Here is a 144179-nt window from a genome sequence, read left to right on the forward strand (position 1 = left end):
GGATTTTCCGCGATTATTTCTGATCCGATTTTCGTTTTAGTATAACTTTTCGCTCGTTTATCGGAATCAGGCGATTCAAGCGCCTGGAGTTTTGTCTCGAAACCCTCTTTCCGTTTAACCAACTTAAACAAGTTTTTGCTTCTCTAATAAAATTGCCTTAGATCCAGAATAGTAAACGAAGCCTGTTTCTTTTGCCGTTTGTCTTCCGTTGCTTCGTTCGATTTGATTCTTTTTGCCAACCGGAGTTCTTAAGTTGAACTTTCTGGTTAGATCTCTTATTTGAGTTTTACCTGTGCATCAGTTGAGTACTTATTGTGTGCTTGTTGTTTGCGATAGAGTACCCGGAGTGCGCCGCTTGTTACTTCGAATCGCTAGGTTTCCCGGATCATCAGCAAGGCAAGTAACACTTTGATCATACCTCCTACTACCCTGTTTTATTGCATTAGATCAATCCTTACACATTGCATGATTAGGATCTAACTTAATTGTGGGTTTGGGAAGTAGTTGAGGTAGTACCTATTACCTGTTTATTATCAAACCTTTGGGAGTTACTTCTATGTTGCTTATTACGCTATGCTATGCTAGTAGACATGGATTGGGTGAGTGTATCCATGATAGATGTGAGTTTGTTAATTAATGGTTTATTTAAGGTGGCAACTTAAACACACCTCTGGGTGGATTGAGGTACATGGGTATTCCAGGATTGCCTGTTTTCTTTTGGACCGCCACACGGGTTCAAAGGGATCATGAAATTATTCATGCTAGAAACTTCCATGTGCAGCCACAAGCTATTATGGGCTCTAGCATAGTTGACTAAGTCATGTCAACTCTTACAGTGGTAGACTAGCAGATGTAGGGGGTGTAGGTGGTACGGTCTACCCATCGTAAGGTGCTAGCGCTTCTAAAACACTATGTCTCGGTCATCCGTTTCTCAAACACCATGTAGTGCGAGAAATCCAATGGAGGAGATCGAGTCTTGTGGGGAAAAGTGCGCAAACCTCTGCAGAGTGTATAAACTAATCATGGTTAGCCGTGTCCCCGGTTATGGACATTTTGAGTATCTAGTACCTGGATTATCATGTGAATCTCAACATGTTACTATAAAATTTAATTTTTGATGGGTTTGTTTAATGATGATGCTTAATTGGGATTGAGAATGCTGTCAACCATTCTCAATGTTTAACAACCACCATGATAGTTAAATAAATTTATTCCTTTGCAGTAGGGAAAAATTAGCTTTTCGCAAAACTGTAACCATAGAGCTTTCCACCAGCCAAATATGCATGTAGAATAGCTGTTTCTTTTCATTACTCTCTATGTGTTACATTGCCAGCATATTCCATGTGCTGACCCGTTTTGGGCTGCAACGTTAATGTTGCAGACTTTTCAGACGACGATTAAGGAGTTTTAGGTCGTGGTTCTATACTCAGTGATGCCGTTGGAGTTGATGGACTCACTTATCTTCCAAGCCTTCTGCTGTTATTGTTATTAGATGGCCTCAAGCCATATTTATTGTAATAAGTTCTCTATTGAGACACTCGATGTAATAAGTGTGTGATTGCTACTCTGTCATAAATCCTTCAGGTACTGTGTGGTGTCAGCATTACTGATCCAGGGATGACACCGGAGCATAGAGATTGGACCATTTGAGGTCTGGTCGCTACAAGATGGTATGAGAGCACACGCTGACTGTAGGACACGACCACTAAGCTAAAGACCTAGATCACTACTCACTCTCTTCTCTTTCTGACTCCTCATCTTTTCTACTCTTTTAGGATGGCGGATGCAAGGAACAAGTTCACGCAACCGAATGAAGATACACCCTTTGGACGTCACTTGAAGGAAGTCACTAGATATTTTAACATAGGAGTACCAAGCTTCACCGGAACCTACAACGCCACTTTACCTGAAGAAGAGCGCTGGATGATTCAAGTTCAAGTTCCAGGAAGGACGTTCATGCCAGTCACTGAGCCCATAGAGTTTTCTTTTGATGCACCAACTTGGAATCTAGGAAAGAGCATGGCAGCTCACATTGCCATGGGACGCATTGGAGAAGTCTACCGAAATGATCTCAAGGATACTATCTATCAGATTTGTGGGTGCCGAGATGAGCACTGGGAGATGATCAGTACCAGAAAGGATAGATCAATTGCAGCTTTTATCCAGGAGTTAAACCAGCACATTCGACGTCAGGAGAACCAGATGTGCACCGACATGATAGACCTGAAGAAGGCAAAGACAAGAATCAAGGAACTGGAGGAAGAACTCAAGGCTACACGTGAAGATTATGAAGAAGAAATTGAAGTATTAGTGGATAAGAATGCCGACCTAACAATGAAGATTGGAATATTTATGGGAGGCCCTACACCAGTAGAAGAAGACGAAGAACCCATGGAGATTCACTCGGAAGACTACATAATCATCGACAACACCGACTCGGATCCCGACGATAGCGATGATGACTATGTTGATGAAGCTGGAGCAGATATCATAGAGTCTGCAACTGAGGAATATTTCTAGTAGACCACCTCATCAGTAGTAGTAGTCCACCATGTAAATATTATAGTCCGAGCACTTTCATGATAGTTAGATCGATTGTATGCCCTTGTTTGATTGAATGAATGAAGTGAATTGTTTGCTTTTGCCTCATGTGCATATGGGTAGTGTTTTCTCTTTAGACCCCCTCTATTCTTAAATCTCATCTTTTCTAAACCCTCAGATGCCTCACGTGACCCCGGATTTACCTTTCCACCGGAGCTCACCCAGTTGATCCAGCAGTAGAACACATTGATGCAGTTGCTAGTCCAGAATCAGAATCAAGGGAACAACAACAACAACAACCCACCACCACCACCTGTTGATCACTTAGCCCGTTTTCTTAGGCTGAATCCGCCGGTGTTTTCCAGTAGCACCGAGCCGATAGTAGCAGATGATTGGCTCCACAAGACAGCTAGGAGTTGACCACAGCAAGATGCACAGATGCGGAGAAGGTGAAGTCTGCCACACATCATCTTGAAGGACCCGCATCATCATGGTGGGAGAACTTCACAGCCACTTTCCCTGTCGATACTATCACATGGGACCAGTTTCAGCAGGCTTTTTGAACTGCCCATGTTTCAGCAGGAGCTATGGCCATGAAGAAGCGAGAGTTTCGCAACTTGCACCAAGAAGGACGGACAGTTGGCCAGTATGTGGAGGACTTTAGTGAGCTAGCACGTTATGCCCCAGATGATGTTGCTACGGACGCAGCTAAGCAGGAGAAATTTCTGGAAGGACTGAATGATGAGTTGAGCATGCAGTTGATGGTAGCAACCTTCAACAACTACCGGGAGTTGGTAGATCGTGCTCTCATGATTCAAGGGAAGCAGCAGCAAATTGAGAATTGCAAGAGGATGTATGCACAAGGAAAGTACAATTAAGGAGCTCAGCAGAAGCCACGATTTACCCCTAGGCCGGGAGGACATTTTCAGCATACCCATGGAGGAGGAAGCTCACACAATCACAATGGCCCCAAGAATGGTAATGGGAATGGAGGAAGCAGCAGCCAGAACCGCACCAACCCATCAACCCCAGCCAAGAAAGACCTGAGCCAAGTCACTTGTTTTAAGTGCTAGAAGACCGGACATTATGCCAACGAATGTCCTGAATCACAGAATGGAAATGGCAATGGAAGCTTTGGGAAGAAGCCGAACCCTTTCAACAGGGGACAGGTGAACCACGTTAACGTGGAGGAGGTTGAAGAGCAGCTGGATGCAGTAATCGGTAAGTTTTTGGTTAAGTCATTTACTGCACTCGTTCTTTTCGATACTGGTGCATCGCATTCATACATATCAAGGGGATTTGTGGATAAGTATAAACTGCCAACCCAAGCCCTTAGGTCACCCATGTTAGTAACCTCGCGTGGAGCAGAATATATGGCTAGTCTATGGTGTGATCGGTTACCACTAAGAATTGGTAATTATGTTTTTCCCTCGGACCTAATAGTATTGGAATCCCAAGGATTGGATGTGATATTAGGCATGGATTGGTTGCAAAGTATGAAGGGAATATTGAATGTGCCAGTAAGTCAATTTTTCTTACCAACCCAGAAGGGAGAAGGATCAAGTATGTATCCCGACATGTGCCAAAGAGGACTCAAATAAGTTGTTTAATCGGAGTTGTGCAGGAGGAAGTACCAGTAGTGAAGGATTTCCCCGAAGTATTTCAAGAAGAGTTGCCAGGCATGCCACCGGATAGAGATATTGAGTTTCTGATTGAGCTTTTGCCAGGCATAGGGCCAATATCAAAGAGACCATATAGGATGCCTGCAAAGAATTTGGTGGAAATTAAGAAGCAAATTAAGGAGTTACTGGATAAAGGATATATTCGCCCAAGTTCTTCACCTTGGGGATCGCCGGTACTTCTAGTAGAAAAGAAGAATGGATCGTTAAGGATGGTTGTCGATTATCGAGGATTGAATGAAGTAACCATCAAGAACAAGTACCCACTACCGATGATCAATGATCTGTTTGATCGATTGCAAGGAGCTAAGGTATTTTCCAAGATCGATCTGTGATCAGGATACCACCAGTTGAAGATTCGGGAACAGGATATACCCAAGACGGCTTTTACCATCAGGTATGGGCTGTACGAGTATACCGTTATGTCATTTGGTCTAACTAACGCACCTGCATATTTTATGAACATGATGAACAAAGTGTTTATGGAGTTCTTGGATAAGTTCGTCATAGTGTTCATTGATGATATCCTGGTTTACTCAAGGAATGAAGAGGATCATAAGGAACATTTGCGTTTGGTTCTTGGAAAGCTCAGAGAACATCAATTATATGCCAAGTTTAGCAAACGTGAGTTTTGGTTGAAGGAAGTTGGATTTCTCGGACACGTTATATCCGGAGAAGGTATAGCAGTAGATCCCACTAAAGTTGATACCGTGACCAAGTGGGAAGCACCAACCACCGTGGGAGAGATCCGGAGTTTTCTTGGACTCGTAGGATACTACCGGAGGTTTATTGAGAATTTCTCAAAGATTGCGAAGCCTATGACGGAGTTGTTGAAGAAGGATACCAAGTTCATATGGACGAAGGAATGTGAGGCTAGTTTTCAGGAGTTGAAGAAACGTTTGGTTACCTCACCAGTGTTGATTTTGCCAGACCAGACCAAGGATTATGAGGTGTATTGCGACGCTTCACGTCGAGGACTTGGAGCAGTACTTATGCAGGAAGGGAGAGTTGTTTCATATGCCTCACGACAGCTTAAGCCTCATGAGTTGAATTATGCTACGCATGATTTGGAGTTAGAAGCCGTAGTGCATGCACTGAAGACTTGGAGACATTTTCTGATTGGAAACCATTGCGAAGTGTATACGGATCATAAGAGTCTGAAGTATATTTTCACATAGAAGGAGTTGAATCTCAGACAAAGGAGATGGTTGGAGCTCATCAAGGATTATGATATGAGATTGCAATATCACCCTGGAAAGGCTAACGTAGTAGCTGACGCGTTGAGCCGTAAGAGCCATGTCAACACCTTAATGGCCGGAGATTTACCAAGGGAGTTAGCCAAAAATGTTCAAGAGCTATGTTTGGGAATAGTCCCGAGAGGCTATGTAGCAGCATTGGAGATTCAGTCTACATTGATGGATAAAATTAGAGAAGCCCAAAGGACTGACAAGGAGATTGCTTCTATTAAGGAGAAAATTAGCAAAGGAAAAGCTAAGGGATTTCACGAGGATGAGCACGATACCATATGCTTTGAAGACCGTGTTTATGTGCCAGATGATTCGGAGATTAGGAAGTTAATTTTACAAGAGGCCCATGATTCACCATATTTGATTCACCCAGGAAATACCAAGATGTATTTGGATTTGAAGGATATTTTCTGGTGGACCGGAATGAAGAAGGATATTGTGGAGTACATAGCAGTTTGTGATGTATGTCAGAGAGTGAAGGAAGAGCATCAGAAGCCAGCAGGATTGCTACAACCATTGCCGATACCCGAATGGAAGTGGGATAAGCTAGGCATGGATTTTATTACAGGATTGCCCAGAACACGTTCAGGCTATGACTCGATATGGGTTGTAGTCGATCGTTTGACAAAGGTAGCTCATTTCATTCCAGTGAAGACTACCTATACCAGTGCAAAGTTGGCAAAGATATACATGACCAGGATCGTATGTCTGCATGGAGTTCCAAGGAACATTGTATCGGATAGAGGAACCCAGTTTACTTCAAAGTTCTGGAATCAGTTGCATGAGACTTTGGGAACCAGACTAGAGTTTAGCACAACTTTCCACCCGCAGACAGATGGACAGACTGAGAGAGTCAACCAGATCTTGGAGGATATGCTAAGAGCTTGTGCGCTAGATTACGGATCTAGTTGGGCAGAGAATTTGCCGTATGCAGAATTCTCTTACAACAACAGCTATCAATCCAGTTTGAAGATGGCCCCTTTCGAAGCCTTGTACGAAAGAAGGTGCAGGACCCCACTGTCCTGGGATGAAGTTGGAGATCGCCAGTTGTTTGGACCGGATTTGATAAAGGAACCTGAACATAAAGTGAAATTAATTCGTGACAGGCTAAAGGTAGCTCAATCCAGGCAGAAGAGTTATTCCGATTCTAAACGCAAGGAGACAGTTTATGAAGTTGGAGACCGAGTTTATCTTCGAGTATCACCACTTCGAGGAGTTAAGTGCTTTGGAGTTAAGGGAAAACTAGCGCCATGTTTTGTAGGCCCATACAAAGTTTTGGAACGTATGGGAGAAGTAGCCTACAAGTTGGAATTACCCGAAGGACTGTCAGGAGTTCATGACGTGTTTCATGTATCCCAGTTGAAGAAGTGCCACGCAGAGATGGCTGACATACTGCTGAGAGATACAGTACCACTAGAAGCAATTCAGTTGGACAGTTATTTGACCTATGAGGAGAAACCAGTTAAGATTCTAGAGTATGCCAGTCGAGTCACCCACAGCAAGGTTATCAAGTTTTGCAAGGTTCAGTGGAGCCACCACACGGAGGATGAAGCCACCTGGGAACGAGAGGAAGAATTGCTGAAAGACAACCCTCACCTATTTTCTAGCCAACCCGAATCTCGAGGGCGAGATTCATCTTACGGGGGGTAGGTTTGTAACATCCCAAATTTTCAATTTGGAATGTTATACACTAGATCATCATTGCATATCATATTTATTGCATTTTGGCTGATCCTAGAAATTTTTTGCAACTCAAGGACCCTTGGAGAGAGTTGGGGATTTCGTTATTTTCATATTTGAGTTGTCTCAAATTTTGAAAATAGGATCTTTTGATTTTATTTATTTTATCTTCAATTATTTCTATTACAACAAAATATGAGAGAGGGAATAAAATGACTTTCCCAAAATAAAGAAATATTGAGGATTTAATAAAAAATCAAATAAGATTTTATTTGCTATTTATTTGAATTTAGGAAAAATGTGCATTTTTCAAAATTGCATTTAGGTGCCAAATAAATGTTCACTTCGTCTGACTTGATTTTAGAAGTCGGGGAAAATTTATTTTGGGATTTTTGGAGTCCGTTTAGTATTTCTTTCGTTAGTTTTTCTGCACGGAATTAATCTAAAAAAAATCCGAACCGACTCCGGGCCGTACCCGAGCGGGACGGGCCTTTATAAGCCGCCCGCCCGAGCCGCCGAAGCCCACCAGCGCCTCAGCCCCGCAGCCCGCCCGCGTGCCCCAAACCCTAGCGCCGTCGCCGCCTCACCGCTGCTGCCGCGCCGCCTCGCCGCCGACCCCGCCGCCCCGTCACGCCGCTTCGCCGCCGACCCCGCCGTCCCGCCGCCCGAGGTAGCCGCCGTCGCCGGCGGTTTTCCCCAGAAAACCGCCCGGTTTTTTTTTAAATGCGGTTTTTTTAGATCCGTTTTTTATTAGAACTTTTTTTACAGTTTAGTTATTTAGCGAGCGTTCTCTCATTCGTTCGTTTTAACGAACGTGTTCGTCGTTTAGATCCAGATAACGAATGTTCGTTCCTTAATCTGTTCGTCATTTTTCTTTTTCTCGGATTTTCCGCGATTATTTCTGATCGTGATTTCAGATCCGATTTTTGTTTTAGTATAACTTTTCGCTCGTTTATCGGAATCAGGCGATTCAAGCGCCTGGAGTTTCGTCTCGAAACCCTCTTTTCGTTTAACCAACTTAAACAAGTTTTTGCTTCTGTAAAAAAAATTTGCCTTAGATCCAGAATAGTAAATGAAGCATGTTTCTTTTGCCATTTGTCTTTCGTTGCTTCGTTCGATTTGATTCTTTTTGCCAACCGGAGTTCTTAAGTTGAACTTTCTGGTTAGATCTCTTATTTGAGTTTTACCTGTGCATCAGTTGAGTACTTATTGTGTGCTTGTTGTTTGCGATAGCGTACCCGGAGTGCGCCGCTTGTTACTTCGAATCGCTAGGTTTCCCGGATCATCAGCAAGGCAAGTAACACTTTGATCATACCTCCTACTACCCTGTTTTATTGCATTAGATCAATCCTTACACATTGCATGATTAGGATCTAACTTAATTATGGGTTTGGGAAGTAGTTGAGGTAGTACCTATTACCTGTTTATTATCAAACCTTTGGGAGTTACTTCTATGTTGCTTATTACGCTATGCTATGCTAGTAGACGTGGATTGGGTGACTGTATCCATGACAGATGTGAGTTTGTTAATTAATGGTTTATTTAAGGTGGCAACTTAAACACACATCTGGGTGGATTGAGGTACATGGGTATTCCAGGATTGCATGTTTTCTTTTGGACCGCCACACAGGTTTAAAGGGATCATGAAATTATTCATGCTAGAAACTTCCATGTGCAGCCACAAGCTATTATGGGCTCTAGCATAGTTGACTAAGTCATGTCAACTCTTACAGTGGTAGACTAGCAGATGTAGGGGATGTAGGTGGTATGGTCTACCCATCGTAAGGTGCTAGCGCTTCTGAAACACTATGTCTCGGTCATATGTTTCTCAAACACCATGTAGTGCGAGAAATCCAATGGAGGAGATCGAGTCTTGTGGGGAAAAGTGCGCAAACCTCTGCAGAGTGTATAAACTAATCATGGTTAGCCGTGTCCCCGGTTATGGACATGTTGAGTATCTAGTACCTGGATTATCATGTGAATCTCAACATGTTACTATAAAATTTAATTTTGATGGGTTTGTTTAATGATGATGCTTAATTGGGATTGAGAATGCTGTCAACCATTCTCAATGTTTAACAACCACCATGATAGTTAAATAAATTTATTCCTTTGAAGTAGGGAAAATTTAGCTTTTCGAAAAACTGTAACCATAGAGCTTTCCACCAGCAAAATATGCATGTAGAATAGCTGTTTGTCAGGACCCCGATTCCAAGCCACATCGATCTAGCCGGTAACACCTCATATCACTTTGCGGCCTCACGCACGGTATCCCACGGGTGTCGCCTTACCGTGGCCCGGGACCGTTTGCGCCTTTTGGCTCACATATATGATAGTGTCGCTAGCATCCATATGATAGAGAACCCGGGCCGACATGGCTAGTCGTGAACCCAAAGCGGCACAGACCTATGGAGACAGGCATACATGAATCACATCGATCATGTCGGTCATCAGCGAGTGATTTCGGGCTGTAGCACTGGGCTAATAGGACTCCGGGGAACCCGAGCTGTAGCAGGCTAGGAAGGACTCCGGATGTCACCGCGTGACATTTCCCTGAAGGGACAGACATAGGAACGACGTGAAACACATGCCGGCCAGTCAAGTGTCCTGAGAAGTAGTGTTGGGCTAGCAGGACTCCGATGAACCGGGCTGTAGCGGACTACTATGGCTCGAGGAACACTAGACTACATTTCCCCATAAGAAAGGTTGCCAAGGATAAACAACTAGATTGTCGGATCCCACTCATACCAAGCATTTCAATCATACACACAATATGCCTGATATGAGTACATACAACATGGCATCACAACAAAACTCTACAACTCAAGTACTTTATTTAAAGGCTCCAGAGAACCATACATAACAAGTTCATACAGATAGGGGTCACAAGACCCGACACTCAAGTCATACAATCATACAAGCACATGCGGAAGCAACTAGTCTGAGTACAGACACTAGAAAGAAAGAAGGCTTCTCGAAGCCTGTCTATCTACATAGGGCCCTCCATGGCCAGGATCACCACCTGGGTGGCTAGTCACTCGTCGACGTCAAGGTCTACGTAGAACCCATCGGAGGGGGCGGTGTTGTCGTCTTAAAACAGTAATTAAGCAAACATGAGTACAAAGGTACTCAGCAAGTCTTACATCAGAACCTAATATACATGCTCATTCTCAAGAAGGTGGTGGGGTTATTGCAACAAGCCAGCTTTGACTCTTGGCTAAGCTATCCTACGGTACTCCACTAGTAAAATAGTTTTCGCACACGAGTCCACTACTCACCAACACAATACTCCACTGGGGATCCTCTCTCGTCATCCTACGAGAGGGCCATCCTCGGTACTCACACTTATCTTGAGTCTTTTAGTAGTATCCATTAACTTGTCTATGAACTGTATAGGCAACCAAGTAGTCCTTTACCACGGATGCGGCTATTCGAATAGATGATGTTAACCCTACAGGGGTATACTTCTTCATACACGCTTTCACCACTTACCGCCGTTTACACGACATGTACTCGGCAACCTTCAAGCGGAAGCCCAGCGAGGGTGTCGGCCACGGCCTACCTAAACACTTAAGTCTCTGTTCCAGGTGTATCGCCTATCCAAGTTCCATCCGCAGGGAGTCCGGCCGAGGTTTCCACATACGGCCCCGAACGATGTGAACAGGGTTCCCGAGACACCAAACGGGTGACTCAGTACACCGTGCCATAGTGTATCTACCGCAACATAGCCCACCCCTAGGGTCAACGCTACGCACGGCCGCCAACACATAACCTACAAACACCAGAAACTATTTGCAACTCCTGGACAGAGTACTAAGGTATTTAAGAAGCCGAGAGGGTCCATTGGTTTCGGGCCCAATGTACGGTAGTAACTGCATCTTAAATCACACATACAGATCTCAGTTCTTATGGACGGTCTCAATGAAACAACCCACCATGTAGTCCTACATGGCCTCTCATCGATACCTTTACCAAAACATGTTCAACACATCCCTCATATTACCGACATAATCATATCACTCTAGCCCATCACCCAGATGAACCAGACCTGACACAACTCTAAGCATAGCAGGCATAGCAAGGTAGGAATCACATACATGGCTCAATCAACTCCTACACATGCTAGTGGGTTTCATCTAGTTACTGTGGCAATGACAGGTCATGCAGAGGATAAGGGTTCAACTACCGTAGCACACAGCTGCTTGAATCGCGTTGTCTTAATGCAGTAAACAAGAGCAGAAGCGGGAACATGGGTTTGTATCGGAATGATCAATGGGTTGCTTGCCTGTTGTAGTGGTAGTAGGGTACTGCCCTTCAGACGGATACTCGGGGTTATCCTCGGAGGCAGAACCTACCATGAAAGACACACCGAAGCATAATCAACACATGGCAATATGCAACAATAAGATGCATGCTATGACATGGCAAGATGAAAGTGTCTTGGCCTAATGCAAGCTAAAACAGAAGGGGATGAACTCATTTGAATCAAAGATTCAAATATTAGCTCATTAAACATGGCCTTATTAGAGCATCACCTTATTCTGCTTAAACAGCAAAGTTAACTTGTTTTGTCATGCATGAAACCATTACAGATGGATAGATTAAATTTTTCTGATCATTTTTCATATATAAATCTTTGCATTTGGAGCTATGGTGGATTTTCTATGATTTTTAGAAGTTTTGACTATTTTCTGGAATTTCCTATTAAAGAATAAATCCAGTAATTGAATTAATGCGTCAGCATGACATAGATGTGATGTCAGCGGGTCAACTGGGTCAGCTAGGTCAAACCTGACTGGTGGGCCCTCTTTGTTAGTGTCACAACTAGTTAACAGAATTAGATTAACACTAATTAGCTGTCAGTGGGGCCTGGGCCCACATGTCAGTGACTGAACTAATTAAACTTAGTTAAAACTAATCCTAGACTAATTAGCAGACCGGCCCCACCTGTCATAGACTCAGGGGGGTCTACCTGGGCCCACACAGGGGACAAACTGAGTCAAACTCGCCGGCGTTTAGTCGCCGGCGAGGCCAGACGCGGTGGAGGGTTGCGGGTTTCGTGCTCTGGCAACCAAAACGATGGCGGAGAGCATCTACGCATAGCTGGGAGCAAACCGCATTGAGTGGTGGCAGTGGGTGGAGCTAGGGTGGCTGGAAACATCGCCGGCGATGACCTTGGCGGCCGCCGGAGTTCGAGCGAGGCCGAAACCGAGGCTGCGGGGCACGGCGAGGCACGTGGAATGGTGCTACGGGCTCCTGGGAGTGCGTGGAAGATGAAGGCGTGCTCGGATTCGAGCTTACGCGCATGTGGCCATGGTGGCGACATGGCCGGCGGAGCCGAGCTCTCGGCCTCGATGGCAGAGGGGGTTGGAGGACGCGGACGAGCGCGGGGAGAGGGGTGGAAGAAAGATGGGCTCACAGCGGTTGCAGAATGCATCTCAGCGGGCTCGGGGGAGGTCGGACGTCGTCGGGGCGTTGCCGGCGATCTCGGCGGACCGAGGAAGAAGAAGTCGTCGGGGAGGTTCTTGGAGGCGTCCGGCGTCGCGTGAGTCGACGAGGAGGTCGAGGACGGCAGCGGGGAGCTAATGGGCTTGTCGGAGAGGCGAGGGGGTGGCTCAGGTGACGACTACACGAACGGCGGCGAGGATCGCGCTCGGCCATCGCGGGAGAGGGTGAGGGAGACGAGGGGGAGAGTGAGGAAGGGAGAAAGGGGGACGTGAGGGTCGGTGTGGCACCCCTAGACGCCTCTAGGGCGTCGGCAGAAGCAGGAGGTGGCCAGCGTGTGGCCGCGGGCGCCGGCCACGCGCTCCTCGTCCTCCTGGCGGGAGGAGGAGGACGACTGGCAAAGCCAGTCGGCTGGGCCGAGCCAGGTGGGCTGGGCCAGCACAGGTGAGGCCCAGGTGGGTTTCCCTCTCTCTTTTTCTTATTTGTTTCTGTTTTCTATTTTTTCTGCAACTGTTGGGCTTTATTAAAAATACTAAAATGTTTCCAAAAATCCTGAAAATAATTGTGGGCTCTGTTTAGAATATTTCCAACAGCAAACATTTATTTCCAGAATTATTTGAGCATTTAAATTATTTTATAGCATTTAAATGCCCAAAATCAAATACTTATGATTTAATTCAATGACCTTCTGTTGACCTAGAAAATTATGCACCAATTTTGCTAGAGGTTCCAACCCAAGACAAAGAGAGTGAACTTTTTAGAAGGGCATTTCAGGTTCATTGAAAATAATTTTAGTAAACCCTAGTTGTTTCCAGGGGGTGTTGGGGGTTCTGTCATGCCCATTTCAAACTTAAAAGGAAATTAAACATGATGCACACTCTAATGCTTGAACTAGCTAGGGTGTGACACTGTTTCTTTCCATTACTCTCTATGTGTTACATTGCCAGCATATTCCATGTGCTGACCCGTTTCGGGCTGCAACGTTAATGTTGTAGACTTTTCAGACGACGATTAAGGAGTTTTAGGTCGTGGTTCTATACTCAGTGATGCCGTTGGAGTTGATGGACTCACTTATCTTCCAAGCCTTCCGCTGTTATCATTATTAGATGGCCTTAAGCCATATTTATTGTAATAAGTTCTCTATTGAGACACTCGATGTAATAAGTGTGTGATTGCTACTCTGTTATAAATCCTTCAAGTATTGTGTGGTGTCAGCATTACTGATCCAGGGATGACACTGGAGCACAGAGATTGGACCGTTTGAGGTCTAGTCGCTACAGGTAGGTGCTCTGACTGTGCTAATCCGGGCTAAAGCCTGGATACCAGATCTTGACTCGGCTAACATAGGACGCGGCTATCCGAGCATAAAGGAAGACGGGTCAGAGTTTGATAATGATGATCTTCGAGCTTTGACAAAGGAAATGCACCCATTACCGAGCAAATTGGTCGAAGAAACAGATCTTTCTCACTATCAGCCGGTTTATGATGCTGACAACAAACGACTTCTTGCGACAACTCATGATGTGGAGAATCTTATCCCACCAACTCGTAAGCATACCTACGCTCCTGATGTTGACCCCTCCACCCTTATAAGCGATGAAGTTGTATTCAAGGCCCTAACTGGAATTGACTGGACCACCATTGATTTCCAGCCGCTGGGTAGAGAGGAGGAGGGTGAACCGGTGCAGGATGATCCACAACCGTCAAGCCAGCCTGGCAAAGAGTCATGATCCGGAGGCCGGTTTAATCTTCTGCATACTGCAATACTTACTAAAAACAATGATCCTTTTGGGCATCAAAACGCCTTGTAATAGGCTAGTTTAAACACTTGGTCTACTATGCCATCGTGCATATTCACTTTACATGATATTGTTAATCAGCCGTGATTTACGTTATGTCTGCTTATGATCCTTAGCAGCTTTATTTGACATGTCTCTGCATATAACAAGTTGAAAAGTGTCTTGGCGGTTTATCGCTGGACGGGTCATAATGCCCCACATATAATCCGGGTTTATAACCAGGCTGTATTTAATGACAATCAAATATGAAATATATCATACCTCTGACATTGAATCACATCGTTGGCTAACCAATTTTCTGTAGTAAGGGTGATAACCCAAATCTTGAGTACTGATAACTCCTCCCTGTTTTGCCGGTTTATAATAAAGTCATACCGGGTTGTAATAAACACCGGATTATTCGTATATCAGACTAGCGACTTGTAGTCGAAGCCAGACCGGGTCAATCAACACCGGATTATAGTTGAATGTATACTGACGACTTTATAATCGACAGCAAAGACGGGTCAATAAATGCCGGATTAGTATAAAACGCCTCAAAAGAAACATCAGAAAGACTTCAGAAGAAAATATGCAAAAAACTTTGAGGCTTTTCATGGGCTGCCAGGCCATTGAGTTAAACCATTTTACAAAGCCTTTATAAGATGGACCTCACATCAACCAATCGTCATTTTAACTATGACAAGTTCAGGGTCTTTATAAGATTGACTTGTCAAACGTTTGACGGGTCTACCAGGATTACCTGGACGGAGTGGCTTACTTAAAAAGGCAGGATAACCCGGGGTTTTAGGTGAATACACCTAGCTTCCAAGCCTGGCTTTTATAGCCTATTACAAGGTTATAGACTCTTGGTTCTTGTAGAAGCAAAGAGCCCCCTGGTAATATTTTGAGTTGTGCTCAATGGGTGCCTATGTTTGAGTTGTGCTTTGCAACAGACTCTCTTTGGCTCCTTTTGACCTTGGGTGGCAAGCCCCCAAGTGTTTTTTATGTGTGGCTTATGAGCCGGATCAATGGGTAATTAGAACTCTGCTTTATAAACAGAAGCCCCCATGTAACCAAAAACCTTTCAAGGAATAACCGCAGAGGCCCAGCTTTAGCAGGGATGCCGGTTTATTATATTGATCATCATAATATATACATTGTCAATAATATGTACATAAGAGGAGCCTATGGCTCAGGTGTAGTAAGACCAAAGATGAGCTATATTCCACGGCCGATGGGTCTCCTCCTCCGATTTACATGAGTCTTTGTGCTCTCGAACATCAATAAGGTAGTATGACCCGTTGTGCAGATTCTTGCTGACCACGAAGGGTCCTTCCCAAGGCGGGGATAACTTGTGCATATCAGTCTGATCCTGGATGAGCCAGCGCACCAAATCCCCTTCTTGAAACATTCTGGTTTTAACCTGACGACTATGATAACGACGCAGATCTTGCTGGTAAATCGCCGAACGCGCCGCTGCAATATCATGCTCCTCATCTAACAGGTCAAGTGCTTCTTGACGTGCCTTCTCATTGTCAGCTTCAACATAAGCCGCCACACGGGGTGAGTCATGATGGATGTCACTAGGGAGGACCACCTCTACTCTGTAAACCATGAAGAAAGGTGTATAACCCGTAGATCTATTGGGTGTGGTATTGATGATCCATAACACAGAAGGTAACTCCTCCACCCAACAACCCGGCGTCCGCTTTAAAGGAACCATAAGCCGGGGCTTGATGCCTCTAAGGACATCTTGATTGGCTCTCTCCGCCTGACCATTAGATTGGGGGTGAGCCACTGATGACACGTCAAGCCGAATGTGCTCACCTTGAAAAAATTCTTTCATGGCACCCTTGGACAGATTAGTGCCATTATCAGTTATATGTTGTGTGGAAAACCAAACCGGAAAATCACCTTTTTGATGAACTGAACCGCCGTGGCTACATCACACTTACTAAATGGCTCTGCCTCCACCCACTTAGTGAAGTTATCAACCACCACCAAAAGGTGGGTCTTCTTATCCTTGGACCTCTTAAAGGGCCCAACCATATCCAGACCCCAAGTTGCAAACGTCCAAGTGATTGGAATCATCCTCAATTCCTGAGCCGGAACATGAGCGCAGCGTGAAAACTTCTGACAACCATCACACCTCTTTACCAAGTCCTCAGCATCATCATGAGCCGTCAACCAATAGAAACTGTGACGAAAAGCCTTAGCTACCAAGGATTTTGAACCGCGCGTGGTGACCACAATCTCCTTCGTGGATCTCACGCAAAATCTCACAACCTTCTTTAGGAGACACACAATGCTGAAATGCCCCTGTTACACTGCAATGATGCAATTCCCTATTGATAATGGTCATTGACTTGGATCACCGGATTATCTTCCTGGCCAAAGTTTCATCCTCCGGTAACTCACCCCAGTTCATATACGCCAAATACGGGACCGTCCAATCTGATATAACATGAAGAGCTGCCACTAACTGAGCCTCCGGGTCAGGAACAACCAAATCCTCCTATGTTGGTAGCTTGACCGACGGGTTATGCAAAACATCCAGAAAAACATTGGGTGGAACTGATATACGTTGGGAACCCAAACGGCTTAAAGCGTCCGCCACTTCATTCTTTCGCCGGTCCACATGGTCAACCTGATAACCCTTGAAGTGACCTGCAACAATATCTACTTCTCGATGATACGCTACCATGAGTGGGTCCTTGGAATCCCAAGTACCAGATACTTGCTGAGCCGCCAGATCTGAGTCACCAAAGCACTTAACCCGGCTTAGATTCATCTCCTTAGCCATTCGAAGACCATGGATTAAAGCCTCATATTCAGTTGCATTGTTAGTGCAAGGGAACATTAAACGGAGAACATAACAAAACTTATCACCTCGCGGGGAAGTAATCACGACTCCAGCCCCCGAGCCCTCCAATTGCCTGGACCCATCAAAATGAATAGTCCAATAAGTATGATCCGACTTTTCTTTCGGTGCCTGTAACTCTGTCTAGTCATTGATAAAATCCACTAGCGCTTGGGACTTGATTGCCGTACGAGGCACATATTTTAACCCGTGAGGTCCAAGCTCAATAGCCCACTTGGCAACTCGGCCAGTTCCCTCACTGTTCTGGATTAAATCTCCCAAAGGGGCAGAAACTGACCACCGTGATGGGATGACCTTGAAAATACTGCTTGAGCTTCCGGCTTTCCATAAAAACTCCATACACCAGCTTCTGCCAATGTAGGTACCTCTGCTTAGACTCAATAAGTACCTCACTGATATAAATACACCGGTCGTTGAACCGGATACTCCTTCCCAGCTTCCTTGCGCTCCACCACAATGCCCACACTAACAGCCCGGGCATTAGCAGCCACATATAACAACAGCGGCTCTTTATCGACCGAAGCAACAAGGATAGGTGGCTCAGCTAACTGCTTTTTCAAGTCCTCAAACGCCGCATTAGCAGCATCACTCGAGACAAAATTATCTATCTTTTTCATCATCTGATATAGAGGGATAGCCTTCTCTCCTAATTGGCCGATAAACCGGCTCAATGCTGCAATACGACCCGCCAGACGTTGAACATCGTTAATGCATGCCGGTTTAGCCAGAGACGTAATAGCCTTGATCTTTTCCGGATTAGCTTCAATGCCCCTGTTAGACACTAGAAAACCCAAGAGCTTGCCCATTGGAACACCAAAAACACAGTTGGCCGAATTAAGCATCATCTTATAGACCCTGAGATTATCAAAAGTTTCCTTCAAGTCAGCTATCAACGTCTGCTCCTTTCTAGACTTCACCACAATATCATCCACATAAGCATGAACATTGCGCACAATCTGATTATGCAGACAATTCTGCACGCAGCGCTGGTAAGTCGCCTAGGCGCTCTTGAGCCCAAAAGGCATAGATACATAGTAGAAGGCTCCAAAGGGAGATATAAAAGTTGTCTTCTCCTGGGCCTTAATTGCCATTTTGATCTGATGATAACCATAATAAGCATCCGGAAAGCTCAAACGCTCACAACCCGCCGTAGCATCAATGATTTGATCGATACGAGGGAGAGCAAAAGGATCAGCTGGGCAAGCCTTGTTCAAATTTGTGTAGTCTACACACATCCGCCAAGTGCCGTTTTTCTTAAGCACTAGCATCGGGTTAGCTAACCACTCAGGGTGAAAAAACTCCACAATAAACCCTGCTGCCAAGAGCCGGGCTACCTGATACGTCTCCGTCATATCTATAATTTTTGATTGTTCCATGCCAATATTCTACAACTTCCATATACTTTTTGGCAACTTTTTATACTATTTTTGGGACTAACATATTGATCCGGTGTCCAGTGCCAGTTCCTGTTTGTTGCATGTTTTTGGTTTCGCAGAATATCCATATCAAACGGAATCCAAGAGGGATAAAAACGAACGAAGAATTATTTTGGAATATTTGTGATTTTTGGGAAGAAAATCAACGCGAGAGGGTGCCCGAGGTGGCCACGAGGGTGGGGCCCACGGCCACTACAGGTAGGCGTGCCCCCCACCCTCGTGGGCCCTCGTAAGGCGGTTGATGCTCTACTTTGGCCACAAGAAAGCTAAGTTTTAGAAAAAGATCTGGGCGAAGGTTTCAACCCAATCGGAGTTATGAATCTCCAGATATAAAAGAAATGGTGAAAGGGCAGCAGAACAGAACACAGAAACAGAGAGACAAATCCAATCTCGGATGGGCTCTCGCCCCTCCCACGCCATGGAGGCCATGGACCAGAGGGGAAACCCTTCTCCCATCTAGGGAGGAGGTCAAGGAAGAAGAAGATGAAGGTGCCCCCTCTCCCCTTCTCTTCCGGTGGCGCCGGAACGCTGCCGTGGCCATCATCATCACCGCAATCTTCACCAACAACTTCACCACCATCATCACCAACTCTTCCCCCCTCTATGCAGCGGTGTAACCTCTCTCTTACCTGCTGTAAGATCTTCATAAACATGGTGCTCAACGCTATATATTATTTCCCAATGATGTATGGCTATCCTATGATGTTTGAGTAGATCCGTTTTGTCCTATGGGCTATTTGATGATCGTGATTGGTTTGAGTTGCATGTTTTATTATTGATACTGTCCTATGGTGCTCTCCGTGTCACGCAAGCGTGAGGGATCCCCACTGTAGGGTGTTACAATATGTTCATGATTCGCTTATAGTGGGTTGCGTGAGTGACTGAAACACAAACCCGAGTAAGGGGGTTGTTGCGTATGGGATAAAGAGGACTTGATGCTTTAATGCTATGGTTGGGTTTTACCTTAATGATATTTAGTAGTTGCGGATGCTTGCTAGAGTTCCAATCATAAGTGCATATGATCCAAGTAGAGGAAGTATGTTAGCTTATGCCTCTCCCTCAAATAAAATTGCAATAATGATTACCGGTCTAGTTATCATTTGCCGAGGGACAAATAACTTTCTCGTAACAACAAGCTCTTTACTAAACCTAACTTAGTTGTGTCTTTATCTAAACATCCCCTACTTTTTATTTACGTAATCTTTATTATCTTGCAAACATATCCAACAACACCTACAAAGTACTTCTAGTTTCATACTTGTTCTAGGTAAAGGGAACATCAAGCGTGCATAGAGTTGTATTGGTGGTCGATAGAACTTGAGGGAATATTTGTTCTGCCTTTAGCTCCTCACTGGGTTCGACACTCTTACTTATCAAAAACTGTTGCGAACCCCTATACTTGTGGGTTATCAAGACCTTTTTCTGGCGCCGTTGCCGGGGAGCAATAGCGTGGGGTGAATATTCTCGTGTGTGCTTGTTTGTTTTATCACTAAGTAATTTTTATTTGCTGTTCTTAGTTGTTCTTTATCTTTAGTTATGGATATGGAACACGAAATACCAAAAAAATTAGGTGTACTTTCTGCTCATGGAGATGGGGAACCTCCTAAAACCCTCGATGTTGGTTATGTGAAACATATTACGTACTACTTTAATAATCCTGAGAAAACCTCATTCAATTATGTAATGGGAGTAACGTTGGATCAACGTGAATACTTTAGGGATTACCGCTTGACACAAAAAGGGAAACTATTATGGGATCAAATTCATATATTGAATTGGTATGCTAGGCAACTATGCTTGAGATATGATTATACTTGTTGCTCTAGGATGAAGGCTCCACACCTTCCCTTTTCATGCAAATTTAATGATAATAAGACCTTAGCTTCTTATGCTAATGGTATATATGATTACTATGATGTGGAACAAATAGAAGAATTTGTTGCTTTTATGGGTGCTTATGAAATTGAATCTTTGTTTAAAGAGTTTGAAGATTTTGATGATGCTGTTTATAGACCTAAAAATTTAGCTATCCTGAAATATTGTTATGTGAATTATGAATACAATTATGAAATTAATGCGCTTATTGAGAAAGTCTCCGCTGTCCAAGAAGAGACTAATATTTTGCAGGAATCTATGGAAGAAGAAGTTGATGAAACTGTGAGCTCATTGGATGAAAAAGATGAGGAAAAGAGCGAAGAACAAAAGGAGGAAGAGCGGATTAGCTACCCGTGCCCACCTTCTAGTGAGAGTAACTCTTCAACTCATACATTGTTTAATTCCCCTTCGTGCTTACCGAAGGATGATTGCTATGATGATTGTTATGATCCCGTTGATTCTCTTGAAATATCCCTTTTTGATGATGCTTTCTATGCTTGTGGCCAAGATGCAAATATGAATTATGCTTATGGAGATGAACTTGCTATAGTTACTTATGTTAAACATGAAATTGTTGCTATTGCACCCACGCATGATAGTCCTATTATCTTTTTGAATTCTCCCGACTACACTATATCGGAGAAGTTTGCCCTTATTAAGGATTACATTGATGGGTTGCATTTTACTACTACACATGATGATTTTGATAGATATAATATGCATGTGCTTGCTGCTCCTGCTTGCAATTATTATGAGATAGGAACTATATCTCCACCTCTCTATGTTTCCAATACAACAAAATTGCAAGAAACTGTTTATGCTATGCATTGGCCTTTACTATGTGTGCGTGAATTGTTCTTTTATGACATGCCGATGCATAGGAAGAGAGTTAGACTTCGTCATTGCTTGATATATGTTGCTTTGTGCTCACTACTAAATGCTAAATCATTGCTAATTAAAATCGGCTTTGATATACCTTGGGATCCGGGTGGATCCATTATTTGAGCACTATATGCCTAGCTTAATGGCTTTAAAGAAAGTGCTGCCAGGGAGACAACCCGGAAGTTTTAGAGAGTCATTTATTTCTGTTGAGTGCTTTTATGTAGTTTAAAAATAACAAAAATAAAGAGGGGAACCCAAAACTTTTTCAAAAAGGAAAGTGAAAGTGAGAGAGACAAGCATTGTTGAAGTGGGAGAGCTCCTTGAACTTTGTTCATGCTCACAGCAACTTTGTGAATCTTGATTACAGAAACTTTTCAACAAAAATAATTATCCCCTTGTACAATTCCATTGTATTATAAAAATAATGTGCCAAAGTTTTCCTTTAGGATGTTTACTTGGCTTGTTGGTTTGTACGGTGCAGGACAGAAACTTTGGCTGTAGTGCGTGATTTTACATTTTTAGCTGGAACGTCAAATGATTATGATTCTTTCTGCACTATCTTCCTATGCAAATTTTTTATTTTTCCTAATTTTTGCAGAATTGTTCAAGTATCACAAGTATGGTGAATGTTCATATTATTACAGACTGTTCTGTTTTAGACAGATTCTGTTTTTGATGCATAGTTTGCTTGTTTTGATGAAACTATCAATTTATATCAGTGGATTAAGCCATGGAAAAGTTATATTACAGTAGACACAATGCAAAAACAAAATATGAATTGGTTTGCAACAGTACTTAGAGTAGTGATTTGCTTTATTATACTAACGGATCTTACCGAGTTTTCTGTTGAAGTTTTGTGTGGATGAAGTGTTCGATGATCGAGAAGGTCTCGATATGAGAAGAAGGAAGAGAGGCAAGAGCTTAAGCTTGGGGATGACCGAGGCACCCAGAGTAAATATTCAAGGATACTCAAGCGTCTAAGCTTGGGGATGCCCCGGAAGGCATCCCCTCTTTCTTCAACAAGTATCCGTATGTTTTCGGATTCGTTTCGTTCATGCAATATGTGAAATCTTGGAGCGTCTTTCGCATTTAGTTTTCATTTTTCTTTTATGCACCATGATGGTATGAGATAGTCCTTGGTTGATTTATAGAATGCTCTTTGCACTTCACTTATATCTTTTGAGTATGGCTTTATAGAATGCTTCATGTGCTTCACTTATATCATTTGAAGTTTGGATTGCCTGTTTCTCTTTACATAGACAACCGCCATTTGTAGAATGCTCTTTTGCTTCACTTATATTTGTTAGAGCACGGGCATATCTTTTGTAGAAAGAATTAAACTCTCTTGCTTCACTTATATCTATTGGGAGAGATCACAGGCATTGGTCATCCACATGGTTAATCATAAAATCCTACATAAAACTTGTAGATCACTGAATATGATATGTTTGATTCCTTGCAATAGTTTTGCGATATAAAGATGGTGATATTAGAGTCATGCTAGTGGGTAGTTGTGGATTAGTAGAAATACTTGTGTTGAGGTTTGTGATTCCCGTAGCATGCACGTATGGTGAACCATTATGTAACGAAGTCGGAGCATGAGGTATTTATTGATTGTCTTCCTTATGAGTGGCAGTCGGGGACGAGCGATGGTCTTTTCCTACCAATCTATCCCCCTAGGAGCATGCGCGTAGTACTTTGTTTTGATAGCTAATAGACTTTTGCAATAAGTATGTGAGTTCTTTATGACTAACGTTGAGTCCATGGATTATCACTCTCACCCTTCCACCATTGCTAGCCTCTCTAGTATCGCACAACTTTCGCCGGTACCTTAAACCCACCATATACCTTCCTCAAGACAGCCACCATACCTACCTATCATGGCATCTCCATAGCCATTCCGAGATATATTGCCATGCAACTTCCATTATCATCATATACATGACTTGAGCATTCATTGTCATATTGCTTTACATGATCATAAGATAGCTAGCATGATGTTTTCATGGCTTCTCCGTTTTTTTATGTCATTGCTACGCTAGATCATTGCACATCCCGGTACACCGCCGGAGGCATTCATATAGAGTCATATCTTTGTTCTAGTATCAAGTTGTAATATTGAGTTGTAAGTAAATAAAAGTGTGATGATCATCATTATTAGAGCATTGCCCTAGTGAGGAAAGGATGATGGAGACTATGATTCCCCCACAAATCGGGATGAGACTCCGGACGAAAAAAATAAAAAAAGGGGAAAAAGAGAAAGGCCAAAAAAGAGAAGGCCCAAAAAATATAAAAAAAATAAAAAATATGAGAGAAAAAGAGAGAAGGGGCAATGTTACTATCCTTTTACCACACTTGCGCTTCAAAGTAGGACCATGTTCTTCATATAGAGAGTCTCTTGAGTTATCACTTTCATATACTAGTGGGAATTTTCATTATAGAACTTGTCTTGTATATTCCGATGATGGGCTTCCTCAAACGCCCGAGGTCTTCATGAGCAAGCAAGTTGGATGCACACCCACTTAGTTTCAGTTTGAGCTTTCATACACTTATAGCTCCAGTGCATCCGTTGCATGGCAATCCCTACTCACTCACATTGATATCTATTGATGGACATCTCCATAGCCCGTTGATACGCCTAGTTGATGTGAGACTATCTTCTCCTTTTGTCTCCTCCACAACCACCATTCTATTCCACCTATAGTGCTATGTCCATGGCTCACGCTCATGTATTGCGTGAAAGTTGAAAAGGTTTGAGAACGTCAAAAGTATGAAACAATTGCTTGGCTTGTCATTGGGGTTGTGCATGATGTGAATATTTTGTGTGGTGAAGATGGAGCATAGCCAGACTATATGATTTTGTAGGGATAACTTTCTTTGGCCATGTTATTTTGAAAAGACATGATTGCTTTATTAGTAGGCTTGAAGTATTATTGTTTTTATGTCAAAGGATAGACTATTGCTTTGAATCACTCGTGTCTTAATATTCATGCCATGATTATACATATGATCAAGATTATGCTAGGTAGCATTCCACATCAAAAATTATCTTTTTTATCATTTACCTACTCGAGGACAAGCGGGCATTAAGCTTGGGGATGTTAATACATCTTCGTCGTATCTATAATTTTTGATTGTTCCATGCCAATATTCTACAACTTCCATATATTTTTTGGCAACTTTTTATACTATTTTTGGGACTAACACATTGATTCAGTGTCTAGTGCCAGTTCCTGTCTGTTGCATGTTTTTGGTTTCGCAGAATATCCATATCAAATGGAATCCAAACGGGATAAAAACGGACGTAGAATTATTTTGGAATATTTGTGATTTTTGGGAAGAAAATCAACGCGAGACGGTGCCCGAGGTGGCAACGAGGGTGGGGCCCATGGCCACTACAGGCAGGCGTGCCCCCCACCCTCGTGGGCCCCTCGTAAGGTGGTTGATGCTCTACTTTGGCCACAAGAAAGCTAATTTTTGGAAAAAGATCTGGGCGAAGGTTTCAACCCAATCAGAGTTACGGATCTCCAGATATAAAAGAAACGGTGAAAGGGCAACAGAACAGAACGCAGAAACAGAGAGAGACAGAGAGACAAATCCAATCTCAGAGGGGCTCTTGCCCCTCCTATGCCATGGAGGCCATGGACCAGAGGGGAAACCCTTCTCCCATCTAGGGAGGAGGTCAAGGAAGAAGAAGACGAAGGGGCCCCCTCTCCCCTTCTCTTCCGTGGTGCCGGAACGCTGCCGTGGCCATCATCATCACCACAATCTTCACCAACAACTTCACCACCATCATCACCAACTCTTCCCCCCTCTATGCAGCGGTGTAACCTCTCTCTTACCCGCTGTAATCTCTACTTAAACATGGTGCTCAATGCTATATATTATTTTCCAATGATGTATGGCTATCCTATGATGTTTGAGTAGATCCGTTTTGTCCTATGGGCTATTTGATGATCGTGATTGGTTTGAGTTGCATGTTTTATTATTGATGCTGTCCTATGGTGCTCTTCGTGTCGCGCAAGCGTGAGGGGTCCCTGCTGTAGGGTGTTGCAATACGTTCATGATTCTCTTATAGTGGGTTGCGTGAGTGACTGAAACACAAACCTGAGTAAGGATGTTGTTGCGTATGGGATAAAGAGGACTTGATGCTTTAATGCTATGGTTGGGTTTTACCTTAATGATCTTTAGTAGTTGCGGATGCTTGCTAAAGTTCCAATCATAAGTGCATATGATCCAAGTAGAGAAAGTATGTTAGCTTATGCCTCTCCCTCAAATAAAATTGCAATAATGATTACAGGTCTAGTTATCGTTTGCCTAGGGACAAATAACTTTCTCGTAACAACAAGCTCTTTACTAAACCTAACTTAGTTGTGTCTTTGTCTAAACAGCCCCTACTTTTTATTTACGTAATCTTTATTATCTTGCAAACATATCCAACAACACCTACAAAGTACTTCTAGTTTTATACTTGTTCTAGGTAAAGCGAACATCAAGCGTGCGTAGAGTTGTATCGGTGGTCGATAGAACTTGAGGGAATATTTGTTCTGCCTTTAGCTCCTCGTTGGGTTCGACACTCTTAATTATCGAAAACTGTTGTGATCCCCTGTACTTGTGGGTTATCACTACCTCCTCACCAATAGCCTTGCGCCTTTCTTCATTGAAGCGGTGGAGAAACTGCCTGACCGGTTTAAACTTAGGATCAATATTAAAAGTGTGCTCAGCGAGTTCCCTCAGTACACCTGGCATGTTAGAAGGTTTCCATCCAAAGATGTCTCAGTTCTCACAGATGAACTCTATGAGCGTGCTTTCCTATTTCGGATACAGGTTAGAGCTGATGCTAAACTGCTTGGATGAATCGCCAAGAACAAAGTCAACCAGCTTTGTCTCATCAGACGATTTAAACTTCAAGGCCGGATCATGCTCCGTAGTTGGTTTTTTCAAAGAAGTCATATCTGACGGATCAACATTGTCCTTGTAGAACTTCAAATCCTCTGTTGCACAAACCGACTCAGCATAATCCACATCACCTTCTTCACATTCCAAAGCAATCTTACGACTCCCATGTACCGTAATGGTCCCCTTATGACACGGCATCTTGAGCTGAAGATAAACATAACAGGGCCTTGCCATGAACTTAGCATAAGCCAGCCATCCAAACAGGGCATGATATGGGCTCTTGATTTTCACCACTTCAAAAGTCAATGTCTGTGATCTTGAATCATGATCATCTCCAAAAGCAACCTCCAGAGCTATCTTACCAACTGGATACGCCGATTTACCATGTACCACACCATGGAAAACAGTGTTCAACAGTTTAAGATTTTTATCTGTCAACCCCATGCGACGGAAGGTTTCATAATAAAGGATATTGATACTGCTCCCTCCATCCATGAGCACCTTGGTGAACTTGTACCCCCCAACCTGAGGTGCCACCACTAATGCCAGATGATCCGGGTTATCAACCCGGGGTGGATGATCCTCTCGACTCCACAAAATGGGTTGTTCAGACCAACGCAGATAACAGGGCACTGCCGGTTCAACAGAGTTTACTGCCCTTTTATGAAGCTTCTGATCGCGCCTGCATAAGCTAGTGGTGAAGACATGATACTTCCCACTATTCAACTGCTTCGGATTGCTCTGGTAACCCAATTGCTGCTGCTGCTGACTCCCCTAATGATTATAACCACTCTGGTTTCCCTGACTGCCTTGATTGCCATGTCCGCTTTGGTTGCCTTGAAATCCCGAACCAGAACTGCCTCCACCATAACCCGGCCCATGAGAACCGCCGCCTGAACCACTGGGTGGCCCATGATCGTATTGGAAAAGATCCGAGTTTTTGAACTCTCGCATAATAAAGCAATCCTTCCAAAGATGCATGGCTGGTCTCTCTCGCGTCCTGTGCCTTGGACAAGGCTGGTTTAACAGGCACTCAATATTGACACTTGATCCTCCACTCCGCGAGGCGGTTTACCCTTACGACAATGATTATTATTCTGCGTGTTGGTGTTAGCCACAAAATCCAAACTATTATTTGATTTGCGTTTACCATTGTTTCCATGACCCGCCGGGTTATGTTGCTGCCCCTTGTTACTGCCACTCTTCTTTCCCTTCCCCGACTTTTCATCATCAGACTCGGGGTCCTTGGTACTATCAGAGTCGGCATACTTAACCAGAGCTGCCATAAGCGTTCCCATGTCATTGCAGTGACACTTAAGTCATCCCAATTTCAGCTTCAAAGGCATGAACCAGCAATTGGCCTCCATTGTTAAAACGGTTGTATCGGCATTGATGCGGTCCGATGAATGCAAGATTTCCGAAACCCAGCGCACCCAATTGGTTGTCGATTCACCTTCTTCTTGGACACAGGAGGCTAAGTCTACAATTGACATGGGCTGCTTGCACGTGTTCTTGAAATTCTGGATAAACCGGGCCTTTAACGCAGCCCATGACCCGATGGAGTTAGCTGGCAAACTTTTCAGCCAAGTGCGAGCTGTTCCTTCCAACATCATGGTGAAGTATTTAGCACAGGTCGCATCATCCACATCCAGCATCTCCATTGCCATCTCATAGCTCTCGATCCATGATCGGGGGTAAATCGGCAGTATAATTGGGCACTTTGCGGGGTCCTTTGAAATCCTTGGGCAGCCGTACATTACGTAGAGCCGGGATGAGACACGACACCCCCAAAGAGCTGGAGGTAAATCCTGGCTCTACCGAAGTTGTCGGACGAACCGGAGTAAGCTGACGGGCCGCGTACTGCGCCGCTAACTTGGCTTCTCGATGTGCTCTGCCCTGATCCACCAAATCCTAAGCATTAGTACCATCACCTGCCGTATTATGCCCTTGAGGAGGGTTACGGTCCCATGCACTGCTTGACACGGCCGGTTCATCATAGTGCATGTTGTAACTCCGGCTTGGGCGGGGGGTGGAATGAATCCTCTCGCGGCTGTATGAATACGCCTGCTGCTGAGTCAAAGCTGTCTGAAGGAGCTCCCTAGCCCGTCGCGGCTCAACCGCTACGGGGGACTCACCTTCTACTGGGAGGGCTTCCAATCGTGAAGCGCCGGTGACTATGTTATCCAGGGGGTTGGAGTAATGACCTGGAGGCGTTGATACGCGTTGCGGCGGGATATCCAGACGAGGTGGATCCATTGTGTGCGGTTGAACCGGTGCCCCTGTTCCAGGTGCTTCCACCTGGTTTACCACTGGCTGGTTACTAGTTCCTGCTCCTGGCACGTTTAAAGAGATTCCTTGGATCATAAACCGGAGGCAGGTGGGACCGGTACCTTCTCCTCATTACATCATTTGATGCATTCTGATCCAACATAAGCCGATAAGCTTGTGCATCCAACTCGGCCCGCTCCGCAGCCATTCTGGTGTTCTCGGCTACCAGATCTGTCTTGGCTTGAGCTATCTGATCCTTTACTTTTGCGATTTCTGCGTTATGCTAATCCTGATTCGCCATGTTAACTCAGCCGCCAGCAGTGTTGCCAAAGTGTCGAACAAATCGGACAAAACCTGAGCCGGCGGTGGAGCAGGGCCTCCTGCCCCAGCTGCTGTCGCTGCTGATGAACCGGAGATCATTGCTGCTGTGGTTGAAGAATGCCGCGCTGACTACGTATCGGTCATGAAGATCGCAACTCGGCTCGGCGGATCAAGGGGGTCCAGAATACTGTCGCCATCAGAAAAGCCCCCAAACCGGCCATCTTGCAGTTGGTACAATGACTCGGTCTCTCTGTTAGATGACTCATCATCAGAGTAAACAATGGTTTCACCACCAGATACCGATCTATCCTCATATTCCACTCCATGGATGACTCCCACGAAGGCACGCTTCATGGCAGGCTGAACCCGGGCGGATCTCGCACCTGAGCCGTTTCGACGATGTCGGTGCAGATGTCTGGCTCAGGGCCCGGTTCGCCGATCTTGCCAATGAAGACGTGAATACCACTGAAGGGGACCCGATATCCATACTCAATTGAAACGGCCTCGGGGCCCCAACCTTCATCGTCGATGTAGAGCTTGCCGCGACGACTCTTGGTCATCCGGCCCACAACGTATCCCTTGAGCCCTTTGAAGCTGCCCTATAAGAACTTGAAACCATCGTGTGATAGCCCCAGGGTGGGCGCCAACTGTCGTGGGATTGTCACAATAGATTTCCTAGTGCGAGGACTTAGTCGTGGAGCCATCGTAACGTAGTTAGTTTAAAGGGGTTAAAGCGGACAAAGGACGCAAGGAATTATACTGGTTCGGTCCCTTGCGGTGAAGGTAAAGCCTACTCCAGTTATGATGGAATTGCTAGGGTTTCGATGACCAGGGAGCAAATACGCTTTGCCTGACTCTCGAGTTGTTGTTTCTTGTCCTTAAACCGCCGCCCGGTCATCCCTTTATATACACAGGTTGACGCTCGGCGGTTTACAGAATCCCAGCCGACTCATAAACGTGTCTGGCTCAGTTTCTATCCTTTCCTATCTTATAACACAAGTTAAACACCTTATGGCGGTTTATGTCTACGGGCCCTAATCCGCCTTTGAGCCCTGGGCCTTTGGATCTCTTATAGTAAAGCTCCATGCTCCTTGTCTTCATGGGCTTCAATATGGATAACTCCTTATGGGTATAACACGACCCCTCCTGGGCGGTTTATACTCAATAGTTTTATCCCCAACATTAGTTGTAAATTTTAGCTAGTTTATTTTCCATGCCTATAGTAGTAGTAATTAAAAAGAAAACCCAAAAAGATTTCTCGTTCTTCTTTTGTTTGTTGGGAGCTTTTCAGTGTAAATAGTTTGGTTTCTTTTCTTTTCTTTGGGGGTCGAGAGGAGAAGACCATGATGAAAATGTTGAGTGGCTCTTATATGCATTATTGTTGATCTAACAAATAGCCCATATTATCTTGTCTTCTCCCATTGAATTGAATGCTTGCAGATTCCATCTTAGTCCAATGCACGTGCGCTATTATTATTATCCACACTATTCGGTCGTGCAAGTGAAAGGCAATAATGATGATATATGATAAACTGATTGAGATGAGAAAAGCTGGTATGAACTCGAGACCTCTTGTTTTTGTAAATATGATTAGTTCATCATTCCTGATTCAGCCTATTATGAATGAAACATGTTTGCAATGACAATTAGAGATTATAGTTGCTTATGCCATGCTTAATTTGCTAGGACTTTATAATGGTTTACCTTGCGTGCCAACATGCTATTAAAATAGTTGTGATGTGGTATGATAGGGTGGTATCCTCCTTTGAACGATTCGAGTGGCTTGAGTTGGCACATGTTCACGCATGTAGTTGAAATAAAATCAACATAGCGTCTACAATATTTATGTTCATGGTGAATTATATCCTACTCGTGCTTGCATTCGGTGTTGATTAATTTTAATGCATGTTCATGACTGTTGTCGCTCTCTAGTTGGTCGCTTCCCAGTCTCTTTCTAGCTAGCCTTCACTTGTACTAAGCGGGAATACTGCTTGTGCATCCAATTCCATAAACCCCAAAGTTATTCCATATGAGTCCACCATACCTTCCTATATACGGTATCTACCTGCCGTTCCAAGTAAATTTGTATGTGCCAAACTCTAAACCTTCAAATAAACATTCTATTTTGTATGCTCGAATAGCTCATGTATTAACTAGGGCTGTCTGTATCCTCCATGCTAAGCGGGTTATTCTCAAGAGGAGTGGACTCCACTCCTCACTCACGAGAAAATGGCTGGTCACCAGGATGCCCAGTTGTTGCTTGTTGGTGGTGGGGGAGTATAAACTTTATCATTCTGCTTGGGAACCGCCTATAATGTGTGTACCATGGAAGATATCGAGATCTCTCGGTTGTTATGTTGACAATGAAAGTATACCGCTTAAAATATTATTCATCTCTATTTCAAAATCGAGCTCTGGCACCTCTACAAATCCCTGCTTCCCTCTGCGAAGGGCCTATCTATTTACTTTTATGTTGAGTCATCATTCTCTTATTAAAAAGCACCAGTTGGAGAGCACCGCTGTCATTTGCATGTATTATCGTTAGTTTACATTGAGTATGACTTGACTGGATCTCTTTTACCATGAATTACAATGTCTAGTCAGTCCTTGATCTTTAAAGGTGCTCTACATTTATGTTTTGCGGTCTCAGAAAGGCTAGCGAGATACCATCTTGTTATATCATATTATGATTGTTTTGAGAGAGTGTTGTCATTCGAAATTTATTATTATTGCTCGCTAGTTGATTATGCCATTGATATGAGTAAACATGAGACCTAAATGTTATTGTGAATATGGTTAGTTCATAATCTTTGCTGAAAACTTGAATGCTGACTTTACATATTTGCAACAACAAGAGCAAACAGAGTTTGTAAAAGTTTTTCTTTATCACTTCCAGTTTATCAACTGAATTGCTTGAGGACAAGCAAAGGTTTAAGCTTGGGGGAGTTCATGCGTCTTCGTCGTATCTACTTTTCCAAACACTTTTGCCCTTCTTTTGGACTCTAACTTGCATGATTTGAATGGAACTAACCCGGACTGATGCTGTTTTCAGCAGAATTGACATGGTGCTATTTTTGTGCAGAAATAAAAGTTCTTGGAATGACATGAAAATCAACGGAGATTATTCTTGGAATATATAAAAAATACTGGCGAAAGAATCCAGGACAGGGGGGCACACCCTGTCCACGAGGGTGGGGGCGCGCCTACCCCCCTAGGCGCGCCCCCTGCCTCGTGGGCCCCCTGGTGCTCCACCGACCTCAACTCCAACTCCATATATTCGTGTTCGGGGAGAAAAATATTAGAGAGAAGGATTCATCACATTTTACGATACGGAGCCGCCGCCAAGCCCTAAGCTCTCTCGGGAGGGCTGATCTGGAGTCCGTTCGGGGCTCCGGAGAGGGGAATCCTTCGACATCGTCATCATCAACCTTCCTCCATCACCAATTTCATGATGCTCACCGCCGTGCGTGAGTAATTCCATCGTAGGCTTGCTGGACGGTGATGGGTTGGATGAGATTTATCATGTAATCGAGTTAGTTTTGTTAGGGTTTGATCCCTAGTATCCACTATGTTCTGAGATTGATGTTGCTATGACTTTGCTATGCTTAATGCTTGTCACTAGGGCCCGAGTGCCATGATTTCAGATCTGAACCTATTATGTTTTCATGAATATATGTGAGTTCTTGATCCTATCTTGCAAGTCTATATTCTCAAGCATTAGCAGTTGAGTTGTTAATTCAACCACACCTAGAAACTTAATTAATATCTACAGTAAGGTATTTAGTAGCAAAGTAATATGATACTAGCGATAACGGTGGCAAAATTTCCAGGTGGAAAAATTAGCAGCTGAGTCAATGGGCCTTTTGCTACCGTTACCACTACTATCATATTACTTTGCTACTAAATACCTTGCTGCAGATATTAAGTTTCCAGGTGTGGTTGAATTGACAACTCAGCTGCTAATACTTGAAAATATTCTTTGGCTCCCCTTGTGTCGAATCAATAAATTTGGGTTGAATACTCTACCCTCGAAAACTGTTGCAATCCCCTATACTTGTGGGTTATCAGTGATGATGAAGCTACCGGCGCAGGGCTTTGCCTAAGCACTGCAACAATATGACCGAGGTGGAAATCTGTGGTGGGGGACACCGCACATGGCTAAGATCAACTTTGATGTGTTCTAGGGTGCCCCCCTCCCCACGTATATAAAGGAGGGAGGGGGAGGCCGGCCCTCTAGGCGCGCCAAGGGAGGAGGAGTCCTCCTCCTAGTAGGAGTAGGACTCCCCCCTTTCCTAGTCTCACTAGGAAAAGAAGGAAAAGGGAGAAGGGGAAAGGAAAGGGGCCCCCCCCCCCACCCAATTTGAATTGGGCTTGGGGGGCATGATGAAGCTATGTACCTAGGGTAGGGTCATGGACCTGTCCTAACTGCCCTACTCAAGGACATCTCTAAAAGAAATCACCTTTCAATCGACTTGGAGGTGTTCCACTCGACAGACTCGAAGACACTCGACCAAGAATCAAACACTTGACCAAGATCCAACCACTCGACGGCCAGGAGACCTAGAGTCACTCCACGCGCTAACGGTCGGTCATTAAGTAGCTCTTATGGTCATCATAGCACTTTATTAGGGGCGTTACCAGTAACGCCCGACCTTAATGTATTTGAAACCATGCATAACTGAGGGCCGGAGGGGTCTGACGAACTCTATATAAGCCACCCCCTCCTCAGTGTAAGGGGTTTGGACCCCTGTAATTCATACACACATAATCCAGTCGACCGCCTCCGGGCTCCGAGACGTAGGGCTATTACTTCCTCCGAGAAGGGCCTGAACTCGTAAACCTCATGTGCTTACAACTACTCCATAGCTAAGATCTTGCCTCTCCATACCTACCCCCCTACATTACTGTCAGACTTAGAACCACGACAGTTGGCGTCCACCGTGGGGCGGGTGTTTTAGCGATTTGTTGGAGGAGTTGCAATCTTTTCCGATCCAAATCATCATGGTTTCTGACGGAGTTTTGGTGGAGGGCCGCAAGATCCGTCTCGGCACGCTCACGTTCATCGCCGACGACTCCGCTTGGCTTCAGGAGGCTCCGCTCGACGTGGATGCACTCCCTGTCCGTGGGGCAACGCACTTTCGCGCGTGCGTCCGCGGTGTCCTCTTGCGGCAACCGTCGACCCATTATAGGTCGGTCCCTGTGTTGTCCTCCCTCCCTGTTTCCCACCGGCGCAAGCGCTCCGGTCGGTCGAGACTTCAGCGGTGGGTGAGACACGCGGTGGCACGCCAGTCGGCCACCCCTCAAGTCGCGGCGATCGAGCCCAACGAATCCCTCTACGGCTTGTTCGACCTGTCGACTGGCTCCGCAGAGACCGCATCCGAGTGCGACAGCAGTGATCCGGCGGCGGAGGTTCTGATGGTCGACGGACCGCCCAGTCCTCCCGGTTTTCCCCGCACCGACGGAGGCGCAGGTGGAGGCGACCCGTCGCGTCCCCATGAGGAATATCTCCCCGAGCCTCTCACATCGCTGCAGAGAGAAGAACTTCGTCGCTGGAACATGGATGCACTACACACTCCTATCGTTGGAGAAACCCCCGAGGCTCGTGCCTTGGAGGACGCGTGCCTGGCAAACTTGGTTGAGCGCACTCGACTGGAGAACCTCCAGCAAGCACTCGATGAGCGTGCGCGACAACGGGTTCCAGAATCCAGTCGATGTCAGCTCTTTCCGCCCCCGCAGGTATATCGAACTCCAATTCAGAATTTAGCAGTAGCAGCCTGTATAGCAGAGTCGATTCAGCCTTCCCAGTCGGAGGCTGGTAGAGGCTTGCTGCAGATCAGAGCGTTACTCCGGGCAGAAGGAGACCAGAATTCTGCTGTTTCTCAGTCGCGGAACAGGATTCATAGCAGATCCATTGCTGCAGACCCAGTCCAGTCGGCTCATAGCCCAAGATCGCCCCCAAGGCGTGAGGGACGTGGGGACCGGCGTAATCAGTACGGGAACCGTGAACAGTATGATCACCGATTCGATCGTGATGATCGACGTCGAGTGCCCACCCCTCCCCCGAGGAGTGGATCGTATGTGCCTCGACAGCAGGATGACAGGCGCCCTCATAGTGTTGGGCGAAGGATTCCAGTCGACCCCAGGGAACCAGGCTTTGATGCGAGATCCATTCTCGTTCAAGGTTTGGTCGATAGGAACAGGGCTCACCGAGAAGGTCACGACAGAGACGCACCTACCAGCAGCAGAGTACATGTTTCGGGGCCAGATTGCTTTAGTAGAGCCATCAGGGCTGCCGTGATTCCTCCCAACTTCAGGTTGGCGACTGGAGTCAGTAAGTTCACTGGTGAGTCCAAGCCCGATACTTGGCTTGAAGACTACCGAGTGGCTGTCCAGATTGGCGGTGGCAATGATGAAGTGGCCATGAAGCACCTGCCTCTCATGTTGGAGGGCTCGGCCAGAGCGTGGCTGAATCAGTTAGCACCCAACAGCATTTACACTTGGGAAGATCTCGCCCGAGTGTTTGTCACCACATTTGAAGGAACATGCAAGCGACCGGCAGGGCTGACGGAACTGCGGTCTTGCGTGCAGAAGCCGAATGAAACTTTGAGGGATTACATCCAGAGATGGATCACGTTACATCACACGGTAGAGAATGTGCCTGATCACCAAGCAGTCTGTGCCTTCAAAGAAGGCGTCAAGTACAGAGAACTGAATCTGAAATTCGGTCGAACCGGAGACATGTCTCTGAATCGGATGATGGAGATTGCCACCAAGTACGCTAATGGTGAAGATGAGGATCGACTCCGGAGTGGCAAGCACAAGTCAGTCGCCCAAGAAACCGGAGGAGGAAATTCCAATCGGAAACAGAAGCGGAAAGCCGAGCCAGCTGCTCCCGGGGAAGCCTTGGCTGTAACTCAAGGAAAGTTTAAGGGGAAACCCAAAGGGCCTTGGAACCCCAAGAAAGTTAAAGACCAAGACGGAAATGATGTGTTGGATTTGCCATGTCACATCCACACCAAGAAAGATGAAGAGGGTAAGTTCATTTACCCGAAACATACCACTCGACAGTGTCGGCTCTTGATCCAGCAGTTCCAGGGCAAACAGCCCAAAGATAAGGAAAAGGAGTCGGACAAAGTTGAGGACAAGGAAGACAGTGATGATGGATACCCCCAGGTAAATTCCACCTTGATGATTTTTGCTGATGTTGAAAGCAAAAGTCGACTGAAAGTTATCAACCGTGAGGTGAATATGGTTGCTCCGGCGACACCCAGTTATCTGAAGTGGTCTCAGACTGCCATCACATTCGACCAGTCCGATCACCCAACGCACATTGCCACCCCTGGGAGGCAAGCTTTGGTGGTCGACCCAGTTGTTGAAGGCACTCGACTGACCAAAGTCTTGATGGATGGTGGCAGTGGTTTGAACATACTATATGCTGAGACGTTGAAAGGGATGGGCATTCCGATGTCCAGACTCAGTACCAGCAACATGAGTTTCCATGGAGTCATTCCTGGGAAGAAGGCTGAGTCACTCGGCCAAATTGCTCTTGATGTGGTTTTCGGTGATTCCAAGAATTACCGCAAAGAAAAGTTGACGTTCGAAGTTGTGGATTTCCAGAGTGCTTACCACGCTATTTTGGGCAGGCCAGCTTATGCACGCTTCATGGCTCGACCATGTTATGTGTATCTCAAATTGAAGATGCCTGGTCCCAAAGGTGTGATCACTGTTACGGGCAATCGGAAGAAAGCAGAAGAGTGTTTTCAGAAAGGCTCAAAGATCGCTGATGCTCAGATGGCAGTGGTGGAGCTGCAGGAGTACCAGAAGACTGCAGACCCGAGCGATTTGTTGCGAGCCAAGAAGCCTGCTACAGAATCAGCTTTTCAGTCGTCTGGTGAAACGAAGCCGGTTCACATTCACCCGACCGATTCCAGTACTGCTCCGACTCATATCTCAACAACACTCGACTCCAAATAGGAAGAAGCGCTCATCCAGTTCCTCCGTGAGAACTAGAACATCTTCGCATGGAAGCCTTCTGACATGCTGGGTGTTCCCCGGGGGCTGGCTGAGCACCGCCTACAAGTCAACTCAAAAGTGAAACCTGTCAAAGAACATCTCTGACGGTCCGCCGTCTAGAAGAGAAAGGCTATTGGTGAGGAGGTGGCTCCCCTCTTAGCAGCGGAGTTCATCCGAGAGATTTACCACTCCGAGTGGCTCGCCAACATTGTCATGGTCCCCAAGAAGGACAAGTCGCTTCGCATGTGCATTGACTTTAAACATATCAATCGGGCCTGCCTGAAAGATCATTTTCCTCTCCCCCGCATCGACCAGATAGTCGACTCGACTGCAGGATGTGAGCGACTGTCTTTTTTAGGCGCCTATTCCGGGTACCATCAGATCCGTCTGTATGGACCTGACGAGATCAAAACAGCTTTCATCACTCCATTCGGGTGCTTCTGTTATGTTACCATGCCATTCGGCCTCAAGAATGCCGGAGCCACATTCATGAGGATGATTCAGAAGTGTTTGCTCACTCAAATCAGTCGGAATGTGGAAGCATACATGGATGATATTGTGGTCAAGTCACGGAAGGGTTCCGACCTGCTGACTGACCTTGCTGAAACCTTTGCCAACCTCAGGAGGTATGATATCAAGCTTAATCCATCAAAGTGCACATTCGGAGTTCCTGGCGGAAAGTTACTCGGTTTTCTCGTTTCCGAACGGGGAATCGACGCCAATCCAGAAAAAGTCGGTACTATACTCCGAATGAAAAGTCCTGTGCGAGTGCACGACGTCCAGAAGCTTACTGGTTGCTTGGCCGCTTTAAGTCGATTCATCTCTCGTCTCGGTGAAAAGGCATTGCCTCTTTACCGATTGATGAAGAAGTCAGACAAGTTCGAGTGGACTCCTGAAGCTGATGCAGCGTTTGCAGAGCTCAAAGCTCTGCTCTCCACCCAGCCGGTGCTTGCTGCCCCAATCAGCAAAGAGCCTTTGCTGCTTTACATCGCAGCCACGGGACAAGTCGTCAGTACGGTACTTACGGTCGAGCGGGAAGAAGAAGGAAAAGCCTTCAAAGTTCAGCGCCCAGTATATTATATTTCTGAAGTTTTGACCCCGTCGAAGCAAAGATATCCTCATTATCAGAAGCTTGTATATGGGATTTATATGACCACAAAGAAGGTTGCTCACTACTTCTCTGATCATTCCATTACAGTCGTCAGCGACGCTCCATTGTCAGAGATCCTGCACAACAGAGATGCAACTGGTCGAGTGGCAAAATGGGCGATTGAACTCCTTCCTCTAGATATCAAGTTTGAGGCAAAGAAAGCTATCAAGTCCCAAGCAATAGCAGATTTCGTCGCCGAGTGGATTGAACAACAACTGCCGACTCAGGTTCACTCGGAGCATTGGACCATGTTCTTCGACGGTTCCAAAATGCTGAATGGTTCCGGTGCCGGGGTAGTATTGGTCTCCCCCCGAGGAGATAAGCTCAGATATGTTCTTCAAATCCACTTTGATTCCTCCAATAACGAAGCAGAATATGAAGCACTTTTATATGGGTTGCGCATGGCCATTTCACTCGGCGTCCGTCGCCTCATGGTCTATGGCGACTCAGATTTGGTGGTTAATCAAGTGATGAAGGAGTGGGACGTCAGAAGTCCAGCCATGACTGGTTATTGCAATGCAGTGAGAAAGCTGGAGAAGAAATTCGAGGGGTTAGAACTTCATCACATACCCCGACTGAAAAATCAAGCAGCTGATGATTTGGCGAAAATAGGTTCCAAAAGAGAAGCCATTCCCAGCAATGTGTTTTTGGAACACATCCACACACCATCAGTTCAGGAGGATCCCTTCACTGAAGAAGCCCCGCAGCCAAAAAGTGCCACGGATCCGATTGAAGTTGAAGTTCCAGCTGTGGTCGACCTGATCATGGAAGTTTTGGTCATCACTCCCGACTGGACGGTACCGTACATCGCGTACATCCTAAGGAAAGAACTCCCAGAGGACGAAGAAGAGGCTCGACAGATCGTCCGTCGATCCAAGGCCTTTACAGTCATAAAGGGACAGTTGTATAGAGAAAGCGCGACTGGAGTCAGTCAGAAGTGTATAACACCAGAAGAAGGTCAGATAATCCTTGATGATATCCACTCGGGGACCTGTGGTCATCATGCGTCCTCTCGGACCATTGTGGCTAAAGCATACCGAGCGGGATTCTACTGGCCAAGAGCGAATGAAATGGCGAAAGAGATAGTCGACAAATGTGAAGGATGTCAGTTTTACTCCAATATGTCGCACAAGCCCGCGTCAGCCCTGAAAACCATTCCACTCGTCTGGCCCTTCGCTGTTTGGGGACTGGACATGGTTGGACCACTGAGAACGGGCAGGAGCGGCTTCACTCATGTGCTAGTAGCAGTCGACAAGTTCACCAAATGGATTGAAGCTAAGCCTATCAAGAATCTTGATGCTTGCACTGCTATCAGTTTCATCAGAGAGTTGATATTCAGATATGGAGTTCCGCACAGCATCATCACTGACAATGGGTCAAACTTCGATTCTGACAAATTCAGAGCCTTTTGCGCCTCTCAAGGCACACGAGTCGACTACGCTTCGGTCGCTCACCCCCAGTCAAATGGACAAGCGGAAAGAGCAAACGGCTTAATTCTCAAAGGACTGAAACCCCGACTGATGCGCGATCTCAAGCACGCAGCAGGTGCATGGGTCGACGAGCTTCCATCAGTTCTTTGGGGATTGAGGACAACCCCGAACCGATCGACCGAAAGAACCCCATTCTTTCTGGTCTACGGAGCCGAACAGTTTTGCCGAGTGACCTGCTTCACAACGCACCCCGAGTCGAGCTCTACTCTGAAGATGAAGCAGAACAAGCCCGGCAGGACGCAATCGACCTCCTAGAAGAAGAAAGAGAAATGGCCATGGTCCGATCGACCATCTATCAGCAAGCCTTGCATCGATTCCATGCCAGAAATGTGAAGAGTCGAGCCTTCCAAGAAGGAGACTTGGTCCTCCGAGTGGATCAACAAAAACCACACAAACTCTCTCCTACTTGGGAAGGTCCCTTCATAGTCACTAGAGTCCTCCTCCACCTTTATAACGTCGATCGCCAGATTGATGAGCCACGAGCCTGGAATGCGGAACTACTTTGCCCCTTTTATAGTTGAATTCTCACTCGGATGAGATGTAATAAGAAAAACTTCTATAGTTTATTTATCAAAGACAAGAGCGTTATAATTTTCCCAGTGATTGTTATTTTTTTTGTTTGCGTAAGAAATCATTCAGTGGGTGGCTTAGCCGTGAATCCATTTCGCCTAAGTTTGTAAAAATAAAATCCTACCGAGTGGTGAACCAGCTTCTCACTCGGAGGCTTAGTTGCGAACCCGTTTCGCCTAAGTATTTGAAAATCCTACCGAGTGGTGAGCCAGCCTCCCACTAGGGGCTTAGCTGCAGTCCAGTACTCGCCTAAGTTTAAAAAATCCTACCGAGTGGTGAACCAGCTTCTCACACGGAGGCTTAGCTGCGAACCCGTTTTGCCTAAGTATTTGAAAATCCTACCGAGTGGTGAGCCAGCCTCCCACTCGGAGGCTTAGCTGCAGTCCAGTACTCGCCTAAGTATTTGAAAATCCTACCGGGTGGAGAGCGACCCTCCCACTCGGGGGCTTAGCTGCAGTCCAGTACTCACCTAAGTTTAAAAAATCCTACCAAGTGGTGAGCCAACCTCCCACTCGGGGGCTTAGCTGCAGTCCAGTACTCGCCTAAGTATTTGAAAATCCTACCGAGTGGTGAGCCAGCCTCCCACTCGGGGGCTTAGCTGCAGTCCAGTACTCGCCTAAGTATTTGAAAATCCTACCGAGTGGTGAGCCAGCCTCCCACTCAGAGGCTTAGCTGCAGTCCAGTACTCGCCTAAGTATTTAAAAATCCTACTGAGTGGAGAGCGACCCTCCCACTCGGAGGCTTAGTTGCAGTCCAGTACTCGCCTAAGTATTTGAAAATCCTACTGAGTGGAGAGCGACCCTCCCACTCGGGGCCTTAGCTGCAGTCCAGTACTCGCCTAAGTATTTGAAAATCCTACCGAGTGGAGAGCGACCCTCCCACTCGGGGGCTTAGCTGCAGTCCAGTACTCGCCTAAGTTTGAAAAATCCTACCGAGTGGAGAGCAACCCTCCCACTCGGGGGCTTAGCTGCAGTCTAGTACTCGCCTAAGTTTAAAAAATCCTACCGAGTGGAGAGCAACCCTCCCACCCGGGGGCTTAGCTGCAGTCCAGTACTCGCCTAAGTTTGAAAAATCCTACTGAGTGGAGAGCAACCCTCCCACTCGGGGGCTTAGCTGCAGTCCAGTACTCGCCTAAGTTTAAAAATCCTACCGGGTGGAGAGCGACCCTCCCACTCGGAGGCTTAGCTGCAGTCCAGTACTCGCCTAAGTACGAAACACATCTCAATCCGCAAGGACGACGAGGTGCAGGTCGACTGCCACCTTCTCCTCGGGAGCTTCGCCACAAATACAATGTGCGCTCCATCCCAATCCTCAAGGACGACGGGGTGCAGGTCGACTGCCACCTTCTCCTTGGGAGCTTCGCCACAAATACAACATGCGCTCCGTCCCAATCCGCAAGGACGACGAGGTGCAGGTCGACTGCCACCTTCTCCTTTGGAGCTTCGCCACAAATACAACGTGCGCTCCATCCCGACCGGCAAGGACGACGAGGTGCAGGTCGACTACTACCTTCTCCTTCGGAGCTGCGCCACAAATACAAAAGTTGTCTCGAGTGAAGAACGAGTTCTACTCGACGGAGAATTCATGAAGATATTCAATGATAAACCATGTTCAGATAAATCCTAAAGGTTCCAGACCGCAGATCGAAGTGCTCGGGCATTCAGCCCGAAAGAGTTTAACGGTTACAAAAACCACTCGGCATTCCGAGGCAAATTTAAGGTGGGGCATAAAAGTTTGTTCACTCCGCAGGAGGAGGACTGGCAGGCTCGACGAACTCGTCCAGGTCGACGCCATCGGCGATCCGGGTGGCTGCAGCAATAAAAGTCTCCATAAAAGATCGGAAGTCATGCCTCTGGGTGTTGGCGACCTTGATTGCTGCCAGCTTATCTTGTCGCACCTCCTTGCAGTGGACACGAACCAAAGACAGAGCCACATCAGCACCACACCGGGCAGAAGATTTCTTCCACTCCTGCACTCGATCAAGGGATCTCGTTAAGTCGAGTCATCAGGGACTCGAGATCATTCTGGAGCGTGGCCCCTGGCCAAAGTGCCGTGTCGATCCGTGACGTGGCGACCTTCAGTCGAGCCAAGTAGTCCACAACACCGTCGATGCGGGATTCCAGTCGGAGCAGATTCATGGCAGTTTCATCTTTCACGGGAGAGTTGATGGGGTCCAAACCTGGCTCAATCCGCCCAGTCTCCTCCTCGAAGTTCTGGCAAAACTCTGCATTCACGATCCAAGGATAAGTCAATTTTCGTATGCTGAGTCGACAAAAAAACATCAGTCGGAACAAAATGTATACCTTCAAGCTTGATGAACAACTTCTTGGCAAGGCTCCTCAGATAGCTCTCCAGATCGTCCCTCCTGCGAGCGATGCCTTCCATCTTCTCGTACAGGTTGAGATTGTCCTTCTTCAAGCGCGTGCACTCCTTGTTGGCTTCGTTCAGGGCAGACTTCATCTTGGCGTTCTCTTCTTCCAATTGGCCGACTGAAGCCAGTTTCTGTTCAGCTAGAGCGGTTATGTCGTCAGCTTTCTTTTGAGCAGCAGCCAAATCCTGATCCTTCTTCGCCAGAGCTTCGTTCAGTTTTTCTGCAAAGAAATGGTGCTTGATTCAGAAAGAGCAGAAGGGTACTCAAGCCTAAGACAAACCAGTCGACAAGCTCGTCTTACCATTGGCGTCGTCCTTGGCCTTTTGTAGCTCTGTCTTGGCCAATTCCAAGTCAAGGTTTAGCTGGATCTGCTGTTTCTCCAAGTCAGCAAAGCGAGCTCCAAGATCACAAGATTTCTGCAATCAGGGAGGAGAAGTTATTTTACAGCGAAAAACGACAAAGACAATAAATACTAAGACTACGGTCGACTGCCCGCAGTCCACCATAGTCTCGGGGACTACACCCAGTGGGTGCACTTTGCGTGCCCCCACCGGTTCTGATCCCACTCGACCGGCCCGCCGGAGTCGAGTGCAGGGAGTAAAAAAAGAGAGAAAGAAAATGCTCAGAAGATGGACAACAAGCTTCAGACCCCAGTCGACTGCCAGCAGTCGACCGCGGTCTCGGGGACTACACCCAGTGGGTGCACTTGGCGTGCCCCCACCGGTTTTGATCCCACTCGCCCAGACCGAGTGGAAGAGCGAAACTACCAAGCGAATTACACTCGACACGGCCAGACCAGATCGAGCGAAAGAATCAAAATACAAAGACTACAGTCGACTGCCAGCAGTCCACCGTAGTCTCGGGGACTACACCCAGTGGGTGCACTCAGCGTGCCCCCACTAGTCCAAAAATTCAATCGACGCACCCAGTGGGTGTACAGATGCAAAGATTTTCGGAAAGAGAGTCTTCAGATAGCATATCCTAACAGAACAAGCGGTGACCAACTAACCTGAACATTGCTTTGGAGAGCCGAGCTGGCGTCATAGGCGGCCTGACTGGCGTCCCGCACCGCCTTCATCTTCTCCATCATAATGCCCGCCTGGCGTATGGCTTCCTTGGAAGCATTCACTTCGTCCTCTGGGACATGATGGATCGCAAAAACTGAAGGTGGGTCGGCAGGAGCTTGAGCAGTCGACGAAGAAGGCAGGGCACTCGACAATGGTACGGCGAAGGTAACAGAACCCCGATTGGCATCACCAGCGTCCTGAACGACTGGTTCCGCCATCGGCGTCGACTGTGGCACCTTGCTTGCAGGAGCTTTCCTATTTTTCCTCGTCAAAGGCCTCTCAGGCTCTTCATCATCATCACCGGGGAGGTCAATAATGTTAGGAGCTGTTCAAAGATCAATCGCCAAAATCACATCACCCAATGGTACACATTGCAGTTGAGTCGACCAAATAAAGACAGAATGACAGAAATCATACCCAGATTGGAAGTGACTGCATCCTCCATTACCTCATCCTCATCCCTGTAAGCTGAGGTCCCGGAAGTAGCAGCGCTGCCAGTTCCAAAGTTCGTCTGGTTAAATCAAGAAAAAATAAACAGCACGGAGCGTCGAGTGAATACAAAGAGAGTCACTCACGCAAAAGCGACGGGGATGTCAATCTTAATCTTCGGCAACGCCTTCTGAGGCTTCTGCTCTACAACTTTGAGATGCTTTGACACTTTTTCAGTCGGGGTTGGTGAAGATGTCCGAGGACGCTTTGAAGACTGACCAGTCTGAGCAATCGCCTTTTCACGGGCACTCGGTCGTTCTTGGTCAAGCTTGGATCACCTCTCCCTGCGAGGAGGCGACTCGACTTCTTCTTCGTCACTTGAGTCATCGCTTTCTTCGTCCTCTTCTCCGTCAGAATGCCATTCGCCACTGTCGTCGCCGCTCGCCTCTCCTTCCAGATCTTGCTCTTGCTCTTCGTTGGGCACCGAGTACATTTTGATAAGGGCCTGAAAGAAAGCAGGAAGAATAAAGTCAGTCGACGCAGTATAGACAGCTGCGCGAGTGAATTCAGATTATAATCAAAAGCTCGGAATCGGACCTTTTCTGGTTCGTGGGATTGGTCGAATGGAGGAACTCTCCTGGCTCCCCTGGGGTTGTCCTTGTTTCCGGTGATGCCCGACAGCCACCCCTCCAGTGTCTCATCATCGACCTCCTCCGGGTGAATCCGAGTGGTGTCGTCAAGACCCGAATACATCCACATCGGATGGTCTCGAGCTTGAAGAGGCTGGATGCACCGCTGAAGGAAAACCTCCAAGAGATCCATACCAGTGACCCCCTCACGGATAAGCTGGACCACTCGTTCGACCAGCACCCTAAATTGTGCCTTCTCCTCCGGGAGCACCTTCAAAGAGGAGGGTTTCCACACTCGGTCCATGGTAAAAGGAGGGAGGCCAGTCGACTGCCCTGGCGTCGACTGGTCTTTGCAGTAAAACCAGGTCGACTGCCATCCACGGACCGAGTCGGGAAGAATCATGGCTGGAAAGGAACTTTTCCCTCTCATCTGAACACCAAGACCCCCACACATCTGAATCACTTGTGTTCTCTCGTCACTCGGATTGGCCTTTTTCACCGTCTGAGAACGACAGGTGAAAATGTGCTTGAAAAGACCCCAGTGAGGCCGGCAACCCAGGAAATTCTCGCACAAAGACACGAAAGCAGCGAGATACACGATCGTGTTGGGAGTGAAGTGGTGGAGTTGTGCCCCAAAGAAATTCAGAAATCCCCGAAAGAAAGGGTGAGGAGGCAAGGAAAATCCACGGTCGACGTGGGTGGCAAGGAGAACGCGCTCACCCTCCAGAGGTTACGGCTCGGATTCCTTCCCCGGAAGCCGCGCCGATCCATGGGGGATCAGTCCTCTGTCGGCTAGGTCGTTGAGGTCTTCTTGGCAGATCACCGAGCAGATCCAGTCGCCCTGGATCCAGCCCTTTGGCAGGCCGGCTCGTGAGGAAGATCCACCCTGAATGGTCGCCTTCCCCTTCGCCTTTGCCATCGCCTTCTTCGCCCGCTCCAGAGCCGCCGTCTTCTCCTTCCCCATCGTCACCGGCGAGACGCGTACGGAGCGGCGGCGCTGGGGCGGGAGCGAGCGCGATGAAAAAGCCTGAAGAAGAGAAGAGGAAATGAGAACGCACTGTTCGAGAAACCCCGGTCCGACACCTTATATGAGGTCGCTTCCGAGTGGCTGACTGGTAGGCCCGGACGATCCTGTCAAATCCCGTAACAATCGCGCACGCGATACGTCGCGAAAAAGGCGGCGCGGAGATCGAGGCGGCTCCGCCCTATCCCATCCGATTACTGTGGCCTCCCCCGTCCCGCGCGCTTCCCAAAATTCGAATCCCGCAGAATCTGCGGGCAGCAGAGCAACTTGTCAGACGGAAGATCTCCTCCACACCGTCACTTGGAGCTTTTTCAATTAAAGAAACTCACTCGACAAAAAACTAAGAATCGATCAAGGCGACTGAAAAGGAAGTTGCTGTCATCACTCAGGTTCATTGATCCAAAACAAGATATGCTCATGGCATGAAAAATGAGTCGGAGAGGTTCTCAACTCCTTCCCCACTCAAACCTCGATCCATTCGGGGGCTAATGATGAAGCTATGTACCTAGGGTAGGGTCATGGACCTATCCTAACTGCCCTACTCAAGGACATCTCTAGAAGAAATCACCTTTCAATCGACTTGGAGGTGTTCCACTCGACAGACTCGAAGACACTCGACCAAGAATCAAACACTCGACCAAGATTCAACCACTCGACGGCCAGGAGACCTAGAGTCACTCCGCGCGCTAACGATCGGTCATTAAGTAGCTCTTATGGTCATCATAGCACTTTATTAGGGGCATTACCAGTAACGCCCGACCTTAATGTATTTGAAACCCTGCATAACTGAGGGTCGGAGGGGTCTGGCGAACTCTATATAAGCCACCCTCTGCTCAGTGTAAGGGGTTCGGACCCCTGTAATTCATACACACATAATCCAGTCGACCGCCTCTGGGCTCCGAGACGTAGGGCTATTACTTCCTCCGAGAAGGGCCTGAACTCGTAAACCTCATGTGCTTACAACTACTCCATAGCTAAGATCTTGCCTCTCCTTACCTACCCCCCTACATTACTGTCAGACTTAGAACCACGACAGGGCGCGCCCTCCACCTGGCTGCCTTCTCTTCTCTCCCACTAAGGCCCAATAAGGCCCATTGACTCCCCGCGGAGTTCCGGTAACCCCCGGGTACTCCGGTAAATGCCTGAACTCATTCGGAACCCTTCCAATGTCCAAACATAGCCTTCCAATATATCGATATTTATTTCTCGACCATTTCAAGACTCATCATGTCCGTGATCACATCCGGGACTCTAAACTACCTTCGATACATCAAAACACATAAACTCATAATACTGATAGTCATCGAACGTTAAGCGTGTGGACCCTACGGGTTTGAGAACTATGTAGACATGATCGAGACTCATCTTTGGTCAATAACCAATAGCGGAACCTAGATGCTCATATTGGTTCCTACATATTCTACGAAGATTTTTATCGGTCAAACCCCATAACAACATACGTTGTTCCCTTTGTCATTGGTATGTTACTTGCCCGAGATTCGATCGTCGGTATCTCAATACCTAGTTCAATCTTGTTACTGACAAGTCTCTTTTCTCGTTCTGTAATGCATCATCTCGTAACTAGCTCATTAATCACATTGCTTGCAAGGCTTATAGTGATGTGCATTACCGAGAGGGCCCGGAGATACCTCTCCGATACACGGAGTGACAAATCCTAACCTTGATCTATGCCAACTCAACAAACACCATTGGAGACACCTGCAGAGCATCTTTATAATCACCCAGTTATGTTGTGACATTTGATAGCACACTAAGTGTCGTGGAATTGTCACGGCAGATGTCCTAGGTGTCAGGACTTAGTCGCGAGGCCAACGCATCTATGTGGTAGCTTGAGAGGGGTTGAGCGGGACGAGAGACGCGATGTTTTACCCAGGTTCGGCCCCTCACGGTGGAGGTAAAAGCCTACATCCTGCTTCATTGATAATGATGATGATGATCACGGTTACAAAAGTGCTCTATCTCGAGAGCTATTGTCTAAACCTAACTTTTCCAACTTGTGGAACTTGTGAATCTTGTCCCCCTTTGAGGAGCCCTGCCCCTCCTTATATATGTTGAAGGGGCAGTTTACATGTGGAGTCCTATTAGGATTAGGACTAGTCTATCTATAATACAAACCGGATACAAGTCCAGGTCTTAACTCTTTGTAAGACAAATATTCCTCATGCCTTTCCTCTTAAACCGGCCCACCATAGTATGAACCGGCCTTCATGAACCGCCTGTTGGGCCACCGGGTCTTGTCGCTCCTCTGACCCGCCTGCCGGATTACCAATGAATCATAAACCGCCAAGTCCGGCCGGGTTATACTTCCGGCCGGTTTACGCCGCGGGGTATATCCCCGACATTAGCCCCCAAGTTTAGCTTGGATTTATTCATGGTAAAATTATGCTGCAAAATAAACACAAGAACAAATTTGACAGGTTATGCTCCGGGTTAAGAATTTTTGTAAACCGGTACTTGATCATCCTTAAGTCCTTGTTATTTCCTCCTTCTGAGAAATCCAGGTCAACAGACCAGCTTCATAATCAATTTGCCGACCTTGGTTTGTCACCGAGAAATATCGTGAAGAATAACTCCTTTGACTCAGCTCCCAAAGCGCCGGTTTAAGAAACATGGGTCTGAAAATACTTATCTGATATTCAACCGGTTTGAAGACTTAAAACTTGCCGGTTTAATATTACAAAATAGCCGGTTTATAAATATTGATGGCGCCGGGTCATAATTGTTGTCGACACCGGGTCATGTAATTGATCTTCCTGATTTGCTCAAAACTAATAAAATGAAGATGTTCCTCCTTTATATGCATAATACATGTAGCCCCCAAGTCATAAGAGGAGAACATAGTGATAACTTAAGACTTGCTCCAATAAGTGTTTCAACCTTGAAGAAATCCGGTTTGTTCATCTCAATCATATAAACTGAATACTCCATATATGTAGCCCCCAAGTGCCGGGTTGTCATGCTTGCAGCAACCTTGGACTTGCAATTGCTTATAAAAACTTCAATTAGTGTAGCCCCCAAGGGCCGGGTCATTATGCAATAATTAGCAGGGATTTTCTAAATATAATCATGTAGACTTGAGCAGTGATGTGTAGCCCCCAAGGGCCGGCTTAGTAAGATAATACTGAACCGGGACTTGATATATACTTCAATGAAAATAACATCTTATAATGTAGCTTCCATCGTAGGGCTTGAACCCACGTCCCCAAGGTTAAGAGTTTTGTGCTTTACCAACTAAGCAATGAATCCTTCAATATTATGGACGAAAACTTGTGTACCTTGAATTGTTGAGAGGAGCAATTGGTAGCCCCCAAGGGCCGGCTCATTATAATATGATGAGTCGGGTCTTCAATAAGACTAGTAAAAATGACTTTGCATTAGCCCCCAAGTGTCATGATGCATGCTTGCAACGACATGAGACTTGCATGTAATCTCGATTTGAATAATGTAGCCCCCAAGTGCCGGGTTGTAAGCCTGCAGCGACTCGGGACTATTCCTTCCATTGTAGAATAAATCATATCCTTTGATAAAAGAGTAGACATTGCGCTATAGCGACTTTGAAAACCTTAATAATAAAAATCCAGCCATGTTGGCTATTCAAGATAATATAATCCGGTATGAAAACCTTATTCATTCAACATCATAATGAAATTTCAGCCAAGTTTGGCTATTTGAATAGTATAACCCAATGATTTATAAGCGCATGATTCCAATGGCGCAATCCAAATATATACTGGCGACTTGTTGTCCAAAGCCAGGCCGGTTTAACAAACCTGTTTCTGCATACAACAAGTTTAAAGTGTCCTGGCGGTTTACCGCCGAACGGTTCATAATACCCAACATATAACCCGGGTTTATAACCAAGGTTGCACTTAAGAATAATCAAATATGAAATATATCATACCTGTGACATTGAATCACATCGTTGGTTTTACCAACTTTTTGTAGTAAGGGTGATAACCCAAATCTTGAGTACTGATAACTCCTTCCATATTGTGCCGGTTTATAATAAAACTGTGTCGGCTTATGATAAACACCGTGTTACTCCATAAGAGGATGTTAACAACAAGGATCAAACCGGGCAAATAGTCTCCGGATTGACGTGAACTGTGTTCCGTCAATTGATTTGTTAAAAAACTTTGTCGATTTAAAAAACGCAATAAAAAGCAAAAAAAACCTTCAAAGAAAAGTGTAAATCAAGTGCAATGACAAAACATTGCAAAAAAAGGTTTATTTGAGCTGATCAAATGGTGTTACCATGGCCGAACACGACCAAGCTCCCGTTAGGTGTAACTATGGTTCTAGTCAGCCAGGTCCCCAAATGAAATCGTGGCATTTATGCCGATCAAGTGGCATGGTCATGGTTCGGGTTCGACCAAGCCCCCAAGTGATTCTGTGGCCTTAGGCCAATCAAAAGGCATGAGTGATTCAGACGTGACCAAGTCCCCAAGTGATCTGGTGGCTCTCGCCTATCAAGAGGTATGGTATTGGTTCGGACACGACCAATCCTCCAAGTGATATAACACAATGCTTTTAAAAAGCAAACTCAAGGGGTAAACCGGAGGCCACTTTAGAACAACTCCGTGTAACCACACATGATGTAAAACACCAGAGACCCCGCTTTATGAAGCAGAAGCCCCCATGGGATCAATAATATGTCAGGCCACTAAGGCGGAATACCCATGTTTGAACCGCAGATCATGGTAGTAAGTCCTCTTTGGCAACTTTTAACTTTTTGCAAGAGATAAATTCTTCTTGAACCGGGATTTTGAACCGGATATTGAGAGCTTCAAAGCTTTGTGGGAAACATCTTTCCCTTGAACCGGATTTTAAACCGGAATCTTCATTTTCAACCGGAAAATTTTCTGACGGCCTTTAAACTCGAACTTGCGAGAAATTAATTCCTTTTTGAACCGGACATTGTTAAACCGGATTTGAGCGCTTTAGAGCTTTGTGGGAGAACAGATTTCCCTTGAACCGAACTGTAAACCGGATATTTGAGAGCTTCAGTCAGACTGACTTCCCTTGAGCTGGATTTTAAACCGGAATCCTTTCTGATGACCCGGATCTTCTTCATCAAGCCGGGATCTTATAACTGTCATATACTTTCTAAGCCGGAAATTTTCTGACGGCCTTTAAACTTTCATCAATATAACAGTAGCCTCCGGGACCGGGTTATCCTTCCCTTCATCGTCCTGGGGTTCTTAAATTTGCTAAAACTGGCAAGATTCGCTGAGTCATGTCATCGTAGCCCCCCGAGTTTCAAAGGTGACTCGAGGAGTTGGCTTGAGACTCTCAATATTTGACCGTGATATAAACTAGCATAACTTGTATATCATTGGCGCTGATAGCACGATGTGAATCCATAGAAGGTTGAGGTGACTGCGGCGGGTTGTAAATGATCCCATATGAGTCGTGTCAGCAACTCGGCCAATGGTTCCTTCCAATTGGCGATTTGAAGTTAATCAAAACTGTAGTGGCGGCGACTTGTGCGCCCAATGAACAGCTCATGCAGACAGGTGCGGCCCGGTATGTTAATGTAGACCAGGCCGCGAGAGACGGACGACAAAGACGGCCGCAGCTTCAGAGACGGCACAACCAGATGAGTCAGCCGCGGCGTAGTAAGTCAGCGCGGATGGGAGAGTCGGCCGCGGGAGTTGTAAACCGGCGCAGATGGAGAGCCGCCTGTGGGTATTGTGAACCGGCGCGGACGGGGAGTCGCCTGCGGGCATTGTAAGCCGGCGTAGATGGAGAACCGGCTGCGTGTTGATGTAAACTGGACCACAGGCGGTTTGCGCGTGTCCGTTGAACAGCAATCAAACGCGACATTATAGTACGGCCATATGCTAGCGCATGGCAATAATTGTGCGATTTATATATCCTTGATTCGGCCATCGTCTTTGCTATGACCAATTGTCCTGCATATAAAATACAAAGACCAAAGTAATTGTTCTTTGATAAAAACAATATATGCTAATAAGATAAATTTAAATGGAGGTCACCTGATTTGGTCGGACGTCGGATGGTCCGTGTGTAGCTCCCATAAATAATCTGGCGATGGTGCAACCCATCCACTATAAACATCTGACGATCAGTAGTCTCTTCATATGGGAGCATCACTTTTTCAGTACTTGTCGCTGAACTCCTTTTGATTCTTAAACAATTTTTACAGGTCACCCCTTCGATGGCCTTGTCATAGTTTTCCGCAGCTCCTTCATATGCACATCCCACTGCTAACCCGGCTCCAATTTTGGCAGTACCTTCTTCTTAAGCGTGATAAATGAACCTGACAGTATTGGTTGTCCCGTGCATCACAAATTCTGAACAAGCATGGATCTTTTTTCCAATGACAGGCTCACGACTGACTTTGAGATCAACAATCCAACTTTAGGAGCTTGGAGACTCTCAAAACTGCCATCAGTTCAGTCATCAAACATATCCTCCACAGAAAAATCGGATTCCCCAGAGAGATTTTTGAGTAGCTCGACAATCTCCTTCTTCCTAGCAGCGTATATGCCAGACCTGCTTGCCCACCATAACCCTGATTTGAATCGAACCATCATTATCGTTGGCGGTAGCGCGGTGCTCTTGAGATGAGGCAAGTGAAGAATGACTGAGCAACACGGTCTTCCATCAATAGTAGAAGAGCTTGGACTGCAAATTTCTGAATATTGAGCCAAACAGATGTAAACTGAAGAATTGTCAGTTGATAATGAAGTAACAAAAACTGCTAGCATGTTGTTGCGTTTCCTGAGATTCTGTAGAAGCATGTCGAAGCAGCTCTACGAGGCGAGTTGCTATCACCACGGTGTCAGTACCACTGTGGCAGAGGAAGCGAGACGAGGCCAGACGACTTAAGGCGGACGGCGAGGCCGCTCGACTGGGGCGATGGCTTGGAAGATGCTCCCAGGGAGGAGAGTCGGCCGTTGTGACCATAGTGGCGAAGGCGATTCTTGTGGCAAGGCAGGCGACGCAGCGACTTGAGACGCCCGTGGGCTGCGGCTGCTTGAACCCATTAGGGCTCTGGCAGCCGGCTGAGCAAGTTTGAGCAGAGACGGCGTGTTACAGCGCCGAAAGTGGCCGGTCGTTAGAAGCGGCCGATGCTGGCGGGGGTAGCTCCCAGCAGCGGCCGAGGCGGAGATGGAGGCTCGCCATGCGGCGGGCTTGCTGCGGCGGATCAGCGACGACAGGTCACGGAGGGAGCACGTGGGCGGCCTGAACGATGAAACGGCGGGCACAACGGCGGTTTGTAGGCTGGGCCATGTGGACAACAGCTCAACCCGGCGGTGGTCAGCGGAGAGGCGGGGCCCGGCGCGGCTCGGAGGCCTATAGTGGCGATGCAGCCGAGCGCAGGAGGTGGCCGATGCAACGGAGGAGGGCCTCAAGGCGGCCAGCGGCCCGAAGCACGGCAGCGGCGATGCGACCGGTGCCGGTGGGCGCGGCGCGGCAGGGTGGAGTCCGCGAGTGAGGCGGAGCACGCGCGGCCTGGCGAGTTCGAGGCGGAGGCGGCTCGAGGTGGAGACAAGCCCGCCGCACTTTCCGATTCCACGCCCACCTGCTCGAGCATACGGTCCCCAGGGGTACGAGACCGAAGCGCTCGGTTGTGGAGGCGAAGTACGACCGCGGGGGGCCGTGGCGGTTTAGGCATATGGCGGCTCGGCTCCGCTGCGGCTGAGGGGGCAGCCATGGCGCAGTAGGAGAAGCGCTGGCGAGTCAACGGCGACAACCGGCCCGGCGGCGTAGCGGCTCGGAACAACCGGGCGGTTCAAGGGCGCAGGCACAGTTGATGGATGAGTCCGGGTTACGGACGACTCAGGTTTCCTTTCCTTGACTCTTTCCTTGACTTTGCTTTTTTTTCTAATCTGCTGCAGCACGTCCGGCCCTCTGATCCGGCTTAGTTCCGATGTCTATCTCGCTTTCAATTCGGTTTCGCCGGATCATCTAGACGTAGAGGCGCATACTGCTGTATAACTCCAACTTTAATCCAAAAGCAATGATTTGTCGGCTCTGTCTATGGCCATCCCCGCCGGTTCATCCTGTGTGATTTCCTCTTAACTGATTGATCACAAGCTTCTCGATCCCTGAAGAAGATCCCTTCAAGAACTCAACACCACCGTGCGCAGGCCCCACGGTGGGCGCCAACTGTCATGGAATTGTCACGGCAGATGTCCTAGGTGTCAGGACTTAGTCGTGAGGCCAACGCATCTATGTGGTAGCTTGAGAGGGGTTGAGCGGGATGAGAGACGCGATGTTTTACCCAGGTTCAGCCCCTCACGGTGGAGGTAAAAGCCTACATCCTGCTTCAGTGATATTGATGATGATGATCACGGTTACAAAAGTGCTCTATCTCGAGAGCTATTGTCTAAACCTAACTTGTCCAACTTGTGGAACTTGTGAATCTTGTCCCCCTTTGAGGAGCCCTGCCCCTCCTTATATATGTTGAAGGGGCGGTTTACATGTGGAGTCCTATTAGGATTAGGACTAGTCTATCTCTAATACAAACCGGATACAAGTCCAGGTCTTAACTCTTTGTAAGACAAATATTCCTCATGCCTTTCCTCTTAAACCGGCCCACCAAATATTCCTCATGTTGGGCCACCGGGTCTTGTCGCTCCTCTGACCCGCCTGCCGGATTACCAATGAATCATAAACCGCCAAGTCCGGCCGGGTTATACTTCCGGCCGGTTTACGCTGCGGGGTATATCCCCGACACTAAGTGTTCCTCCGGTATTCGGGAGTTGCATAATCTCATAGTCATAGGAACATGTATAAGTTATGGATAAAGCAATAGCAATAAACTAAATGATCATATTGCTAAGCTAACGGATGGGTCAAGTCAATCACATCATTCTCTAATGATGTGATCCCGTTCATCAAATGACAACTCTTTGTCCATGGCTAGGAAACTTAACCATCTTTGATTAATTATCTAGTCAAGTAGAGGCATACTAGTGACACTCTGTTTGTCTATGTATTCACACATGTACTAAGTTTCCGGTTAATACAATTCTAGCATGCATAATAAACATTTATCATGATATAAGGAAATATAAATAACAACTTTATTATTGCCTCTAGGGCATATTTACTTCAGTTTTCAATGGTGAACATCTCTATGTTGATCATATCTACTATATGATTCACGTTCGACCTTTCGATCTCAGCGTTCCGAGGCCATATCTACATATGCTAGGCTCGTCAAGTTTAACCCCAAGTATTTTGCACGTGCAAAACTGTCTTGCACCCGTTGTATGTGAACGTAGAGCTTATCACAACCGACCATCACGTGGTCTCTTGGCACAACAAACTGTAGCAATGGTGCATACTCAGGGAGAACACTTATACCTTAAAATTTAGTGAGGGATCATCTTATAGTGCTACCGCCATACTAAGCAAAATAAGATGCATAAAAGATAAACATCACATGCAATCAGAATATGTGACATGATATGACCATCATCATCTTGTGACTTTGATCTCCATCTCGAAAGCACCGTCATGATCTCCATTGTTACCGGCTTGACACCTTGATCTCCATCGTAGCGTCATTGTCGTCTCACCAACTATTGCTTCTATGACTATCGCTAACACATAGTGATAAAATAAAGAAATTACATGGCGATTGCATTTCATACAATAAAGTGACAACCATAAGGCTCCTGCCAGTTGCCGATAACTTCTACAAAACATGATCATCTCATACAATAACTTATATCACATCATGTCTTGACCATATCACATCACAACATGCCCTGCAAAAACAAGTTAGACATCATCTACTTTGTTGTTGCAAGTTTTACATGGCTCCTACGGGCTTCTAGCAAGAACTGTTCTTACCTACGCATCAAAAACACAATGATTTTTCGTCAAGTGTGTTGTTTTAACCTTCAACAAGGACCGACCGTAGTCAAATTCGATTCAATTAAAGTTGGAGAAATAGACACCCGCCAGCCGCCTTTATGCCAAACAAGTTGCATGTCTGTCGGTGAAACCGGTCTCATGAACATGGTCATGTAAGGTTGGTCCGGGCCGCTTCATCCAACAATACCGCTGAATCAAATAAGACGTTGGTGGTAAGCAGTATGACTACGATCGCCCACAACTCTTTGTGTTCTACTCATGCATATCATCTACGCATAGACCTGGCTCGGATACCACTGTTGAGGAACGTAGCAAGCAATTTCAAAAAAATCCTACGATCACGCAAGATCTATCTAGGAGATGCATAGCAACGAGAGGGGGAGAGTGTGTCCACGTACCCTCGTAGACCGAAAGCGGAAGCATTAGGTTAACGCGGTTGATGTAGTTGAACGTCTTCACGATCCAACCAATCTAGTACCGAACGTAAGACACCTCCGATTTCAGCACACGTTCAGCTCGACGACATCCCTCGAACTCTTGATCCATCAGAGGGCCAAGGGAGAGTTTCACCAGCATGACGGCATGGTGACGGTGATGGTGATGTCATCCGCATAGGGCTTCGCCTAAGCACTACGACACTATGACCGGATGAGTGAACTGATACGTCTCCAACGTATCTACTTTGTCAAACACTTTTTCCCTTGTTTTGGACTCTAACTTGCATGATTTGAATGGAACTAACCCGGACTGACGCTATTTTCAGCAGAACTACCATGGTGTTATTTATATGCAGGAGAAAACGTTCTCGGAATGACCTGAAACTTCACGGAGACACTTTTCAGAAAATAAGAAAAATACCTGCCAAAGATGAAGGCTAGGGGGCCCGCCGTCTCTCCACGAGGGTGGGGGGCCCCCTGTTGCCTCTCCGACTCCAACTCCACCTCCATATATCGAGTTTCGATGAGAAAAAAATCAGAGAGAAGAAATCATCACGTTTTACGATACGGAGCCGCCGCCAAGCCCTAAAACCTCTCGGGAGGGCTGAGCTGGAGTCCGTTCGGGGCTCCGGAGAGGGGAATCCGTCGCCATCGTCATCATCAACCATCCTCCATCACTAATTTCATTATGCTCACCGCTGTGCGTGAGTAATTCCATCGTAGGCTTGCTGGACAGTGATGGGTTGGATGGGATCTATCATGTAATCGAGTTAGTTTTGTTAGGGTTTGATCCCTAGTGTCCACTATGTTCTGAGATTGATGTTGCTATGACTTTGCTATGCTTAATGCTTGTCACTAGGGCCCGAGTGCCATGATTTCAGATCTGAACCTATTATGTTTTCATCAATATATGAGTGTTCTTGATCCTATCTTGCAAGTCTATAGTCACCTATTATGTGTTATGATCCGTTAACCCCGAAGTGACAATAATCCGGATACTTACCGGTGATGACCGTAGTTTGAGGAGTTCATGTATTCACCATGTGTTAATGCTTTGTTCCGGTTCTCTATTAAAAGGAGGCCTTATTATACCTTAGTTTCCGTAAGGACCCCGCTGCCATGGGAGGGTAGGACAAAAGATGTCATGCAAGTTCTTTTCCATAAGCATGTATGACTATGTTCGGAATACATGCCTACATTATATCAATGAATTGGAGCTAGTTCTGTGTCACCCTAGGTTATGACTGTTACATGATGAACCGCATCCGGCATAATTCTCCATCACCGATCCATTGCCTACGAGCTTTCCATATATTGTTCTTCGCTTATTTACTTTTCCGTTGCTATTGCTATCATCACTACAAAATACCAAAAACATTGCTTTTACTACTGTTACCTTTTGCTACCGTTACCACTACTATCATATTATTTGCTACTAAATACTTTGCTGCAGATATTAAGTTTCCAGGTTCTGTTGAATTGACAACTCAGCTGCTAATACTTGAGAATATTCTTTGGCTCCCCTTGTGTCGAATCAATAAATTTGGGTTAAATACTCTACCCTCGAAAACTGTTGCAATCCCCTATACTTGTGGGTTATCAAGACCATTTTCTGGCGCTGTTGCCGGGGAACATAGCTCTATTCTTTGAGTCACTTGGGATATATATATGCTTATCATTATGAAGAACTTGAGAGATCCAAAAACCAAGATCTATCCCTCAACTATGAGGGGAGGTAAGGAACTGCCATCTAGCTCTGCACTTGATTCACCTTCTGTTATGAGTAAGTTTGCGACACCTACACCTGCTTCTGCTATTCGTTCTGATATGTCGCATTGTTATTGATGATGTCACTTCTGCTATGCATGATACTTATGATGAAACTACCTCTATGTCTGATACTACTATGCCACTTAGTGATTTTCTCGATGAACAACTTGCTAGGGCTAGAGAGATTGAAAATATTGAATCTGATGATACTGATGAAAGTGATGATGAAGAACCACTTGCCATTCCTAAGGGATATGTATTTGATCAAGATGCTTCTTTAGCCATTTTAGCTTGCAGAGATAGAACTGAACTTAAAAAATTATTAGCTAAATGGAGTAAGCAATCTCTAAATGCTAGGATGAAACCTGACCCTGCTTTTGCTACTTCACCTATCTTTGTTACTGATAAGGATTATGAATTCTCTGTTGATCCTGATATAATTACTTTGGTTGAATCTGATCCTTTTCATGGTTATGAATCTGAAACTGTTGTGGCACATCTTACTAAACTGAATGATATAGCCACCCTATTCACTAAAGATGAGAGAACTCGCTACTTTTATATCCTTAAAATATTTACGTTCTCATTAAAGGGTGATGCTAAGATAGGGTTTAATTCTCTTGATCCTGGTTGTGTGCGTAGTCCCCAGGATATGATTTAATACTTCTCTGCTAAATATTTCGCTGCTCATAAGAAACAAGCTACTTTAAGGGATATATATAATTTTGTGCAAATTGAAGAAGAGAGTCTCCCACAAGCTTGGGGGAGGCTTCTCCAATTACTTAATGCTTTGCCTGATCATCCTCTTAAGAAAAATGAAATACTTGATATCTTTTATAATGGACTAACCGATGCCTCCAGAGATTACCTGGATAGTTGTGCTGGTTCTGTTTTTAGGGAAAGAACACCGGATGAAGCTGAAATTCTATTGAATAATATGTTGACAAATGAAAATAATTGGACACCTCCGGAGCCAATTCCTGAGCCTATTCCTAAACCAACTCCGAAGAAGAGGGGTATTCTATTTCTCAGTCCTGAAGATATGCAAGAGGCAAAGAAATCTATGAAAGAAAAGGGTATTAAAGCTAAAGATGTTAAGAATTTACCTCCTATTGAAGAAATACATGGTCTTAATTTACCGCCTGTTGAAGAAACATATAATCCAAATCCTTTACCTATTGAACAAACTCATGGTCTTGATAACCCGACACAGGTAGTAAAGGTAAATTCTCTCTATAGATATGATAAAGCTATAATCCCATTTACTAAAATTGCTAGCCCATGCTTAGATGAGTTTGATAAATTTATGGCTAAGCAAGAAGATTTTAATGCTTATTTTGGTAGACAATTGAAATACAATTCAAATATGCTTGGACACTTGGGTGATTATATGGCTAATGTTAAAGGTGAACTTAAACTTATTAGTAAACATGCTTCTATGGTTACCACTCAACTAGAACAAGTACTTAAAGCTCAAAATGATTTGCTCAATGAATTGAATAATAAGAATAATGATAATGCTGTTAGAGTGGCTACTAGAACTGGTAAAATGACTCAGGAACCTTTGTATCCTGAAGGCCATCCTAAAAGAATTGAGCAAGATTCTCAGAGAAATAATATAGATGCACCTAGCTCTTCTAAAAAGAAGAAAAAGAAAAATGATAGGACTTTGCATGCTTCTAGTGATCCTATTGTTGAAACACCTGAGAATCCAAATGATATTTTCTATTTCTGACGCTGAAACACAATCTGGTAATGAACCTGAAACTAGTGATAATGTTAATGATAATGTTCATAATGATACTCAACCTAGTAATGATAATGATATAGAAATTGAACCTGATGATGATCTTGATAACCCACAATCAAAGAATCAACGTTATGATAAGAAAGATTTTGTTGCTAGGAAACACGGTAAAGAAAGAGAGCCATGGGTTCAGAAACCCATGCCCTTTCCTCCTAAACCATCCAAGAAAAAGGATGATGAAGATTTTGAGCGCTTTGCTGAAATGATTAGACCTATCTTTTTGCGTATGCGATTAAGTGATATGCTCAAAACCAATCCTTATGCTAAGTATATGAAAGATATTATTACAAATAAGAGAAAGATACCGGAAGCTGAGTTTCCATCATGCTTGCTAATTATACTTTTAAGGGAAAGAAACTTGGAGATCCAGGAGTACCCACTATACCATGCTCCATTAAAAGAAACTGTGTTAAAACTGCTTTATGTGATCTTGGAGCCGGTGTTAGTGTTATGCCTCTATCTTTATATCGTAGACTTGATTTGAACAAGTTGACATCTATTGAAATATCTTTGCAAATGGTTGATAAATCAACTGCTATACTTGTCCGTATTTGTGAGGATGTGCCTGTTGTAGTTGCAAACGTTACTATTTTAACAGACTTTGTTATTCTTGATATTCCCGAGGACGATAGTATGTCTATTATTCTTGGAAGACCCTTTTTGAATACTGCAGGGGCTGTTATTGATTGCACTAAAGGCAATGTCACTTTTCATGTTAATGGTAATGAGCATACGGTACACTTTCCGAGGAAACAACCTCAAGTTCATAGTATCAACTCTATTGGAAAAATTCCATCGATTATATTTGGAGGTTTTGAATTTCCTCTTCCTACTGTCAAGAAGAAATATGATATTCTTATTATTGGGGATGTGCACATCCCCGTTGAGGTAACATAGTGTTATTCGAAATTTCTCTGGTTCCATGTTATTCGGAATGAGTTCGTTAACAAGACTTGATCAACCTTGTTAGAGGATTCCTTTTGATGATCATGAGATGGATGAAACTAGAAGGCACAACCTTCTGTACCCCACTTTTACTTTCTGTTATTTATATTAAATAAAATAAAAATAAATATTTTTCTGTCTGTCATCTGATTATCCGTGCAATATAAAAATACCTCGAAAATAAAAGTTCTCCAAATGCCCTGAAAATCAAATATGATTTTTTTCAAGAATATTTGAGGATTTATGGAACTGAGAACACACCAGGGGGGGTCAACCACCTGCCCACGAGGGTGAAGGGCGCGCCCACCCCCTTAGGGCGCGCCCCCTGCCTCGTGGGCCCACGATGGCCCTCCTCCACTTATTCCTGCACCCACACACTTCATCTTCCTCCCCGAAACACGAATAACCAGCTCAAACCCGTGTCCAAGCTCGTTTTGCTGCCATTTTCGATCTCCTTGCTCAAAGCACCTCTAACAAAACTGCTTGGGGAGATTGTTCCTTGGTATGTGACTCCCCCATTGGTCCAATTAGTTTTTGTTCTAGTGCTTTATTCATTGCAATTTTTTGCTACTTAGGTGACCCTGTTCTTGAGCTTGCATGTCAAATTTATATGGTCGAAAGTAGTTTTGATGCATGATATAGGCCCTAGGCACTTGTAGGAGTAGTTGCTATCAATGTTATTGAGTTTGGTTTACTTTTATTTTGAAGTTACTAAAAATTTCATAATTTTTCATAAAATGATGAGGAGACTTTTGAGGGGCTCATCGAGCCAAAGCTCGAAGGAAAAGGCACCGAAGCCTAAGTATAATCTGCCTCGCACCGCGAAGGTTCGGGCATGTGAATGGCCTTCCGAGGATTTCTTAAGAGCCGCCAGGATCTATGAAGATTTTCATGAGTTGGCTCAGACTGCAGGCCTTACCGCTTTCCTCCATGACCAATGCGATCAGTATCTCTTGCTCACAAATACCTTTGTGCAAAACTTTCATTTTCATTCTAGGAACTCACCACCTACGGTGAAATTTCATTTATACGATGAGCATAAGGAGATGTCACTTTATAATTTCTGTCGGATTTGTTTAGTCCCTTTTGGGGGCAAGACAGAAGGACCACATCGTGATGATGCGGAGGGATTTATTGACACTATCACTGTAGGGGAAACAAGGAAGGTTTCCGATGCACGAATCACTAGCATACATTTTCCTGTTTTACGCCACTTTGCATTATTTGCTAGTCGTTGCTTAATTGGTCGTGGAAACTGTGGAAACCTGAGTATCCCTGATATTATTATTTTGCACCACAGTTTATACGGTGATAACTCTTTTAGTATGGGCAGCATTATTGCCAAACGGTTAAGTCTAAACCGTACCAAGGGCCCCATCTTTGGAGTTATATATGCTACACGCCTAGCTGCACATTTTAACATACCTATTAGGCATGCTGAGAAGGAAGAAAAAGTGCTGCCCCGTGTTTATCTAGATTATAAAAGTTGGTGGCACATGATTTTATTGTTTTTTGACAGAAAGACTGTAGGGGAACCCCCTACAGTATAATTGGTGCAACAAACCCAACTTGCAACTATCATGCCTTGAACCTGGGTGGGTGGGAAGGCATTAGCCCCTTCCCACCACTAGGCTATGCCTTAGTCTGCTCATGATTTTATTGTTAAGAATAGGGAAGGAGAGCTTAAATATCAATTGTTCTTTAATAAACATCATCCTGAGACTATTACCTTGCTTGCTCCTTCTTTGTTTGATTTGACTGTAGGCACATACCTTGTTCCGTTGACGGCTATCCACGCCTACCGGAACCCTACACCAGCTGAGGAGCCAGAGCCGGTACCACAATTTGATCCTTCACGATAGTCTAATTACCAGTGGGATCCGGAGATGATTGTCAGCCAGTGGCAATCTGAGCCTTCTTCTTCCTCATCACAATACGACCCCAACAACTATTATTATGGATATCTGCTAGGCCAGCCATGGCCATAGACCAACTTAGGCCAAAAGCCTAAGCTTGGGGGAGTACGTATTTCCCACCGACACTATATTCATGTTCACACACTCATTGCTAAATGTCGGTGCTCATACTTTTTCATTGTATCATCCATGCTAGTTTAATTTCCTTTTTATTCTTTCTTCTTGTGTGTTTAATAAACCTTAGGAAAAACCAAAAAAATTAGTTGTAGCTTTTAATTAGTTTACTTTCCATGCTTGTAGTAATAATTAAAAAGAAAACCCAAAAAGATTTCATGTTCTTCTTTTGCTTGTTGGGAGCTTTCCCTTGTAAATAGTTTTATTTGTTTTCTTTTCTTTGGGGGTCGATAGGAGAAGACCATAATTAAATTGTTGAAGAGGCTCTTATATGCATTATTGTTGATCTAACAAAAGAGCCCATATTGCCTTGTCTTCTCTTGTTTATTGAATGGTTGCAGATTCCAGCTTAGTCCAACGCACGTGCACTATTATTATTATTCACACTATTCGGTCGTGCAAGTGAAAGGCAATTATGATGATATATGATGGACTGGCTGAGATGAGAAAAGCTGGTATGAACTCGACCACTTTTGTTTTTGTAAATATGATTAGTTCATCGTTCCTGATTCGGCCTATTATGAATAAACATGTTTGCAATGACAACTAGAGATCATAGTTTCTTGTGCCATGCTTGATTAGCTATGAGTTATAATGGTTTACCTTGCATGCCAACATGCTATTGAGATGGTTATGATGTGGTATGATAGGGTAGTATCCTCCTCTGAATGATTTAAGTGACTTGACTTGGCACATGTTCACGCATGTAGTTGAAACAAAAACAACATAGCCTTCACGATATTTATGTTCATGGTGGATTATATCCTACTCATGCTTGCATTCGATGTTGATTAATTTTAATGCATGTTCATGACTGTTGTCGCTCTCTAGCTGGTCGCTTCCCAGTCTTTTGCTAGCCTTCACCTGTACTAAGCGGGAATACTGCTTGTGCATCCAATCCCTTAAACCCCAAATTATTCCACATGATTCCACTATACCTACCTATATACGGTATCTACCTGCCGTTCCAAGTAAATTTGTATGTGCCAAACTCTAAACCTTCAAATAAATACCCTGTTTTGTATGCTCGAATAGCTCATGTATCAACTAGGGTTGTCTGTATCTTCCATGTTAGACGGGTTATTCTCAAGAGGAGTGGGCTCCGCTCCTCACTCACGAGATAAATGGCTGGTCACCGGGATGCCCAGTCCCATGCTTTATGCAAACTAAATCAAAATAATTGCAAACAAAACTCCCCCTGGGACTGTTGTTAGTTGGAGGCACTCATTGTTTCGAGCAAGCCATGGATTGATGCTTGTGGTGGAAGGGGGAGCATAAACTTTACCATTCTGTTTGGGAACCGCCTATAATGTGTGTAGCATGGAAGATATCACCGTCTCTTGGTTGTTATGTTGACAATGAAAGTATACGGCTCAATATTATTCACCTCTGTTTCAAAACCGAGCTCTGACACCTCTACAAATCCCTGCTCCCCTCTACGAAGGGCCTATCTATTTACTTTTATGCTGAGTCATCATCCTCTTATTAAAAAGCACCAGTTGAAGAGCACTGCTATCATTTGCATTCATTATTGTTAGTTTACATTGAGTATGACTTGACTGGATCTCTTTTACCATGAATTACAATGTCTAGTCAGTCCTTGGTCTTTAAAGGTGCTCTGCATTTATGTTTTGCGGTCTCAGAAAGGGCTAGCGAGATACCACCCTGTTATATCATATTATGATTGTTTTGAGAAAGTGTTGTCATCCGAGTTTTATTATTATGGCTCGCTAGTTGATTATGCTATTGATATGAGTAACTTGAGACCTAAGCATTATTGTGAATGTGGTTAGTTATAATCTTTGCTGAAAACTTGAATGTTGGCTTTACATATTTACAACAACAAGAGCAAACAGAGTTTGTAAAAGTTTTTCTTATCACTTTCAATTTGTCAACTGAATTGCTTGAGGACAAGCACATGTTTAAGCTTGGGGGAGTTGATACGTCTCCTACGTATCTACTTTTCCAAACACTTTTACCCTTGTATTGGACTCTAACTTGCATGATCTGAATGGAACTAACCTGGACTGACGCTGTTTTCAGTAGAACTACCATGGTGTTATTTATGTGTAGGAGCAAATGTTCTCGGAATGATCTGAAACTTCACGAAGACACTTTTTAGAAAATAAGAAAAATACATGCCAAAGATGAAGGCCAGGGGGGCCACCGTCTCTCCACGAGGGTGGGGACGCGCCTGCCCCCCTAGGGCGCGCCCCCCTACCTCGTGGGCCCCCTGTTGCCTCTCCGACTCCAACTCCAACTCCATATATTGAGTTTCGATGAGAAAAAAAATCAGAGAGAAGAAATCATCGCGTTTTACGATACGGAGCCGCCGCCAAGCCCTAAAACCTCTCGAGAGGGCTGATCTGGAGTCCGTTCGGGGCTCCAGAGAGGGGAATCCGTCGTCATCGTCATCATCAACCATCCTCCATCACCAATTTCATGATGCTCACCGCCGTGCGTGAGTAATTCCATCGTAGGCTTGTTGGACGGTGATGGGTTGGATGGGATCTATCATGTAATCGAGTTAGTTTTGTTAGGGTTTGATCCGTAGTGTCCACTATGTTCTGAGATTGATGTTGCTATGACTTTGCTATGCTTAATGCTTGTCACTAGGGCCCGAGTGCCATGATTTCAGATCTGAACCTATTATGTGTTCATTAATATATGAGTGTCCTTGAACCTATCTTACAAGTCTATAGACACACCTATTATGTGTTATGATCCATTAACCCCGAAGTGACAATAATCGGGATACTTACCGGTGATGACCGTAGTTTGAGGAGTTCATGTATTCACCATGTGTTAATGCTTTGTTCCGGTTCTCTATTAAAAGGAGGCCTTAATATCCCTTAGTTTCCGTAAGGACCCCGCTGCCACGGGAGGGTAGGACAAAAGATGGCATGCAAGTTCTTTTCCATAAGCATGTATGACTATGCTCGGAATACATGCCTGCATTATATCAATGAACTGGAGCTAGTCTGTGTCACCCTAGGTTATGACTGTTACATGATGAACCGCATCTGGCATAATTCTCCATCACCGATCCATTGCCTACGAGCTTTCCATATATTGTTCTTCGCTTATTTACTTTTCCGTTGCTATTGCTATCATCACTACAAAATACCAAAAACATTACTTTTACTACTGTTACCTTTTGCTACCGTTACCACTATTATCATATTACTTTGCTACTAAATACTTTGCTGCAGATATTAAGTTTCCAGGTGTGGTTGAATTGACAACTCAGCTACTAATACTTGAGAATATTCTTTGGCTCCCCTTGTGTCGAATCAATAAATTTGGGTTGAATACTCTACCCTCGAAAACTGTTGCGATCCCCTATACTTGTGGGTTATCATGAACTGTGGAGGGGGGGCATGATACGTCTCCAATGTATCTATAATTTTTGATTGTTTCATGTTGTTATATTATCAATCTTGGATGTTTTATAATCATTTTATAGATATTTTATATCATTTTTTGGTACTAACCTATTGACATAGTGCCAAGTGCCAGTTCCTGTTTTTTCGTGTTTTTACATCACAGAGAATCAATATCAGACGGAGTCCAAATGCCACGAGACTTTACGAAGATTTTTTATGAAACAGAAGGAACAAGTTGGTCCCTGGTAGCACCTAGGGGAGTCCTGAGGAGGGGACAACCCACCAGGGCGTGCCAGGAGGCCCATGCATGCCCTGGTGGGTTGTGCCCACCTCGGGTGCCCCCTGGACCGCCTCTTTGCTCTATAAATACCCAAATATTCCCAAAACCCTAGGGGAGTGGACGAAATATTCATCCAGCCGCCGCAGAGTCCAGAACCACCAGATACAATCTAGACACCATCTCGGATGGGGTTCACCACCTCCATTGGTGCCTCTCCGATGATGGGTGAGTAGTTCTTTGTAGACCTTCGGGTCCGTAGTTATTAGCTAGATGGCTTCATCTCTCTCTCTCTCTCTCTTGATTCTCAATACAACGGTCTCTTGGAGATCCATATGATGTAACTCTTTTGCGGTGGGTTTGTTGGGATCTGATGAACTTTGAGTTTATGATCAGTCATATCTTATATCCATGAAAGTTATTTAAGTTTCTTTGATCTTTTATATGCATCATCTCTTATAGCCTCGTATTTCTTCTCTGATATTTGGGTTTTGTCTGACCAACTTGATCTATTTATCCTGCAATGGGAAGAGGTGTCCGGTAGTGGGTTCGATCTTACGGTACTTGATCCCAGTGACAGAAAAGGGAACCGACATGTATGTTTCGTTGCTACTAAGAATAAAAAGACGGGATCTCTATATACGCAATAGATAAACAGATCTTGTCTACATCATGTCATTGTTCTTATTGCATTACTCTCTTTCCTTAGTAGCAAAGTTTCCTTGTCGGGGAGGATCTTTTTATCCTTAGTAGCAAAGTTTCCTTGTCGGGGAGGATCTTCAACATAACCAGGTTCCTAATCACAAATCTTATCTCCTTGCAATTTACATGATTTGCCATTTGCCTCTCATTTTCCTCTCCCCCACTTCACAAAAATTTGCCATTTTATTCGCCTCTCTTTTTCGTTCACCAATTTCTTGTCAGATCTATCCTTTGCTTGCAATCATGAGTGATTTCGGTATGGCACCAACAGATGATGGCCTTCCTCCTAAGATTGGACGTATGGGAAATCTAGATGCTAAAACTTTTATCTTGGGGCAAGGGAACATTATGGAAAAAGAACGTATCCAAGAATTTTTCAATTGTGTTGGGAAGCTTAGTCTTGATGATGCTCCTATACTTAAAACTACTAGATATTATGCAGATGCTATTTCAGCACTAGTTCTGAAACTTGAAAGTAAATTTATTCGTACCCATCCTACCTTGCAAAGATTGTTTTTTGAGCTCCCCATTATAAACAATCCTAGAGCTTAAAAGTTGGCCACTCTCGTTCTTATGAATGAGTTTGACTACATAATACGGGAAGCTAGGGAAATCTTTGACTTTTATGGTATGAATCATGAAAAACCTGTGATAGATGAAAATCTTTACAATAGTGACTATGCTTTAAGACATTTTCTTGGGTAAAATAAAATCTTTGATGAGAATCTTAAAAAGGAAGTCCCAGTTCTAGATATAATCCAACAAGTCTCCAATAATGTTAATCAACATTACTCTTGGATTGTTGTGGGAAATCAAAAGGGGTATGATGAAAACCAACTTAGGATTGCAAAGGCCTCTATGGATAACATGTTTTATGTCGTGTTTACAAAGCCTCATGATGAAAATACCTCTAAGAAATTCAAGAACAAGATGACAAAACTTAGATCCTTGCTTTATGCCTAGCTAAGGGCGTAAAACTGTAGCGCTTGTTGGGAGACAACCCAATGAATAAATTTTATTTATTGCTTTCTGCTTCCTATTTTTGAGTGTTAGAACAATTATGATATTGTTATGATTGTGCTTTTTATGTTTTAATTAGTGTTTGTCCCAAGTAAAGCCTTTAGGATCTTCTTGGGTGATAGTTGTTTGATCTTGCTGAAAAAACAGAAACTTTTACGCTCACAAAATTAATTTTCATCATTTACCAGAGAACGATAAAATACCCATTCTGTTGGGGATATTACTATCAGTTGAGACCCTCCCAGGAGGGGCTGGGTCAGCCCCAATGGCGGGTTACGCAAGAAGCCCAGTAAACATTCAAGATTGTAGTTTATTAAGACTTATAGAAGGCCCAAAGGCCTGAAGGCGGTTTAAGGCCTGATATTATGAACTGACATATGTAAGGAAAGACTTGTAAAGAAAGGCATGTAAAGGAAGTCACCGAGCCGGACACGATTATAAGCCGGCCGGGACTCTGTAGGCCACCAGGCGTCAACCCATGTATATAAGGGGACAACCCGGTGGCGGCTTAGGGCAAGAAACAACAAGTCGATAACCAAGCCGGCGAGTTGAGCCTCTTGGAGATCAAAACCTCAGCAATACCAATCCCAACTAGACGTAGGCTTTTACCTTCATTGTAAGGGGCTGAACTAGTATAAAACTCTCTCGTGTCCTTTGTCCCGATTAACCCCTTTAAGCTTCCTAGTGCGATGACCCTACGACTAAGTCCTTGTTCTAGGACATCTGCCGTGACAATTCCACGACAGTTGGTGCCCACCATGAGGCCAGCGCACAATGGATTTGAGTTCTTGAAGGGCAACTTCGAGGGGCTCAAGGGATACGCTGTGGGCCGGATGACCAAGAGTCGTCGCGGCAGGCTCTACATCGACGACGAAGGCTGGGGCCCCGAGGCCGGCTCAATTGAGTACGAGTACCGGGTCCCCTTCGGCGGAATTCACGTCTTCATCGGCCGGATCGGTGAGTCACGCCCTGAGCCGGACGTCCACACCAATCTCATCGAAACGGCTCAGCGCGCAAGGACCACCCATGTTCAATCTGTCGTGAAGCATTCCTTCGTAGGCTGCGTCCATGATGGTGAATACTATGAAGGATCGGTGGAGGGCGATGAGACGGCCGTCTGTTCTGACACTGCATCATCAACGTGCGAGACGGACTCTTTGTACCTGCTGCAAGACGACATGCTCGGGGGCTGTTCCGATGGCAGCAATATTCCGGACCCTCTTGAGCCGCCGAATTGGGCCGGAGTCTTCATGGCAGGGACACAGCCCGGGCAGAACTCTATAGCAGCAGCAACAGCTATCGGGTCGGCTGCAGCCAGGTCAGGAGACTCCGCGCGCCCCCCGGCTCAGATTCTAATGGACCTCATGGATAAACTGACGACCCTGTTGACCGTCGTGGTAGAGCCGGCGGATAAAGCCCAGCACGACGCAGAGGTGGCACGCGTACGTGAAGATATGGTGCAAGCTAAGGAAAATCTAGCCGCAGAGGAAGTCAGGATGGCAGCAGAGCGGGCGACTTTGGATGTTCGTGCTCAATAGCTCCAAGTGGAGACCTTCCGGCTCTCGGTGGATCTTAATGCGTCAAACGAGGTCATGAGGAGGAGGCGTTAGAAAACTCAGTCACGTCTACCTCTGACGCTTGATCCTAGGAACCTATTCCATACACCCAGGGCTGGGGGAAGCAACCCGCCAGAGGCAAACCGGATCATGACACCCGGCGCACCGGTTCAGCCGCGTGCCATGGAACCACCTCGTGTAATTACCGCTCCACCTCATTATGTACCAACACCGCCGAGTCACTTCTCCAACCCTTTGGAAAACCTCATCGCAACATTGGCTCGTTTGGCGGCTCTCCCGATGGAAGGCGACTCACCGGCAGCAGTTGAAACGCGGAGGGTAAGAGAACTTCTTCAAACTGCTCTTGCACAGCAGGATGTGTACTCCTACAGTCGAGACAGGATCCATTCGACTCCTCACCCAAGCCAGAGTCCGAGTTACAGTAGGCATATGGAGTCCGCAGATATGTCAAGCAATGCTCAACACCACAACCGGCCATACAGGAATGAGCCGGTGCGGGCTGGAGCCCTTAACTGGGCGGATCAGGAGAGGATTCGTCAAGAGGCAGAACGAGCAGCTCAAATGGCAGCAGATCAGGCGGCTCATCAAACTTTTCTGGCTTATCCAGCAACCTCGGTCGAGGCAGGAGTGGCCACAAGAACCGGAGGCGTGCCTTGCTTGGTGTCGGCCATACGTAATGAGCGTTTGCCAAAGGACTTCAAGGGGCCTCGTAAAGTGCCTAATTACATAGATGACCTACAGCCTGGGGCTTGGATTGAGAGTTATGAGATGGCTATGGAGTTATTGGAGGTCAGCGATGCTGCAGTGGCCAAGTATTTCACCATGATGTTAGATGGAACAGCTCGTACTTGGTTGAAGGGATTGCCACCCAATTCTATCGGCTCATGGGCGGAGTTGAAGGCCCGGTTCATCCAGAACTTTAAGGACACGTGTAAGCAGCCTATGTCGATTGTGGACCTAACCAATTGCAAGCAAGAGGATGGTGAATTCACAACCCATTGGGTGCGTCGGGTCAAGGAGATAATACATTCATCTGATAAGATGGATGCCGGCTCAGCAGTCTTGATGTTGGAGTAGTAGATCTGGTCAGTACATGTGATGGATGTCAAAAGTTTGCATGACGAGCGCACGTGCTGGCTCAAGAGCTCCGGATGATTCCAATCACTTGGCCGTTTGCGGTCTGGGGGCTTGACATGGTGGGACCTTTCAAAAGGTCTAAGGATAAAAAGACACATCTCTTGGTGGCAGTTGATAAATTCGTCAAGTGGGTTGAGGCGGAGCCTGTGAGTAAGTGTGACGCGGCCACGGCGGTTTAGTTCATGAAAAAGGTGATATTTCGTTTTGGTTTTCCACACAGCATTATCACTGACAATGGCACTAATCTATCCCAAGGGGCTATGGAGGAGTTTAGTCAACAAGAGCACATCCGACTTGATGTTTCTTCTGTAGCTCATCCTCAATCCAATGGTCAAGCTGAGAGAGCCAATCAGGAAATTTTGAAAGGGCTCAAACCCCGGCTTATGGTTCCTTTACAGCGAACGCCGGGTTGTTGGGTAGAAGAATTACCCTCGGTGTTGTGGAGTATCAACACCACACCTAACAGGTCTACAGGTTACACACCTTTATTCATGGTTTATGGAGCAGAAGCAGTGTTTCCTAGTGACATCCGTCATGACTTGCCCCGTGTGGCGGCTTATGTTGAAGCTAATAATGAACAAGCCAGACAGGATGCACTTGACTTGTTGGATGAAGAAAGAGACTTAGCAGCGCCCCGGTCAGCAATTTATCAACAGGACCTGCGCCGTTATCACAGTCGCCGGGTTAAGTCCACGACTTTTCAGGAAGGTGACTTGGTGCTCCGGCTCATCCAGGATCTGTCAGATGCACACAAGTTATCCCCACCTTGGGAAGGACCCTTTGTGGTCAGTAAGAACTTAAACAATGGGTCATATTACCTCATTGATGTTCGAGAGCACAAAGACTCACGTAAGTCGGAGGAGGAGACCCGCCGGCCGTGGAACATTGCTCAACTTCGGCCATACTACACCTGAGCCACCGGCTCTCATCATGTACATACTTTAACATTGTGTATACCATGATAAGCAATAAAGTAAGACCATCGGTCTCTTTTCTTTTCAAAGATTATGCATCTTTGTTATTTCTTATTTTCAAATGACTATTAAGGAGCTGATCATATTTGAATCAAGTTTAACCTTTTTGGTCCAGCTTATGACCGTATCCGAATCTAGCTGCAAATCTCATGGTCACTTGGGGGCTTCCTGTTCAAACATAGGTCGTATTTGAACCAAAGAGAACATAGATGTCATAACCCTCTTGATCGGCTCAGGGCCAAACTCACTTGGGGGCTTCTTGATCATATCCGAATCATAGCTTAACCCCTTTTGGGTCCGACTTGGATCATATTCGAATCAGGGTCGTTAAAAACCTCTCAAGGTCATTTGGGGGCTTCCTGTTCAAACATAGGTCGTATTCGAACCAAAGAGAACATAGCTGTCGGTACCCTCTTGATCGGCGCAATGCCAAAGCCACTGGGGGCTATATGGTCTTATTTGAACCTTAGCTTAACCCCTTTGGTCCGTTTTACTGATCGTATTCGAATCAGAAACCCCCAACCTTTTGAATACAGGGTCAAATTATGCTTATTATTTGTTGCTTGCCTTATAGTTTTTTGTTGTTTCAATATTACAAATGATTAGCCTGGTCTTCTTCACCGGCTCGACTATTTGACAACACAGCCGCCCGGGTCATTCAAACTGGCAGTTTAAGGATCAAAAGGTGCAACCTACCAAGGTATAATGATCATTGAGTATTCAAAAAAGCATTGGCTTCTCATAAAGATTGAATTATCAAATTCATCACCCGGGTTATTTAAACTGGCGATCTAAGGATCAAAAGGCACAAGGTATGGTTATTACTTATACGCAATTACCTGCTGCATTAACTAAAAGAGTTAGTTTCAGCCCTTGTCCTTTATTTATATCTGTCTCTGGTTCCTATTGTGGTAAACGTATTGGCTATAAATTGGGTGTTTTAACCCGTTTGGTTCTAAGCCGCCAAGCCAGTCTTTTCTTTGTATCTACAGGAACAGAGTTCAAACGTTGCAGAAACAAACATTAAATATGATTCATACATTGGCATCAGGAAACACAGACTCACATAAAAGTGTTTTATGCGCAATGGCATAAGCAAAGCATACAGTGTTTTCACAACTAAACTATTACAAGGCTTTATAAGCCCACGAAGATGATCATTGTTCCTCCCTTGCCGGTTCACCACCTTCTGTTGGCTGGAAGTTGGGTTTTGACCAATCAAAACCGTTCACGGTGACAAATTCGGCTTCGTCATCGATCAGGCTGACCGGGTCAACTTCCGGGGCAAATGTGTCTTCTCTTACTGGTGGGATCAAATTTGTTACCTTGTACGAGGGAGTGGCCATCTTCTTATTCTCACTATCAAAACCTGGCTGGTATTTATCAACATTGGTATCATCTCCAAGGGTAGTTGCCTGAGGCTGGACTCCGCGCATGCAAGCCATGAAGTCATCCTAATCAAAAGGAGATCTGTCCTCCTTCACGGTGGGATAACCTCTGGCCACGTCCGCCGGGTCTAGGTCTAGCACCCAAGCTTTGGAGCGGCTCAGGGCAGTCAAAGCTCCGGCTCGCGCGCAGGAGCGTTTCACTTCTTGAAACCTGGCAGGCAGTATTGACAGTTTCTTCAGGACGTCGCTGAGCCGGTTGGGTCCTTGATTAGCAGGAGAGATGGCGGCAAGAGCCCGCTGTGCGCCAATGTACAGTTGTTCTACCAAAGTATACACTGCCTTCAGTTTAATCAACGGGTCTTGGCTCAGATTTTTGCTTCGAGGGCCTGCATAAATTTTACACGAAGTCAGCTGGCGGCTTATACTCCGGATCAGCAAAAAGCACACAAAGTTAAAATCAGACGGCTTACCAAAGATGGCAGCTACCATTTGAGACACCCGGCCCTTTAACCCGTTCAGCTCTATTGAAATCTCTTCAAGGACTGTTTCGGCCTTCTCAGCACGTTGGGTCAGAAGCATTTTTTCCTCTCCCCTAGTTTTCTTCTTGACAGCAAAGCTGGTCTTTAAATTTTCCGTCTCAAAGAGACTTATTTGCAGTTTGGAGTTAGCAGATTTAATTTCTGCCTCTTGACTCGCTAGCCGGGTCTTCGTATCAGTCAATTGCGAGTTCAATTTAGATAAGGCATTCTGCAAAACATTCAGATGATTCAAGATTTTGTTTCAAAGTTCAAACAATCAAGACTCAAGTCTCAAGTACTTTACAAACAAACTACTTGACACTTGGGGGCTAATGTATGCCAAAACAAATTTTTATGAATCTAAAGACATACTTTAAGTCCCAAGTACTTTACAAAGTAACAGCACTTGGCACTTGGGGACTAATGTATGCAATTCAGCAAGGTTCTCCAGGTTAAGCCGGAGTATTAAGTTATTTCAAAACGGTACAAATCAATTTAAAGTACCGGCTCATTTATGATCAAAAATAACCGGCCCTTGGGGACTACAGGTGAAGCTTTGTTCTATTGGATTCAAGGAAAATTTCAAAGGTAAAGGTTTTGGCCTATATTTTAAAGTCTACAGATCATTCTGTTTCCTTCATAATCCAAAGACTTGGGGGCTGAAGGAATATAGATAAGCCGGAAGAGCGTACCTCGTATTTTAACTGCAACTGCTTGACCATTTCAATCTCAGAATCGCGACCGGAGTGTACATGGCTAAGATAGACGGATAAAATATAATTGGCATTTAGATGGTCATAGTTGGCAACGTCAAAGCGAACTTTCTGCCTCTCCAAAGCCTCATGTTTTGCTATACACCGAGCCAGCACGGTTGGGTTCCCCGGTTCAATAAAGCGGCTCCCGGTAATCTGAACATCTTGTGCAGACAGAGACGGCGGGTTGGCTAAGCTTGATGGTCCGGTTATGGAAGGGTTCATAGTGGTCTCGTCAAATGACGGCTCGGGAGGATTTGCTTCGGTGCCAACAGGCGGGTCTTCTGGAGCGTCAGTTAATGGAGAAGATGGCCTAGTCGGGTCAGATGTCAGCACCGGCGGGTCTTCCGCCGGCTTAGCTGCCTTCGCTTTCTTGGATTTAGCTTGGCCACTAAGAAAAAATGTTGCAGGATTGTCAGTATAAAGATACAATTTGAACAACCCAGGAAATATGAGGATTTTTCATTACCCAGGGGCAGTCTTGAAAGCCGGAAATTGCGTCTACGATGAGTCGCCAGAAGAGCGAGACACCTCCTGAAAGCATAAAATAGAGTTAAAAGAAATACAAAGGGAAGGATCCATTAAACAAAGTTAAAGACAGACAGAGGTAAACCTCATGCGGACGTTTCTGGGGAGTTTGTTGAAGAACGATAGCCGGCTCATCTTCAGTCCAAGCTTGACGGTGGCTTTCATGTTGCTGTTTTTTCGAACGAAAGTTGGGATCCAAGTGAGCTAGAGGGTTAGAAAACCTTACTTTACAGATCACTCGTCGAAATTTTTGTCTTGGCAAGGGCTCTGAGTCGGAGGAAATGATAGTTACCTCTACTTCCCCAGCCTGACTAGCCCCAGTGTCATCCTGGTAATGATCAATGTCAATAAGATTGTTAAAAAATTGGCCAAGGGAATCAAGGGCTACCTCCGAGTCAGATGTATCATCAAGCTTCATCAAGTCTTCAGCAATACTCTTTTTCTTCTTTTTTGACCTCCGAGTCGTTTTCTTGGCGTTTATGGCGGCGGCTTTCGCTTTCTTGGCCGCCTCGTGGTCATACTTAACTTTCTAGAAGTCAGAATTGGCCTGCAGACAGGTAAAAACAAGGTAAAGAGTCAGGCAAGTATTAAAATAATACGGCTGGAAAAATACAAAAGAGGGAAATAATGACATCCTTACTTATGGAACCGGGTTAAGTTGGCAGAAGGGATTTAACCCGACGACACTGCAATCTTCATATTTCCCGTTCACCAGAAGAGTTGACATTGAGACAATATCTTCTTCTGTCAATTGAACGGGGCTGTGACAAAGAGAGTCATCCGGGCCTCCACCATACTCATACATCAGCTTTGACCGGCGGCTCAAAGGGATGACCCGCCATGAGATCCAGCAGCGGGTCAGATCAACTCTAGTTAACCCGTTTCCCAATAGAGCGTTGATCCTTTTGATGGATGGTATCAACCTTTTGCATTCAGCGATAGTCAGCTTATCAGGAAGCGCGAACTTGGAGTCAAGACGATCGGGGCGGTAACCCGGCAAGGGCTTCTCATTTGCTGGCGAAGTGTCCTGGCAGTAGAACCAAGTCTGGTTCCAGTCCTTTGGGTGAATTGGTAAAACAATAAGGGGGAAGACGGCACCCTGCCAGCGCTGAATTGATATGCCTCCAAGCTCTAAACTAAGGCCGTTGGTGCACTCATTCTGCCGGTTCAGATAAAAGTATTATCTAAATAACTCCACGGTCGGCTCTTGTTGAAGATATACTTCACAGAGTACTTGGAAGTTACAAATGTTAGATATGGAATTAGGCCAGATATCTTGAGGATGGAGCTTGAAAAAATGGAGAACCTCTCTGAAGAACTTTGAGCCGGGCGGTGAGAAGCCACGGTTCATGTGGTCAGTAAAAACTATCACCTCACCATCTCTCGGATTGGGCCGTTCTTCTTCCGGATCAGGGGCACAGTAAGACATGACGGTTTTCGCTGGCAGAAATCCTATGATGAAGAACTCTTTTAAATGTTCCTCAGTTATGGTTGAGGGAACCCAGTTACAGATGGTTGGCGCTTTGGACGGCATGATGTGCAAGGAACTGAAAAGAAAAGCAACATGTCGGTTTAGTTTAACGGTGAGATTAACAGTTAAGGGATGAAGATGCAAAACAAGTAATGGCAGCTTAACTAAGGGCTAATGACATATAAGGAAAAGAAAGCCGATGCGGTAAGCCGCCATGACTATAGATTCTTTCAGAAAGCAGATTCAGCTAAGTGTTGGGACAAAACAAGTTTCCCAAAATGCTTGATATCATTTCAGATCAAATGGATGTTCAAAATGAAAAACATTCTAGACCTAAAAATACAGCCCAGATGAGTTCATCAGATCTAAATATAGCTCTTGTACCAGAAAAAGGAGTCTGCTAGTATCAAAAGGAGGCACCAAACAACTACTACATGAACATACATCTCTTTTGGATCAAAAAGAGGAGGCAGTGGAAGAACTACGAAGAAACCATGACGAACTGCGAAGAACACGCAGAAACCCTAAACATGGATCTGAGGAGTAGGAAAGTGAGAACTTACAGCTATAGATCTTCTGCGGAGGTCGCCGTCGTTCCTCTGAACCAACTCGGGTTGATGCAGCGGCCAAGGTTAACGGAGACAGAGGTGGAGCACGGCGGCGGCGAAGCTCGAGCAGTAGCAGGGTCGCGAGAGGAAGAAGACGGAGAGAGAGAGAGAGAGAGAGAGAGAGAGAGAGAGAGAGAGAGAGAGAGAGAAGAATGAGGAAGGCCGGGGCGAGCCTATTTATAAGGGAAAAGGTGAACAGACAGGTGCGAAGATCAAGGAAGAGCCGAATAAATGGTTATCCAGCTATACAGGCGCCTCGATTCTCGGGAAATATTAAAGATAAAAGATCCGTTGGAGGATGACATCATGAAAGTTTTTTGGGTTTCCAAGAGATGACATCACGGCGGGTTATAAGGAAATTTCAGTAAAGATAAGAAGATGGATTTTTTGCTAAGTATGGAAGATTGACAAAGAACAAAGTTCAAAGTCAACCTGGGGCCTAATGTTGGGGATATTACTATCAGTTGAGACCCGCCCAGGAGGGGCCGGGTCAGCCCCAATGGCGGGTTACGCAAGAAGCCCGGTAAACATTCAAGATTGTAGTTTATTAAGATATTATGAACCGCCATATGTAAGGAAATACTTGTAAAGAAAGGCATGTAAAGGAAGTCACCGAGCCGGACACGATTATAAGCCGGCCGGGACTCTGTAGGCCACCAGGCGTCAACCCATGTATATAAGGGGATGACCCGGTGGCGGCTTAGGGCAAGAAACAACAAGTCGATAACCAAGCCGACAAGTTGAGCCTCTTGGAGATCGAAACCTCAGCAATACCAATCCCAACTAGACGTAGGCTTTTACCTTCATCGTAAGGGGCCGAACTAGTATAAAACTATCTCGTGTCCTTTGTCCCGATTAACCCCTTTAAGCTTCCTAGTGCGATGGCCCTACGACGAAGTCCTTGTTCTAGGACATCTGCCATGACAATTCCACGACACATTCCACCTGCAGTTGATCAATATACAAGTTCCTACGGTTGTCCTATTTTTTAGAATTTTGTAGTTACAGAAGTACTCGAAATGGTCAGATTGCTACAGACTGTTCTGTTTTGACAGATTTTGTTTTCTTTGTATTGTGTGCTTATTTTGATGGCTCTATGGTTTGCTTTGATGAGTTTTTGCCATAGAAAAGTTGGAATACAGTAGATATAATAAAAAACAAAATATGAGTTGGTTTGATGTAGCACTTATAGTAGTGCTTTATTATTTTTATACTAACGAATCTCGCGAAGGTTTTGTTGAGTTTTGTGTGATTGAAGTTTTCAAGTTTTGGGTTATCTTACGATGGATGAAGGAAGGATGGAAGAGCCTAAGCTTGTGGATGCCCCGGCATCCCAAGCTATTATCCAAAAATGAGCAACCAACTAAGCTTGGGGATGCCCCGAGTGGCATCCCCGCTTTCTTCCAACAACTATCAGTATTTTACTCGAGACTATATTTTTATTCGTCACATGATATGTGTTTTGCTTGGAGCGTCTTGTATGATATGAGTCTTTGCTTGTTTTATTTTGTGATTTAAGTCATCAATCCTTGCTGGACACACCTATTTGAGAGAGCCAAAATTATGTCATGACTTGTTAGAATTGCTCTCTGTGCTTCACTTAAATCTTTTATGAGCTAGGACTTGCTCTAGTGCTTCACTTATATCTCTTTGAGAACGGTGTGCTTAGTATTTTTGAAGAAATGCTCTCTTGCTTCACTTAGATTTATTTGAGAGTTAATAAAATTTTGAAGAAATTCTCTCTTGCTTCATTTAGATTATTTCGAGAGAAAGAAATATTATGCTCATGATCTTCACTTATATTTGTTGGATCTTGTCAAAAGTAACACATGAAAATTAGTCCCAAAGTGATAGATATCCAAGAAGGATAAAGAAAAGAAAAATGTCATGAAGATCATTGGACAAAATAAACTTGATTCTTAGTAATAGTTTTGAGATATGATGATATGATATGTGAGTTATGTTGATGAGTAATTATGCTCTAGTAGGAATATTGGTGTTAAGGTTTGTGATTCCCGAAGCATGCACGTGTAGTCTCTCGTTATGCTATGATGTGGGAGCATGATTTATTTTTTGTTGTCTTCCTTATGAGTGGTGGTCGGGGACGAGCGATGGTCTTTTCCTACCAATCTATCCCCCTAGGGGCATGCGTAGTAGTACTTTGCTTCGAGGGCTAATAAACTTTTGCAATAAGTATATGAGTTCTTTATAACTAATGTGAGTCCATGGATTATACGCCCTCTTACCTTTACGCAATTTGCTAGCCTCTACGGTACCGTGCATTGCCCTTTCTCACATTGAGACGTGGTGCAAACTTTGCAGGTGCATCCAAACCCCGTGATATGATACGCTCTATCACACATAAGCCTTATTATATCTTCCTCAAAAAAGCCACCATACCTACCTATTATGGCTTTTCCATGGCCATTTTGAGATATATTGACATGCAACTTCCACCGTTTTCATTTGATGACTTGAGCATTTATTGTCATAATGCTTTGCATGATCATATAGCTAGCATAGTGTTTGTGGCTCAGCCACCGTTCATCAATTTTCATACATGTTACGCTAGATCATCGCCAAAGGCATTTATATAGAGTCATATTTTGTCATAAGTATCGAGTTGTAATTTTTATTTCTTTTGAGTTATAAGTAAAAAAGAAGTGTGATGATCATCATTATTCATTTTTAGAGCAGTGCCCCAGTAAGAAAGGATGATGGAGACTATGATTCCCCCACAAGTCGGGGTGAGACTCCGGACAATGAGAGAAAAAGAAAGAAAGAAAGAAAGAAAGAAAGAAAAAGAAAAAATAAACAAACAGAGAAGGGGCATTGCTAGTATCCTTTACCACACTTGTTCTTCAAAGTAGCACCATGTTTTTCATATGGAGAGTCTCCTATGTTGTCACTTTCATATACTAGTAGGAATTTTTCATTATAGGATTAGATGCACACCCACTTCGTTTTCATATTGAGCTTTCATACACTTATAGCTCTTAGTGCATTCGTTGCATGGCAATCCCTACTCCTCACGTTGATATCGACTGATGGGCATCTCCATAGCCCGTGGGTTAGCCACATCGATGTGAGACTTTCTTACTTTTTTGTCTTCTCTATATTTACCCCTATCATCATACTCTATTCCACCTGTAGTGCAATATCCATGGCTTGCGCTCATGTATTGCGTAAGAGTTGAAAAGGCTGAAGTGCGTTAAAAAGTATGAACCAATTGCTCAGCTTGTCATCGGGGTTGTGCATGATAAATACTTTGTGTTAGGAAGACAGATCATGATAAGACTATATGATTTTATAGGGATAACTTATTTTAGCATTGATATTTCGAAAGACATGGTTGCTTGTTGATATGCTTGAGTATCTAAATTATTATGTCAACACTAGAATATTGCCTTGAATCACATAAAAGTCCAATTGTCCATGCTATAAAGAAAAGAATATGATATGACATGTTAAACAACACTCCACATCAAAAATTCTGTTTTTACCACTTACCTACTCGAGGATGAGTAGGAGTTAAGCTTGGGGATGATGATACGTCTCCAACGTATCTATAATTTTTTATTGTTTCATGCTCTTATATTATCAATCTTGGATGTTTTATAATCATTTTATAGTCATTTTATATAATTTTTTGGTACTAACCTATTGACATAGTGCCAAGTGCCAGTTCCTATTTTTCGTGTTTTTACATCACAGAGAATCAATATCAGACGGAGTCCAAATGCCACGAGACTTTACGAAGATTTTTTATGAAACAGAAGGAACAAGTTGGGCCCTGGTAGCACCTGGGGGAGTCCCGAGGAGGGGACAACCCACCAGGGCGTGCCAGGAGGCCCATGCACGCCTTGGTGGGTTGTGCCCACCTCGGGTGCCCCCCGGACCGCCTCTTTGCTCTATAAATACCCAAATATTCCCAAAACCCTAGGGGAGTGGACGAAATATTCATCCAGCCGCTGCAGAGTCCAGAACCACTAGATCCAATCTAGACACCATCTCGGATGGGGTTCACCACCTCCATTGGTGCCTCTCCGATGATGCGTGAGTAGTTCTTTGTAGACCTTCGGGTCCGTAGTTAGTAGCTAGATGGCTTCATCTCTCTCTCTCTCTCTTGATTCTCAATACAATGGTCTCTTGGAGATCCATATGTTGTAACTCCTTTTGCGGTGTATTTGTTGGGATCTGATGAACTTTGAGTTTATGATCAGTCATATCTTTTTATATCCATGAAAGTTATTTGAGTTTCTTTGATCTCTTATATGCATGACCTCTTATAGCCTCGTATTTCTTCTCCGATATTTGGGTTTTGTTTGGCCAACTTGATCTATTTATCTTGCAATGGGAAGAGGTGCCCGGTAGTGGGTTCGATCTTACAGTGCTTGATCCCAGTGACATAAAAGGGAACCGACACATATGTATCGTTGCTACTAAGGATAAATAGACGGGATCTATATATACGCAATAGATAAACAGATCTTGTCTACATCATGTCATCGTTCTTATTGCATTACTCCGTTTTTCCATGAACTTAATACACTAGATGCATGCTGGATAGCGGTCGATGTGTGGAGTAATAGTAGTAGATGCAGGCAGGAGTCGGTCTACTAATCTTGGACGTGATGCCTATGTAATGATCATTGCCTGGATATCAGCATAATTATTTGAGGTTCTATCAATTGCCCAACAGTAATTCGTTTACCCACCATTTGGTATCTTTTCTTGAGAGAAGCCACTAGTGAAACCTACGGCCCCCGGATCTTCTTCCTCATTGATGTCTACTACACAACCTTCTTCTTGTAGACGTTGTTGGGCCTCCAAGTGCAGAGGTTTGTAGGACAGTAGAAAATTTCCCTCAAGTGGATGACCTAAGGTTTATAAATCCGTGGGAGGCGTAGGATGAAGATGGTCTCTCTCAAGCAACCCTGCAACCAAATAACAAAGAGTCTCTTGTGTCCCCAACACACCCAATACAATGGTAAATTGTATAGGTGCACTAGTTCGGCGAAGAGATGGTGATACAAGTGCAATATGGATGTAGATATAGGTTTTTGTAATCTGAAAATATAAAAACAGCAAGGTAACTAATGATAAAAGTGAGTGTAAACGGTATTGCAATGTGTTGAAACAAGGCCTAGGGTTCATACTTTCACTAGTGCAAGTTCCCTCAACAATAATAACATAATTGGATCATATAACTATCCCTCAACATGCAACAAAGAGTCACTCCAAAGTCACTAATAGCGGAGAACAAACGAAGAGATTATGGTAGGGTACGAAACCACCTCAAAGTTATCCTTTCTGATCGATCTATTCAAGAGTCCGTAGTAAAATAACATGGAGCTATTCTTTCCGTTCAATCTATCATAGAGTTCATACTAGAATAGCACCTTAAGACACAAATCAACCAAAACCCTAATGTCACCTAGATACTCCAATGTCACCTCAAGTATCCGTGGGTATGATTATACGATATGCATCACATAATCTCAGATTCATCTATTCAAACCAACACAAGGTACTTCAAAGAGTGCCCCAAATTTTCTACCATAGAGTCAAGACAAAAACGTGTGCCAACCCCTATGCATACGTTCATGGGCGGAACCCACAAATTGATCACCAAAACATACATCAAGTGGATCAATATAATACCCCATTGTCACCACAGGTATCCCACGCAAGACATACATCAAGTGTTCTCAAATCCTTAAAGACTCAATCCGATAAGATAACTTCAAAGGGAAAACTCAATCCATTACAAGAGAGTAGAGGGGGAGAAACATCATAAGATCCAACTATAATAGCAAAGTTCGTGATACATCAAGATCATACCACCACAAGAACACGAGAGAGAGAGAGAGAGAGAGAGAGAGAGATCACACATAGCTACTGGTACATACCCTCGGCCCCAAGGGAGAACTACTCCCTCCTCATCATGGAGAGCGCCGGGATGATGAAGATGGCCACCGAAGAGGGATTCCCCCCTCCGGCAGGGTGCCGGAACGGGTCTAGATTGGTTTTCGGTGGCTACAGAGGCTTCTGGCGGCGGAACTCCCGATCTATCCTGCTCCCCGAAGTTTTTAGGGTATATGGATATATATAGGCGGAAGAAATACATCTGGGGAGCCACGAGGGGCCCACGAGGTTGGATGGCGCGCCCAGTGGGTGGGCGCGCCCCCCTGCCTCGTGCCTTCCTCGTTGCTTCCCTTACGTACACTCCAAGTCTTTTGGATTGATTCCATTCCAAAAATAAGTTCCGTGAAGTTTCAGGTCAATTGGACTCCGTTTGATTTTCCTTTTCTGTGATACTCTAAAACAATGAAAAAAGGTAACTGGCACTGGGCTCTGGGTTAGTAGCTTAGTCCCAAAAGTAATATAAAAGTGTATAATAAAGCCCATAAACATCCAAAACAGATAATATAATAGCATGGAACAATCAAAAATTATAGATATGTTGGAGACGTATCAGCATCCCCAAGCTTAATTCCTGCTCGTCCTCGAGTAGGTAAATGATAAAAACAAAAATTTTGATGTGGAATGCTACCTAACATATTTATCCATGTAGTTCTCTTTATTGTGGCAAGAATATTCAGATCCATAAGATTCAAGACAAAAGTTTAATATTGACATAAAAATAATAATACTTCAAGCATACTAACTAAGCAATTATGTCTTCTCAAAATAACATGGCCAAAGAAAGTTATCCCTACAAAATCATATAGTCTGGCTATGCTCCATCTTCACCACACAAAGTATTTAAATCATGTACAACCCCGATGACAAGCCAAGCAATTGTTTCATACTTTTGGTGTTCTCAAACTTTTTCAATCTTCACGCAATACATGAGCGTGAGCCATGGACATAGCACTATAGATGGAATAGAATGGTGGTTGTGGAGAAGACAAAAAGGAGAAGATAGTCTCACATCAACTAGGCGTATCAACGGGCTATGGAGATGCCCATCAATAGATATCAATGTGAGTGAGTAGGGATTGCCATGCAACGGATGCACTAGAGCTATAAGTGTATGAAAGCTCAAAAAGAAACTAAGTGGGTGTGCATCCAACTCGCTTGCTCATGAAGACCTATGGCATTTTGAGGAAGCCCATCATTGGAATATACAAGCCATGTTTTATAATGTAAAATTCCCACTAGTATATGAAAGTGACAACATAGGAGACTCTCTATCATGAAGATCATGGTGCTACTTTGAAGCACAAGTGTGGTAAAAGGATAGTGGCATTGTCCCTTCTCTCTTTTTCTCTCACTTTTTTTATTTTTTTATTTTTATATTTGGGCCTTTTCTCTTTTTATGGCCTCTTTTTTCTCTTTTTTTTATTTTTCGTCCGGAGTCTCATCCCGATTTATGGGGGAATCATAGTCTCCATCATCCTTTCCTCACTGGGACAATGCTCTAATAATGATGATCATCACACTTTTATTTATTTACAACTCAAGAATTACAACTCGATGCTTAGAACAATATATGACTCTATATGAATGCCTCCGGCGATGTACCGGGATGTGCAATGACTCATGAGTGACATGTATGAAAGAAATATGAACGGTGGCTTTGCCACAAATACGATGTCAACTACATGATCATGCAAAGAAATATGACAATGATGGAGCGTGTCATAACAAACGGAACGGTGGTAAGTTGCATGGCAATATATCTCGGAATGGCTATGGAAATGCCATAATAGGTAGGTATGGTGGCTGTTTTGAGGAAGGTATATGGTGGGTTTATGGTACCGGCGAAAGTTGCACGGTATTAGAGAGGCTAGCAATGGTGGAAGGGTGAGAGTGCGTATAATCCATGGACTCAACATTAGTCATAAAGAACTCACATACTTATTGCAAAAATCTATTAGTTATAGAAACAAAGTATTACGCGCATGCTCCTAGGGGGATATATTGGTAGGAAAATACCATCGCTCATCCCCGACCACCACTCATAAGGAAGACAATCAATAAATAAATCATGCTCCGACTTCATCACATAACGGTTCACCATACGTGCATGCTACGTGAATCACAAACTTTAACAGAAGTGTTTCTCAAATTCAGAACTACTCAACTAGCATGACTCTAATATCACCATCTTCATATCTCAAAACAATCATCAAGTATCAAACTTCTCATAGTATTCAATGCACTTTATATGAAAGTTTTTCTTATATCCCTCTTGGATGCCCATCATATTAGGACTAGTTTCATAACCAAAGCAAAATACCATGCTTTTCTAAAGACTCTCAAAATGATATAAGTGAAGCATGAGAGTTCATTAATTTATATAAAATAAAACCACCACCGTGCTCTAAGAAGATATAAGTGAAGCACTAGAACAACAAACTACTCCGAAAGATATAAGTGAAGATCAATGAGTAGTCGAATAATTATGCAACTATGTGAAGACTCTCTAACATTTAATAATTTCATATCTTGGCATTTTATTCAAACATCAAGCAAAGCAAAATAAAATGACATTCTAAGAATGGCAAACATCATGTGAAGAAAGCAAAAATTTGGATCAACCAAAACTAACCGATAGTTGTTGAAGAAGAAAGGTGGGATGCCAACCGGGGCATCACCAAGCTTAGATGCTTGAGACTTCTTGAAATATTATCTTGGTATGCCTTGGGAATCCCCAATCTTGAGATTTTGTGCCTCCTTAATTCCTCTCATATCACGGTCTCCCTAAATCCCAAAAGCTTGATCCACACAAAACTCAACAAGGACTCGTGAGACAAGTTAGTATAAACCAATGCAAAAACTTATCATACTCCACTATAGCAAATCAATAAAATTATTATTCAACATTGCATACTAAATGCCTCTGCATATTTAATAGTCCTATCCTCAAATAGAATCATTAAAGAAGCATACTTCCCTACCTCCAAAAATTATGAAAGAAAATTCCCACTGTAGTAAATTTATCAGAGCTTATTATTCAAAAGGTTTCAACATTTTATCACATTCTGAATTTTCTAGGGAATTTTTGCAACAACGGTAAACTTTCTGTTTTCAAACAGCAACATGTGGACTTGTAAAATAGGCATAGTAAAGGCTATCAATGCCACTTTTATTGAAATAAAAGATTCAAAACATTGTTCTAAATAACAGCAAGCAAATCCTAACAAAATAAATTGACGCTCCAAGCAAAACACATAACATGTGGTGAATAAAAATATAGCTCCAAGTAAAGTTATCGATGAACGAAGACGAAAGAGGGGATGCCTTCCGGGGCATCCCCAAGCTTAGGCTTTTGGTTGTCCTTGAATATTACCTTGGGGTGCCTTGGGAATCCCCAAGCTTAGGCTCTTGCCACTCCTTATTCCATACTCCATCGAATCTTTACCCAAAACTTGAAAGCTTCACAACACAAAACTTAACAGAAAACTCGTAAGCTCCGTTAGCGAAAGAAAACAAAACACCACTTCAAGGTACTGTAATGAACTCATTCTTTATTTATATTGGTGTTAAAACTACTGTATTCCAACTTCTCTATGGTTTATAAACTCTTTTACTAGCCATAGATTCATTAAAATAAGCAAACAACACACGAAAAATAGAACAGTCTGTAGTAATCTGTAACTAACGCAAACTTCTGGAACCCCAAAAATTCTAAAATAAATTGCTGGACGTGAGTAATTTATCTATTAATCATCTGCGAAAAAAGAATTAACTAAATATCACTCTCCAAATAAAAATGGCAGCAATTCTCGTGAGCGCTAAAGTTTCTGTTTTTTACAGCAAGATCAATAAGACTTTCCCCAAGTCTTCCCAACGGTTCTACTTGGCAAAAACACTAATTAAAACATAAAAAATCAATAATAACAGAGGATACATGATTAATTTATTACTAAACAGGAACAAAAAGCAAGGAACAAAAATAAAGTTGGGTTGCCTCCCAACAAGCGCTATTGTTTAACGCCCCTAGCTAGGCATGATGATTTCAATGATGCTCATATAAAAGATAAGAATTGTGACATAAAGAGAGCATCTTGAAGAATATGACTAGCAAATTTAAGTCTAACACACTTCCTATGCATAGGGATTTTGTGAGCAAACAACTTATGGGAACAATAATCAACTAGCATAGGAAGGCAAAACAAGCATAACTTCAAAACTTTAAGCACATAGAGAGGAAACTTGATATTATTGCAATTCCTACAAGCATATATTCCTCCCTCATAATAATTTTCAGTAGCATCATGAATGAATTCAACAATATAACCAGCACCTAAATCATTATTTTCATGATCTACAAGCATAGAAATTTTATTACTCTCCACATAAGCGAATTTCTTCTCATGAATAGTAGTGGGAGGAAACTCAACAAAATAACTATCATGGGATTGAAAATTGAAATCAAGATGACAAGTTTCATTGTTATCATTATTCTTTAAAGCATATGTGTCATCACAATAATCATCATATATAGGAGGCATGCTTTCATCATAATAAATTTGCACATCAAAACTTGGGAGACTACAAATATCATCTTCATTAAACATAGCTTCCCCAAGCTTATGGGTTTGCATATCATTAGCATCATAGATATTCAGGGAATTCATACTAACAACATTGCAATCATGCTCATCATTCAAAGATTTAGTGCCAAACATTCTAATGCATTCTTCCTCTAGCACTTTGGCACAATTTTCCTTTCCATCATACTCACGAAAGATATTAAAAAGATGAAGCGTACGAGGAAAACTCAATTCCATATTTTTTGTAGTTTTCTTTATTAAACTAAATTAGTGCTAAACAAGAAACAAAAATATTCGATTGCAAGATCTAAAGATATACCTTCAAGCACTCACCTCCCCGACAACGGCGCCAGAAAAGAGCTTGATGTCTACTACACAACCTTCTTCTTGTAGACGTTGTTGGGCCTCCAAGTGCAGAGGTTTGTAGGACTGTAGCAAATTTCCCTCAAGTGGATGACCTAAGGTTTATCAATCCGTGGGAGGCGTAGGATGAAGATGGTCTCTGTCGGTGTCAAAACCGGCGGATCTTGGGTAGGGGGTCCCGAACTGTGTGTCTAAGGCAGATGGTAACAGGAGGCAGGGGACACGATGTTTACCCAGGTTCGGGCCCTCTTGATGGAGGTTAAACCCTACGTCCTGCTTGATTGTTCTTGATGATATGAGTATTACAAGAGTTGATCTACCACGAGATTAGAGAGGCTAAACCCTAGAAGCTAGCCTATGGTATGATTGTATGTTGTCCTACGGACTAAAACCCTCCGGTTTATATAGACACCGGAGGGGGCTAGGGTTACACAAGGTCGGTTACAAAGGAGGAGATATACATATCCGTATTGCCTAGCTTGCCTTCCACACCAAGTAGAGTCCCATCCGGACACAGGATGAAGTCTTCAATCTTGTATCTTCATAGTCCAACAGTCCGGCCAAAGGATATAGTCCGGCTGTCCGGAGACCCCCTAATCCAGGACTCCCTCAGTAGCCCCTGAACCAGGCTTCAATGATGATGTGTCCGGCGCGCAGTGTTGTCTTTGGCATTGCAAGGCGGGTTCCTCCTCCGAATACACCGCGAAAGAGTTTGAATACAAGGATAGTGTCTGACCCTGCAAAAGAAGTTCCACATACCACCGTAGAGAGAATAATACTTCCACAAATCTAATCTGCTGACACATTTCGATAGTATGACATCACTTCATGGCCCGGTTATTATTTGAACCGCTTTTCTCAACCAGCTCCGCACATATCGCGAGGCGGTTTTCTTGATACGTCTTGTCAAACCAGAGATCGTGTTCCCCTTATCATGGGATTCTCATCAATACGGACGTGGGTAACCCAACTGCGCCATCAATTATGGCGCCTGGGGAATAAGCGGTTTTGCCAGGCAAGTGGTGAGACTCATCACCTCCTCGGCCCTTATAAAGGGACAAAGATTTACTTTTTTCACCCACGCCTTCTTCCTTCTTGCTTACCCATTCTCGCACACCCGAGCTCTAGCGCCCAAGCTCACGTTCTTCTTCTCGAACCACTCCAATCATGTCTGGAGCAGGAGGCAAGTGGATGGTCTCCTCTGTCACGGAGGAAAACATCAAAAAGTTACGGGAAGCCGGATACCTAGCTGCGAATATCGCGCACTGGCTGCCGAATGCGAGGCAGATCATCCCAATGCCCAAACCCCATGAGAGGGTAGTTTTTCTTACCCATTTGTCTGCGGACTGGGATTTCCTCTCCACCCGTTTGTCCGCGGGCTCATGTTCTACTACGGGCTGGATTTTCATGATCTGGCCCCCAACTTCATCCTCAACATCTCGGCGTTTATCGTCGTGTGTGAGGCCTTCCTCTGCATCAGGCCCCACTTCGGCCTATGGCTGAAAACCTTCAATGTCAAACCGAAGGTGGTGGGTGGCCAGCAAACAGAATGCGGAGGCGCCATGGTGGGCAAGATGCCTAATCTCACATGGCTCGAGGGTACCTACGTGGATACCATAAAAGGGTGGCAATCGGGGTGGTTCTACATCACCGGGCCGCGCGACTCCAACTGGGTGGCGGCCCCCAAATTTCGATCCGGAATCCCCATGCGGCTCACCTCTTGGAAAAAGAAGGGCATGTCCTGGGGCTCTTCGGTAGAGCTGGCCGGACTCCAGACCTGCATCCAGAACATGACGAACAAGAAAATCAAGCTCGTCAATGTGGTCCAGGTTATGCTCTTCCGCCGGATCCTTCCGTGCCCACAACGGGCATTTGTTTTGTGGGAGTTCGACTCAGCCCAGCACCAGACGCTGCGAGAGCTCTACGACACGACGCACGAGGACATCTGGAGGGTGCTATTCAAGGGCGCCGAGATGCCTCCCTCCCTCACCAAGGACCGCGGACACAGCGCAAAGCGCCGCGCCCATCCGGTAGGCTTTTATATCTCTCAGGGTATTTATGTGCCCTGGTTTAGTCATGTGTTGGATCTAAGCTTTTATGTCATTAACAGGACTGGATAAAGACAGCGGAGCAGCTTGATTGCCCAGCCCCCCTGCCCGAAGATCCTGCAAACGCTCTTCTAACGAAGATGCTGACTTCGGCACCTTACTTGGTGCCGGAAAAGACGGCCAAGAAGAAGGCCGCGGGGACCCGAAAGGGTCTTCGGCGCAAGGTGGTTCTATCGGACTCATCCTCTGATGAGTCTGACGCGCACTCCTCCCATGGAAACGAGGAGGAGAAAAGTTCTGCCCCCTCCCCCAGCCGGGGGAGACAAGAAAGGGAAGGCCGACCCATCCCGGGAGGCCGAAGGGTCCAAGAAGGGAAAGACCCTCCCTCTGAACTGTGCCACGACGGCCGCCGACAGCGGCGACGAGTGGCTACCCAGGGACAAGCCCCTGGCAAAGTCGTAAGTGTCCAGACACCATAGTACTTCATGGTATGTTTTATTGTACTGCCTTTGCTCATGCCGAACATGATTATGCAGTCCGGCCCGAGCTCGTCTCGACGTACCCTTGTCAAGCGACTCTTTGGGCTCGTCAGATATGAACAGCGGTTCTCCTCCGACGGCTTCCACCCCTCGCCCTACGGACAACGCCGAGGTGGTGTCTCAAAAGGCACCGACCCAAGGGGAGGCGATCCTGGGGGCGCCTCACGGCGACCTCCTGGACCCTGGGTACCAAGGGAGCGAGGCACCTACGGGCTTCGAGTTCAGGCCCCAGCCGGACACTGCGCCAGAACCTTCAATGGTTCCGGACTCCGGTAGGCGGTCCCCCAATTAAGGGGGGCCAACCATCTGTGTAGGTGTCCTCTGTCCAACCAGAGGCACCGGACAACTTGCTGGAAGCGCTTCACAGCGCTTCCATCGATGAAGAGCACCACACTATCATGAGTGCGGTGGTCAAGAAGGTTCAGTCCGCCAAAAACGGACTGAATAAGCTTGCGCCAGCCTCCTAACAGGCTTGAGGTAAGCATTCAAAATAAAAATATTACGCATAGATAGTAGCCCCTGATGCTCTGTTCGGCGTTCGCGAAGAAAAGCCGAATAGAGTATCAAATGATAACTCAGGAGTCTAATTAGAGTACGTCTATGTGTATGTGCAGGATTCCCTGCTGGCCGCTGCCGCGCGTACTGCGGAGGTCTCTGCGCTGAAGCAGGCCCTGAAGCGGTCTGAGGATGAGCTCGGCCTTACCAAGGGGCAGCTCGAAGAGAGCAAAGGTAAGATATGCCCCAGTTATATAGTTAAAAAGAAGATTGGTGTAAAGTAATAGGATCATCATGCATTTTTCAGGGGCCACGACCGAGGTGGAGACCCTGAGGAAGGCGTTGTCCGAGGCAGAAGACAAAGCGGCCAAAGAATGCATTGAACGGGAGAAACAAGAAGCCCGAGTGGGCGAGGTGCAGCAAGAGCTCGAGGCTCTCGCCAAAAAGCACGAGTCCTTGGAGCTTGACTCCAAGACGTGAGAGTCCGAGCTCGTGCGGGCGCTTGAAAGCGTCCGGAGCGCCAAGGCCGAAGCCCACAGGGCCCTCCAGGAGATTGATGCGGCGAAGAAGATAGCAGCGGGTAAGTTATTCAATATGCAAAGCAAGCATGTGAAGGAGACTTTCCTTTTTCTTACCCGAGTTCGGAGCTCTCCAGGAGCGTTTGCAGATCTTCCCCGCAGTGTGCTGGATGTCACGGAGTTTTACTGGGCTGAGGAGGGGAGCTCAGCGGAGAAGTTGTTCTGGTCTCAGTACACTGGGACCTAACACCCCGTGTCCTTGAGCGACCAGCTGAAGCAGTTGGTCAAACTTCACAAGGCGGCTGAACAGGCCATGAGGGGCCTTATAGTCCGGATGTGGCCTGGCGAGCCCCTGTCCGGCAGCTACTTCGGTCTGGTGAGGCGGCTGGTGGAAGCCTGCCCACGGCTTGAGGTCATCAAGCGGTCCGTCTGCATCGAAGGTGCACGCAGGGCTTTTGCCTGGGCGAAGGTGCACTGGGCGAAGCTGGACGCCGTGAAGCTTGTGAAGGAGGGGCTGCCGGAGGGCAAGGAGCATCGCTGCCCTGAGAATTACTATGAGAGCGTCCTGAAGGGTTCCCGCTTAGTGGCAGATGAGTGTGCCAAGGATGTAATCTTTGAATGAACATGCCCATGTGATCCTGTAATATGAAACGAGTTCTTTTGCGCCATGCGACGCTTTCTTAATTTAAAATATTACCTTCTGTGCGGCCATTTATAAAATCTGAGAGTTGGCCAGTCGTCGGCTTCTACCCCCATGTAACTAGTATTGGGGTGTTCGGGGTAAATCTGAACACTCTTTACCCCAATTTTGGGTCCTTCAAGGGAGGTGTTCAGCGCAACGAACTAGGCAATCGGACTATAATGCTTTATCACTCTCACTTAGCAATAGAAGTCTATGATTTTAATTTTTTGGCGAAGCCCCTGGTATTCGGAGGGCCGAATTTGGGGCGCTATACACGCCTAAGCCGGACAAGGCCGACTCCTCGCCCGAAGCGGAAAAAGTATTTAAGGACTTGAGACCTCTCGAACAGCGACCAGTCTCTCGCCTTATCATGACAGTCAGTTTTTGGCTTTCTCTACTGAGGTGCTCGTCCGGAAGAACCGGGACACAATCGCAGTAGTTCTCCCACCGCTACCTTAGCCGATATAGCGGAACATAAGGTACCAAAGCATGGGAGCCGGGCAACCCAACATTTGACCCAAGACATGATTCGGAGCTGATGCATATAATGATATAAGTTCGGGGTGCCGCACTGTCGAAAGTGTTTGGACTTCTTGCGCCGTATTACGGGGTAAATGAGAGCCCCTGGCGTACTGACCGCACCCGAGCGTGCAGGTGCGGAATGTCATAAATGGACATATAAGAGAAAGAGAAAAACTTAAATAATGCAATGACAGATTAATAATATGCATTGTTACTTGAATAATACATCGAAACGTACTGGTACAAGTAGTGCAATAAGCATAAAGTAGAACAATTCGAAATGTCCTATCCCAAGGCAAGCTACGCATAAATAGTGAAAAGCGGGTATATAGTATTATTAGAGACCACCTGGTGGTTCCCGTGTTCATCTTAGCTTCTTGCCGCTTTGGTTGTTGCTTCCGGAATGTGTCCGGCAATCGAACTGCCGGAAAGGGCTTCCGAAGAGTTAGGCCCTGAAAGAGAAAAGGAATGTCAAAGGTATACGGCCCCTGGCGTGGTTAAGCCACAATGCGGGCATGTCCTGATTGTGCCCCCGCCTATGTCCATGGTATTTTCAATGCGTAGTTATGTACGCGCGGCACGAATTTCGTCGCTGCACTGGGACTGGGACGGGGGCCGGATTGCTAGGTGAGCGTTGATCACGCCAGGCGATCCTGTTGCAGATTGTTCTGAACTCGCTTGAAGGTGTCCGGGGGCTGTAATGCCGAATGAGTGGTCTGCCTGAACAGGCTGCTTTGTGCCTCTGCTACAAGGGCCGCAGTGTGCTCTTCTGTACGGAGCGAGCGTTCTGTGTTTCCATTTACTGTTATGACCCCGCGGGGTCCTGGCATCTTGAGCTTGAGGTATGCGTAATGCGGCACTGCGTTGAATTTTGCAAATGTTGTCCGTCCGAGCAGTGCATGATAGCCACTGTGAAACGGGACGATGTCGAAGATTAAATCTTCGCTTCGGGAGTTATCCGGTGATCCGAAGACCACTTCCAGTGTGATTGAGCCTGTGCAATGGGCCTCTACACTTGGGATGACGCCTTTAAAGGTGGTTTTGCTGGGTTTGATCCTTGAGGGATCGATACCCATTTTTCGCACTATATCCTGATAAAGCAGGTTCAGGCTGCTGCCGCCGTCCATAAGGACTCGAGTGAGGTGAAATCTGTCAATGATGGGGTCTAGGACCAGTGCGGCGGATCCGCCATGACGGATGCTAGTGGGGCGGTCCCTGCAATTGAAGGTGATCGGACAAGCAGACCATGGGTTGACCTTCGGGGCGACGGGCTCCATCGCGTAGACATCCCTTAGTGCACGCCTCCGCTCCCTCTTGGGAATGTGGGTTGAGTACATCATGTTCACTGTCTTCACTTGTGGGGGAAACCCCTTCTGTCCTCCTGGGTTCGGCGGCCGGGGCTCCTCCTCGTCATCGCTATGCAGCCCCTTGTCCTTGTTTTCGGCATTTAACTTGCTGGACTGCTTGAACACCCAACATTCTCTGTTGGTGTGATTGGCTGGCTTTTCAGGGGTGCCGTGGATTTGACACGAGTGATCCAGTATGCGATCCAGACTGGACGGAGCTGGAGTATTTCTTTTAAATGGCTTTTTCCACTGACCGGATTTAGAGCCTCTGAATCTGGCATTGACTAACATATCTTCGGTGTTATCGCCGTTATTGCGGCGCTTTGGTCTATTACGACGCTGCCTACCGTTAACGTCTTTGGTATCCGAGGTATCCGGATTCCTTGGTGTGTTGTTGCTGCAAGCCAGCCAGCTGTCCTCGCCCGCGCAAAAGCGGGTCATGAGTGTTGTGAGGGATGCCATAGATTTCGGCTTCTCCTGGCCGAGGTGGCGGGCGAACCACTCGTCGCGGATGTTGTGCTTGAATGCCGCTAGGGCTTCTGCATCTGGATAGTCTACAATTTGATTTTTCTTAGTCAGGAACCGTGTCCAGAATTGTCTGGCCGATTCCCCTTGCTGCTGGGTTATGTGGCTCAGGTCATCAGCATCCGGTGGCCGCACATAAGTGCCCTGGAAGTTGTCAAGAAATGCATCTTTCAAATCCTCCCAACTGCCAACTGAATCTGCTGGCAAGCTATTCAGCCAATGTCGGGCTGGTCCTTTGAGTTTTAGTGGGAGGTACTTGATGGCATGTAGATCATCACTGCGAGCCATGTGGATGTGAAGGTGGAAATCCTCAATCCATACAGCAGGATCTGTTGTGTCGTCGTATGATTCGATATTTATGGGTTTGAAACCCTCCGGGAATTCATGATTCATAACTTCATCGGTGAAGCATAGGGGGTGTGTGGCGCCTCTGTGCCGGGCTATATCCCGACATAGTTCGTATGAGTCGCTTGTCTACTGTATTCGGCCCGACCAGATTTACTCTTGGTGTATCCGACGAGACGATCATCGTACCGTGTGGGCGCGCGTGTTCGTGTCCCGTATATTGACCTTGCGATTTTTTCCTTACTGTCCAAGATATCTCGCAGGTCCTCTGTGTTGCCCTAGGCCTTAGTATCTTTGACTGAGTGGCAATGGGGTGCGGTCTGAACTTTAGGCAACGCCTCTCTGGCTCGGCCGCTTATACATAGTGGCCGGTCAGCCGCATCTTACACTGGTGAATGAGGTTTCAATGCTTCCTCCTCGAGGCGAGGTAGCAACCTGCATTTTGGGTAACTCTTGGACGGGTGCTCGAGTTCATGCTCCTTGGCCGCAAGGACTTTGGTCCATCTGTCTGCTAGCAAGTCTTGATCAGCTTGAAGCTGTTGCTGTTTCTTATTTAGGCTACTTGTCGTGGCCATAAGCCGGCGCTTGAAGCGCTCTTGCTTGACGGGGTCCTCAGGCACGATAAACTCATCGTCGCTGATAACCCACAAGTATAGGGGATCGCAACAGCTTTCGAGGGTAGAGTATTCAACCCAAATTTATTGATTCGACACAAGGGGAGCCAAAGAATATTCTCAAGTATTAGCAGCTGAGTTGTCAATTCAACCACACCTGGAAACTTAGTATCTGCAGCAAAGTGTTTAGTAGCAAAGTAATATGATAGTGATGGTAACGGTAACAAAAGAGTAACGAAAGCAAAGTAATGTTTTTGGTATTTTGTAGTGGTTGTAACAATAGCAACGGGAAAGTAAATAAGCGTAAACCAATATATGGAAAGCTCGTAGGCATTGGATCAGTGATGGATAATTACGCCGGATGTGGTTTCATCATGTAACAGTCATAACATAGGGTGACACAGAACTAGCTCCAATTCATCAATGTAATGTAGGCATGTATTCCGAATATAGTCATACGTGCTTATGGAAAAGAACTTGCATGACATCTTTTGTCCTACCCTCCCGTGGCAGTGGGGTCCTAATGGAAACTAAGGGATATTAAGGCCTCCTTTTAATAGAGAACCGGAACAAAGCATTAGCACATAGTGAATACATGAACTCCTCAAACTACGGTCATCACTGGTAAGTATCCCGGTTATTGTCACTTCGGGGTTAACGGATCATAACACATAATAGGTGACTATAGACTTGCAAGATAGGATCAAGAACTCTCATATATTGATGAAAACATAATAGGTTCATATCTGAAATCATGGCACTCAGGCCCTAGTGACAAGCATTAAGCATAGCAAAGTCATAGCAACATCAATCTCAGAACATAGTGGATACTAGGGATCAAACCCTAACAAAACTAACTCGATTACATGATAAATCTCATCCAACCCATCACCATCCAGCAACCCTACGATGGAATTACTCACGCACGGCGGTGAGCATCATGAAATTGGTGATGGAGGATGGTTGATGATGACGACGGCAACAAATCCCCCTCTCCGGAGCCCCGAATGGACTCCAGATCAGCCCTCCTTAGAGGTTTTAAGGCTTGGCGGCGGCTCTGTATCGTAAAACGCGATGAATTCTTCTCTCCTATTTTTTCTCCCCGAAAGCAAATATATAGAGTTGGAGTTTGAGTCGGGAGGTCTCCAGGGGGCCCACGAGGTAGGGGGCGCGCCCTAGGGGGGCACCCCCCCCCCCCCACCCTCATGGACAGGGTGTCGGCCCCCTGGTCTTCATCTTTGGCGAGGATTTTTTATTATTTATTGTAAGATATTCCGTGGAGTTTCAGGTCATTCCGAGAACTTTTGTTTTCTGCACATAAAACAACATCAAGCAGTTCTGCTGAAAACAGCATCAGTCCGGGTTAGTTCCATTCAAATCATACAAGTTAGAGTCCAAAACAAGGGCAAAAGTGTTTGGAAAAGTAGATACGATGGAGACGTATCAACTCCCCCAAGCTTAAACCCGTGCTTGTCCTCAAGCAATTCAGTTGACAAACTAAAAGAAATAAAGAAAAACTTTTACAAACTCTGTTTGCTCTTGTTGTTGTAAATATGTCAAGCTAGCATTAATGTTTTCAGCAAAGATTATAACTAACCATATTTGCAATAATTGTCAAGTCTCATCATTACCCATATCAATAGCATAATCAACTGGCAAGCCATAATAATAAATCTCGGATGACAACACTTTCTCAAAACAATCATAATATGATATAACAAGATGGTATCTCGCTAGCCCTTTCTGAGACCGCAAAACATAAATGCAGAGCACCTTTAAAGATCAAGGACTGACTAGACATTGTAATTCATGGTAAAAGAGATCCAATCATAGTCACACCCAATATAAATTAACAGTGATGAATGCAAATGACAGCTGCACTCTCCAGCTAGTGCTTTTAATAAGAGGGTGATGACTCAACATAAAAGTAAATAGATAGGCCCTTCGCAGAGGGAAGCAGGGATTTGTAGAGGTGCCAGAGCTCGGTTTTGAAATAGAGATAATTAACATTTTGAGCGGTATACTTTCATTGTCAACATAACAACCAAGAGATGGCGATATCTTCCATGCTACACACATTATAGGCGGTTCCCAAACAGAATGGTAAAGTTTATACTCCCCCTCCACCAACAAACATCAATCCATGGCTTGCTCGAAACAACGAGTGCCTCCAACTAACAACAGTCCCAGGGGGAGTTTTTTTGCAATTATTTTGATTTAGTTTGCATAAAGCATGGGACTGGGCATCCCGGTGACCAGCCATTTTCTTGTGAGTGAGGAGCGGAGTCCACTCCTCTTGAGAATAACCCGCCTAGCGTGGAAGATACAGACAACCCTAGTTGATTCATGAGCTATTCGAGCATACAAAATAGGATGATTATTTGAAGGTTTAGAGTTTGGCACATACAAATTTACTTGGAATGGCAGGTAGATACCGCATATAGGAAGGTATAGTGGACTCATCTGGAATAACTTTGGGGTTTAAGGGATTGGATGCACAAGCAGTATTCCTGCTTAGTACAGGTGAAGGATAGCAAAAGACTGGGAAGTGACCAACTAGAGAGCGACAACAGCCATGTACATGCATTAAAATTAATAAACATTGGATGCAAACATGAGTAGGATATAATCCACCATGAACATAAATATCGTGAAGGCTATGTTGATTTGTTTCAACTACATGCGTGAACATGTGCCAAGTCAAGTCACTTAAATCATTCAAAGGAGGATACCACCCCATCATACCACATCATAACCATCTCAATAGCATGTTGGCACGCAAGGTAAACCATTATAACTCATAGCTAATCAAGCATGGCACAAGCAACTATGATCTCTAATTGTCATTGCAAACATGTTTATTCATAACAAGCTGAATTAAGAACGATGAACTCATCATATTTTCAAAAACAAAAGAGGTCGAGTTCATACCAGCTTTTCTCATCTCAGTCAGTCCATCATATATCATCATAATTGCCTTTCACTTGCACGACCGAACGATGTGAATAATAATAAGAGTGCACGTGCATTGGACTAAGCTGGAATCTGCGAGCATTCAATAAACAGGAGAAGACAAAGCAATATGGGCTCTTGGTTAAATCAACAATAAAGCATATAAGAGCCACTTCAACAATTTAATCATGGTCTTCTCCTACTGACCCCCAAAGAAAAGAAAAGAAAAGAAATAAAACTATTTACACGGGAAAGCTCCCAACAAGCAAAAGAAGAACGGAAAATATTTTTGGGTTTTCTTTTTAATTATTACTACAGCAAGAAAAGTAAACTACTACAAATTTGTTTTGGTTTTTCTTAAGGTTTATCAAACACACAAGAAGAAAGCATAAAAGGAAATAAACTAGCATGGATGATACAATGAAAAAGTATGAGCACCGACATCTACCAATGAGTGTGTGTGAACATAAATGTAATGTCGGTGAGAAATATGTACTCCCCCAAGCTTAGGCTTTTGTCCTAAGTTGGTCTATGGCCACGGCTGGCCTGGCTGATATCCATAATAATAGTTGTTGGGGTCGTACTGTGATGAAGAAGACTCTGACTGACATTGGCTGACAGCCATCTCCGGATCCCAAGAATAAACAGACTGTCGTGGAGGCTCCTCTTGTGGTTCCGGTTCCGGGGCTGGTGCAGGGTTCCGGTAGGCGTGACTAGCCGCCAACGAAACAAGGTACGTGCCTACAGTCAAATCAAACAAAGAAGGAGCAGGCAAGGTAATAGTCTCAGGATGATGTTTATTAAAGAACAATTGATATTTAAGCTCTCCTTCCCTATTCTTAACAATAAAATCATGTGCTACCATACTTTTATAATCTAAATAAATATGAGGCAACACCTTTTCTTCCTTCTCATAATGGCTAATAGGTATGTTAAAATGTGCAGCGAGGCGTGAAGCATAAATGCCTCCAAAGATGGGACCCTTAGTACGGTTCATACTTGACCGTCTAGCAATAATGCCGCCCATACTAAAAGAGTTATCACCGTATAAGCCGTGGTGCAAAATGATAATATCAGGGTACTCAGGTTTCCACAGTTTCCGCGACCAATTAAGCAATGACTAGCAAATAATGCAAAATAATGTAAAACAGGAAAATGTATGCTAGCGATTCGTGCATCGGAAACCTTCCTTGTTTCCCCTACAGTGATAGTGTCAATAAATCCCTCTACATCATCACGATGTGGTTCTTCTGTCTTGCCCCCAAAAGGGACTAAACAAATCTGACAGAAATCATAAAGTGACATCTCCTTATGCTCATCATATAAATGAAATTCCACCGTAGGTGGTGAGTTCTTAGAATGAAAATGAAAGTTTTGCACAAAGGTATTTGTGAGCAAGAGATAGGGGGGCGCGCCCCACACCCTCGTGGACAGGGTAGGGGGCGCGCCCCGCACCCTCGTGGACAGGGTGTGGGGCCCCTGGTCTTCATCTTTGGCAAGGACTTTTTATTATTTATTGTAAGATATTCCGTGGAGTTTCAGGTCATTCCGAGAACTTTTGTTTTCTGCACATAAAACAACATGATGGCAGTTCTGCTGAAAATAGCGTCAGTCCGGGTTAGTTCCATTCAAATCATACAAGTTAGAGTCCAAACAAGGGCAAAAGTGTTTGGAAAAGTAGATACGATGGAGACGTATCAGTTGCCGAGGCTCGCCTCGTCTTCGGAGAGAGGCATGTAATTGTCCTCCTCCGGTTCTCCATCTGCTGCCTGCTCTGGAGGGCTAGCTTGTTCGTCCTCTAGCTCTGCATCGTGCTGGAGGGGATTGTTGTTGTCTTCGGCGCTATCCGGAGTGTTATTATATCTTGTGCCGGTATCACTGCTCTTGCTGTGGCGGGACTTAAAGCGGCACCGCTGACGTCGGCGCTTGGGTTCCTTCTTGGAGGGGTCATCCTCCGCTGTCTCGTCGCCATTGGCTTCTTTGGGGGTGTCCACCATGTATATATCATATGATGAGGTGGCGGTCCATTGCCCCGAGGGAGGTGGATCCTGTTCGTCTCCGGCTTCGTCGTCCATACCGTCGAAGTCTTCGGAGCCGAAGTCGAGCATGTCGGTTAAGTCGTCGATAGTGGCTACTAAGTGGGTGGTGGGTGGGCAGCGAATTTCTTCGTCGTCCGCATCCCATTCTAGCCGAACGTAGTTCGGCCAAGGTTCTCCTGACAGGGAGAGAGACCTTAATGAATTTAGCACATCCCCGAAGGGTGAGTGCTGACAGATGTCCATGGAGGTGAACTCCATGATCGGCGCCCAGTCGGACTCGACGGGCACGGATATGAGCGGCTCGGAGTCCGTGGCCGGAGATAAATCCAGTGGTTCGGCAACACGGCTCTCGTAAGGGGTGAAGTCAGTATCCGGCTCTATCGCCACTGAGAGTGCGGCCTCCATGGCGGGGTACATCCCTCCGCTCTCGGATGGCGCGACTTCCTCCGGATTAAAGGCCGGAGTAGCTGCGGATGCGATCTCCCGAACACTGTCTGACGGTAGAGTTACGTCTTGCTCGTCGTGACTGCGCGGCGCGTCCGGCATGGGCTCGAATCTGTCGAAGATCAAGTCTCCGCGAATATCCATCGTGTAGTTCAAGTTTCCAAATCTGACCTGATGGCAAGGGGCGTAGCTCTCAATCTGCTCCAGATGGCCAAGCGAATTGGCCCGCAGTGCAAAGCCGCCGAATATGAAGATCTGTCCGAGGAGGAAAGCCTCACCCTGGACCGCATCGTTAGCGATGTTTGAAGGAGCCATCAAGCCTTATGGTGATGACACAGTGGAACTCTCAATGAAAGCACCGATGTCGGTGTCAAAACCGGTGGATCTCGGGTAGGGGGTCCCGAACTGTGCGTCTAAGGCGGATGGTAACAGGAGGCAGGGGACACGATGTTTACCCAGGTTCGGGCCCTCTTGATGGAGGTAAAACCCTACGTTCTGCTTGATTGTTCTTGATGATATGAGTATTACAATAGTTGATCTACCACGAGATCAGAGAGGCTAAACCCTAGAAGCTAGCCTATGGTATGATGGTATGTTGTCCTACAGACTAAAACCCTCCAGTTTATATAGACACCGGAGGGGGCTAGGGTTACACAAGGTCGGTTACAAAGGAGGAGATATACATATCCGTATTGCCTAGCTTGCCTTCCACACCAAGTAGAGTCCCATCCGGACACAGGATGAAGTCTTCAATCTTGTATCTTCATAGTCCAACAGTCCGGCCAAAGGATATAGTCCGGCTGTCCGGAGACCCCCTAATCCAGGACTCCCTCTGTCTCTCTCAAGCAACCCTGCAACCAAATAACAAAGAGTCTCTTGTGTCCCCAACACACCCAATACAATGGTTAATTGTATAGGTGCACTAGTTCGGCGAAGATATGGTGATACAAGTGCAATATGGATGGTAGATATAGGTTTTTGTAATATGAGAAATATAAAAACAGCAAGGTAACTAATGATAAAAGTGAGCGTAAACGGTATTGCAATGCGTTGAAACAAGGCCTAGGGTTCATACTTTCACTAGTGCAAGTTCCCTCAACAATAATAACATAATTGGATCATATAACTATCCCTTAACATGCAACAAAGAGTCACTCCAAAGTCACTAATAGCGGAGAACAAACGAAGAGATTATGGTAGGGTACGAAACCACCTCAAAGTTATCCTTTCTGATCGATCTATCCAAGAGTCCGTAGTAAAATAACATGAAGCTATTCTTTCCGTTCAATCTATCATAGAGTTTGTACTATAATAACACATTAAGACACAAATCAACCAAAACCCTAATGTCACCTAGATACTCCAATGTCACCTCAAGTATCCGTGGGTACGATTATATGATATGCATCACACAATCTCAGATTCATCTATTCAAACCAACACAAAGTACTTCAAAGAGTGACCCAAAGTTTCTACCGGAGAGTCAAGACGAAAACGTGTGCCAACCCCTATGCATAGGTTCATGGGAGGAACCCGCAAGTTGATCACCAAAACATACATCAAGTGGATCAATAGAATACCCCATTGTCACCACGGGTATCCCACGCAAGATATACCTCAAGTGTTCTCAAATCCTTAAAGACTCAATCCGATAAGATAACTTCAAAGGGAAAACTCAATCCATTACAAGAGAGTAGAGGGGGAGAAACACCATAAGATCCAACTATAATAGCAAAGCTCGCGACACATCAAGATCGTACCACCTCAAGAACACGAGAGAGAGAGAGAGAGAGATCAAACACATAGCTACTGGTACATACCCTCGGCCCCGAGGGAGAACTACTCCCTCCTCGTCATGGAGAGCGTCGGGATGATGAAGATGGCCACCGGAGAGGGATCCCCCCTCCGGCAGGGTGCCGGAACGGGTCTAGATTGGTTTTCGGTGGCTACGGAGGCTTCTGGCGGCGGAACTCCCGATCTATTCTGCTCCCCGGAGTTTTTAGGGTATATGGATATATATATAGGTGGAAGAAATACATCAGGGTAGCCACGAGGGGGCCACGATGGTGGAGGGCGCGCCCAGGGGGTGGGCGCCCCCCTGCCTCGTGCCTTCCTCGTTCCTTCCCTTACATACACTCCAAGTCTTCTAGATTGCTTCCGTTCCAAAAAGAAATTCCGTGAAATTCCAGGCCAATTGGACTCCGTTTGATTTTCCTTTTCTGCGATACTCTAAAACAAGGAAAAAGCATAAACTGACACTGGGCTCTGGGTTAATAGGTTAGTCCCAAAAATAATATAAAAGTGTATAATAAAGCCCATAAACATCCAAAACATATAATATAATAGCATGGAACAATCAAAAATTATAGATACGTTGGAGACGTATCACTCGTATATTTGCTTGCGATCTACTTTTCCTTTGCATTTTTATTCAGTTCTATTAAACCAAAAATACAAAAATACTTCGCTGCAATTTATTTTATTTGTGATCTATTACTTCAATCTACTAGAATTCTCTGGCATCGTTACTCGAAAGGGATTGACACCCCCTTTAACACGTTGGGTTGCGAGGTGTTGTTATTTGTGTGCAGGTGTGTTTACGTTGTGTTGCTTGGTTCTCCTACTGGTTCGATAACCTTGGTTTCTTCACTGGGGGAAATACCTACCATCATTGTGTTGCATCATCCCTTCCTCTTTGGGGAAATACCGACGTAGTCCTAGCAGATAGGAGCTTTTCTGGTGCAGTAACCGGAGAGCAATCAGGGCACCACACACGGCTAAGAGAACAACTGTTGTGCTTTGGGGTGCCCCTGCCCCCGTATATAAAGGAGGAGGGGAGGAGGCAGCCGACCTAGAGGGGTGCGCCATGGGGGGAGTGTAACACTCCAAAAATTTTCATTTGGTTTTATCAAATTCTTTATTTAATTGGAAGGAGGTTATTTAAAAAAAATAAAAAAGACTCTCCTTCTCAAAATTCTCATTTGTGACAAGTATTTTTTATTTTTGTGGGTTCTTCCCAATCTTGATCTTTGGTCTTAAGGATTTTTCATCTTGTGTTGGCTCAATACAAATAATCTTGGAAGGTTTTTCCAACTCCTTTTTATTAGAAAGAATTCCTATAAATTATGGATTTATTCTTCCCCATTCAAAAATTTCTCTCTTGCCATGGCCTATATGGAAAATTTTCTTCCAAAACCCACCTCCCTACTTTGGGTTTAGCCAAGCATCAAGTCCAGCAAGGTTCAACTTCCCCTAGATTTTTATTTCTATTTGTTTTAACCTCAAAATCATTTCCTGTCATTTATTTGGACTTTGGTGGTTTACAAAGGAACTACCAGATTGCCATTGAGTTTTGATTCCAAATAAACTCCTTTGGCTAGTCCTTAGTACCCTCAACCTGGATTCATCAAGATCTGCTAGTCCACAGTTCAAATTTTTCAAAATTTGCTTGCTGCAAGTTTGGACCAGATTTGCTATTTTTGGTGAAATTCATTCTTTTTCTTTTCCTAAAATTTTGAGATAATTTAGGCAGTCTCCAGGTGCATCAAGAGATCACCTCACCAAGTTTCAGCTCAAGAAAAATTTTCCACGTGCCTAAAACATTTCGTCAAACAGCTGGTGTGCACTATTATTGTTCAATTTCAGAGTTCAGTGTTTCAGTTTCAGTCGTAAGTGTCGTTTTCTTCAGAGCCTCACGTCGATCTCGCCAGTAACTGCCGTGGCGCCATGCTCCCTGTTCCTCCTTCTTATCCATCGCACCGCACGGTCGTCTGGACGGGTGCGAGCGTCGGCGGTGAGCTGGCAGGGGTACATCACCTCCGTGAGCGGCGACAGCAACGTTCGCTGCGGCCGCCAGAGAGGCTTGGCGTGGAACGGCGCCGTCCAGCACCGCCCACACCACCCATGAGCCTCCGTGTGGCCGTCCTCTTCTCTGGACATGCTACAGAACCATCGCTGTGGCTTGAGAGGCGCAGAGCGCACTCTCTGCCGCCGACGAGCCCGTGAGCTCCGTTCCGTTGAAACCACGGGAGCAGGCCAAATGCGACCAGGTTAGCCGTTGAATAGGGCCAGTGGACCAATCCGAAGCTGCCCAATCACCTAAACCTACAGCTCGACCTCTGCCTTGCGGTAATCGCTTGCGGAGAAATCCTGTTCTCGGCAACCGCCTCAGGCCGGCTATAAATAGAGGCCCCGAGCTCGTTCTCGACCCAGCACCTCCCCTCCTCGACTTAGAACCTCGCCACGCTCATCAGAGGGCCTCGAGAGAGCCTTCTTCCCCGACTCCGGCCGCCCAGATCCGCTTCGGGCTCCGGCAAGATTCTCTCTGGTGAGGGCACCCCCGCCTCCCAAACCTTGTCAGCAACCTCCTAGTCCACTACCTCTTCTAACCCGAGCCTCAATTTGGCGTCTGCCGCCCTCCTCAGTAGGATCCATCATCGCCCGAACCACCGTGCGCCGGAGTGGAGGCCGCCGTCGACGTGGTGCTCGCCGACGACCAACTCCACCACCCACAGATGCGGGAGAGCTCCGTGAGTCCGTAGGTACTTTCCATTCCCCCTACCTCGCCATGGATCGACGCCGGCGACCACCGCGATCCTCGGGCACCGGTGTGCTCTATTTTAATATTTTAAACCTGACGGGTGGGACCCCCTCGTCAGCCTCTCCTCTCTTATTCGAACCGTTTTCTGAAAGCGCCTTCGAGCAAAGTACGTGTTCCCTTTGGGTTGGCGTATTTCCAACCGAAGCGTCTTCTGTTTTTCTAAACTAGCCCCTAGATAGTTTCTGTTTCATCACAGATTAGTCCCTGGACTAAAACCCTTATAACTTTTAAACAAAATATGATTTTGAGTTGATTATTTTTCTGTCATCTTTATTTTTCTATCTTTTATCATATTTATTTGAAAAATATTTGGAACAATTTTTATGCACCCACGGTATTTACGTTAGTATCCGATTTCTTTTATACCGTAGATACCGAAGGAGGTGACGGAGCCGCCAACTTCGCCGAGCTAGACTCCGACTACTCTGAACCAGGCAAGCATGTTTGAACCTTTGATATGATGAGCGTTTTGCATGTTTGCTTAAGTAGTTTTCTCATGGCATGTTTATATAAGCAATTGTGAATGTTATATTGCATGCAAGGCAAGCTACAAGTGAACTTCGAAATTTGTTGTGTTCATATGATGGTGATATAACCTGATCATGTGCTGGCATGATAGGTTGTATGCTGGTATTGTTGAAGCATGCCAGTATTATGTCAACCGTGTAACTCCAGTATTAACATGGATCAAGTCATGTCCCATTCGTCCCCTTTTCGTGCTGCCACATGTCTTCTGCAAAGAGTGCAGTCTAGTCAGTTGCAAACCTCTTTCCTTGTACACACCAAATAGAGGGGTCGTGATGAGGGTTCCATGGCCCTGGATTAAAGCCCGTCATCCGGTCAGGGGGCATGGGTGTTTCCGGTTGGGACCGAGAGGAGGGCACCCCTTAGAGCGCGTGAATATAAATTTGATCCCATGCTATTCGAGGTTGTAGCATCCCCGTATCAGAGTTTTTCTTGAACGTTGCTTAGGGTGATTCCTGGCAGCAGAATGTGGAATGGGTGTGTACTGGTTAGATGTGTTTCTTCTAAAATACCATAAACGGAACTAGTCCTTTATGACTACTGAAATCCATTGGCTGTGGGTAAAGACTACAAACTCTGCAGAGTCAAAACTAGTCGAGTAACCATATCCGTGGTCAAGGACTTTGATCAACATATTAGTGTCAGTCTCAGTATCAGTCTCAGTCTCAGTGACAGTCTCCGGAGTATAAGCATGGATGGTAAACCCGACTGAATGTTATTCCTATGGATGGACTAACCAGTTTATTTTTTTATGTACCGAGTATCCCTTGGGGATGATGTTACTTTCATGAGCTACTTGAATTCGAGTGACGAAATATAAGCCCTTTATGTGATGTCGCTCAGAAGTCCGACTGTGGCATTCTTGTTATTTACTTTCGATATGAGCCCTTTATGTGATGTCGCTCAGATGTCCGACTGTGGCATTCTTGTTATTTACTTTCGATATAATCCCTTTATGCGATGTCGCTCAGATGTCCGACTGTGGCATTCTTGTTATTTACTTGCAATATAAGCCCTTTATGTGATGTCGCTCAGACGTCTGATTGTGGCATCCTTGTTGTTTACTTTCATTATAAGCCCTTTTCAAGATGTCGCTTAGACGTCCGACTGTGGCACGCACTGTCATTTACGTTTCAATATAAGCCCTTTATGTGGTGTCGCCCTGACGCCCGATTGCAGCATGTTAATTTATTTTTCCTTTCGAGGCATCGTTTCAGACACCCGATCGGTCTTCAGCTATTTTATTGGGATTTCAGGAGGACTACCGCCTGACTTCCTCTCATTTATCATGCAGTGCAAATGTATTACCTGAGTGTGCATTACTAATCTGCTCATGTGCATCATGTTTGCATTTGTTATATCTTATGTCGAAACTGTCTTGCGAGTACATTCAAAGTACTCACCTGGCTTGTTGATTTGGCCAGATGTTGACGAAGGCGATCTTATGGACGAAGAGTACGATAGCGAGTCCGACGCCTAGAGGAGTCCCAGTCAGTCCCGTGCGATCCTGGAGTTGGTCACTTGTATTATATATGCTTCCACTACCCTAATAAAATCATCAAGCCTCACTCCGGCGCTTGACGAGCTGTAAGATTTTGGAGTCATGTCACCCACTTCACTGTGACATATCCACCACCACTTTTATTATGAGTCAGTAGTTATGCCACCATACCCCTTTGTGTCATATCCACCTTTATGTATAATATCGGCATGCTTGTAATATTTAGTACTTCTGGATTTCTGTATCAAGGATTTGTCTACCAGTAAGGAGGATTCTTCTATACTGATGTGATATAATGGTCGGTTTTTCAATAAATGTTTTATTGGAAAACCGGTCCTGACAACCTTGGTATCAGAGCCAGGCTGACTATAGGAAGCCACTAGGTGCGATCGCTAATCGGTTATTAGCGTAATAAGTGGTTTTTTTAACATTTTGCAATTGTAGCAATTTTCTGTTAGTCATCATAAATTTATGAATTGACTATCTGGAATTTTTGTCTACTTTTGTAGATGGCTGGTGTTCGCCAATGTACCTGAGGGGTTTATCAAACTTCTCGTCTCCATCACCAAGGTCACGATCGGGCCATCGACTCGTCCAGAGTTCACACTCTACCAGCACATGATCAGCGACAGCGTGTCTATGCACCAGGTCGCGGTGTAATTCAAGGGAGGACGTTCTGAGTCACGCCGCTTCCGATTTGTGGGAAGGGCCATGCCTACGGAGAGGCATGCCATGCAGATGGCTGCCCGTGAGGCGATAGCACGTCTCCGGGATGCCCTCCCTTCGATGAAGACTCGTCGCTACCGCTACCTCCCATGCCACGTGCCATACACTTGTCACTATGCGTTCGCTTGCGCTAAGGGGGAGAGAGATGAGGCTATTGAAATGTTGGTTGAATATCTCAAAGCTCTGGAGGCAGCTTTTGATAACCTCGTGGACGATTTTGTGGCTGCTCGTATGGACTTCATTCAGGGCTGTGCCGCCAACAGGAGGGAGCTCCTCCATACAGCACCACCACTGACTTACATCTCATCCTTAGCATCCTATACACCTGCCATCTTAGCCACCGCTCGCCGCCTGCCTACCACTAAGGAGTTTGACCAAGTCATTGCTCCTACTCCAGTCAGTGCTGCACCACCTGCCGTGCCCGCACCAGCTCCTCAACCCAGTACTTCATGCATGGAGCCTATTAGTGAGGAGGAGGTTGAGTCTCCAGCATCACTGGGTCTTACCCTCGGCGGGCCGAGGGAGGTTTTTACCATCTCCGACTAAGTGCGCAAAGCAGACGTGCGATGTACCAGCTTGTATGATATGTTTATATGTATGTAGGTTTGGTGAGAAGTAGTTTGTGTGCGCATCATGTAGGAACTCGGAGAAGTGAACTAGCCTAAATAACATGTCAGGAATGTGTACGCACATCCTGAGTGATGTATTGTATAATTACGGCTTGCGTGTAAGATATGTACTAAGCGGTCCTTCTCCATGCGCAATCAAGTATTTTCTTGAAGAAAAAAATTGGAGTTCTTAAAATTTCCGCCTTTGTAAAATTATTTATTTTTGCCACTCAGCTTTTCTCATGAATTCTGCAAAAATACCCCAGAGTGGAAAATGCCTCGTCCCTGGACTCGTTCCATGCTAAGTCCGCCGGAGGAAAATTATGGTACCCAGACCAGTAACAATTTCACACACGGGCAGTCAAGTCAGCAAGGCAGTGAAGCAACATTTTCTCAAATATGCCGCCTTTATGAGCAAAGCCAGCAGCAGCATCAAGAAATAATGAACCATGTTATCAATATGGGAAATCATCGTGAACCATATCAGCCGCATTCCAAATTGTCGGAACTACAAAAGACACGTCCCCCAACGTTCTCTCACACTGATAGACCTGTTGAGGCCGATGATTGGCTTCGAGGCATTAAAAGGAAGTTAATTATTGCACAATGTTCGGACCGTGAGAAGGTACTTTATGCACATCACTACCTCACTGGAGCAGCTGCATCATGGTGGGAAAATTTCCTACACATGCACCCCAATGAAAATAACATCACCTGGGAAGAATTTAAAGAAGGTTTTCATCGGGCGCACATTCCCAGAAGCATTATGAAGATCAAGAAAAGGGAGTTTGATGACCTCAAGCAGAGAAGCATGACAGTGACTGAGTACAATAGTCAGTTTACTCAATTATCTTGTTATGCCAACGAAGAGCATATGACTGAAAATAAGAAGATGGAAAAATTTCTGGACAGTCTGGCACCATCACTTAAATGCCAGCTGGTCATACACACCTTTCCGGATTTCAAAACACTTGTGGACAAAGCTATTACATTGGAAAATGAGTGCCGCAGCTTGGAGGATTTTAGCAAGCGCAAAAGGGACAAAACTACTCATGCTCGCAACAATCGGAACAAGACTGATTTTTAGAAAATTGGAGCGAACAAATCCACAACCATTGTTCCACGCCCGAACAAAAAATTTCATGCAAGAGACAAGGATTTTACATATCGCCCAGGTGTTACTTGCTACGCTTGTGGAGAGGAAGGACACTATGCCAAACAGTGCCCAAAGCCAAGAAACTCGGCCCCCAAGCCGAACAACAGTGGAAATAATTCAACACCTAAGCGTAACAACTTCAACCCCAATAACAATCACAGGAAGGGTAACTTGAACCATGTGACCAAGGAGGAAGCATAGAATGCCCCGGATATTGTACTCGGTATGTTCCCTGTCAACACAATACCTGCCACGGTTTTGTTTGATTCTGGAGCTTCTCACTCATTCATTTCAAAGAAATTTGCTTTGCAACATGATTTTTCGATGCTTCCCTTGGAAAAATCCATGACCATCAAGTCCCCCAGGATTAAGCAAATCACTCAGAGTTACTGCCAAGGTGTGGTTATTGAGATTGAGGGACTAAAGTTTCAGGCAAACCTCATTGTATTGGAAAATAAGGGACTGGATGTTATCCTAGGAATGGACTGGTTAACCACCAACAAGGGATTTATCGACTGCTTCAATCGGACTGTAATTCTTACTCATCATCACGGGAAGACGATAAAAGTTGCAGCTCAAGAAAGACCAATATCACGGCAACCAAGGTTGAACAAGGTGGACATTTCGGAGTTAAGAAAAGTTCCAGTGGTGTGTGAGTTCCCTGACGTATTTCCCGAAGAACTACCAGGCATGCCACCTGACCGGGAAATAGAGTTCGTAATTGAACTAGCACCTGGAACCACCCCCATTTACAAGAAACCCTATAGAATGGCACCCTCCGAGTTGGTAGAATTAAAGAAGCAGATAAAAGAATTACTGGACAAAGGATTTATACGGGCCAGCTCCTCACCTTGGGGTTCACCAGTATTATTTGCCAAGAAAAAGGATGGGACACTGAGATTATGTATAGACTATCAAGCACTCAACATGGTCACCATCAAGAACAAATATCCGATGCCATGGATAAACGATTTATTTGACCAACTCGCACAAGCCAAGGTTTTCTCAAAAATTGATTTAAGGTCGGGGTATCATCAATTAAAAGTACGACAGAAGATATCCCTAAGACAGCATTCACCTCCAGATACGGATTATATGAATTTACAGTAATGCCGTTTGGACTGACAAACGCCCCCGCATATTTTGTCCACCTCATGAACAAAGTGTTTATGAAATTTATGGACAAATTTGTGGTGGTGTTCATTGATGATATTCTGGTATACTCTAAGACACAGGAAGAACATGTCGAACATCTCAGAATTGTACTGGGAGAATTAAGGAAGCATCAATTATACGCCAAATTCAGCAAATGCGAATTTTGGTTAAGACAGGTTGGTTTTCTAGGCCACGTATTGACCCAAGAAGGTGTTGTCGTGGACCCAGAAAAAGTCAAGGTCGTACTTGGCTGGAAACCACCAGCCAACGTGGCAGATGTACGAAGTTTCCTGGGGATGGCTGGATATTACTGAAGGTTTATTGAGGGGTTCTCCACCATAGCAAAACCAACGACACAGTTACTCAAGAAGGATAAGAAATTTGTATGGACTGAACCTTGCGAGAAAAAGTTTCCAAGAACTCAAAAGGAAATTAACAACAGCACCAGTATTGGTTGTACCAGACATACACAAAAGTTTTGAAGTATATTGTGTTGCATCCCGGAAGGGCCTCGGATGCGTACTAATGCAAGAAGGTAAAGTAGTCGCATACGCTTCCCGGCAACTATGAAAGCATGAAGAAAATTATCCTACTCATGACTTGGAATTAGCAATAGTCATTCATGCACTCAAGGAGTGGAGGCACTTTTTGCTTGGAAATTGTTGTGAAATATATACGGACCATAAAAGCCTCAAATATATTTTCACACAACCAGAACTCAATTTACGACAACGGCGCTGGTTAGAATTAGTGAAATACTCCAGGATGGCTCTCCCACCTCTCCCACCTCTCCCCCTCTCCTCTCCCACCAACAATGGCGATCTCTAACCTCCAACAATGGAGGGGCTTCTACATTGGGATTTCTCCCCTGGCCAAGCAGTGGAGACACAGGTGCGCAAAAGGTTTGGTTCTACCATTCATTTCTCCCCTATCGGAGGTGCAAGAGAATTCTTCCTAGTGGTGGCTTTCTCCTCTGCTTCATTCCCTCTCTTGGTTGAATCAGTGGGTCTTGCCCTCCAATGTTGCATTGGTGGATCCTCTTCGGGTTTCAATGTCAAGCATCTTGCTGGTCGGCAGTTTCGTTTTTCTGTGGCCTCAAGCAAAGTTGGTCATTTTGTGTATGGTCTTAAGGATCGGATCTGGCCAGATTTTGTTTGTCATTTCAAGCTCTATAGGCACAATGTCTGGTTTAATTCTCGCTCAGATCAAAGTTGGCATTCTGACCATGAGCTTACTAAGTTGGTTTCACGTTCTCCTTTGGCTATCAAGACAAGGTTTAATTTTCTATCTTCGGAGGATCATCAACATAATCATTCAGCCAAGGAGCTTGCAAAGTTTGGTCTTCTTCATCCTCAGTCAAGCAATGTTGTTGGCCATGATTCAAACATTCCATTGGATCATTCGTTGGTTCATACCGACAAGGTTATTTTTGGTAGTTTTCAATCGGATATTTCCTTGCATGACAAAGATAATAATTCTATCTGTTTTGGCAACTTCAAATCAGTCATTACACCTTACAATCAAGAGCATCAATCGAAATTTATTGGCACTAATTACCGGTCCTCTTATTGGGAGTCCATTCCAACATTTATTCTTCTACACATTATGGATTTCCGACAGGCGGGATATGATGATTCGCATATTGCAAAAGTTTGGGCCTTGGACTCGGTTCCATCTGTGGATTTTATTCTCAATAAAGTCAAAATGTGCTCACGTTGCAACCAACTGGGCCATCTTGGGCCAAATTGCCCTATCCAGGCCGTCGGCACTCAGTCCGACCAGATAAGAAATTTGGAGCCTAACCCGGCCCGGCGGCCTCCTGTGAACAGCTCAAATAATTCACATCAAGGTTTCCCTTGCATAATTTGTTCCTCTCTCGGTCATTCCGCGGATTTCTGCCCTTCCAAATTATTTTGCCAACATTGCCATCTATTAGGACACTTGCCTAACAACTGTGGTAATGCTGATAGTACCTATCTTTGGTGGCAACCCAAAGGAATCTCCATGGCGATTCCTCTCGAGAAGATGCATTTTTGGGCAAAAATAATGATCAAGATGGTATTCCTAAGCATGCACCACGAGCAAAACAAGCTGACGCACCCCGTGTTATCAACTCAACGTCACATCAAAAGCAGATATCCACTTGCCGACGATCATTGATTACCTTCCTTGACCACAATAAAATAATAGATGAATTTACAACCATCCGATGCAGCATCTGTGGCCGATTTGGACACCTGGAGCATTCTTGTTGGAGGGGGAGAGAGACGCAAAGACTAATTTGGAAGCCAAAGGCAATCCCCGCTACCGTTCCGCATTCCACTTCCCCTGCTTTGCCTGCCTCGAGAGCTCCTCCGCCGGCAACAATGGAGAACTTCCCTGTCAACGTCGTCCCCTACATCCCGACGGGGATGACCATCGAGCTCGGGCCGGCCGATCGGATTGTTCGTAGCGACATGGCGGTGCATCCGGTACCTCCTCTCAACCACGACTTCCTCGCCATTGCCGAGGTGAACCACCACGTTCCGTTCCACCACAAGGCTGCTCTGAGGCAGGTAATCACCGGTCTGCTACATGAATCCAACTTTGCTCCGACTAAAATTGATGATCATCCACTAGGCATTGCTATATACGGTTTCCCTAGTCCTCTGATGCGTGACAATGTTGTGGGTACTACTTTTGAGATTGATGCTGAGGAAGAAGGGGATATGAACACTGTAGTTTCTTTTGTTCCACATGATGAGGCACTTAATATGAGGCTCGCTACTTATGGACCAGATGTGTGGCTTCTTTACATTGGCTATTCGCAAGATTACCAAACCTACCATTACCTGCATAGATCTGTTGATGGTTTTGGTAGTCTGACGCATTGGCACAACCCAAGAGGAGACAGAAAGCTTGTCCTCCTTCGTGTTAAAGTCATTCATCTCAGGCTGGTGCCCAAGAGCTTGGTTATCCGCCAACTTGGAGGCAATCGCCATTGCTGGACAGTTTGTGTTACGATGCTGCGCAGCTCAGATTGGAATGCTCATCTGCCTGAAGTTCCTCCGGCTGGTGAAGACCCACCTCCCGCAGATGGTATCCCACACCCTCTATATGGCAAAGGTCTCAATGCTGAGCAACTCTATCAGATGCAGCTTAATAACTGGATGGCTCAACAGGGTGCTGGAAACAATGTTGCAGAGGATGTGGGTGAAAATGTTGCAGCCCAGCAGGATATTGAGATCCATCCCCAATGGGGAGAATGGCCCGCACCTCCTCCTCCTGCTCCACCTGTACTTTATAACTACCAAGAGTGGCTGGCCAATGAGGGTCTACAAGTTCAAGATGGAATTCTTTCAACTAACAATCTACAAGACAACCCTTTTGTAGCTTGGAATGACTCAATCTCTCTCGGCAGTTCAACTACAAACTCTGATTCTGATGCATTGGTGCTGGTACCAGCCTCTGTTCTGCAGGTTCTCCAGAGGAATGGGTCCCTCTATTCTGCTTCTAATGTTGTGTCTCCTCCTGTCATGAACAATGAGCTGTTGGCCCCTACAACTGAGGTTCAGACACCAAGGATTCAGTTCAATATCTCTGTCACTAATGCTGGTATGAACATTCAGTTCAATGCTGACAATGAGCTCTTGAATGGTTTGCTAATTGCCGAGCCACTGTCATATGTGCCCATCACAAACTTCCTCTCAAGCTCCATCATGCCCTCTATTGCCACTATTGGCCCTTGGGCCCATGGCTATGGAATGAGACCAACCAAGCTGGATATCACACTGTCACTTTCTGAATATAATGGCTCTGTTCAGGTTTCTTCCTGCATTGCTCAGGCTGAAGTAGATGGATCAGTCTCCACTACTGTCCAGGTTTGGTCCCTTGCTTCTAAGGAGGTACAGGCTCTTTCTGAAGACAATCCGGCTGTGGGTATTATTGCTGGGTCACAGGCTGTGGAATTCTCTGAAACTACTGTAGACCAGGAAGATTTACATGTGGCAGTCACTGAATTTCAGGCTGGATCTTCAAGGGTGGGTGCACAAAACAAACGTAGAAAGAATAAAGCTCCTCTCTCTGTGACCACTATGCGTAGAAGCGCCCGCTCCAATAAATATGACGGTTTCAAGGTGCCTCCTATTACTGACACCGGGACCAAGACTTCCAAGGTAAAACCCAGAGTCATTCCCAATGCTGTGTCTGCTGTAGTCATCACTGATATTAATGATGACCAGCCTGAAGATGGAGAAATCCCACCTCCCATGACCATTGAGCAAATTCAGAATATCGCTGTGCAGCAGTGTGCTGTCCCACCTGAAGAAGTCACTGAAGATCTGCTTATGGCAGACAAAGGGGTTGGTTCTTCTTCAACTTCAGCTTAGTGGCTGATTTATTTCCTATCTTTTATGTCTATTCTATCGAACTGGAATGTGTTATGTTGGAACATCCGGGTCATGAACTCAGACCCCAAGCTTTTGGCTTTATCCAATGCTATTGCTACTAGTGGTTGCTCAGTTATTTGTTTACAAGAAACCAAGAAAACTGCTTTTGATAACTCCTTTATTAAAACTTGTTGTCCTAAACGCTTTGACAAATTTGCTTTCATCCCTTCGAGAGGGGCCTCTGGTGGTATTTTAACCTTATGGAATAGTGCTATCTTTACTGGCACGGTGTTAATTGAGGAGGAATTTGCACTTGTTACTAAGTTTCAATCCACCAAATCTGCCCAAATATGGACCCTGGTAAATATATATGGCCCCTATCAAGGTGACTCCAGGATTGACTATACCAGCTGGTTACTTAATCTTAATATTCCCCCTAATGAAGACTGGCTCCTTGTTGGGGATTTCAACTACATCCGTAGCCCAACTAACAGAAATAAACCTGGTGGAAACATTAATTACATGATTACTTTCAACGATTTCATTCGAACACAGGGTCTGATTGAACTCCCTCTCAAAGGCAGAACATTTACCTGGAGTAACATGCAGGAAGATCCATTACTAGAACAATTGGATTGGTTTTTCACCTCAACTAACTGGACTAATTCATACCCCAATACCATTGTAAAGCCTCTCTCTAAACCAGTTTCAGACCACATACCATGTGTAATATCCATTGAAACAAACATACCTAGAAGCAACCTTTTCAGGTTTGAGTCTTATTGGATCCAACATCCTGGTTTTATGGACTTAGTAGCTGCCTCCTGGAACAAACATGTACCTTCAGATAACTATGCCACAATAATTTCCAGGAAACTGAAAACTCTTAGATATGAGCTCAAAAAATGGAGTAAAAAAATTTCAAAGCTAGCTTCGGCTATTGCTAACTCTAATTCTGCACTGGCTGACCTGGACTCTCTGGAAAACAAAAGAAATCTCACAATCCAAGAGAGTAACTTCAGAAGAATTCTCAAAAATCATTTACTCAGATTATTGGAGTATCAAAAACAATATTGGAGAAATAGATGTACTATAAGATGGGCCAAATTTGGTGATGAGGACCCAAAGTTTTTCAAGGCCATGGCATCTGAGAGGTATCGAAGGAACAATATCCCATCTCTTCAACTAGACAATGGCACCACAATTGAAGATCATATTGGAAAAGAAGCATTAATTTACCAAAGTTTCAAACAGAGATTAGGAACCTCAGGAGAATATCAAATGAAGTTTAACCTTGCAAACATTATAAAAAAGAGGAATGATCTAGACAAATTAACAGTTCCTTTCTCCAGAGAGGAAATTGACAATGTCATTAAAGAAATGCCAGCAGACAGAGCTCCAGGACCAGATGGCTTTACAGGAATATTTCTTAAGTCTTGTTGGCATATCATTAAGGAAGACTTCTACAAATTATGTGATCAATTCCATGAAGGAACTTTAAACCTTGAAAGCATCAATGAAGGATATATCACCTTGATCCCTAAAATTGCCTCCCCAGCTACAGTCAATGACTTTAGACCCATCACTCTACTTAGCTGCTGTCTCAAAGTGATCACAAAGCTGCTAGCTAATTGTTTGCAAAAGCTCATTCTGAAAATTATACATAGGAATCAATATGGATTCATTAAAGGCAGAGCAATCCAGGACTGTCTTGCTTGGGCATTTGAATACATACACCAGTGCCAAAACTCCAAACAAAAGATTGTTCTCCTTAAACTAGACTTTGCTAAAGCATTTGATACCATTGAGCATGATGCAATGCTGGAAATAATGAAGCACATGGGATTCAATGAAAAATGGCTTTTATGGATCAAGTCATTGTTCTCTTCTGGTAAATCTTCTGTCCTACTGAATGGAATTCCGGGTAGACAATTTATCTGCAAAAGTGGGGTCCGATAGGGTGACCCACTTTCTCCCCTCATTTTTGTTCTTGCGGCTGATCTCTTGCAAGCAGCCATCAATGATGCCTTCAGACACGGTCTACTTCATTTACCTTTCCCTAGGCAAAACCAAATTGATTTCCCTGTCATCCAATACGCTGATGACACTATTATCATCATGCCTGCAAGCCACGATCAAGCTCATACAATGAAAAACATTCTCACCGACTATGCAACTTCCATTGGCCTCAAAATTAACTTTCATAAATCAACATTGATTCCAATCAACTGTGATGATGCCGTAAGTAAAGATATTGCAGAAATCTTTGGATGTACAATAGGAAAGATGCCATTCACATACCTTGGATTACCACTTGGTACTTCAAAACCTTCGGTCCAGGACCTAATGCCTATTGTCTGCAATATGGAAAGAAGACTCACTTCTACATTATCTCTGATGTCCTATGGATCCAAACTTTCCTTACTGGATACGGTCATCACCTCACTTACTATCTTTGCGCTCTGCACGCTAAGATTTCCTCCAAAAATCCTTGAACTCCTAGACAAACTACGAAGGAAATGCCTATGGACAAAGAAGACAGAACAGGGTGAAAAATGCAACTCTTTGGCGGCCTGGGACAGAGTCTTCAGACCAAAACAGAGTGGAGGACTTGGAGTCATTAACCTCAAACTGCAAAGTGATGCTCTCCTTCTAAAATATTTACACAAGTTTTACAACCGTCTTGACCTACCTTGGGTAGAATTGATATGGACCACATACTATACCAGCAAAATACCACATGCCTCAGACCCATGTGGTTCATTCTGGTGGAGAGACATTCTCAAGCTTACTCCTATTTTTAGAGGAATCTCCAAAGTTACAGTCAACTATGGAAACAATGTTCTCATGTGGAAAGATCTGTGTTTGGATGAAATTCTTTCTGATACACATCCTAGAGCATTTTCTTATGCGAGAAATGAAGACTGCTCAGTCCAAGACTTCTTAACCATAACATCCCTGGAACAGGCATTCTTCCTGCCACTATCCTCACAAGCATTACAGGAAGTACACGATATGCAAGGATTGGTAGCACACATTACTTTGGACAATAACCAAAATGCAAAAGATATATGGTCTTACCCTTGGAAAGGGACTGATTTCTCTGCAAGCAAATACTACAAATTCTGCTTCAGGGATATGAAGGCCCATAAAACTTACCACTGGCTACGGAAATCAAAAGTATCTGCTAAACTCAAGGTCTTTGGCTGGCTTATGTTGTCTGACAGATTAAACACTAGAAACATGCTGAAGAGAAGACACTACAACATTGGTACAAACCTGAATTGCTTATTGTGTGGCCAAAAAGAAGAAGACATTGATCATTTGATCCTAACATGCCCATTTAGCAGAAATTGCTGGTCAACCTTTGGGATAGACCCTGGAGATCAGGCCACTAGGTTGTCATGGCTAGAGCAAGCTAAACTTATTTGGGGCAGGCCTTTGTTCATGGAAATCATTCTTCAAGCATCCTGGAGCATTTGGAAAGAAAGGAATAACAAACTTTTCAGAAATATAAGCCCCTCCTACCACTCCTGGCTAGCCAGATTTAGAGAAGAGTTTAGTCTTCTCCAATATAGGGTTAAAGACAACAAGAAAGAGTTCCTCTTCTTGCTTTTAGACTCCCTACCCTCTGATTAATTGTAATCTCTAGATCTTTTATATCCCCACTCCAAAGAGAGATGGGGTGAGACATGTACATGATGTAACTACTCCTGTAAATGTGCTATAATTATTAATATATGACAGTGGGAGCCTCTCCCACTGTCCTAGTTCCTCAAAAAAAAGAATTAGTGAAATATTATGACGTTGGCATTCACTACCATCCAGGAAAGGCGAATGTAGTGGCAGATGCTCTTAGTCGAAACCCCAGCTCGGGCAACGACAGTCTACAGAACTTGAGACCTAAATTTCAGCAGGAGTTCGCTAAACTCAACTTGGTGATAGTCACTGAAGGCAATGTGTCAAATTTGGAAATACAGCCCACCCTAATGGAACAGATTAAGAAGGCTCAACATGGAAACCCCAGCATCGAAGGCATAAAAAGAAAAGTGAGTCTGGGCAAGGCCTCAGAATTCATCATAGACGATAAGGGAATATTATGGTACAGAGACAGACTTTGCGTACCAAATAAAGAGGACCTCAAACAGAAAATTCTAGCCGAAGGCCACACCGCTCCATATTCAATCCACCCTGGAGGAACCAAAATGTACAAGGACATTTAGGAAAAAAAATTGTGGCACGGTATGAAGAGGGATATAGCCACATTCATTGCATGTTGTGATTCATGTCAGCGCATTAAGGCCGAGCACCAAAAACCAGCACGACTACTACAGCCAAATAGGATACCTGAGTGGAAATGGGACGAGATTGGAATGGATTTTATTGTCGGACTACCTCGGTCACGACACGGAAATGATGCCATATGGGTCATCACAAATAGATTAACCAAGGTGGCACATTTCATCCCAGTAAAGACAACTCGCACAACTCAGAAGCTTGCCAAACTTTATCTCTCTCGTATAGTTTGTCTGCATGGAATTCCAAAGACTATAATATCCGACAGAGGCACTCAATTCGTTTCTAGATTTTGGGATCATTTACAACAAGCTCTGGGAACTCAACTAGTATTCAGTACAGCATACCACCCCCAGACTGGAGGGCAAACTGAACGTGTGAACCAAATTCTAGAGGACATGTTGAGAGCATGTGTTCTCACCTATGGAACTAGTTGGGAAGAGAGCTTGCCGTATGCCGAGTTCGCATAAAATAACAGTTACCAAACCAGTCTACAAATGGCACCTTTTGAAGCATTGTACGGGCGAAGATCTCGTACCCCATTAAATTGGTCAGAAACAGAAGACAGTCGTATCTTCGGCCCAGACATGCTCAAGGAAGCTGAGGAGAAAGTTAGACTAATCAAGGATCGACTTAAGACAACCCAGAGCCGACAAAAGAGTTATTACGATCAAAAACATCGTGAAGTCAGCTTTGAACCCGGTGAATATGTGTATCTACGAGTATCTCCTATGACGGGCCTGCAACGATTCAAGGTTAAAGGAAAGCTAGCACCACGGTTTATTGGACCCTTTTGTGTGATTCCACGAAGAGACACAGTGGCCTACCAGCTAGACCTACCCGAAGAACTGTCAGACGTCCACGACGTGTTCCATGTCTCACAATTAAGGAAATGTGTAAGCAACCTAGAAAAGCATGTGTCTCACGAGAACATTGACATGCAACCAGACCTCACCTACACGGAACGTCCAATAAAAATATTGGAGGAGTCCGAAAGGAGGACCCGTCAGAAAAAAATTAAGTTTTTCAAGGTTCAGGGAGCAATCACACCTAGGATGAAGCAACATGGGAGAGAGAGGATTTTCTTCGAACAGAGTACCCACACCTATTTGAGGATCAGCTGAAATCTCGGGGACGAGATTTTTCCTAAGGGGGTAGGTGTTGTAACACTCCAAAAAATTTGATTTCGTTTTATCAAATTCTTTATTTAGTTGGAAGGAGTTTATTTAATTTTTTCTAAAAGACTCTCCTTCTCAAAATTCTCATTTGTGACAAGTATTTTTTCTTTTTGTGGGTCCTTCCCAATCTTGATCTTTGGTCTTAAGGGTTTTTCATCTTGTGTTGGCTCAACACAAATAATCATGGAAGGTTTTTCCAACTCCTTTTTATTAAAAAGAATTCCTATAAATTATGGATTTATTCTTCCCCATTCAAAAATTTCTCTCTTGCCATGGCCTATATGGAAAATTTTCTTCCAAAACCCACCTCCCTACTTTGGGTTTAGCCAAGCATCAAGTCCAGCAAGGTTCAAATTCCCCTCGATTTTTATTTCTATTTTTTTAACCTCAAAATCATTTTCTGTCATTTCTTTGGACTTTGGTGGTTTACAAAGGAACTACCAGATTGCCATTGAGTTTTGATTCCAAATAAACTCCTCTGGCTAGTCCTTAGTACCCTCAACCTAGATCCATCAAGATCTTCTAGTCCACAGTTCAAATTTTTCAAAATTTGCTTGCTGCAAGTTTGGACCAGATTTCCCATTTTTGGTGAAATTCATTCTTTTTCTTTTCCTAAAATTCTGAGATAATTTAGGCAGTCTCCAGGTGCATCAAGAGATCACCTCACCAAGTTTCAGCTCAAGAAAAATTTTCCACGTGCCTAAAACATTTCGTCGAACAGCTGGTGTGCACTGTTGCTGTTCAATTTCAGAGTTTAGTGTTTCAGTTTCAGTCGTCAGTGTCGTTTTCTTCAGAGCCTCACGTCGATCTCGCCAGTAACTGCCATGGCGCCATGCTCCCTGTTCCTCCTTCTTATCCATCGTGCTGCACGGTCGTTTGGACGGGTGCGAGCATCGGTGGTGAGCTGGCAGGGGTACATCGCCTCCGTGAGCGGCGACAGCAACGTTCGCTGCGGCCGCTAGAGAGGCTTGGCGTGGAACGGCGCCGTCCAGCATCACCCACACCACCTTGAGCCTCCGTGTGGCCGTCCTCTTCTCTGGACGCGCTGCAGAACCGTCGCCGTAGCCTGAGAGGCGCAGAGCGCGCTCTCTGCCGCCGACGAGCCCGTGAGCTCCGTTCCGTTGAAACCACGGGAGCAGGCCAAATGCGACCAGGTTAGCCGTTGAATAGGGCCAGTGGACCAATCCGAAGCTGCCCAATCACCTAAACCTACAGCCCGACCTCTGCCTTGCCGTAATCGCTCGCCAGAGAAATCCCGTTCTCGGAAACCGCCTCGGGCCGGCTATAAATAGAGGCCCTGAGCTCGTTCTCGACCCAGCACGTCCCCTCCTCGCCTCAGAACCTCGCCGCGCTCATTAGAGGGCCTCGCGAGAGCCTTCTTCCCTGACTCCGGCTGCCCCGATCCGCTTCGGGCTCCGGCAAGATTATCTCTGGTGAGGGCACCCCCGCCTCCCAAACCTTGTCAGCAACCTCCTGGTCCACTACCTCTTCTAACCCGAGCCTCAATTTGGCGTCTGCAGCCCTCCTCGGTGGGATCCATCACCGCCCGAACCACCGTCCGCCGGAGTGGAGGCCGCCGTCGACGTGGTGCTCGCCGACGATCAACTCCACCACCCACAGACGCGGGAGAGCTCTGTAAGTCTGTAGGTACTTTCCGTCCCCCCTACCTCGCCGTGGATCGACGCTGGCGACCACCGCGATCCTCGAGCGCCGGTGTGCTCTGTTTTAAACTTTTAAACCAGATGGGTGGGACCCCTCGTCAGCCTCTCCTCTCTTATTCGAACCGTTTTCTGAAAGCGCCTTCGGGAAAAGTACGTGTTCCCTTTGGGTTGGCGTATTTCCAACCAAAGCGTTTTCTGTTTTTCTAAACTAGCCCCTGGATAGTTTTTGTTTCATCACAGATTAGTCCCTGGACTAAAACCCTTATAACTTTTAAACAAAAGATGATTTTGAGTTGATTATTTTTCTGTCATCTTTATTTTTCTATCTAGTTTTTTATTATATTTATTTGAAAAATATTTGGAACAATTTTTATGCACGCACGGTATTTACGTTATTATCCAATTTCTTTTATACCGTAGATACCGAAGGAGGTGACGGAGCCGCCAACTTCGCCGAGCTAGATTCCGACTACTCCGAACCAGGCAAGCATGTTTGAACCTTTGATATGATGAGTGTTTTTGCATGTTTGCTTGAGTAGTTTTCTCATGGCATGTTTATATAAGCAATTGTGAATGTTACATTGCATGCAAGGCAAGCTACAAGTGAACTTCGAAATTTGATGTGTTCATATGATGGTGATATAACCTGATCATGTGGTGGCATGATAGGTTGTAAGCTGGTATTGTTGAAGCATGCCAGTCTTATGTCAACTGTGTAACTCCAGTATTAACGTGGATCAAGTCATGTCCCGTTCGTCCCCTTTTCGTGCTACCACATGTCTTCTGCAAAGAGTGCGGTCTAGTCAGTTGCAAACCTATGTCCTTGTACACACCAAATAGAGGGGCCGTGATGAGGGTTCCATGGCCCTGGATTAAAGCCCGTCATCCGGTCAGGGGGCATGGGTGTTTCCGGTTGGGACCGAGAAGGGGGCACCCCTTAGAGCGCGCGAATATAAATTTGATCCCGTGCTATTCGAGGTTGTAGCATCCCCGTCTCAGAGTTTTTCTTGAACATTGCCTAGGGTGATTCCTGGCAGCGGAATGTGGAATGGGTGTGTACTGGTTAGATGTGTTTCTTCTAAAATACCGTAAACGGAACTAGTCCTTTGTGACTACTGAAATACGTTGGTTGTGGGTAAAGAGTACAAACTCTGCAGAGTCAAAACTAGTCGAGTAACCATATCCGTGGTCAAGGACTTTGATCAACATATTATTGTTAGTCTCAGTATCAGTCTCAGTCTCAGTGACAGTCTCCGGAGAATAAGCATGGATGGTAAACCCGGCTGAATGTTATTCCTATGGATGGACTAACCAGTTTATTTTTTTATGTACCGAGTATCCCTTGTGGATGATGTTACTTTCATGAGCTACTTGAATTCGAATGACGAAATATAAGCCCTTTATGTGATGTCGCTCAAACGTCCGACTGTGGCATTCTTGTTATTTACTTTCGATATGAGCCCTTTATGTGATGTCGCTCAGACGTCCGAGTGTGGCATTCTTGTTATTTACTTTCGATATAAGCCCTTTATGTGATGTCGCTCAGACGTCCGACTGTGGCATTCTTGTTATTTACTTGCAATATAAGCCCTTTATGTGATGTCGCTCAAACGTCGACTGTGGCATCCTTGTTATTTACTTTCATTATAAGCCCTTTTCGAGATGTCGCTTAGACGTCCGACTGTGGCACGCACTGTCATTTACATTTCAATATAAGCCATTTATGTGGTGTCGCCCTGACGCCCGATTGCGGCATGTTAATTCATTTTTCCTTTCGAGTCGTCGCTTCAGACACCCAATCGGTCTTCAGCTATTTTATTGGGATTTCGGGAGGACTACCGCCTGACTTACTCTCATTTATCGTGCAGTGCAAATGTATTACCTGAGTGTGCATTACTAATCTGCTCATGTGCATCATGTTTGCATTTGTTATATCTTATGTCCAAACTGTCTTGCGAGTACATTCAAAGTACTCACCTGGCTTGTTGATTTGGCCAGATGTTGATGAAGGCGATCTTATGGACGAAGAGTACGATAGCGAGTCCGACGCCTAGAGGAGTCCCAGTCAGTCCCGTGCGATCCTGGAGTTGGTCACTTGTATTATATACGCTTCCGCTACCCTAATAAAATCATCAAGCCTCACTCCGGTGCTTGATGAGCTGTAAGATTTTGGAGTCATGTCACCCACTTCACTGTGACATATCCACCACCACTTTTATTACGAGTCAGTAGTTATGCCACCATACCCCTTTGTGTCATCCGCCTTTATGTATAATATCGGCATGCTTGTAATAAAATTGTTGAGCAGCCTCAGCTCAACCTTGTATAATATTTAGTACTTCTGGATTTCTGTATCAAGGATTTGTCTACCAGTAAGGTGGATTCTTCTATACTGGTCTAATATAATGGTCGGTTTTTCAATAAATGTTTTATTGGAAAACCGGTCCTGACAGGGAGTCCTACTAGGACTCCTAGTCCCAGTAGGATTCGCCTTTCCTTTTTCCGGAGTGGGAAAGGGGGAAAGGGAGAGGGAGTAGGAGAGGGAAAGGGGGCGCCGCCCCTCCCCTAGTCCAATTCGGACTCCCATGGGGGGAACCCCTTGTGGGCTGTCCCCTCTCTCTCCCATGGCCCATGAGGCCCATGACTTCCCCTGGGGGGTTCCGGTAACCCCTCGGTACTCCGGAAAAACACCCGAACTACTGGAAACCATTCCGGTGTCCGAATACCATCTTCCAATATATCAATCTTTACCTATCGACCATTTTGAGACTCCTCGTCATGTCCGTGATATTATCCGGGACTCCTAACAAACTTCGGTCACCAAAATACATAAATCATAATACAAATCGTCATCAAACGTTAAGCGTGTGGACCCTACGGGTTCGAGAACTATGTAGACATGACCGAGACACATCTCCGGTCAATAACCAATAGCAGAACCTAGATGCTCATATTGGTTCCTACATATTCTACGAAGATCTTTATTGGTCAAACCGCAATGACAACATACGCCATTCCTTTTGTCATCGGTATGTTACTTGCCCGAGATTCAATCGTCGGTATCTTCATACCTAGTTCAATCTCGTTACCGGCAAGTCCCTTTACTCGTTCCGTAATGCATCATCCCGTAACTAACTCATTAGTCACATTGCTTGCAAGGCTTATAGTGATGTGCATTACCGAGAGGGCCTAGAGATACCTTTCCGATACTCGGAGTGACAAATCCTAATCTTGATCTATGCCAACCCAACAAACACCTTTGGAGACACCTGTAGAGCATGTTTATAATCACCTAGTTACGTTGTGACGTTTGATAGCACACAAGGTGTTCCTCCGGTATTCGGGAGTTGCATAATCTCATAGTCAAAGGAACATGTATAAGTCATGAAGAAAGTAATAGCAATAAAACTTAATGATCATTATGCTAAGCTAATGGATGGGTCTTGTCCATCACATCATTCTCCTAATGATGTGACCCTGTTCATCAAATGACAACACATGTCTATGGTTAGGAAACTTAACCATATTTGATTAACGAGCGAGTCAAGTAGAGGTATACTAGGGACACTTTGTTTTGTCTATGTATTCACACATATACTAAGTTTCCGGCTAATACAATTCTAGCATGAATAATAAACATTTATCATGATATAAGGAAATATAAATAACAACTTTATTATTGCCTCTAGGGCATATTTCCTTCAACATGCTCCTTCGAGAGCACGCTCAGGGAGGTGGTCAAGAAGGCGGCGGCGAGCCACGTGCACCAGCTATGGGTGGTGGACGGTGAGGGGGGAGAGGGGATGCTGCACGGGGTGGTGTCGCTGATCAATGTTCTTCGAGTGGTCAGGGAGGCCGCCCTCGGCGAGGACCGGGAGCTCCATGACATTGTGCCATCCTAGAGTAGCAGCGGTGCATTTGCGTCGGTGGGTGCCCCGTGTCGTGTAGTGTAACGTCTCTATTGTTGTTTCAGTCAAGATCGACGAGCTCACTCCCTCATCTCCTCACTCCAGCCACGGGAAGGAGGCGCCATGGCACGGTCCTCCTTTGTGTCGCCGTCTTGGCCACGGCGCTCCTCCTCCTCTTCCATGCCGGCATCAGTTTAGATAAGCATTGTGAAAATAATTATCACGAAACAGTCGCGAAAATACCTAAAGCAATAAGCAATGCACCGATTCAAGCGATTAAAAAAAATGAAAAAGCAACGCCACATCGAGAAGACACAACAGTGAACAACTACAATATTTTTGAAAGAAAAAGGTAGAACATTTTCTTTTTTCTTTGAAAAGGAGGAGGATCCCCGGCATCTGCATCTAGGAGATGCATGCTGCCATTTTATTACTTATTTACAAAGACCTTACAAAGTAATACATCAATATGTCTGAAGCTGCCATCTAGGCAACATCTGTCGCAACTCCTATCCATTGATGAAGGGGTGCAGAAAGTGTGAGCCAAATACCCAGACCTCTCACCTAATCCTAACATCTAAAGTCGGAGAACCCAACCAAGCCACATACCAGGTCTGGGGCACAAACTGGTCCGACGCACTATCATAAGTCGTTTCCACCGTCTTCAATCAATCCATCTTCAGAGCAGATAATAATGCATCGACCTTCCCAGGTCTCTTGTCGACGCCACCATGAAGCACGCCTCCTTCCTATGCATGACCATCATCACACATCCGTCAACGAGGCCCTACTGCGCCACACCGCTGAGACTCCACATCGTCGATGCGTCACACAAAACGCCGCTCCAGCACAGATGCCGTCCACTGGTCCCTCGAGCCTTACCTCCAATAATGATGCCCCCAAGAGGGGTACAACACAAGGGCGCCGCTGTCATCCGATTGACCGATCTAGGGTTTTCCTCGGAGGTGGCCAACAGGGGTCTAGGGCTTCTCCATGAAGATGCCTTCAAGAAGGGGACGACGCAGAAAACGATGCCATCGCCGGCCTTGGCAACGAGCCAAGAGTAGGGTTTTCACCCGATCCGCTCGGGGAACCTCCATATAGCCTCGCGTGCATGGGGTCGCCACCAATCACGGTCGCCGTGCAGGGAGCAGGCCGCACATGCCAAATCATATCTGACGTGAGGCTAGACCACACGTATAGCCGATCCATCCACCAGGCCCTCCATGTCATCGCTGCCAATCCGGATCCGACCGGCCGCAAAGCCGCCCGCCGTCGTCGCGAGGCAGGGCCGGCCTACTACTACCTCTTGAGCATGCGTTGGTTTTCACTTGAAGAGAAAAGGGTGATGCAGCACAGTAGCGTAAGTATTTCGCTCAGCTTTTGAGAACCAAGGTATCAATCCAGTAGGAGGTAACACACAAGTCACCTAGTACCTGCACAAACAAACAAGAACCTCGCAACCAACGCGATAAAGGGGTTGTCAATCCCTTCACGGTCACTTACGAAAGTGAGATCTGATAGAGATAATAAGATAAATATTTTTGGTATTTTTATGATATAGATTGGAAAATAAAGATTGCAAAATAAACGGTAATAGAAATAGCAAATTGATATGGAAATAATATGATGGAAGATAGACCCGTGGGCCATAGGTTTCACTAGTGGCTTCTCTCAAGATAGCAAATTCTACGGTGGGTGAATAAATTACTGTCGAGCAATTGATAGAAAATCGAATACTTATGAGAATATCTAGGCATGATCATGTATATAGGCATCACGTCCATGACAAGTAGACCGAAATGATTCTGCATCTACTACTATTACTCCACACATCGACCACTATCCAGCATGCATCTAGAGTATTAGGTTCATAAGAATAGAGTAACGCATTAGGCAAGATGACATGATGTAGAGGGATAAACTCAAGCAATATGATATAAACCCCATCTTTTTATCCTCGATGGCAACAATACAATACGTGCCTTGCTGCCCCTGCTGTCACTGGGAAAGGACACCGCAAGATTGAACCTAAAGCTAAGCACTTCAACCATTGCAAGGACGATCAATCTAGTAGGCCAAACCAAACTGATAATTCAAAGAGACTTGCAAAGATATTTAAATCATGGATAAAAGATTTCAGAGAAGAATCAAATATTGTTCATAGATAATCTTGATCATAAACCCACAATTCACCGGATCTCGATAAACACACCACAAAAAGAATTACATCGAATAGATCTCCAAGAGAATCGAGAACATTGTATTGAGATACATAGAGAGAGAAGAATCCATCTAGCTAATAACTATGGACCCGAAGGTCTATGGTAAACTACTCACACATCATCGGAGAGGCTATGGTGTTAATGTAGAAGCCCTCCATGATTGATTTCCCCTCCGGCAGAGCGCCGGAAAAGGCCCCAAGATGGGATCTCACGGGTACAGAAGGTTGCGGCGGTAGAAATAGGGTTTCGTGGTGCTCCTGGATGTTTTCGGGGTATATGGATATATATATATATATAGGAGGAAGAAGTACGTCAGTGGAGCTGTGAGGGGCCCACGAGGGTGAGGGCGCGCCTCCCTGCCTCGTGGCCTCCTTACTTCTTTCTTGATGTCCACTCCAAGTCTCCTGGATCACGTTTGTTCCAAAAGTAAATCTCCCGAAGGTTTCATTCCGTTTGGATTCCGTTTGATATTTCTTTTCTGCGAAACACTGAAATAGGCAAAAAAAACAGCAATTTGCACTAGGCCTTTGGTTAGTAGGTTAGTCCCAAAAATAATATAAAAAGGTAAATTAAAGCCCATTAAAAATCCAAAACAGATAATATAATAGCATGGAACAATCAAAAATTATAGATACGTTGGAGACGTATCACCTACGCGCCGCGGGACCAGACCAACCACGCCTCCACACCATCGGGGGCCCCGCCCCACCCCAAACCGTGGGAGAGAAGGAGATACCCCCGCCACCGCCATCTGTCCCCAGGCTTAGCTCGGCGGCGTCACGCGGCGATGACGGGACGAGAGGTGGGAGTAGATCGGGGCTCGACGGCGGCTAGGGTAGCGGCCCGCCCGAGTCGCCCGGTGCCTAAGGTGAACATTTTCTACCTTATGCATTCAAAACAGGTGTGAACCTGAATGACCAAAGTCAATTGCGATGTAAATGCTCCATAGCATAGGGAGATCCTATGTGTCGCTCTCTGCGGCAGTCTATCGCCCGAACGCACAGGGGTATCTACAGGTGGGCCGGCCCATGAAGTACAGACAAGCAGCGATCACGTACTATAGCTAAAAAAGCGCACTAGCCGCGGATCGGACACATGATCTCGTACAAAAGGTAAAACGACAATACCAGTTGAGCTATGAACATTCACTGGTGATAACGCCATGCAAGACCTTAAGAACAAAACGCCAGCGTTGATCCAAAATACTTTTCGAAATTTCGGGCACAAATTCTTTTTGAGAAAAAATAGCAGAACATTTTTCGAATTTGCGAACACTTTTTTCAAAAACAGAACAGAATTGAAAACCCAAACATTTTTAATTTCCCAAACATTTTTCGAAAATGTGAACATTTTTGGAATTTGTGAACAATTTTGAAAGTATGAACGATTTTTGAATCTTGAAAACAAATTTGGAAGAGCGAACTATTTTTTAAAGCACGGACATTTTCTGAATCTTGAGAACAAATTTTGAAACGGAGAACAATTTTGAAAAATCACGAACAAATTTGGAAGCACGAACATTTTTTTAATCTTGAGAACAAATTTTGAAACGAAGAACAATTTTGAAAAATTCCGAACAAATTTGGAAGCACGAACATTTTTTGAGTATGTGATTTTTTTTTGAATTCTCGTACATTTCTGAATTGCGAAAGTTTTGAACATTTTTTGTGTAACAAGAACATTTTTTAAATTTTGAGAACATTATTTAGAAAACCGAACAAAATTTAAAATTTTAGATTTTTTTTGAAAAAAGAGAAGAAAAGAAAAAGAAATAAAAAGGAAAATCCTAAACATTTTGTAAACCTGCAAACGTGTTCTGAAAAAGAAAAGAAACTTTAAAAAGAAAAGGAAACATAAAATAAAAAATGAAAAAGAAACAGAAAACAAAACAAAAGAAATAGGAAAGTCAAAAAAGTGAAAAACCAATAAAAGGAAAAAAATTGGTTCATGGAACCTTCTAGAAGGTTCACAAAACCGGAGTGGGCTGTTCCGTAAGCTATGTAAGTAAGTGGGCCGGCCCAAAAGCATCGCTCGGTCGCTCGCCCTGTGCCAAGCGCTGGCAGTTTGCCGCAATGAGCGGCCAATAGGATTTTCCGCGAGAGACACGTATGGAATGCTCTGGAATGTTTTCTTTGCAGCCTGTGATGTCGCACTTTGGGCTGCTAGAAATGCGCAAGTTGGCTGAGATTGCTGATGAGGATCGCTGGCATGACAGACGAATTTTGCATGAGATTGTTGCGCTACCCAGGTTGGCTGAGATTGCTGATGAGGATCGCTGGACTGAGTTCATGGGTAATTTGCAACTCCCTGGATAGTTTCTCAAGTCCCTTTTCTTCCCCTGTACTCCTTTTCCCAGACTTGGTGACGGCCTGCTGCATATGCTATGGGGAGCTTCTATTGGACGCTCTTTGCGTCCAATAGCAATCCGACGCAAAGGGGGGCCGCGATTGGGCCGGCCCACTCGAAAACACCGAACCTAGCTATGTAGCATCGACAAGAAATACACGCGGTTGGCAGGAATAGAACTCGTGAATTCGAACTCGAATAGGTGTGCACCTAACAACCAGAGTAACTGACTGCTCGGGACAGATTGCAGCGCAATTTTTTAATAAGAAATAACTCTAACGGCGTATTCGCTGTAGCACATCCCTTGTTATATTGTATAGGTTAGTGAATTATTTGAAAAAGAGTAGGAAAACACAAACAGTTTTCTGGAAAAAAAGCTTAACACAATTTGAAATTTCTATATATTTTTTGTAAAACCCAGTTTTTTATTTCGAACATTTTTGGAGAAACAGTAAAAAATAATTGAAAACAAGATTTCTAAATTAAGATTATTTTTTAAAAATTCCACAAATTTTTTTTGAATTTGCGATTTTTTAAAACATGAACAGTTTTTGAATTCGTGAACAAATTGGAAAAGAAGAACATTTTTTGAAATAACGTACATTTTTTGAAAATGAGAACATGTTTTGAAATAACCTTATATTTTGATGAATTTGCAAACAAATTCTCAAAACATGAACAATTTTTGAATTAGTGCAACTTTTTTGGAAGCTAGAACATTTTCTTTAAATTCCTGAGCATTTTTTGAAATGACCCAATACGAATAATTTTTGAAATTCCAATATTTTTTGAATCTTGAACCTTTTTTGAAATTTTCAAACAGAATTTGAAAACAAAAACATTTTTTGAGAACACATATTTGAAAATCCGATGTTTTTGAAATTTTCGAACATTTTTGAAAGGAAAATAATTTGTAATAAAAATGAAAGAGAAAAAATGGAAAAATAAAAACGAAAAAAGGGGAAAATGAGAAATAGAAAAGAATAGAGAGCCGAAAAAACCAGAAAGAAACAACCTAGGGGAAAACCCGGTTCTTGAAGGACATATGCCCTAGAGGCAATAATAAAGTTATTATTTATTTCCTTATATCATGATAAATGTTTATTATTCATGCTAGATTTGTATTAACCGGAAACATAATACATGTGGGAATACATAGACAAACAGAGTGTCACTAGTATGCCTCTACTTGACTAGCTCGTTGATCAAAGATGGTTATGTTTCCTAACCATAGACATGAGTTGTCATTTGATTAACGGGATCACATCATTAGGAGAATGATGTGATTGACTTGACCCATTCCGTTAGCTTAGCACTTGATCGTTTAGTTTGTTGCTATTGCTTTCTTCATGACTTATACATGCTCCTATGACTATGAGATTATGCAACTCCCGTTTACCGGAGGAACACTTTGTGTGCTACCAAACGTCACAACGTAACTGGGTGATTATAAAGGTGCTCTACAGGTGTCTCCGAAGGTACTTGTTGGGTTGGCGTATTTCGAGATTAGGATTTGTCACTCCGATTGTCGGAGAGGTATCTCTGGGCCCTCTCGGTAATGCACATCATCTAAGCCTTGCAAGCATTGCAACTAACGAGTTAGTTGCGAGATGATGTATTACGGAACGAGTAAAGAGACTTACCGGTAACGAGATTGAACTAGGTATTGAGATGCCGACGATCGAATCTCGGGCAAGTAACATACCGATGACAAAGGGAACAACATATGTTGTTATGCGGTCTAACCGATAAAAATCTTCATAGAATATGTAGGAGCCAATATGAGCATCCAGGTTCCACTATTGGTTATTGACCGAAGACGTGTCTCGGTTATGTCTACATAGTTCTCAAACCCGTAGGGTCCGCACGCTTAACGCTACAATGATAGTTATATTATGAGTTTATATGTTTTGATGTACCGAAGGAGTTCGGAGTCCCGGATGAGATCGGGGAGATGACGAGGAGTCTCGAAATGACCGAGACGTAAAGATCGATATATTGGACGACTATATTCGGACTTCGGAAAGGTTCCGAGTGATTCGGGTATTTTTCGGAGTACCGGAGAGTTACGGGAATTCGCCGAGGAGTATATGGGCCTTATTGGGCCATACGGGAATAGAGGAGAGAGGCCAAAAGGAAGGAGGCCTACGCCCCCCCCTCTGGTCCGAATTGAACAAGGGGTGCAGCCCCTTTTTCCTTCTCTCCTACTCCAACAAGGAAAGGAGGAGTCCTACTCCCGGTAGGAGTAGGACTCCCCCCTTGGCGCGCCCTCCTCCTAGGCCGGCCGCCTCCGCCTTGCTCCTTTATATACATGGGCAAGGGGGCACCTCTAGACACACAAGTTGATCAGTTGATCTCTCCCAGCCGTGTGCGGTGCCCCCCTCCACCATATTCCACCTCGATCATATCGTAGCGGTGCTTAGGCAAAGCCCTGCGTCGGTAGCAACATCATCACCGTCACCATGCCGTCGTGCTAACGGAACTCTCCCGTGAAGCTCTGCTGGATCAGAGTTCGCGGGACGTCATCGAGCTGAACGTGTGCTAAACTCGGAGGTGCCGTGCGTTCGGTACTTGGATCGGTCGGATCGTGAAGACGTACGACTACATTAACCTTGTTGTGCTAACGCTTCCGCTTTTGGTCTACGAGGGTACGTGGACAACACTCTCCCCTCTCGTTGCTATGCATCACCATGATCTTGCGTGTGCGTAGGAATTTTTTTGAAATTACTACGTTCCCCAACAGTGGCATCCGAGCCTAGGTTTTATGCGTTGATGTTGTGCACGAGTAGAACACAAGTGAGTTGTGGGCGATATAAGTCATACTGCTTACCAGCATGTCATACTTTGGTTCGGCGGTATTGTTGGATGAAGCGGCCCGGACCGACATTACGCGTATGCTTACGCGAGACTGGTTCTACCGACGTGCTTTGCACACAGGTGGCTGGCGGGTGTCAGTTTCTCCAGCTTTAGTTGAACCAAGTGTGGCTACGCCCGGTCCTTGCGAAGGTTAAAACAGCACCAACTTGACAAACTATCGTTGTGGTTTTCATGCGTAGGTAAGAACGGTTCTTGCTTAAGCCCGTAGCAGCCACGTAAAACTTGCAACAACAAAGTAGAGGACGTCTAACTTTTTTTTGCCGGGCATGTTGTGATGTGATATGGTCAAGACATGATACTAAATTTTATTGTATGAGATGATCATGTTTTGTAACTGAGTTATCGGCAACTGGCAGGAGCCATATGGTTGTCGCTTTATTGTATGCAATGCAATTGCCTGTAATGCTTTACTTTATCACTAAGCGGTAGCGATAGTCGTGGAAGCATAAGATTGGCGAGACGACAACGATGCTACGATGGTGATCAAGGTGTCGCGCCGGTGACGATGGTGATCATGACAGTGCTTCGGAGATGGAGATCACAAGCACAAGATGATAATGGCCATATCATATCACTTATTTTGATTGCATATGATGTTTATCTTTTATACATCTTATTTTGCTTAGTTCGGCAGTAGCTTTATAAGATGATCTCTGACTAAATTGCAAGATAAAAGTGTTCTCCCTGAGTATGCACCATTGCCAAAGTTCGTCGTGCCCAGACACCACGTGATGATCGGGTGTGATAAGCTCTACGTCCATCTACAACGGGTGCGAGCGAGTTTTGCACACGCAGAATACTCAGGTTAAACTTGACGAGCCTAGCATATGCAGATATGGCCTTGAAACACTGAGACCGAAAGGTCGAGCGTGAATCATATAGTAGATATGATCAACATAATGATGTTCACCATTGAAAGCTACTCCATTTCACGTGATGATCGGTTATGGTTTAGTTGATTTGGATCACGTGATCACTTAGATGATTAGAGGGATGTCTATCTAAGTGGGAGTTCTTAAGTAATATGATTAATTGAACTTTAATTTATCATGAACTTAGTCCTGGTAGTATTAGCATATCTATGTTGTAGATCAATAGCTCGCGTTTAGCTCCCCTGTTTTATTTTTGATATGTTCCTAGAGAAAACTAAGTTGAAAGATGTTAGTAGCAATGATGCGGATTGGATCCGTGATCCGAGGATTATCCTCACTGCTGCACAGAAGAATTATGTCCTTAATGCACCGCTAGGTGACAGACCTATTGCAGGAGCAGATGCAGACGTTATGAACGTTTGGCTAGCTCAATATGATGACTACTTGATAGTTTAGTGCACCATACTTAAACGGATTAGAATCGGGACTTCAAAGACGTTTTGAACGTCATGGACCATATGAGATGTTCCAGGAGTTGAAGTTAAATATTTCAAGCAAATACCCGAGTTGAGAGATATGAAGTCTCCAACAAGTTCTATAGCTAAAAGATGGAGGAGAATAGCTCAAGCAGTGAGCATGTGCTCAGATTGTCTGGGTACTACAATCGCTTGAATCAAGTGGGAGTTAATCTTCCAGATAAGATAGTGATTGGCAGAATTCTCTAGTCACCATCACCAAGATAGTAGAACTTTGTGATGAACTATAATATGCAAGGGATAACGGAAACAATTCCCAAGCTCTTCGTGATGCTGAAATCGACGAAGGTAGAAATCAAGAAAAACATCAAGTGTTGATGGTTGATGAGACTATTAGTTTCAAGAAAATGGCAAAGGAAAGAAGGGGAACTTCAAGAAGAACGGCAAGCGAGTTGCTGCTCAAGTGAAGAAGCCCAAGTATGGACTTAAGCCTGAGACTGAGTGCTTCTACTGCAAAGGGACTGGTCACTAGAAGCGGAACTACCCCAAATAATTGGCGGATAAGAAGGATGGAAAAGTGAAAATATGTATATTTGATATACATGTTATTGATGTGTACTTTATTAGTGTTTATAGCAACCCCTCAGTATTTGATACTAATTCAGTTGCTAAGAATAGTAACTTGAAACGGGAGTTGCAGAATGAACAGAGACTAGTTAAGGGTGAAGTGACGATGTGTATTGGAAATGGTTCCAAGATTGATATGATCATCATCACACACTCCCTATACTTTTGGGATTAGTGTTAAACCTAAATTAAATGTTATTTAGTGTTTGCGTTCAGCATAGATTGGATCATGTTTATTGCAATACGGTTATTCATGTAAGTTAGAGAATAATTGTTGTTCTGTTTACATTTATAAAACCTTCTATGGTCATACACCCAATGAAAATGGTTTGTTGGATCTCAATCGTAGTGATACACATTTTCATAATATTGAAGCCAAAATATGCAAAGTTAATAATGATAGTGCAACTTATTTATGGCACTGCCGTTTAGGTCATATTGGTGTAAAGCACATGAAGAAAATCCATGCGGATGGGCTTTTGGAATCACTTGATTATGAATCAGTTGATGCTTGCGAATCGTGCCTCATGGGCAAGATGACTAAGACTCCGTTCTCCAGAACAATGGAGCAAGCAACTGACTTATTGGAAATAATACATACTGATGTATGCAGTCCGATGAATGTTGAGGTTCGCGGCGGGTATCGTTATTTTCTGACCTTCACAGATGATTCGAGCAGATATGGGTATATCTACTTGATGAAACATAAGTCTAAAACATTTGAAAAGTTCAAAAACTTCAGAGTGAAGTGGAAAATCATCGTGACAAGAAAATAAAGTTTCTACGATCTGATTGCAGAGACAAATATTTGAGTTACGAGTTTGGTCTTCAATTAAAACAATGTGGAATAGTTTCACAAAATCGTGCCACCTGGAACACCACAACATAATGGTGTGTCCGAACGTCATAACTGTACTATTATTGGATATAGTGCAATCTATGATGTTTCTTACCGATTAACCACTATAGTTTTGAGGTTATGCATTAGAGATAGCTACATTCACGTTAAATAGGGCACCATCTAAATCCATTGAGACGACACCATATGAACTATGGTTTGGCAAGAAACCTAAGTTGTCGTTTCTTAAAGTTTGAGGTTGCAATGCTTATGTGAAAAAGTTTCAACCTGATAAGCTCAAACCCAAATCGGAGAAGTGTGTATTCATTGGATACCCAAAAGAAAATGTTGGGTACACCTTCTATCACAGATCCGAAGGCAAGATATTCATTGCTGAGAATGGATCCTTTCTAGAGAAGGAGTTGCTCTCGAAAGAAGTGAGTGGGAGGAAAGTAGAACTTGATGAGGTAACTGTACCTGCTCCCTTATTGGAAGGTAGTTCATCACAGAAATATGTTCCTGTGACTACTACACCAATTAGTGAGGAAGCTAATGATGATGATCATGTAACTTCAGATCAAGTTGCTACCGAACCTCGTAGGTAAACCAGAGTGAGATTTGCACCAGAGTGGTATGGTAATCCTGTTCTGGAGGTCATGTTACTTGACCATGACGAGCCTACAAACTATGAGGAAGCGATGATGAGCCCAGATTCCACGAAATGGCTTGAGGCCATGAAATCTGAGATGAGATCCATGTATGAGAACAAAGTATGGACTTTGATTGACTTGCCCATTGATCAGTGAGCCATTGAGATTAAATGAATCTTCAAGAGGAAGACGGATGTTGATAGTAGTGTTACTATCTACAAAGCTAGAATTGTCGCAAAAGGTTTTCGACAAGTTCAAGGTGTTGACTACGATAAGAGTTTCTCACTCGTATCTATGCTAAAGTCTGTCCGAATCATGTTAGCAATTGCCGCATTTTATGAAATATGGCAAATGGATAAACAAAATTGAATTCCTTAATGAATTTATTAAAGAAGAGTTGTATATGATGCAACCAGAAGGTTTTTTCAATCCTAAAGGTACTAACAAAATATGCAAGCTCCAGCGATCCATCTATGGACTGGTGCAAGCATCTCGGAGTTGGAATATACGCTTTGATAAGTTGATCAAAGCATATAGTTTTATACAGACTTGCGGTGAAGCCTGTATTTACAAGAAAGTGAGTGGGAGCACTACAACATTTCTGATAAGTATATGTGAATGACATATTGTTGATCGGAGATAATGTAGAATTATTCTGCAAAGCATAAAGGAATGTTTGAAAGGAGTTTTTTCAAAGAAAGACCTCGGTGAAGCTGCTTACATATTGAGCATCAAGATCTATAGAGATAGATCAAGACGCTTGATAAGTTTTTCAATGAGTACATACCTTGACAAGATTTTGAAGTAGTTCAAAATGGAACAGTCAAAGAAGGAGTTCTTGCCTGTGTTACAAGGTGTGAAGTTGAGTAAGACTCAAAACCCGACCACGGCAGAAGATAGAGAGAGAATGAAAGTCATTCCCTATGCCTCAGCCATAGGTTCTATAAAGTATGCCATGTTGTGTACCAGACCTATTGTATACCCTGCCCTGAGTTTGGCAAGGGAGTACAATAGTGATCTAGGAGTAGATCACTGGACATTGGTCAAAATTATCCTTAGTGGAATAAGGATATGTTTCTCGATTATGGAGGTGACAAAAGGTTCGTCGTAAAGGGTTACGTCAATGCAAGTTTTGACACTGATCCAGATGACTCTAAATCTCAATCTGGATACATATTGAAAGTGGGAGCAATTAGCTAGAGTAGCTCTGTGCAGAGCATTGTTGACATAGAAATTTGCAAAATACTTACGGATCTGAATGTGGCAGACCCGTTGACTAAACTTCTCTCACAAGCAAAACATGATCACACCTCAGTACTCTTTGGGTGTTAATCACATAGCGATGTGAACTAGATTATTGACTCTAGTAAACCCTTTGGGTGTTGGTCACATGTCGATGTGAACTATGGGTGTTAATCACATGATGATGTGAACTATTGGTGTTAAATCACATGGCGATGTGAACTAGATTATTGACTCTAGTGCAAGTGGGAGACTGAAGGAAATATGCCCTAGAGGCAATAATAAAGTTATTATTTATTTCCTTATATCATGATAAATGTTTATTATTCATGCTAGAATTGTATTAACCGGAAACATAATACATGTGTGAATACATAGACAAACAGAGTGTCACTAGTATGCCTCTACTTGACTAGCTCGTTGATCAAAGATGGTTATGTTTCCTAACCATAGACATGAGTTGTCATTTGATTAACAGGATCACATCATTAGGAGAATGATGTGATTGACTTGACCCATTCCGTTAGCTTAGCACCTGATCGTTTAGTTTGTTGCTATTGCTTTCTTCATGACTTATACATGTTCCTATGACTATGAGATTATGCAACTCCCGTTTACCGGAGGAACACTTTGTGTGCTACCAAACGTCACAACGTAACTGGGTGATTATAAAGGTGCTCTACAGGTGTCTCCGAAGGTACTTGTTGGGTTGGCGTATTTCGAGATTAGGATTTGTCACTCCGATTGTTGGAGAGGTATCTCTGGGCCCTCTCGGTAATGCACATCACCTAAGCCTTGCAAGCATTGCAACTAATGAGTTAGTTGCGAGATGATGTATTACGGAACGAGTAAAGAGACTTGCCAGTAACGAGATTGAACTAGGTATTGAGATGCCGACGATCGAATCTCGGGCAAGTAACATACCGGTGACAAAGGGAACAACGTATGTTGTTATGCGATCTAACCGATAAAGATCTTCGTAGAATATGTAGGAGCCAATATGAGCATCCAGGTTCCGCTATTGGTTATTGACCGGAGACGTGTCTCGGTCATGTCTACATAGTTCTCGAACCCGTAGGGTCCGCACGCTTAATGCTACGATGACATTTATATTATGAGTTTATATGTTTTGATGTACCGAAGGAGTTCGGAGTCCCGGATGAGATCGGGGACATGACGAGGAGTCCCGAAATGACTGAGACGTAAAGATCGATATATTGGATGACGATATTCGGACTTCGGAAAGGTTCCGAGTGATTCGGGTATTTTTCGGAGTACCTGAGAGTTACGGGAATTCGCCGGGAAGTATATGGGCCTTATTGGGCCATACGGGAATAGAGGAGAGAGGCCAAAAGGAAGGAGGCCTGCGCCCCCCTTTGGTCCGAATTGGACAAGGGGTGCAGCCCCTTTTTCCTTCTCCCTCTCTGCCTCTTTCCTTCTCTCCTACTCCAACAATGAAAGGAGGAGTCCTACTCCCGATAGGAGTAGGACTCCCCCCTTGGCGTGCCCTCCTCCTAGGCCGGCCGCCTCCTGATGAAGCTATGTACCTAGGGTAGGGTCATGGACCTGTCCTAACTGCCCCATCCAAGGACATCTCTAAAAGAAATCCCCTTTCAATTGACTTGGAGGTGTTCCACTCGACAGACTCGAAGACACTCGACCAAGAAGCAATCACTCGACCAAGATCCAACCACTCGACGGCCAGGAGACCTAAAGTCACTCCGCACGCTAACGGTCGGTCATTAAGTAGCTTTTATGGTCATCATAGCACTTTATTACTAGCGTTACCAGTAACGCCCTGCCTTAATGTACATTGAACCCTTTGTAACGTGGGTTGGCCGGGGTCCTGGCGCACTCTATATAAGCCACCCCCTCCTCCGAGACAAAGGTTCGCACCTCTGTAATTCATACTCACATAATCCAGTCGACCGCCTTCGGTCTTCGAGACGTAGGGCTATTACTTCCTCCGAGAAGGGCCCGAACTCGTAAACCTTGCGTGCTTACAACTTCTCCATAGCTAAGATCTTGCCTCTCCATACTTACCCCCCTACACTACTGTCAGACTTAGAACCACGACAGTTGGCGCCCACCTTGGGGCAGGTGTTTTAGCATTCGTTGAGAGGAGTTGCGACCTTTTCCGACCCGAATCATCATGGTTTTCAGCGGAGTTTTGGTGGAGGACCGCGAGATCCGTCTCGGCGCCCTCGCGTTCATCATCGACGACTCTGCTTGGCTCCAGGAGGCTCCGCTCTACGTGGACGCACTCCCTGTTCGCGGGGCAACGCACTTTAGCGCGTGCTTCCGTGGCGTTCTCCTGCGGCAACCGTCGACCCCCTACCGGTCGGCTCCTGTGTTGTCCTCCCTTCCCGTTTCCCGCCAGCGCAAGCGCTCTAGTCGGTCGAGACTTCAGCGGTGGGTGAGACACGCGGTGGCATGTCAGTCGGCCACCCCTCAAGTCGCGGCAATCGAGCCTGACGAATCCCTCTACGGCATGTTCGACCTGTCGACTGGCTCCGCGGAGACCGCATCCGAGTGCGACAGCAGCGATCCGGCGGCGGAGGTTCTGATGGTCAATGGACCGCCTGGTCCTCCCGGTTTTCCCCGCACCGACGGAGGCGCGGTTGGAGGCGACCTGTCGCGTCTCCATGAGGAGTATCTTCCCGAGCCTCTCACGTCGCTGCAGAGAGAAGAACTTCGCCGCCGGAATGTGGATGCACTGCACACTCCTATCGTTGGAGAAACCCCCGAGGCTCGCGCCTTGGAGGACGCGCGCCTGGCAAACTTGGCCGAGCGCACTCGACTGGAGAATCACTAGCGAGCACTCGACGAGCGTGCGCGATAACGGGTTCCCGAATCCAGTCGACGTCAGCTCTTCCCGCCCCCGCAGGTATATCGAACTCCGATTCAAAATTTAGCAGCTGCGGCCCATATAGCGGAGTCGATTCAGCCTTCCCAGTCGGAGGCTGGCAGAGGCTTGTTGCAGATCAGAGCGTTACTCCGGGCAGCAGGAGATCAGAATTCCACTGTTTCTCAGTCGCGGAACAGGATTCACAGCAGATCCGTTGCCGCGGACACAGTCCAGTCGACTCACAGCCCGAGATCGCCCCCGAGGCATGAGGGACGTGGAGACCGGCGTGACCAGTATGGGAACCATGAGCAGTATGATCACCGAGTCGATCGGGACGGTCGACGCCGAGTGCCCATGCCTCCCCCGAGGAGCAGGTCGTATGTGCCTCGCCAGCAGGATGACAGGCACCCTCATAGTGGTGGGCGAAGGATTCCAGTCGACCCCAGAGGGCCAGGCTTTGACGCGAGATCCATTCTCGTCCAAGGTTTGGTCGACAGGAACAGGGCTCACCGAGAAGGTCACGACAGAGATGCACCTACCAACAGCAGAGTACATGTTTCGGGGCCAGAGTGCTTTAGTAGAGCCATCAGGGCCGCTGTGATTCCTCCCAACTTCAGGTTGGCGACTGGAGTCAGTAAGTTCACTGGTGAGTCCAAACCCGATACTTGGCTTGAGGACTACCGAGTGGCCGTCCAGATTGGCGCGGCAATGATGAAGTGGCCATGAAGCACCTGCCTCTCATGTTGGAGGGCTCGGCCAGAGCGTGGCTGAACCAGTTAGCACCTAGCAGCATTTACACTTGGGAAGATCTCTCCCGAGTGTTCGTCACCACATTTGAAGGCACATGCAAGCGACCGGCAGGGCTGACGGAACTGCGGTCTTGCGTGCAGAAGCCGAATGAAACTTTGAGGGATTACATCCAGAGGTGGATCACGTTACATCACTCGGTGGAGAATGTGCCTGACCACCAAGCAGTTTGTGCCTTCAAGGAAGGCGTCAAGTACAGAGAACTGAATTTGAAATTCGGTCGAACCGGAGATATGTCCCTGAATCGGATGATGGAGATTGCCACCAAGTACGCTAATGGTGAAGATGAGGATCGACTCAGGAGTGGCAAGCTCAAGTCAGTCGCCCAAGAAACCGGAGGAAATTCCAATCGGAAACAGAAGCGGAAAGCCGAGCCAGCGGCTCCCGGGGAAGCCTTGGCTTTAACCCAAGGAAAGTTTAAAGGGAAACCTAAAGGACCTTGGAACCCCAAAAAGGTTAAAGACCAAGACAGAAATGATGTGTTGGACTTACCATGTCTCGTCCACACAAAGAAAGATGAAGAGGGTAATTTCATTTACCCGAAACATACCACTCGACAGTGTCGACTCTTGATCCAGCAGTTCCAGGGCAAGCAACCCAAAGGTAAGGAAAAGGAGTCGGACAAGGTCGAGGACAAAGAAGACAGTGACGACGGATACCCTCAGGTCAATTCCACTCTGATGATTTTTGCCGATGTTGAAAGCAAAAGTCGACTGAAAGTTATTAACCGAGAGGTGAATATGGTCGCTCGGGTGACACCTAGTTACCTGAAATGGTCTCAGACTGCCATAACATTCGACCAGTCCGACCACCCAACGCACATCGCCACCCCTGGGAGGCAAGCTTTGGTGGTCGACCCAGTTGTTGAAGGCACTCGACTGACCAAAGTCCTGATGGATGGTGGCAGTGGTTTGAACATATTGTATGCTGAGACGTTGAAAGGGATGGGCATTCCGATGTCCAGACTCAGTGCCAGCAACATGAGTTTCCATGGGGTCATTCCTGGGAAGAAGGCTGAATCACTCGGCCAGATTGCTCTTGATGTGGTTTTCGGTGATTCCAAGAATTACCGCAAAGAGAAGTTGACATTTGAAGTTGTAGACTTCCAGAGTGCCTACCACGCTATTTTGGGCAGGCCGGCTTATGCACGCTTCATGGCCCGACCGTGTTATGTGTATCTCAAATTGAAGATGCCTGGCCCCAAAGGTGTGATCACTATTACGGGCAATCGAAGAAAGCGGAAGAATGTTTTCAGAAAGGTTCGAAGATCGCCGATGCTCAGATGGCAGTGGTGGAGTTGCAGGAATACCAGAAGACTGCAGACCCGAGTGATTTGTTGCGAGCCAAGAAGCCCGCTACAGAGTCAGCTTTTCAGTCGACTGGCGATACGAAGACAGCTCACATCCACCCGACCGACCCCAGCGCTGCTCCAACTCATATCTCGACAACACTCGACTCCAAATAGGAAGAAGCGCTCATCCAGTTCCTCCGTGAGAACTGGGACATTTTCGCATGGAAGCCCTCTGACATGCCGGGTGTTCCCAGGGAGCTGGCTGAGCACCGCCTAAGAGTCGACTCAAAAATAAAACCTGTCAAGGAACATCTCCGACGGTCCGCCGTCCAGAAGAGAAAGGCCATTGGCGAAGAGGTAGCTCGGCTCTTAGCGGCGGAGTTCATCCGAGAAATCTACCACTCCGAGTGGCTCGCCAATGTTGTCATGGTCCCCAAGAAGGACAAGTCACTTCGCATGTGCATTGACTTTAAACATATCAATCGGGCCTGCCCGAAAGATCATTTTCCTCTCCC

The sequence above is a fragment of the Triticum aestivum genome, chromosome 6A (assembly GCF_018294505.1).
Source record: "Triticum aestivum cultivar Chinese Spring chromosome 6A, IWGSC CS RefSeq v2.1, whole genome shotgun sequence".
In the NCBI taxonomy this organism is placed as follows: domain Eukaryota; kingdom Viridiplantae; phylum Streptophyta; class Magnoliopsida; order Poales; family Poaceae; genus Triticum; species Triticum aestivum.